The 133,947-nt window shown below is 37.9% G+C and overlaps 3 protein-coding genes and 1 long non-coding RNA gene across 4 annotated transcripts; all 4 read left to right on the top strand.

Moving 5' to 3' along the window:
- The first annotated feature begins 11,308 nt into the window (after nt 1–11,308).
- On the top strand, nt 11,309–41,656 carry LOC135409439 (sodium channel protein type 5 subunit alpha-like). The gene is made up of 23 exons (XM_064645022.1): nt 11,309–11,383; nt 12,064–12,179; nt 13,036–13,164; nt 13,401–13,492; nt 15,598–15,788; nt 18,532–18,717; nt 20,466–20,657; nt 22,383–22,485; nt 23,414–23,643; nt 23,766–23,957; nt 24,237–24,590; nt 25,328–25,780; nt 27,223–27,342; nt 28,666–28,780; nt 29,391–29,545; nt 31,847–32,020; nt 33,103–33,240; nt 33,344–33,598; nt 34,467–34,520; nt 35,484–35,625; nt 37,070–37,170; nt 37,910–38,174; nt 39,517–41,656. Exons 1-23 carry the CDS (start codon nt 11,309–11,311, stop codon nt 40,614–40,616), a joined length of 4,932 nt encoding a protein of 1,643 aa, XP_064501092.1. The 3' UTR covers nt 40,617–41,656.
- Nucleotides 41,657–42,702: 1,046 nt separating this feature from the next.
- On the top strand, nt 42,703–50,310 carry LOC135404252 (uncharacterized). Its single transcript, XR_010425605.1, has 2 exons — nt 42,703–43,636; nt 49,231–50,310. It is a non-coding gene; the product is annotated as an uncharacterized LOC135404252 (long non-coding RNA).
- Nucleotides 50,311–63,242: 12,932 nt separating this feature from the next.
- Nucleotides 63,243–86,352, top strand: LOC135404237 (sodium channel protein type 5 subunit alpha-like). Its single transcript, XM_064638908.1, is given in 18 exon segments — nt 63,243–63,426; nt 65,175–65,366; nt 67,092–67,194; nt 68,123–68,352; nt 68,475–68,627; nt 68,944–69,297; nt 70,034–70,486; nt 71,928–72,047; nt 73,371–73,485; nt 74,096–74,250; nt 76,541–76,714; nt 77,797–78,035; nt 78,037–78,292; nt 79,161–79,214; nt 80,178–80,319; nt 81,764–81,864; nt 82,604–82,868; nt 84,211–86,352. Coding segments are annotated over 17 exon segments (4,158 nt in total). The 5' UTR covers nt 63,243–63,426; nt 65,175–65,222; the 3' UTR covers nt 85,311–86,352.
- Nucleotides 86,353–92,652: 6,300 nt separating this feature from the next.
- LOC135404245 (sodium channel protein type 5 subunit alpha-like) lies at nt 92,653–132,210 on the top strand. The gene is given in 26 exon segments (XM_064638920.1): nt 92,653–92,736; nt 97,906–98,206; nt 98,889–99,007; nt 100,235–100,324; nt 101,293–101,421; nt 101,657–101,748; nt 102,953–103,159; nt 103,770–103,833; nt 104,444–104,588; nt 105,414–105,608; nt 107,423–107,614; nt 109,510–109,612; nt 110,553–110,782; nt 110,903–111,055; nt 112,188–112,541; nt 113,300–113,752; nt 116,854–116,968; nt 117,596–117,750; nt 120,042–120,215; nt 122,665–122,802; nt 122,910–123,164; nt 124,097–124,150; nt 125,124–125,265; nt 126,659–126,759; nt 127,539–127,803; nt 129,609–132,210. Coding segments are annotated over 26 exon segments (5,373 nt in total). The 5' UTR covers nt 92,653–92,731; the 3' UTR covers nt 130,751–132,210.
- Nucleotides 132,211–133,947: the final 1,737 nt, after the last annotated feature.

Below are 133,947 nucleotides of genomic sequence, written 5' to 3'. Positions count from 1 at the left end.
AGGAAACAACTGAAAGTGGCTTTAAAAGAAATAAAACCCTAAGTGTCCTGTGGGGCAAGCAACAGTAAGACATTTTTTTTGCAGTGTGAGTTATTTTTCCAGAAAGCAAGAGAATGTTCTTGAGATCAGTTCAATTAAGAGAGTAGAATTTTAAAGATCACTAAAGCATCACTATAATGGCACCGTAACTGCCATCGTCAGAAACATCCACATTCATAATGTTGCACCAGCTCAAACCATGAAATGGAAAAAGGATCTCTACCTGCACATATTTATTCTGCTGCATCTTCTGCATCCATCTGTCCCTGTGAAAAAAAAGGCTCAGGGAGTAAAGACAGACTCCAACAGAGCCCTCTTTGCACACTGTAATATCTACAATCTGAAAAGAGAGAGCACAGACAACTAGATCTTTATCTGCAGCACTTTAGGACTTGCTGCTAACACCAAAACATTTAGACAGGTATTTTTTCTTGTGCTGAGAAGGGGGCAGAAAACCAGCCTCATAGTAACAGCATTGTTTTCTTCCCACTTTCATTCATTATTCCTCAGAATACTGAGTGAAAAAAAGTTTAACAACAAAAAGACAATGATCGTTATAGAAATTACTAAAATTAATTTCATTCTAGAAATTACTGTTAATTTAGTCCATGTCTTGATATTTTCGCCTTAAGGTTTTTGATTTTTCTAATTTTTATAAGTTTTAGAAGTAGTTATGTAGAAAATGTAGATTTTAGAAGCAGTTGCATTTATTCCCTTACCCTTACCCTTAGCACAGTAGATACACATTCCCCAACCCTCTTACCCCATACCATGCTCCCCATATCAACTACACCTTGAATTCCATTTAAGCATGTTTAGTCTCTCTCCTAAATAGGCCTTCTACTGTTTAAGAACATTTGTTCCCTAGCCTGAAACCTCCAGATACAGTCAAGAACTGTGTGACTGTGTGCACTCTGTACTCTGAGGAAGACCGAAGTGATGAAGTAAAGGGTCCCAGGACGATCCCAGACCTAATTCCCAAGAGTTGGGCTGGGGGTGGACCAGGGTAAAGGGTGGGGGATGGATAAAATCAGGGATTGGACAGACAATACTATAAAAATTGTAACACTGGATCGGAGAGGGCGCGCGTGTCTTGTAACCGCATTGCCTTAGAGACATCATTAAATCCTTTTTTTTACATTATCTCCATATTAAGTTGCCTCGGAGTTTTTTTTCCTCCCTGAGTTTTAGGCATCAACACGGATCTATCTCTTCCATTAACTGCAAAGTACAACCCTCTTCTTTTTTCCTCCTTATTGGCAGAGCACAAGACAAATATTTTTTTTGGTAGCACTAGCAAACCACCATTAGTTTAATGACTAAGAGTATATAGATATCAAGAGTGGAAAAAGCCACAGATTTTTGCATATTTAAATATATTTTGTAACGGTGCCTTAACTCTAAACGTTAGTAGCTGCTTTAAATTACAGATCAGATAAATGCAAGCATTAAAGATATCAAGGCAATTGGCAGTTCCTGCACACTGCATGACCCTCTTATCCTCAAATTCTATCCAGCTGCCTCATCCACCAGCTTCCCCCTACTGAGAAATGCTCTGTGGTATAATCCTGGAAATCTGTGTCTCCTGTTCAGTGGGAAAACAGACACTTCACACGTTCCTCTCTCTTAAAGGGAAAAGGATTCACAAAGGTTTCTCTTCCTATTTTTCGAATTTATGGGAATAAGACAGCTATTTCAGTTCCTATCAAATCCAGCAAAATTTACCTCCTTTTCCAATTTGATTGACACTTTCTCTCAACAGCTCAGTGACCACAGAACCCCTGATATAAGTGAGACATCTGAAATTCACATCATGGAAAAGCTCCTTCTCACTTCAAGATACCTTTGTACATACATATATATATATATAAAATATGAAATTCAATATAATTCTTCATCAGTGGATGACATGATCTAGTTGTGGATAGTATGGTTTTGTTTTGCAACATCCATTTCTTGAAAATATGAAATATTTTTCTCAGGCTTGGGTAATTTTCCTTTCAACTGTTATGGTTAAAGTTACAGGAGGTTTTTAGTCTGTAGGTAAAACGAGTTTTATTTTTCCATTGACCTTTTAATAAATTAATGTGTTTTCTCTCTGTAAAATACTTTCTTACTGGAACTTCCTGTGCTTGAGTAAATAATACATAGGCTATAGAATATGGCAGTATGCAAATTTCGGGATTAGACTTACAGATGCATCAGTTGATGACAGTGACTTATTTGCTGGAAATTTATGTTCCATTCCCTCTTGTATCCACCTGGGATCCTGTGTCCAACATGTAATTTTAGCCTATTTCACACATAATATCTTAGTAATAAAAATGTATCATGAAGTGAGAAGGAGCTTTTCCATGATGTGAATTGCAGATGTCTCAAATCATGCTGGATTTGAAAGCAACTGAAATAGCTGTCTTATTCCCATAGATTTGAAAAATAGGAAGAGAAACTTGTATGAACCCTTTTCCCTCTAAGAGAGAGGAACGTGTGAAGTGTCTGTTTTCCACTGAACAGGAGACACAGATTTCCAGGATTATACCACAGAGCATTTCTCAGTGGGAGGAAGCTGGCAGATGAGGCAGCTGGATAGAATTTGAGGATAAGAGGGTCATGCAGTGTGCAGGAACTGCCAATTGCCTTGATATCTTTAATGCCTGCATTTATCTGATCTGTAATTTAAAGTAGCAACTAATGTTTAGAGTTATGGCACTGTTACAAAATATATTTAAATATGCAAAAATCTGTGGGTTTTTTCTCCTCTTGATATCTATACAATCTTGGTCATTAAACTAATGGTGGTGTGCTAATGCTACCAACAAAAATATTTGTCTTGTGCTCTGGCAATAAAGAGGAAAAAGAAGAGGGTTGTACTTTGCAGTTAATGGAAGAGACAGATCCATGCCAAGAACACGGTGACTAAATTAAAGCCATTTCTATAACGAAGTTAATTTTAGTAATTTCTATAATGATCATTGTCTTTCTGTTGTTAAACTTATCCTTTTTTTGCTCAGTATTCTGAGGAATAATGAATGAAAGTGGGAGGAAAACAATGTTGTCACTATGAGGCTGGTTTTCTGCCCCCTCCCCACTTTTTCAGAAACTGCCTTTCTAAGACGAAAAAGTAGATTTTCCTGGGTAGCACAAGAAAAGTTACTTGTCTAAATGTTTTGGTGTTAGCAGAAAGTCCTAAACTGCTGCAGAAAAAGATCTAGTTCTCTGTGCTCTCTCTTTTCAGATTGTAGATATTACAATGTGCAAAGAGGGTTCTGTTGGAGTCTGTCTTTACTCCCTGAGCCCCATTTTTCACAGGGACAGATGGATGGAGAAGATGCAGCAGAATAAATATGTGCAGGAAGAGAACTTTTTTGCATTTCATGGCATTAGGTGGTGCATCCCTATAAATGTGGGTGCTTCTGACCACGGCAGTTATGGTGCCATTATAGTGATGCTTTAGTGATCTTCAAAATTCTCCTCTCTTAATTGAACTTGTCTCAAGAACATTCTCTTACTTACTGGAAAAATAACTCACACTGCAACTTAAAATGTCTTACTGTTGCTTGTCCTACAGAACACTTAGGGTTTTATCTCTTTCAAAACCACTTTTAGTTGTTTCCTTCCCTGATGATACCTATCAAGCAAAGTGTTTGATCACTGTTTGTGTGTTTGCCTGCATTAGGGCAGCCTGGCTTTCAAGGATAGCACAGTTCCTTTAGTAGAATTCTTCCAGCAACGCCCAGAGTAACTCCCTTATTGTCAGGAAAGATTTATGTCTCACTCGATAAAGAAGAAAAAAACTTTAGAGAGTAATGGATTCTGTTGATGTAACTAAGAGTGATAACTGTAATTAGCACCAGGGCTTGCCATTAATGTGTTTGTGTTACTTTCCAATACCTGTTGCTAGCAGGCTTTATATATTTATTTAAATAAATACAAGCAATTTCAGATCTGAGGATAAATGTTGTGGGGTTTTATAGTGTGATACTTAATGTATTTTGGGGTCTGATCTTGTATATAAGAGACAGTATATTTGACTTTCAGATTTTGTCTGTAAAAGATATCATGAACGTACACAATAGCCTGGGAATATTGAAAAATAGAAAAGACAGAATAAAAACGAATGGTATGTAACTCTAATTTCTAACCAAAAGCTTCTGCTACAAGGTAAATTTGGTGCCAATATTTAATACATGCCTGAAAATTCAGCTGGTTGAAACCTCAGAATGAAATGTGGAACAGGAAACCTTTTGCTTTCTTATATCTTACACATATATTTCCAATTGAACTAAAATCCCTCTTTGATTTTAATAAATGTAACTGTAATTTCAGCAGAAAGAACATAATGGATTAATACTTAGGTGATTATTCTTCAAAGGTATCACCCAAGCATTTTCCCTCTTGTACAGTATTGTCAGTGAGATCACAAAATTTCATTTACTGCTGTCAGAAATGTAACCAAGCTCCTCCCTCCATCCCTCCCCTAGGTATTGCAGTACATAAGAAAACTTTCTGCGTGGGAGATGGCCAGGGAGCAAGGATGTTCTTGGGAACAGAATGGTGAAGGTGAGAAAACAAAGACTTTCTGCCTCTTTGGAGATAAAAGCCAGACAACATTAGCTTCAGAAAGCAGTGTGAAGGTTTTTTATTTTGAAGGGGATATTGTAAGCCTTTTGGTTTTGCTAAATATTTTTATACCATGAGAAATCTCAATTGCTTATTTTTTTAGTTTATGTCTATGAGATTTCGATCAAAATATTCAGGGATGTGTGTATACAAGTTGTGTCTATATACATAAAAATACGTACACATAGGTTTTTAAGTCTTAGATGTGGTTTTATTTGAGGTATAGGGCGAAGCTGCATAAGAAAATGTGCCTTTAATATACAATCACTATATGGCTGTAAATATGTAGCTCTTCCTATAACATCCATGTACCAGGAAAACATTTTACTAAATACTGATATATTTCTCATATTAATTACTGACTGCCTTTTGTCTTGTTTTGTTGTTTCAGCTTATGCATGGCATTCCTCAAATCAGCTGTAGTATTAATCTTATACTCATCTTGACATAGTGAATTTTCTTTACATACACAAGTCTGGCATGTCTTTCTCCCAGAAATGCTGGTGGGTGATTTTTTTCCTGATGTTTAAGGAGTGCACTGTCCAGCCTGTTGCATACATTTCTGATTTTGGAAGTAATGAGTGATTATATTACAGTATATTTTATTATATTGCATGTTCTTATTTGAATATTTTGAATAACTTTGTATATTACATTTGTTAAAAAAACAAACCAAACCAAACAACACCCCCCAGAGAACCCTCCCCAGCAACCAAGTGGTAGATATTTATCCAAACAATCTAAACACAAAGTTTTTCTTGGGTTTGAGGGAGCAAGTGTGAAGTAGAGAACGAGGGATAAAGTCCTAGTTGGAAGAAACGGCCATGAATATTTGAATCAACCGTAGTCCTTTAGAATGTCCAAGTTTGATTTTATAAACGACTAAAATCTCTTAGATCTGCTGATAACTACTGAGATTTAAATAAAGAAAATTGTGATAATTATTGAGTAGAAGTATTTAGTCTTTATGAAAACTGAGTAGGTGATAACTGTAGCTTTTGGCAAGGTATTGTACAGCATAGAAAAGAGGGATTTGTCTGTCCTGTTTCCTATGGTGTTGCTCTGAGCTGCTTTCTCATTTTGTCTTATTCCAGATGAAGAAATGAACACATCTTTATTCCCCTGTGGAAGAATCCACTGAATGCATCCTAACACCAAACTAAGCAGTTAGTTTACTCTTTATTTTTTCAGATCCAGGTGCTCACAGGAAATATTCGGTGGGTGGCTCTTGAGAAGAGAATGGATAGAAATAATTTGGGACTCAGAAGTGGTTATAATACATGCTAAAACTAGATTGAAACATAAATAAGGACATTTTCTTGTTTATGTTCCTTCTAGTTTTCCTATCTCAAGAAACTCCTCAAAAATGCCCCTTCCTGACTTTGCTTGTGTTTTACTGTGCAGTTCTATGAGTTTAAATTTCACTTTTATGGACTGTTGGAGATCTAATGGTCAATAGTTTGATTGCTGTTACCTTGCCACACCTAAAAGGAACTCTTTGTGCTTTTAGGGAACTGAAAGGAGTTCTGAAATTTGTATAGATGGAACCAAATCAAGGAGTTGTGTATAAGCCTTGAATTTGTATTTTGTTTTTCAATGCAAAAGTCAAAATCTGTTAGTTATCATCTCTAATGATAAGTCATTGCCCCAGGAAGCATCTTGTAAATTGTGTCTCTTAACACTTTGTATTAATAGATTCATTTTTTGGCATTACTTTGCTATTCTAGAAAATTGTCCCAAAGCCCAGCTTTTATCTTAAGAAATTTTAATAGCAAATTGTACTTTAGTAGTGCCCAGTGTCTGCTTCATTTAATGAGTTGTTGTTCATCTCTTTCTATTGCTTTGCACATCATTTGTTCAGTAAATTTGATCAGTCTCTGTGGAATTCCTCGGGTTTTGACTTGAAAAGCTGCTGTGTCATTTTTGCAGTATCCAAGGTCAGCCTTAAGCCAGTTAGACTGACCTCAAAGCTGGGCTGGCTATGCACACTGAGTTCACTTCCTCTCAAGAGGAGAGAAATAAGTAAGTTCCACTTAAAAGCAAAAGTTGAATTTGAAGATGTGTTTTTGTATCCCTGATCCTGCCCAGAGTGGCAGGTAACTGAAGGTCCCCTCAGTGCATTAGTTGAGGTGTCTGTATAAGGTACAAACCCCACTCTGGCCCAGCGAGATTAACTTTATTACAAAGGCAGCAGTTTAAACACAGCGTTCGAATGTGTCCCATGATCTCTCAACCAATGACAATTAAGTGTTTCACTGAGCATGCGTGGGAGACCGGAAAACTACAAATCCCACAATTCCTCATTACATGCTTCCTGCCACAATTTGTATCTGTTACTGATGGACCACTGCCTGCTACGGGGCCAGAGATACCAAAGCCTGTTGCAGCATTTTCAATTCTTAATTGAATTTAAATGGGAATTTCTTTCATGTCCTGTAGCGGAAAGAGCAGATCTGGACTCGAGCACTGTATCTGCCTTTAGCAGCATACTTTAGGTAGTGTGTTGTTACAATTTCCTTGTAGCTACACACCCCTAAGTTTGTTCTCCCAGGTTCTAGAAGAAATCACATTCAGTTGTCCTTCAGCTGCTTCTGGGAATGCTGGTTCTGTGTCTTCCCTCCCAGAATCAGTAACTAGGGAGACTTTCTGTCTAATGCAAAGACTGAAATTATTTCTAAGGGTAACACTTTACCTCAGTGTCTTGACTTAAAAATTCAGCTGGTTCAGCAGCTGACGAGGTGACTGAGTTCAGCTGAGCTTCAGGAATTCTGAGTAGTCACTCTGTCTTTTTAAAATGATTTACCCGTCTATATCACAAGGGTTTTTTTCAGTCACATATTCTTAGCTTCCTCTTTCCTAACTCAAGTCACAACCTGTAAATACTTGGCAGCTGTTGAAAGGCCCAAAAGTCTGTTGTTCTATATGAGCATTAGTATGTGGCTGGTACAGGTCTGTTGAAGAAATCCTCTCATGTTGTCCATGAATGCTTGTCCAATTATGACTTCTGGTCACTGTTGCTGAAGGGAATGTGTAAGGTTTTTTTGCTCTTGATCACTGCTTTTGTCAGATTCAGTCTTCACTTTTTTTCAAAAATTCATCTCCCAAATCCTTAATACTAAAACAATGTTTGTATTTGCTAAAACAGTTTTCTTTGTTTCATTTATTACAGCCAATATTGCTCCCTAAAAGCTCAGTCTCTCTGTTGTCCTTAAAATTGCTTTGAAGATCTAATTGATCATCTTAGAATTATTAAAGGTTAAAAAAACAAGAAAGAGCATCTTGATTTTCACTTTATCTTTTGAGCTTTCAATTGGAAATGGGTCTGTGTGGTTTGGCAAAGTACCAGTTCTTTGGTTATATGCTTCCATTTTGTTACCATGGCAAATTCTAATCTCTGAGCTGTGGTTCCTGATCAGATCTGAACTTCCTTGGAAAGTCCCAGAGGAGGAAAAGAAAAACCACCCAAGTCCCATAAACCCAAACAAAATCGTTGCACAAAGATTATTATTTGCATATTCTTTTTTAAGAAATATATCGGCATCTGAAGAAGAGAGCAGTAATTAAAAGAGGTTATTGATTCTCTAACACCTATGGTCCATAAGTGAGCTCACAAGACAGAAATAGCACAGCTGGACCTCAGCAATGAAAAATGCAGAGTGTTTCAAAGAATTAGGTGTTGATCTTTGTTGGGGGTTTGTTGTACATTACTCTTTCTTTTAAATGAATGAGCTTCTAGTTGGTTTTGCCTTGTATCCTGGGTGCATCAAACAGAGCAAACACAGAGGTGGCCTCACATGGGGCACAGCGTGCAGTTCTGGCCCCCACAATTTAGGAAGGATGTGAAGGTCCTTGAATGCACCCAGAGGAGGGCAAAAAGGCTGGTGGGAGGGCTGGAAGGAATGTCCTGTGAGGAGGGGCTGAAGGCTTTGGACTTGTCTAGTTTGGAGAAGAGGAGGCCAAGGGGTGACCTCGACACTCTCTACAGTTTCCTGAGGAGGGGAAGTGGAGAGGGAGGTGCTGAGCTTCCCTTCCTGGTATCCAGTGACAGCATGTGTGGGAATGGTACAAAGCTGCACTGGGGGTGGGTTTGGGTGAGACATTAGGGAGCCTTTCTTTACCAAGAGTGGTTGAACCCTCGAACAGGCTTCCTAGAGTAGTGGTCCATGCCCCAAGCCTGTCAGTACTCAAGAGGCACTTGGACAGTGCCCTTAGGAACAGCTTTAACATGGTCAGCCCTGAATTGCTCAGACAGTTGCACTGGATGGTTGTTGTGGGTCCCTTCCAGCTGAAATTCCTGTTCTACTCTATTCTATTCACTTTTCATGTAGGATTTCATAGAAGTCAGAAATCATTTATCTAATAGATAGTAGTTTAAAGTTGTGTGTTGTTTCTGTTATTTTCTAATTGTTCATAGCATTTTTACTTAAATTGCCTCTAGCACTGGAAACAAACCTTCAGAAGGAAAAATGGATCACTGGTATTGGTCATCAGAAACTAAGAGCTTTCGACGTTTCACCCCTGAGTCCTTGGCTGCAATTGAGCAAAGAATTGCTGAGAAAAAAAAGCAGCCAGACAAAGAAAAAGAGAAGCATAAGGACCAAGGAGTTGAAGCAGAGCAGCTTACTCCCCGGCTTGATCTGCAAATCTGCAAAAAGCTGTCATATCTTTATGGGGACATTCCATCAGAGCTCATTGGGGAGCCCCTGGAGGATTTTGATCCATACTACAGTGACCACAAGGTTAAAACTTCCTAAAGCATTTCTTTGATTTAACTTTGTCTGCTGAACTCTTAAGAGATAGTAAAAGCTCTAGCTGGGAGATGCTGGGTTTTGATTGTTGTGCAGACAGGTCTTTCAACATTCCTGACATCTTTTGGGGCAGGAGTGCTAAGGTGTGCTCTGCTTTATGGCATGAAGGGGTATCTTCAGTTCCAGTCAGCAGTCAGATTTAATGATGAAGACATAATACACATGATTGATACACTTCTACAGGAAATATATTCTGGGATAAGGGATGCTTTGTTTTGCAGAGCAATTCCTATGATGCCTGTGGTATAAGCAGTGCCTGTCCAAGAGTAGATCATTTTTGAATTGCAGATGCTTTCACTGAATTACAAAGATTATGCCAATTAGGGGAAACATGTTTGAGATATTTCCAGCACTCTGTGTAACAAACCCATGTATTTACATTGTTGTAAATTAATTTTCTGTTATTTTATGTGTCGTTGGCTTTGTTTATTATACCATATTTATAGTGCAAATCCTCCATGCGATTGCAAAGGGGTTGGTGTTGTTGTCTGTGGGAGTGTCTAAAGTAGATGCTGTAGGAATCCCTCCACAATTAAATGTCTGTTGTATGATTGCTTACTGTTGAGGGGGACTTGACCTGAAGGGCAGGAGGTTCCATGCAGTGCTGTGCTGCTGTCTTTATGAAATGACCAGCAAGGCATTGGAATATAATAATTGAATGGGAGAACATGCAGAAGACTTTGTTCTTCCAGAGATTTGTTTTCTCCAAGTAGTCAAAGTAATAGTGTTGATGAAGAGAAACTGAGGCTGATTCAATTGAAGAAATGTATATTAGGAAACTGTGTTTTTCATTCATGATATCTCATTTTTACGTGTAGCACAAGTACGGAGCTGTGTGGAACTTGAGGTAGCTTAGAAGGAATTTACAGTGTTGCTTGATAATTTGGGGATACTTCAGATTTTTAATTTTTCCTGTGGATGTCAGGGATTCTGGCAGTCCTACGCAATGTGTATTTTGTAAATAAGGTTTTGTAGCCTATAAAACTATCCAAGAGTGAGATACTTCTGAGTATGACTGTGACTATTGTTACAGTCCTAGAATAGTAATTACTAGTTAATTGCTTTAAGTAGTTTAATTACTTTGACCAAGGGAATATGATCGCTTACCCTTCATTCTCATGACTGCTTCTTCCTCTCAGGCAATAATGCACTTTTATAGGGTTACTGTCTTTTCTTCCAAATGTGTATGGCCAGGTCACAGCTCCAAGTAAGAAAACAGGAAAGCTTTTCTCATAATTGCAGTTTTATATAGTTTTAGATGCAGACTTGAAAACCTGAATATTTACTTTTTGGGGAAATTTTATTCGTTTAAAAATTTCATATCCTATGAATCTTTTCTTTATAGACTTTTATGGTGCTAAACAAAAGGAGGACTATTTTCCGGTTTACTGCCACACCTGCCTTGTGTATATTTGGTCCTTTTAATCCAATCAGAAAAGCAGCAATTGAAATTCTGACCAATTCATATCCTTTCATTGGTTTCCCTTATTTGAATTTTAAAATATTTAAAATATTTAAAATATTTTAAAATATTAAAATATTCTCTTTCTCTCTTTATATTAATGTGAACATAACCTCTGATGTAGATATGGCTGATAGAGATCTTTTAGAAGTTATATTGAATCTAATGTTACAACAGCTGAGATATTTCCATGATGTTGGTGCTGATATTTAAAATCAACTTTGCAGATAGTGGTATGAAACAACCTTTAGAGGCTATTGTATGACATCGTAGCCCTTTTCCAGAACTTGTTCGAAATCTCTGATGTGGTCACAAGGTTAAATTAAAAACATACAAACAAATAAACAAATCAAACCAGGGACTCCCTGGTTTTTAGGATATGAAAGATGGGATTTATGGTGAAGCTTTGCTGGAAGAGTCTCATGTTCTCCTAAGAAATGTGTTCCACACTCAAGTTTGAATGTTCTGAAGAGTGCCCATCTTTTATATTTTTGAAACAATATAACTGTAGTTTGGAGAATGTCAGTATGTGAAGGATTTGCAGGTGCTAAAACATCAAGTGAGTAGTTTCTGCTTTTTCTGCTAAATATCTCTATTCATTTGGAATTATTGATTTGTGAAAATAGATCCTTTTAATGGAACTTATGTCTGACTTTGAATGTGTATTTCTAGTATTAGAAATTGCTAAATTTAGTATTCACTTTCAATTAAACCTTACATTTAAAAACAAAGTTTATTTAAAAAACACCCCAAACAGTTTTATTAGATGCCTGGTGAACTTTTATGAAAGAATGTTTTTTCTTATGCATGTTTTTACTGCCTATCACACAAAGTGAAAAAGCTTTCTGAACTCCTGCAGAGTAGAGGGGTGTTTTGCTAACATGTGGATATGGAATCCCAGTTTCCAAGAATATTGGTTATTAGTAATGAAGCTTTTTCAACTGGTTTTCATTAATTTATGTTTCTCATCTCTTCTGTTAAACGTTACATCCCACTTAAGTTCTAACTTAGTTTCTTTGGAAAACACATGAAAAGTCCTGAGCATATTCAAAACCAAAGTCATTATTTGAATGCCTATATGCTTTCTGTGTGGAAAACAGGACCTTCTGTGAACTTCATTGTTTTATAATGTAGCATTTTTTCCTTAACTTACTATTCACGTGGTTTGCTGTCTTTATTTTATGTACTCTGTACCTCAATTTTTCATTATTGACTGTACGTCAGCTCCCACCAGCACTCAACTGGACTGAGTAAGTATCTCAGTGGCTCTACGTTCCCTCTTTTTCCATGGATATTCACATGCAGGACCGAAAAATTTAAACAATGTGGTGATCTAATTCAGGGCCTTGAAAATTCTCAGTCAGACCTCTGAGGAAGATTGAGGATTTCTATTATATCTCCCAGTCTTTGGTGGAGCTTCAGTGCCTTTTCTCAGAGGCTCACACCATGTGCCCTTTCCTCTGTGTTGGCTAATTTTGCCATCTGGTGTGACATAGAAGGTTGGCCCATTTTTTCTTTATGGATGGAGCCTTTTAGAGAGACTGTGGGGTAGAATTCTAACTTAAAATCTCTTATTCTACAGAAGTAACCTGAATGTCTGTTATGGTTGGCTCATGCAAAAACTAGAAAGGGATAAGTGTCCATTCTGGGGGTAAGCATGGTGATAAGAATAGGTTAATTTTCTGTAGGTTTGCTTTCCATGATAGGGATTTTCTCAGACAAAAAGTATAAAATGTGCAAACTTTACAGGCTGAAATAAGCCTTTGTTCAATTGTTCTTTTGTTCTATTGTTCTGCCAGAATGTTGAGGCCTTGTGATTTTCCTGCCTTCTTTAGAATATAAACACAGTGTTAAAAATGTTTGCTAAGGAAGTGTGAGCTATCCTTCACCTAGAAATAATATCGTAGGCTTCTGTGAACTTTTGTGGTTACAGATTTACTACCTGCAGTCTTACTAGAATTCAGGAACACATTTTCTGATACCCATGATGCTTCAGAAAGTAATATAATCTGTCCTATCATAGAAAATGCCTGAATGTGCCTGAATGTGACTCAATCTCATTAATGTTTTTATTTCTATAATCCTAATATACACTTTCCTCCTCAGAATTGCTTTTACTGGTGTATATACTGCTGAAATGTTGATAAAAATACTAGCAAGAGGATTTGTTTGGAATGAATTTACCTTCCTTCGAGATCCGTGGAACTGCTTGGATCTGTCTGTTACTATTGTAATGTAAGTAGAACTCAGATGTTCTTTTACACTGAAGGGAAAAAGCCACAGATAAAATATTATTTGATGTTGCTGAAATTCCTGAGAGTGTTTGGCATCCTACCTGCTAAAGAGTTACTGTGCTTGAACCACCATTTGCATATATCCAAAGAGAAAAATAGTCATAGACTGGCTCAACATGCTTATAGTTTGAAAAGCAACATCCTTGCCATTCAGTTATATGTGCTTTCATTTTATAGGTACGTTGCTACATTTATAGATATAGGCGATGTTTCACTTTTTGCATCTGTCAGAGTACTGAGGACTTTGAAAGCCGTTTCAGTAATACCAGGTAAGGAACAATCTTACTGATATCCTCTCCATTTCACCAGTCTGCTGATTCTGATTCCTCTCCTGTTCTTGTCTGCATCTTTCTGGTCATTTTTTGTGACTGCTAATGGGATCCTGTAATATTGTATATATATAGTTGCTTTTAGGTGTGACTGTTTTACAGTTTGTAGTAACTCTCAGCAGCATCCTAACAGAATTGTTTTAATCATCTTTCCTCCAAATGGTTTTTACAAAGGCAAATTTAATTTCTGCATTTTTCATCCCAACACTAATGTTCAATTTTACTTAGTCCGATGCCTTTGTTGTTTTACTTTTGTGTTCCTGGAGCAGCCTCCTCTATTTGATGTGTTCTCTTAACATAATATGGTTATACCCCCATATTTCTGTTTCCTTAGCTTAATTAGCTTGCTAAGATTCATTGGCTTATTCATCTTTGGTTTCTTCCCGAGAATGCTGACTTCACAATATTTGAGACTTTCATTTGTTTCCTTGCTGACCCCAGCCACTATCTGGATTCAGTGTAATACTTTCAGCAATATGTTGCATACACCATCCAGATACTCTATATGTCATGCCCCTAACTAGGATATCAAAGGATGATTTCAGGGTCTACCTGCAAAAATTCATTTGAAAATCTATCAATGACTGTATATGTTGTCATAATATATAGTAACTTTACCTCTTCTATGTAATTGAAAATATAGTTTTGATTTAGCTCTGAAATTATAGCAGGAATTAAACATAGAAAGTATTTAATTTTATTGTCAAAACCGCACATAATACTTTTCCTTTCATACTCCGCATGGAGAACAGAGATCAAGTATAATTTGAATTTTTTTTTTAATGAAAAATCCTGGATATCACTGTCTGCTTATATCATATATCAGATTCAATTATTCTGCCTCAGTATTGGGCTTAAGTTTATATATAAGGCATTTTCTCAGAATCCCAGAATGGTTGAGTTTGAAAGGGACATCTGGAGGTCGTCCGGTCCGGCCTCACTGCCCAAACAGGGCCACTGAGAGCTGGTTACCCAGGACCAAGTCCAGACAGCTTTTGTGAGTCTCCAAGGATTGAAACTGCACAACCTCCCTGGGTAACCCGTGCCAGTGCTCAGTCACCCTCTCAGTAGAAGAGTGTTTCCTGATGCTCAAATGGGACATCCCATGTCTCGGTTTGTGCCCATGGCCTCTGGCCCTGGCACTGGGCACCACTGAAAAGCACCTGGATCCATCTTCTTTGCACTCTCCCTTCAGATTTGTGCATACATGGAGGAGATCCCCCTTGAACTCTCCAGGCTGTCTTCTCCAGGCTGACCAGGCCCAGCTCAGCCTTTCCTCGTGGCAGAGTTGCTCCAGTCCCTTCCCCATGTTTGTGCCCATTTGCTGGACTCTGCAGTGTGTCCATGGGCCAGAACTGGAGCCAGTAGTCCAGCTGTGGCCCCACCAGGGCTGGGTAGAGAGGAACAATCACCTCCCTTGACCTGCTGGCCAAGCTTTGCCTAACGCAGCCCAGGAAACAGTCACCCTCTTTGTCACAAGGCACTGTTGCTGGATCACGTTCAGGTTGGTGTCCTCCAGAATGCCCAGGACTCTTTCTGCCAAGCTGTGTTCCAGCTCAGTGGTCCCCCACTTTTATATGTTTCCTTACTAATGTCGTAAATGTTCTTTTGCTTTTGAACGGGTGGCATCTGTAAGGGATTACCTTCTAAGGCAGAGTTCCCCGAGGCCAGCAGAAGCTGTCCTTCACTGTAATGTGTATTTGGCACAGAGTGGAGTACTTGTTCAGCGTTAATCAAGCAGAGAAACAGAAAGCTGCCCCTATTCATTAAGGACTTTGCTAAGATACCATCTTAATTTAGAATGTGCAAGATAGTAAAATTAGTGTTAGTACTAAAAAGAAGCCAAAGAAATTATGATTAAGAAATTTAGGGAAAAAGGCTTTAGTCACTCCTATGCTTTGTTTTACCTCATTTAATACTCAGAAGTTACAAACCTGTTTACTCTGATTGTTTTTAACAGACTTGCAACTGCTGTGTCTTGTCATATGGGAATGTCACTGCATTCCTCTTCTCATTTTGCTTATTATTGGATCTTATTTTTCTAGGTTTGAAAATCCTGGTAAATTCAATTGTTGAATCTGTTAAGAAACTTGCTGACGTGATGATCTTGACTGTATTTTGCTTGAGTATATTTGCCCTAGTAGGCCTCCAGCTTTTTATGGGCAATTTAAGATTCAAATGTGTCCTCAAGAATACTGTGTACAATGACTCATTACGTAAGGATCCCAAGATCTATGTACCAAGTGGTAAAGGTAAATATTATTCTTTTCTCTCTTTACATAATCTGTGTATCCTCCTATGAATGTCTTGAATTTCAGAGGTATGTTAAACTAAAGTTGCATGTATTTCTCCCAAGAAGGAAAACCCTTCCATTTACACGAGTCTTAATAGGAAGTCTCTGGGACCAGTGAATGTGAAATTAGTGAATCTTGGATTTGGAGAAAGATTAGCAGGCTGTGGGATAGATGAGGCTGAGTTTTCTATAAGCATTTGCCTTTTAACCTCTGCATGGTACAGGGATCCTAATTTTAGGGGTACTGCACAGGGAATGGTTATTTTTCCATCACTTTTTCTATATTTCAGGGATTTTGCCTACTTCTCACAGCGATTCTTACTTTTAGCAGAGACCAAATGAAATCTTACATTGTGAGTTGTGCAGTAAATAGTTCTTATTTTTTTTAATCTGTCACAGAGACAGATTTGCTGAGAATCAGCCCTATACATCCTTTGTTGTGAAAGGATCCTTCCCAGAGCTTTGATCCATCAGGGTGTTTATCAAGTGCAGTAAATGTATGGTTTCCTGTCAGAAGGCTGTGCAAACTGACAACTTCTGATTTTATGATTCCTTGATTTATTTTTTATTAGATATCTGCCACAGAATGAATGGCTCTTCTGACATATTGCTCTGTGGGTTCAGTTCAGATCCCGAGTAAGTGAACAAAGCAGTTTTAATATTTTCTTAATTTGTTCCTCCAGATGTCCTGTGGTTTAATTTCTGGTCTAAAGGAATGGTGATGATTTTTCAGGAGGATAGGGTGCATGTGTGTCATTAAAGGCAGACGCTTCACATCAGAAAAAGAATGAAGTACAAGGATGCAACCAGTTATGTATATACTTTGTTGCTAACCACTGGGAATGTAATGGTAAGGTAGAATGATATAAATGAGGAGAAGAAGAGATCAGTAAAGACCTGTTAGATATTAATAAACTCTCCTCTCTTCATCTTGGTGAATTTTTTAAAAGTAAAGATAATTCCATTTTTCCCCTCTCTGTGTATTTGTTTGCATGTAAACAACATCAGAGGAGACTTTTTGTCTAGTCCTACACTAAGGTTTCTGTCTAGTTTTCCTTGATTAGACAAATGGCTTTCTAGGATGGTTTGATATAAATCAGCCCTTTTGGCAGAATGAAATTGGGGAATAATGAAATGGACTTTCAGATAAACTGAACAAATCTAGTGTTGTCTATTGGGTGCTTTCAGGTACTGTTAAATCTCCAAGTAAATATTGTTTAATCTTTATTTTGGGGTTAGGAAAGAGTGCCCAGAAAACTATACCTGCCAGAAGATTGGGCAGAATCCTGACTTTGGTTATACAAGTTTTGATCACTTTGGCTGGGCCTTCCTCTCTGTATTCCGTCTGATGACACAGGATTCCTGGGAGCGCCTCTACAGACAGGTGGGTACTTTTATTACCTGATAGAATGACTTGACACATGCAATTCAGAGCCACTAGAAAAATCTCTACTGGTTTTAACCTTACTGACACCACATTTCCTTCAAAATCCATGTAAATATTAAGGAAGTAGGTTCAAGTGACTAAGTTGTAACACCTTCTGCAAGGGACATGGAATGGGAGCAATCCTGCTGGGAATGCCCATAGTTCTGTAGGAGAACACACTGGGGTCAGTGGTTAAGAGTGAAATATGAGTATGGAACCACCCAAGGATTGGGATATACAGGAGATCCAGCCAGTGAGCTCAGTGCTGCTGCAGGGAGCGTGAGGACTTGTTGCCTTCTCTGTTCCTATTTCTTTTAAGTCCTGACTCCTCACCAAGCTTTTGGCTCAACACTTTAGTTTCAGATCATTTTTGACAACTGACATTAAAAATTTGGAGGCTTGATGTTTTGATTCAGAGAGCTGAATGTACCTTTTCAATTCTGGTGGGGTTCTTTTTCAGAAATGCTATAAAAATGCATGTAGACAACTCTCTGGATCCCTTATATCTATACAGTGCCTTTGCTAGCCAAGAATTATCCTCTGCCTTGTTCTGTAAATTTCATATTTTCCATTTTAACTTTTTTTTTCCATCAACCCTTATTAACTTAAGACTTCTTTTTTGGAATAGATCTAATTTCTTTTTGTCATTTAAATGTCTCGGACCTTAATTTTGAGCCATCTCTACTGCTGCCATTTAAACAAATGTAATAGTAAGGTAATCACTCCAATTCTGTAATTATAACATCTTTCATGGTTGTTTAGATAATCCCATCTTTATTTCTGAGTTTCATTAATTTCTTAGGTAGTCACCTCTATAGCTCTTCACTGCTGAAGTTGTCTTCTCATAACTTAACCTTTGATGTTCATTTACCTGATTTGCTGGGAGATATTTAATTGAATTTAATTTTAAGAATGGGTTTTATTAATTCTTCTGTGCAGTTTAAGGTATTGTTATGAATATTTGAAGTGTTATACTAGAAAGAAAACATGGTGTGAACATAAAGTGGATTTTAACAGCTGAAATCCATTTACTTCAAGGCTGAGGGAACTTCTGACTGGATTTATTTCTAGACCTTCTGTATAACTTGGACCAGAGGCTGATCTTAATAATTTAATAAAAATAGTTGTTTAATAAAAATAGTACAGTATGTTAACTCTTTGTATTGCATAGGAAAAGAAATTTTTTAAAGTTAGTTTGAAATTGTGTTGTAAACGTTAGTTTGTTAAGAATATATCACAATTTTTACCTTTTCCTCACAGACTATCCGTACATCTGGAGTGACCTCCTTTTTCTTTTTTGTGGTATTCATCCTTCTCTGCTCATTTTATCTCTTCAATCTGATCTTGGCTGTGGTAACTATGGCATATGAAGAGCAAAACAGAGCTGAAAAAGAGGCCAAGAAAAAACTACTTCAGGAAGCCCAAGAAATTCTAGAGAAAGAACAGGTTTGTAAATTATTACATATAATAAGTGGTTCCTTCTGTTTTCTTCTGTATGTGAATTAGGGAAATGATGTTTTGAATTAAACATGTGCTTCTTGCATACTTTCTCACAGTTCATTTCTCTTTGTGTCTCTATAAATCCATGTGTGTATGTATATATGTATTTAAATATATAAACATTTCTGTGATACAAAAAAACCATCATTAAATTTTAGGATTTGCAGACCTGACATTGTATAGGATTGGCTTGCTGGCAAGTTTGTACCTTTTATGGTATTGCATAGGTGCTGCACTCCATGGTTTCCCCGTTCTTGTACACTACCATTATTGCTGTGGACAGAAATTCCTTTCTCTGGGTATTCCTTCTTGCTATTACTGTGTAGTTTCATGAAGGAAATATGAGTGGATACATTTACATCCATGAGAAAAATTGTCATTTCTGCAGTTCCCAGAAGTTGGAAGTTCCAGTGCTGACAGAGTTCAGGCCTGATTAAAAAGTCTTCCAAGAGCCACAGTGCTCAGCACTTTAAAGGTTCTCAGGCCTCTTTCTGAGTGACAGGATGCAGGAGGTCTATCAGTTGACAAGAGCAGGAATAGTCTTTAGTCAGGAGAGTTAATAGACACACATCAGATTTCCACAGTGTTTCCTCTTGGCATAGTATTGTTCCAGTCATTCATGCCTTGGTCTGTAAGGGACCAGGGATTGCCTGTTTTTATTTCTGATAATCATTGAGTCATGGAATCACAGAATGGTTTGGATCGCAAGGGACCTTCAAGATCCTTCAGTTCAGGATGGTCTGGAACACCTTTCACTAGACCAGATTGCTCCAAAACCCATCCAACTTGGCCTTGAACACTTCGAGGGATGGGGCATCCAGAGCTTTTCAGGGCACCTTAAACCAGTGCCTGACCACCCTGCCAGGAAAGAATTTATTCATGATGTCTATTCGAAATCTCTCTTCTTTCCCTTTAAAACCATTAGCCCCTGTCATGTCACTACCTGCCCTTGTAAAAAGTTCCTCTCCAGCTCTCTTGGAACCTCTTCAGGCACTGGAAGGGGCTCTAAGGTCTCCCTGAATCCTTCTCCAGGCTGAATGACCCCAACTCTCTCAGCCTGTCTCCAGAGCAGAGGTGCTCCAGCCCTCAGAGCATCTCCGTGCCCTTGGGCAGGTCCATGTCCTGCTGATGTTGGGGGGGCCCAGAGCTGGACACAGCACTGCAGGTGGGGTCTCATGAGAGGGGAGCAGAGAGGGAGAATCACGTCCCTTGACCTGCTGCCCATGCTTGTCGTGATGCAGCCCAGGACACAGTTATTTCTGGGCTGCAGGCCCACACTGTTGGGTCATCTCAAGCTTCTCATCCACCAGAAGTGAAGTTCTAAGCCAAGGCAGCAGGATGGGTTGAAAATTATTGGTAAGACCTATTGTATCTTGTAGCTTTTTATAAAAGAGACCTCTGATTTACTGCTTGCAGTCAAAAATGTCAGATTTGTAAGAGGCCATACAAATATCCCCCAGCAAGTATCCAACTTCCTCATTTAGGTGTCATCATCATGGCTAGGCTTCGTGAACGAAGATTTGGGACCGCCTGGCAGTGCATTAAGATGTAAGGCATCACCATTTTACCAAGTGCCTCAGCATTCAGACAGGGTAATAATTTAATAGAGTAAAAATTAAATTGAATATTATCCTAGTCCATGTGTTGGCATTTACCTTGTGTTAATAGACAGACTTTTGACTTTTCTTTTCCAGGAGTTGGCTGCAGCAGAAAGCAGTAAGGCCTTGCAGGTTGGGTCTGAAATGCCAGTTGATGACTTGAAAAACTCGAAAGGAAATGAGAGTAATAGAGAAACACCTGTTTTAAGACAAAATGTAATTTTAGATGATCAGGAGAAAGAGGAACAAATATTTAATTCACAGCCTGGTCACTGCTACAAGAAGCTTGTAAGTATTTGAAATAGAAAATATATTCATTAGACCTAGGTGTGATATGACAATTCTATGATCAGAAAAGCTTTCTTTGTTTGCAATCTTTCCTCTCTTTTTTTTTATTTTTCCCCTCCTTCCTGCATTCATTGGAATAACTTGTTTTTTAAAGCAATCTGAAAATTGTATTTTGGGATGTGAGGGAGACAGCACATATGGCCTTGAAAGGGAAGCTGGAAGTGGCTGTCAGTAGTACATATTAGTATTTCATATTAAAATAATTTCATATTAAAAAAGAAAAAAAAAACAAAACCAAAAGAAAAGCCTAGAGCATGATCCAATGTGAGATGCTCTGACACAGAGTTCTTTCATTAGTCAAATAAACATAAACTGCAACAAACATGACAATTACTGATGGTTCTCCTGCAGCTGAGGACTCTTCAAACAATGTGCTCTCTACTTTCATCACAAAAAGAGGCTTAAGACAGTAAGTCAAAGAGAAAAAAGCATATCAGGTAGAAACATTTTGGTAGGACTTAATCAGTTTATAAAAACTTGAATGGACTACTCCTCTAGAGCATATCCCTATTTTAAATCCCAGTTTCTCATCCCCAGTTACTTCCCTCAGCTAAAGACAGATGAGCAGCAGTAACCAGGTCAGTGTCAATTCCTTTGCTATGTCCATTCTATGACAGTTCTATCAGCTAAATTTTGGTTATTTTTTCATAAATATATCAAACTAGCAAAGAGAAATAATGATTATTAAACCCCTGAGGCCAAGGATATCAGTTTCATTCAAGTTGTGCTGAGAGGGAATACCAAGGTACTGGGCATTGTGATGTGGTCAGTCTGTCCACTCCCAGTCTGTCTGGTTCCCTGTCAACTGGTAGTTCTAATTATATCCTTCCTGATACTGGAATCTTTGTTTGGTTAGAGCCTGGTGCTAATAACACCAAGATTGTGAGTTCAATTCCTCCATGGGCAATTCACTTAACAGCTGGAACTGGATGATCCTCGTGGGTCCCTTCCAATTCAGGATATTCTGTGAAATTTCAGTGAAATTCTTTCTGATTTTCTCTACCTCAGAGTCTCACATATTCTTTGCAGCCCATGTTTTACGATTGTGTTGACCTGTCTGTCCTTGAGCTCACATCAGGAGCGCTGAGCTGAGCATTCCATGGCTTCTAATGAAAATAAAAGTAGTGCCATTCCTAGTTTTAAGCAGTTCAATATTAGTCGAGATCTAGATCGACCTGGTAGTGCTGGAAAAAACAATAGTTTTTGTTAACTACTTGACTATTTTTCATATTATTAAATGTATATTATTTATTAATCATCAATAATTATCATCCTTAAAGAGGCAATAGTTTATTCAAACTGATGGTCAGTGTTCTTTTTGTCTGTTCTTCTCATCAGCCACTGGAAAAACGGAAGGATTCTTTTCCCTTGCCCCATTAATGTTTCTATACTTCTTCTATAATGACATTATTATTGTTATTAAATATTTTCAGAAGGAAACAACTTCATGAAGAAATTTGCTGGTTTTGATGAAACGCCCTTTGCCTTCAAAAGCAAAGACCTGATAGTGTTGTATTTTTTGTTTTATATATTGTCACCAAAGTAAAGCTTCCCTTCAATGTGTATTTAAAAAGGCATATTTATCTCATGCTGGACATAATTTTTGTATTGCCAGTTTTTCATATTTCCTTGGTATGTTATCTTCTGCTGTCTTTCTAACCAAAGAGGAAGATCCTGCTGTCCTATGATGTATCAGTGGACTCTATTAATGATCCTTTCCGAAGACAGAGGTTAATGAGTGCAGCTGCTATTCTTACAGACTTTTCAGGTAAGTCATTTTTCCTATGGGATTGTGTAATGTGACCTGAGAGATCAAACTGTCTCAAACACTCAACATTATTTTAAAAGCCACTAGGGGAAATTACGCTGCAAATGTAAATTTCAGTAAAACAAATATTCTCATATCTCATATAATTGTGACTGTAACTCAGTTACCAAGGGTAAATCATGCCTGACCAACTTGATTGAAAGAAGAGAATTTCAAAGTGTGTGTAAGCAGAAACGTTGCCCATTTTCAGAGGAAGAGGTTGTGCAGTCTGTGACCTGATGGCTGGCCCTGCTTGGAGAAGGGGGTTGCACTACAGATCTCCTGAGCTCTCCTCCAGCCTCACTTATAACCCTGTCCTCAGCTATGGACACCTGTGGCTGGGCAGGTTCAACTCACAGGAAACAGGTTGTCATTGTCCCAGAAACAGTGATTTCTCTCCTTAATGCAGATCCTTTATCATCCTTTAATAGTGTAATCATAGAATCATGGAACTGTTTGTGTTGCAAAGGACCTTAAAGATCATTTTGTTCTTACCCCCTGCCATGGGCAGGGACACCTTCCACTAGACCAGGTTGCTCAGAGTCCCATCCAACCTGGCCTTGAACACTCCCAGGGATGGAGCATCCACAGCTTCTCTGAGCAGCGTGTGCCAGGGCCTCCCCAGCCTCACAGGAAAGAATAATAAACATATGAAGAGGTGGGGAATATCCCCTGTTTCTGTCATTATGACATTTGTTGGTGGTGACCTGCAATAGCCTGTGATTAGTTTGTGTAGTAGGAGTGAAACAACTCTTTCCAGTGATGCCATTCTGCTCACATGAGATTGATTTTTCTTTCCAATCTTTTCTCTGATTGATTGTCTTTTTCTTCACACTGTGATATTCCATATAGGATTATTCATATGCCACTTTCTCTCTTTCTCTGCTAGAGTCAAAAGTGAAATGTCCTGCATTGTGGAAACGTTTTGCTCCAAAGTGTCTAGTTTGGAATTGTTGTCCATTCTGGAGAGCAGTCAAAGAGAAGGTGAAATTGGTGATTTTGGATCCGTTTGTTGAACTGTTTATCACAGTTTGCATTATCTTGAACACTTTATTCATGGCTATGGAGCACCCTGGCATGTTGCCAGAAACCAGAAAAATGATTGCTATAAGTGACGAGGTAAGTGAGGTCTATGTTAGGGTGAATATGAAGTTATAATCCTGTATTTATACTGGAACAGTCCCATAAGGAGACAGACTTCTTGAGTGACTTTTTTCCGAATTTCTTTTTTGTCTTTCCAGGTCTTCACCCTGATTTTTACACTAGAAATGATCTTGAAAATCATTGCTCTAGATCCTTACTACTATTTTCAGAACAAGTGGAATGTTTTTGATAGCTTGGTTGTTTTGATTGGCCTACTGAGCTTTGGAACCAATCTGTCACCTTTCCGGGTGGTAATGATTTCTTTGCTATCTTTTAAAAGCACGTGTTTTGTATAGACTTGTGAAACATTGCAGTGAAATACCTTATCATTATTTTCCTGATGAATCTGTTAAATCAGTTCTCTTTGCTGGTAAATAGTGAGCCAACAGGAATATTTCACTGAATAGATAGTAAAAGTTCCTTGACAACTTTTCCTTTTGAGCTGAGATTTGTAAAATAACAGAACTTTTCTCAGGGCTTAGTGTAAATGCAGTGTATGGTTTTTATGTGGGCTGTGCTGTCTGGGCTGTGTTTAACCTTACCTTTTTTCTCTTGTGTTTTATTTACAGATCAGGATCTTCAAACTGGCAAAGTATTGGCCAACCTTAAATACTCTTGTGAAAATAATTCTAGACTCATCTAGTGCTGTGACTAAGTTCTCTGTGGTTTTGGGTTTCACTGTATTTATTTTTGCTGTACTAGGAATGCATCTTCTTGGCAGTGATTATGAAAAAAAATTCCATAAAATAAGCACCAGTAAGGATTTACGCTGGCATATGAAGGATTTCAATCATTCAGTCCTGAGTATACTCCGAATATTATGTGGAGAATGGATTGAAATGATGTGGGAATGTATGGAAGTGGCTGGAAAACAGAAATGTATTACCTTTTTCTTGCTAGTCCTGGTGATAGGAAACCTGGTGGTGAGTTTTAAGCTGATTCCCAGTCCCTGCTGAATGCATCCAGTTACACTGGCAACTGATTTTTTCAGAGGGAAATGTTATCATTTCAAGAGTATTCATGCTATTCTCTTTTCTGGATGTCACTTGACATGTTTTTCTTCTTTTTTTTTTTACTTTTCCCCTGTCTTTCTCTTTCTCACACAAGAGGTAGAAGCAATGCCAAATTATTCCCTCTCCCCACAGTATAGAAGTGCAGTGCTTCTGATAATGTGTTATCTGATGTCTTCATCTTTTGTGTTGATAGGATCCAATAACCAAACTGTTCAGTGCTTTTAATGCTTATCAACTTGTATTATCAAGAGTTTACCATACCCAGATTTTCTGGTTTGTATGACATATAGCAGATGGAATGTAAATGTACTGGAAGACAAAATCTTTTTCATCTGCTTGGTTTGTTGGTCTATACCAGACCCTTTTGGATGGTGGTGTTATTAAAATTCATCTTTGCTGTTTTTCAACATATCTATCTCCTCATACGTTATGGACATCAGAGCAGGTGAAAATATATTTGATATACCCAAACCCTCACTTCCTTCCTTCCCGCCATTCCTTCCAGAAGGGGCCAGATCATACTATAACAATATTGCAATATAATAGTAATTAATTTTATGGCAATGTTGATGAAAGCAAGACTGAGGGTTTCTGAAGTGACTTTTCTGTTAGCAGTGGTGTCTCCAACTTACTTTAATTATTTCAAGGTGCTCAACTTGTTCATTGCCCTGCTGCTGAGTTTGTTGGATACTCACAGCTCAGGAGGACAAGAGGAACCTGGAGAAAGGACTAAATGTCAGATTGCCCTTGCACAGATTCACCAGGGCCTGAAGTCTTTGAAAGACAGAATTCTGGATCCTTGTGGCAAAAAAATGAAAGGAAGCCTCAGAAAAACAGACAAAAAGAAGACTTTGGAAGAAATTTCTGGCAAAAACATAGAGGATAATAATTATGCCATGACAGATGTCAGAAAATACATAGACAACAATTGCTTTGACACAGAATGTTACCATAATGAAGAGAATTCCTCAATATCAAGGAAATATAAAGATCTTTCCAGCAGTCACAGTACCTGTGTTCCCATTGAAGCAGCAGAGAGTTACAGTGACAAAAGTGATGATGAGCACATTGTATTCACAGAAACAGAACACAGAAAACAGGTAAGAACTATTCACATTTAAAACAAAATGCTGTAACTTACATCTGTAATTGCCATCTCAAAGACTCAACAGTAAATATTATCCCTTCTGTCATTCCTGCCATTTTACTTTCTTTGTTCTTCTAGTGCAAGGGCTACCAAATAGTCTTCATTTGCCAAAGACATTTTGAATATCTGCTTTTTCACCATTCTCTTTGTGGACAGCCCAAATTCTGCTTTTGTCAGTTTTATTTCCATCTATTGCTGGCAACAAATAAACAAAGTTTGCTGAAGACAGACATTTCTTCTTTTTGTCTCCTTTGTCTTACACTTGGATAGTTTCTAACACAGGCCTCTTCAGCTGCTTATATGTTGCTTCGTGGTTGCATGGCATCCAAAGAAAATGGAAAGAAAAGCTGCACCTCAAAAAAGAATTTATATTTTTTTTAATTAACTTTTCGCCTCTATGATACTTTGGATTTCCCTTTATATCTTGTGATTTTCTTGCATCGGGCAGGATAACGCTCAAGTCTTTCTGCCTGTGAGTTAGACATTCATACTGTCATGATTGTACATAGGCATGTTTGAGATATTTCAGGTGTCTATCACACCCATCCAGAACTGTCAAATAAGACACAGGAGCTATAAGAACTCTTTTCACCAAGTTACAGAATTGTTTGGGTTGGAAGGGACCTCTGGAGATCATCCAGTCCAACCCCCCTGCAAAAGCAGGGTCACCTAAAGCAGGTTACAGAGGAGTGTGTACAGGCAGGTTTGGAATGTCTCCAGTGGTCAGTGTCTAGGTGGACTGCTAGGATCCATTTCCTATGGTTTTGGTCATATTAGGAAGCATTGCCAATGGAATATCTTTGGACAAGTTCTCAAAGAAGGAAAAATTGCTGATCACCTTAGAATCATCTGTGGCCATTTCAAAGATGTTATCCAGAAGCATTTGATGACAAAAACTGCTGCAGTGGAATCTGGTCTTTCTTGGAATTTGTGGAGACAAAAGGACTGAGAACTGATTGGGATCACTTAGGTCTTCTGCCTGTAACTGGAAGCATGAGACTGTTGGGGTCCAGCTGCAAAGGTTAATTGGATGCAGGAATCAATCCCTGGGCTAAATGTATTTCTTGGGGAATGATATATTTCCACAGTAAAACCTCAGGAGCACAGTATTGGAAATCAAGGAAGAAACTATTCTATTACAAGCATTTTAAGGATATCATTTAATTATCTGTAAAAAGACAAACATACTAGTGGAAGATTCTCTGCCCATGACAGGAGGTTTGGAACTAGTTGATCTTTAGAGTCCCTTCCAGCCCAAACCATTCCGTGATTCTGTGATTCTATGGTTTTAACTTTTGTGGATGTTTTAGATTCTGTTAAAGAATTCTGAATTAAAGAATGACTGTCAGGAAAGAAAAATGTGAAAAATCAACTGTTTTACATAATTTCCTTCAGGGAGACAGATTACGACACAGAGAACAGCGGCAGAGTTCAAGCAGCTTCAGTCAGATTTCTGAGACTCATGAAACCATAAATGTTTTCACAGTAACACATGAAAAGCAAGAGCAAAAAGAGGTAATTCCAACTTTTATCAACTTGTGGAATATGCTAGAGATTCAAACTGTCACAGCTGTTCCCTCATTCAGCAGTGACAGGACAGATTGGGATTTTCCAAAGAGTAGCAAGTATAATGATTGTGGAGGTGGCACATCTCTCTAGAGGCAGTAATAGCATGGAGGTTTGTGTCTCATCAATAGCCATAGTTAATGGTGTAACTTAATGTATTATTTTGTACAAAATAAGTAAACAGAAATTAACCAGGAAACACAATGACTTTAAGCATGTCTGATACATGCCACCTGTTTCTATGGATAATTCTGTTTGCTGTCATTCCTGGACACAAAAATGTGCTCTCTAGAAGTGGTTCCCTGAGCAACCATGCTTTTTCTGATATAGAAACCCAGCTCATTCTAATATTCTAATACAGTACAGTTCCATATCAAAAAAAAGGTAGAGAGCCATGGCTTGCCTCTGATGACCCAGCAAATTAAATGGAAGTTCAGCATCTTTCTGGATTACTACCCCCAAAAGTCCAACCCCATAAGCATTTTCTGGTTTTATGCACAGTCACCAGAATTTTTCTTTATATACATTATTGAAATGTGTTTATATTTAAAAATAATACTGAAAACATTACAGTGCCCATTAATTTAAACAATTGTATTTTTGTATATGGTGAAGATTCCCTAAGACCTTAGACTAGTGTAGAGCATCATGGCTGTCGACAGAGGAAATTCTCCCTTCTTCTGGCTTCCCATTCTTATCCCTATCCTCATGCCTTCACTTTCCATGCCATTCAGGGAAATTACATATTATAGTTGATAGATATCTTTACTCTTTTTTCCTTATACTTGCTTTCCTTATTGTCTTTAGTTTTACAAGTGTGTAGGTTACCTATTAGTAATTGCAATTCTTTGAGGTGTGTAGTCCATACACATACATTTCCATCCTGCTAGGTCTTCCCATCTTCAAGCCTTTTGAGACGTTGTTTGTATCTCTGAAAATGAAAAGAGAATTGGATTGGCCTGAAGAAGTCAGACTTTTCTCCAAAGCTGTAGCATAAGAAAGTCTTCTTCTTCCTGCATGTCCTGTTTAGATGACAAGAAGAAACCAAAGAACTTTAAATTAAACGCATGGAAACAAAGAGTAGGGATTGGGTTTTTCTGTCCTATTATTTGTAATTTCATTTTGGTAGTTCAACAACAGTAAGGTAATTTATAGACTGCAGAATTCCTTTGGGGAGGGGGGCAGGGGATTATAAATTTCATTTATTTTTGGCTTGTTAACCTTATGAATGAAACACAAACAAATTCGCCTCCTTCTCCTTCTCCCATGCAGAAATGTGGTGCTGCTCACAGCTTTTCTGAAGCCAGCAGTGTGGATGCAGCTGTTGTTCTGGAGATGTTTTCCCAGACTAAAAACTCACACCTGCCTAAGGACTGTTTTGGAGAAAGTAGGAATCTTTTTTCTATTGTGCTAACACCAAATGAACCAGTGTTAAAAAATACCCACTTGGAACATGTCCAAATTAGCAGAATCTGTTTTCCTGCTCATCCCAGTGTTGACATCTGCCTTTGATTACCTGACCATCTCCTTAGACTCCATTGCCTCTCATGCTTCAACACTTCATGAAGAGTGTTTCTGGTGCAAAGCAGTGAACAGGGAGTTGTAATGTCTCTGCAGTGCAAAACAGTGTAATAATCAGTAAAAATAATAATTGACTAACCTACTAGTAATGTACCATCACTTTTCAAAACAAAAAGAAATAAATATATATAGAAGTAAAGGTGCTTTTTTTCTTGTGCCCACCAGTCTTTCTGAAGAAGGGCACAAAAGCTTATTTGTTTTTTTCCATATATGTGTTGCTCTATTAAAAGAGATTATTTTGGCATACAAGTTTTTTCTTTATCTTTAGATCATTTCAACCACAGCATCACCTCATTGGTAAAACAGCACATTCTTTCTCTAATCTGTAGAAGCTCTCTTTAAGATGTCTTATACTGTTTTGATTCCATGCCTCAGCATTTTCCATGGAACCAATATACTGTTCTTTCTCTTTTCAGGTTGTGGTAAATGTGTCCCATGTTGTGTAGTGGATATCACTAAGTTTCCAGGCAGAAGTTGGTGGAACTTCAGGAAAACCTGCTACAGAATTGTTAACCACAGCGGGTTTGAATATTTTATGATTTTTGTGATAGTATTGAGCAGTGCAGCACTGGTAAATTGCATTTAATGTCTCTAATTTTGAATTGATTGTTGTCAATAAGGAAAATAATAATATTTGATTGATTTCTTCTACTCTGACATTCCTTCCCACAGAGAGAGATAAGAATGTAGTAAATGTATCCCTTAACAGTGATAAGGCTTTCTCCCACTTACATTAGACATTTAAATATATGGATTTAAATATATGGAATTGTAGTTTTTCATGGAACAGAGTTCTTCCTACACTTGTGTGTTAATTACAAGGCTAAACCATAGTCTGAAATTACTTTGCACTTTTAAATAAAGTAATAGCACTTCTAAATGTTTAAAGCATTTTTAAAACATTATGATCAGAATCTCAAAGTGAAGCTGGCTGTAAACTCATAGGTGAGGTAATGTTTCATTGCTACCCTGATCAGATCCATTTCTACTCAAGAATAAGGGAATTTCTATGATTTGAAAGCATATCCACTGTCAACTGAAAGTAATTTGTTAAACAGAATGTTTTATAATGCAGAAGGAACATAACCAAATAGTCTGACAGGGATCTATGTGGTAAATGTTAGAATTTTCCAAATAAAATCTGCTCTGTGTACATTAAGTTCAGGTTGTTCACTGAACCATAGATTTGAACTGTCTGCTTTTAAATTCCCATGGCAAAGTTTGCAAGGGAAATCCCTGGGATTCCTGTGAGGGCTCCTCTCTATTTATGTGGAACCAAGCTGAAGTAAGGAAGGAAACTGAGTTATTCTTTAATGTGCTCCAGGTTCTGACTAAGTTGAACACAAAGCTAATTGGTACCCAGGTGCAAAAATTACACAAAACAACATTTTCTTGTCATCGAAGATGTTTAGCAATGAGAACTTTCACATTTCTAAGATACTGTTGTCCTCTTGCAAAAAGGGACTTGTCCATTTTTTGTTTGGTTGGGTTTCTTTGTTTATAAAGTTGTATGCTGGTAGGGAATTGTCTGAACCAGTTAGAACAAAGGGACACCATGGTGTCCATGCCTTGAAAGAAAATTAAATGAGATGATGCTGACAGAAAGAATGCACAGAAAAGTCCATGGTGAGTGCTCAGTGCTCAGAGCAAAGAAAGAGTAGTTAGAAACTTAAGTAGATTCTAACTTTTTAAGGTAGCAGCAATTAAGAGTAAGTAGATACTTTAAAAAGTTAGAAAAACAGTAGTTAAAAGTATGAAAAAACATCACCGCTAATGAGCAGGTGGTTTGACTGGTAGATGGAGATCAAGGTAGCCAAGGTTTAGCAGGGAATAAGAGGACACATGATTAAACTTGCTCCAGAAAAAAGGTCAGAAATGGCAAATAGGTTTATGTACATGAATGCCAGAAGTTTTCATTTACCCCCACTCAAATGAACAGTCCCATGGACACAGGGACAGCTCTGCTCTGGAGGCATTTCTCCTAATTGTTGTGCAATTGAAAGATCCCTGAGGTCCAGAAGCAGAATCACTGTTTTCTAACACTGCAGAACAGGAGTGCATAAGTTTTATTGGATTATACATAGGAGCATCTCTGCTCCTTGTTTTTTCAGTGCTCTATGCTCCTGCTCCACCTTTCCCATGGCCTTTTAGATGGGTTTTTAGGCATGTCTTAAGTGCAGGGGAGCAAATCAGGTCTGCTGTTAATACCTCAATGAAGTGGGTAGGGGAGAAGTGGAGGCTTGGTGAGGAAATAATGCAAGATGTAAAAGGAATTGGGAGTAGATTGGCAATACCAAAAATTTAAAATTAATTAGCGAGGCAGCAAATGCATTAAACACAAGCAAACACTGATGTGAACAGCAGCAATCAATAAAATATTTTCCTAAAACCTCAAGGTCAAGGTTTAGGTGAAAAAACCTGTAACTCCAGGAATGAACAGTTCCAGCTAAGGAGTTTGTCATTGTTTTTCATGTGTGTATTACAACTCTGCAGGCTGACTAAAGATGACTCATTTGGAAGGTCAGAGTCTGAAAGACAGTGGTTAATGTGTTCAAGTCAGGGTTTATTGTGAAGAATTTAGACCAACACCTTCAAAATTATCAGTTACAATGTGGTAGCCACAACTGCCCATCCTCAGACAAGTTTTGAAATGTCTAGCATAAAAGCCTGAAAGTATTTGATTTTTCAACAACCTGAAAATGGGATTGTACTTATTTTACAATTCATTTTTTTACTTTTACGTATAAAACTAAGTGGTGATTACCCATAATTTAATATGAAATGGTTGTAATAAGACAAACTGTGTATTCTTGTGCAATTTAAGAATAATTTTCCATGCAACTACTGACCTGTTTGAATTCTAAAATTCCAGGCATTTGAAGATATTCACTTGCAGAATAGAAAAACAGTGAAAAGCATCCTAGATTATGCTGACAAAGTATTTACCTACATCTTTTTGATGGAGATGCTTCTGAAATGGGTAGCTTATGGATTGCACAATTACTTCACAAATTCCTGGTATTTGCTTGACTTTGTCATTGTATGTGTAAGTATTATATTCAGCTTGTCATACATTTTGATTTTTGACATTTTCTATCTGGATAAGTACATGTAACTTCTGATTATGGATAACTACAGGTGTGAAAGACAGTTCCCAAAAGGTGAAAAATCCGCAACCCAAACAGACTTTAGGACAAATTTAAATTGAAATTTTCAGCAATAACTAGAAGTTGCTTAAGAAAATTCTATTCGGTGTCACTGTCATTGAGGACCATGATGGCTCTAAAAACCTTTTCAAGTGGAGAGAAGGAGTTCAATTAGTGATCAGAAACAAAACTAAAATAAATTACTTAAAATGATAGAAAAATGAGAAGCTACTGGCAGTTCTGGACTAGATGATCTTAAAGGTCCCTTCCAACCCAAACCATTCCATTAATCCATGATTTTGGCATTTAGAAACAGAAAAATATAGAGTTGCTTCCTTGAAAGAGAAGAAACTTAGATAGTAAAGGGAGTTGAAAAGTATTGTTGGAAAAATCATTTACCAGAATGTTAAAGACATAGGAAAGAACTTTTTGCTTTGCAAAAGAGAAATCCCAGCAATCCTTTGCATATTTATAAAGATACATGTTGAAAACACCAGTAGTGAGATAAGTGTAGTATTCAATTCCTACATATTTCTTATGAATTCAGACAGTATTAATTATTATAATCTTGCCATATAAAAGTGAAACATCTATGCTTGTCAACATCACACTGGGAAGATTCTGAAGTTAAATATTTAAAAGAAGGACATGTAAACAGAGGACTGATGGTAACATCAAAGTGGTTGTTTGATGACTTCAGAATAGTCAGCATTGAAAGTTGTGAAGTAGTAGGAAATTTCAACAGGAAGGTCAACTATTATGGCTATTTATAATGAATATGTACCATGACTTTAGGGTTTTTTTAAATATATTAGAAAAGAATGAAGTAAAATTACAATAACTTTGAATTTAATGTATATTTTCTTAATTTAACTTACTGATCAAAGATATTGTAACATTCAGGTAATGATTGTTTGCTAACACAAACAACGGAAAATTTGTTTACCATTTAATAATCCCAGTTCCAATTCTGTGAACACAGCTGTCATTTGTTTCCTGGGGACTAAGTCATGATCCCAAAGATGTATCACCTTGTTCCTCTGGGAGTGGCCTGAAATCTCTCAGGACTCTTAAAGCATTGAGGCCTCTACGAGCTTTGTCAAGATTTGAAGGGATAAAGGTAAAGATGTTGGGGGTCGGTGTGAATATTTTGTAATGGCTGCATTTGAAGATTTTTTTGAAAATGACAACATAAAATTATTATTTTCATTCACTTTGTTCAGGTTCTTGTCAATGCACTCCTCGGAGCTATCCCCTCAATCTTCAATGTTTTGCTCGTCTGTGTTGTCTTTTGGCTCCTGTTTAACATTCTAGGAGTAAAATTGCTTGGGAAAAGATTTTCAAAATGCATACTCCAGGAAGGAGATATCAGTCTCATTAATGACAAAAGTGATTGTGAGTCCTATGGTGGAAAATGGACAAATTCTCCTGTAAACTTTGATAATGTTGGGATGGGATACTTGGCTCTGCTCCAAGTGGTGAGTTCTATAAAAACATTCTCAGTTTTGTTTTCTTCAAGGAAATGGGTGGAGCAGCCCAACCATGGGACACCCCTATGCTTCTGTTTATCCCAGTGAAATTGGGGATATTTTTTAGCTTCCATATATATTTTCCTTGTTGATGACCTGCTCAGTTCCTCCTAAAGAACGCTTGAGCATATGCAACCTTGTGTTAAAATCAAGAACTCTGTTTCATGGCTTTTCAATTTTGTTTTAATTTTGATTAACACTCTAAGCCTGAAATAGTCTACAAGTTACTGAATTATAAATATTCTCATTTTCTCTAGTTCAGAGTGGATGAGAAAGAAAATCAGGGCACAGTTTAGTTATCTTTTCTTTTGCTGTAGAAGTCATGAAGGATTGGGATACTAATTTATTGAGCTCCCTAACATGACAACAAAGGAGATAAAGGCAATTTTTAAGTTGGCTGTTATCCCTGTATCTTTTTTAGCTGAAGTTCTTTGCCCTGGGTCCTCCAAAGTATTCTATGATTCTGCAGAGTTGCTAAAAATTGCAGGAAGGAATTGTTTTCTCAGAAATTGGTTTTATCCTTTCACATTATATTTATAAGTTAAGGTTAAAATTTTACTGATTATTTTTACAAAAATTTTGAATTTAATGAGAGTTAACATTAACATACATTTCACATGAGTTATGTTTTTTTTGTTTTCTTTCAGGAAATATTTTTTCTCTTTACTAAACGCCAGTGATACTTCCAAGCAGATCTTTAGAAGTGATACATATTTTTTATAGCACACCGCTTATTTTCTGCATCTATCAACACATTTATATTAGCTATACTTTATTTTTCTCAGTGATAACAAACTTAATAATGCATTTTTTTCAGGCAACTTTTAAAGGTTGGATGGATATTATGTATGCAGCAGTGGATTCACGTGAGGTATGTCACTAAAATGACAATTCAGTTCTTTTCCCTCTTCTTCTTCCCTTTTCCATCCATGTAATTACTTTTTCATCTTTGTTTGCAATATCAAGTCAAAAATACAAGTGGTTGAAGGCATCAAACTACACAGTGAAACAATAATCCTTGGAGTACCAAAAATCTGGAACTTAGACAAAAGAAACTGGTCAAAGTAGAGTGACACCACAAAAAGCTTGCTATGTCAGGAATGCAGAGGGGAAGATGTTGCAAGCTTTGTGCAAGTCTCTTTTGGAAACAGAAGACAGAGACTCTTGGAGGGACTGTGCAAATTTTCTTCCTTTTTAAACATGTACAGGAGCACTGAAACAGCATGCAGCTAGAGCAGTTATTTCAGGAGCTTTTCTTCCCTATGTTTGACATCCTCACTATTTCTTCCCCCTTTGCATGTGCTGTTCCTCACTCTCTTACCAGGACAGTGTGTTTTAACTTCTCTATGTTTAATTGAATTTACCTTTTTCTCACTCCTTCAGTCTCTGTGCTCTTGACTGCAGTGAAATAGCTGCTGATTAACATGATTGTTCCTTGTAGGGCTGATCTTAGTGAGCTGGGGCTTTAGAATTGCCTCTTGTCTGGGACAGCATTCCAGAGGATGGCTGGTCACCATTGTGTTTAGTCTGAGCTGTTGTTTTTAATCAAGGCATTCACAGGATCCCTTCTGATTGGAACTGGTTCTTTATTACTTAAAAATTTCCTGAAGCTGGATTTGTCTCTATAGCTCTGTTTGTCACTATCTTTACAATCAGTAGCAAGACAGAACAAGAGAGTGGTTCTACCTGTACATCCAGGTAAAGATGTAAATGCGTGGAAATAATTTATCCCTCATGACAATAAAAAGATCTGTTATTATAAATTGGAAATGGTAAAGCTGTGATTATCTCATTTTTACCAATATTATTTTCTGGTTTGACTTTTTTTTAACAGATCGATGAACAGCCAAAGTTTGAAGCAAACTTACAAATGTACATATACTTAGCGTATTTCATTGTTTTGGGATCTTTCTACATGCTGAATCTTTTTATTGGAGTGGTTATCAGCAATTTTAACCAACAAAGGAAAAAGATAAGTACTACTTGAACTAACTCAGTGTCTCCTGTAATCCCAATTTGATTAAGTGAATGCTAGTTTGACATGTAGATGTCTAACATTTTGAAATAATTGTTTAACTAGATAAATTTAAAACAATAACACTTGAAACCAAATTTTGAAATCAGCAATTTACCTGTAAATTCTATTTTCCTGCCAAGTCCTTAATTTGTTCTGAGTAGAGGACAAGGAGGAAGGAGGGAGTAGCTTCAAAAATGAGAAGCCAAAACCAGGTTGAATTCTGTCCTGATTCATTTAGATGTTAAATTATCCAGAATAGAAAGGAAAATGGAGTAAATTATTTCACTTGGACGACTTAAAACAAATAAACCTCTTGCTCATTCAAAAAAAGGAGACCCCAACAGGAGGTTTACAATTTCATGATTCACTTTTGGAAGAGAGAATCTCTACAGAAACCCTTTTTTATTTCCATAGCCTGACTCATATACCAAGTGTCAGAGCATTGCTGCTCGGGGTAGAGAGAGAGAGAGCAATAAAGCCCACAAGAAATTCTTCTGCTCTCTGCATTTGAACAGAGAAAGGATATTTGGGGGTTGAGGAACAACAGTCCAACTTCACTCTAAGAATTTCCTTTTCTAACGAAGTCCCAGTTACAGTAATCCAAACAGACAGAAACAACAGTGGTCAAGTAGTTCATTAGTCTAAACATTTACTGGAAGTTTATGTGGATGTAATACTTTTTTCTTAGTACATGCTGTGATTGACATTTTTTTCTTTGTAATTTTTTTCTCTTTCATTTCTTTGCTTATTCTCAGGAATTTTCTGTGTGATTCCATATAGTGAAGTCAAATGGAATTTTCAGAGGTCTTTCCAGAATGATTGAAATTACAGATGCCCTACTGAACATTGTTGTGTGTTTGTTGTACAAAATGCTGATCACTCATTGCTTTTAGGATTGATGAGTGGCTTCTGAATCCTGGGTTCAAAGGGATTGCTAAGTAATACAGGGGGTGTAGATGGGGATAAGAAATTCATTGTCAGGAACCCCCTGTAGAACTGGGTCCCATCATCCTCCATTTACCGGATAGTCCAGCAATACCCTTCTGTTTCTACCTTCCCCAAAAATTGAAAGTATTTCCCTTCTTGATGAATCGTATGTAATTTTTTAAAATATGAAATAGATTTGTAAAACTTCAGAAAGGCTCTCACACTTGAGGGAATTGACTTGGGAACACTGCCTAGACTAGACTTCCCTGATCAAACCCAGATCAGCTCTTTCCAGTACATCTGTTCAAAGATCAAGGGGAAAAGGAGAAATGGTGAAGACACATTTTGTCTCTGTGCCCTCTTAGGTCCCACTCATGACAGCTGTAACTTACTCTTTTTTACAGAAAGTTGCTGGAATTTATTTAGGGAACTGCTTAAACTGCAACTGAACAACAATGTTCTTTCCCTTTACTTAGGTGGAAAAGATCTATTTTTGACTGAGGAACAGGAAAAGTACTATAATGCCCTAAAAAAACTTGGATCCAAGAAACCTCAAAAACCCATCCCAAGACCATTGGTGAGACCATCTTAAGTAGAACATGGCAGAAGATGCAACGATGGTGACCATATTTGAACTCAGTAGCCCAGGCACAGGGAAATAAACTTTGCAGTAGAGCCCATCATCTTCTTCATTCAATGTAGTATTTACATTTTACTCTCTTTTTCTTAAAAGAGTCTTTTTTTGTGGGTATTAATTAGGGAAATTTATATCCTATTTATGACCTATCCAAATGTGCATCCTGTTTATAAAGGTTCATAATTAGTATTTGATAACCATACCATGACCTTGGTTACTTAAGTTGCATGATGTTGCTTCTGCCACTAGATTGGATTATTGCAGGTGAGAATGAATAGAGAATAGCACATGCCTCATGGTAATTATTTGCTTTTAAATAATCTTATGTTTTATTTCTTTTAGTTTCTTAATTTTAATCCCAGGCTTGGCTTTTCATAATAACTATTGAGAGTTTTTCTTTCTTATGACATTTTAGTTTGAATTGCTTATGGTAAAATATCTGCTTCAGTAAGTATTTCTATTAAAAGAGCAATCACAATGTACTCTGGATGTATTTCCTAATTTTTTATACACACACACACACATATATATATGCCAATGTGAGTTTTCACTGAAGATCTAAAGAAATCCCCTAAAAATGCTTCTAGTTGCTTATTGTTAAATTTATATTATCTTAAGTTCTTTTTCCAAGCACAAATTACTGATTAATATTTGAATGCGGTTCTTGTTCTCTCCACAGAATGCGTTCCTGGGATTGCTGTTTGATATCGTAATGCACAAAGCATTTGACATCATCATCATGATTTTCATCTGCCTAAATGTGGTTGTTATGATGGCAGAAAATAACCAGGAAGGCACCAAGGAAGTTCTTAATAAAATCAACTATTTTTTTGTGGCTTTATTTACAGCAGAATGTGTCATAAAAATACTGGCCTTAAGACAGCATTACTTCAAAAGCATCTGGAACTTGTTTGATCTTAGTGTTGTGGTCCTTTCAATAGTTAGTAAGTACCAATCACTAAATCAGGTAATGTGTCTTACCAATATTGAGCCAAATTTCAGTATGAAGTAACCACTTAGATATATTTGATAAACAAATCCAGATCCACTGTACTTTTTTAAACTATATGCTAAGTCATTGCTTCTAAAAGGATGTATTTTTGTTTTCCCTTATATTTTTCCACAGTACTAGAAGGTAAATGGAGTTTTCAATTTTTACTTTTCTTAAAGTATGTTTTATTGAGTAATTAACAGAGCAGAAATTTAATTAATTAACATCTTCTCTAAATTACTATACTTAACCTGTTGTCTGACTGTCCTTATGCTTTCAATTTACATGTTATCATGGTAACTGTTGTTTTCACAGTAAAAGTAAATTCATGTTAAAAATACATTTGCTTGAAAAATGAGAAAGATGTATTTAATTTTTCCTGGACCTCCTTTAAAGAAGGCAGATCCTGATTGCTGATTTAGAAAGCTCAGGAAAGCATAACTGCTCAGCACCGTTCTAAATCTGGACCACTATTTGTGACTGTGAAAAGTCTCATTAAAACTGACTTGGCTTTTTTGGCTTTTCAAATAAGACTAGATGCTGATAATTTCCTCTACAAAGGGTCATAGATAGCTCTAGTTTCTTGTACAGCTTATTAGGTTTGTGCTTCCCACTCAGGCTCAGTTTATATCACAGAATAAAGGACAGGAAAGAAAAACTGCTCTGAATCCTCTATTTTATGCCTAAGCACAGTAACCCTTTGCTGTGCCGTGCAACCCAGAAAAATGTTGACTCCTTAACCCCTCTGTTTGCAATCATTTGCATTCCTGCTGCACCCTTACTCTGTTAGTAGGGTCAAAGAACGGGGTGTAATGGGGGATAAATACTAAAAGACAATTTTCCTTTCCATTCCTCTTCGTTTCCTCTGCTCTCCTTCAAGTACCAAGCATTAGTCAAAGCCTCACATTTAGCATGTGATCAGGCCTGTAAAGAAGCAGCAGATGACAGCCAGGAGGCAATCCCCACAGCTTCCAGCACAGGAGCTGAACAGATTTAAAGTATTTTTAAATACTTGGGCATGAATGCCTACCTTCACCCCTCTGGCTTATAGAAATCTGGGAGGATGCAGTTTCCAAACTATGCATAATCTTGAAACCTCTGTAATACTGAAAGGTATTTGTCTTTCTTTTCCTAAGCTGTCTTGTAAGCAGTTTCAGTATTGATGATGTTTGTGTGGAAAGTGGTGTAATATGGTCAGTGTTACTTCTGACACCTAAAGCACAGAATATAACAAAGCAGACAACAATTTGACTAATATGGCTTGACAACATTTTGTTTTCTTTCTCCCTTCAAAGGTATTGGAGTTTCTGAAGCCTTTCAAAAACTCATCTCTCCTACACTTTTGAGAACTATTCGTTTGGTGCGAATTGGCCGAATCCTGAGATTGGTTCGAAAAGCGAGAGGACTTCAAACCCTTCTCTTTGCATTACTGATGTCTCTTCCTGCACTGGTCAACATTAGCCTTTTGCTTTTCCTAATTATGTTTATTTATGCCATTGTGGGCATGGCAAACTTTGCCTGTCTTCCCTGGGAAGGTGGGATTGATAACATTTTCAACTTTCAAACCTTTTCTGGTAGCATTCTCTGTCTCTTCCAAATTACAACGTCAGCTGGCTGGGATACTCTTCTGGCCCCTTTGTTAAGTGAATCTGGTACATGTGCTCCCAACTTAAATTTAACAGAGACAGATAAAACTACTTGCAAAAATAGACCATTTGGTATTTTTTATTTTGTAAGCTATGTCATTATATCATTTCTCATTGTTGTAAATATGTACACAGCTGTCATTTTAGAGAACTTCAGTGTTGCCACTGAAGAAAGCACAGATCCTCTTTGTGAGGAGGACTTTGATATGTTTTATGAGACCTGGGGAAAATTTGATCCTCTGGCAACACAGTTTATTGACTATTCTGCTCTTTCAGACTTTGCAGATGCTCTGGCAGAACCCTTGCGCATTCCAAAGCCCAATAACATCCAGCTCATATCCATGGACCTCCCTCTAGTGAGTGGAGATAAGATCCACTGCTTGGATATCTTGCTTGCTTTCAGTAAACGTGTCTTGGGAGAATGTGGAGATTTTGATACGCTTAAGTTACTGATTGAAGAAAAATTCGCGGTTGTCAGTCCATCTAAAAGTTCTCACAGGCCAATTTCTTCTACATTTAAAAGAAAACAAGAGGAGGTATCAGCAGTTATTATCCAAAAGGCCTTCAGGAGGTATTTGATACAGCGTTCTTTCAAAAATACGTCTTTATTATGCCGTCACAGACAGAACAGTGCTGTCTTTGGAGAAGAAATGCAGGAGAAGCAAAAGATTATTGTATCAATACTTAATGAAAGTAGTGGCAGGAAGATACATAAATCACGGCCTGTTTCTTCCACATCTCTCCCTTGACTTTATGTTGCTTTTGCTGAAACAAATAAGCTGGACATATAAGGTTACCCCAGGCTGCAGCATTTTTGACATTTAAAGCAAAGTCACTGATTTTCAGATGGAGACAATATGTGAATCCCAGAGTATAATACTCTGAATTTAGAATAATGGTGGCAGCCTTCCAGTATTGGGATTGTTCAAATTTTCAAATTCTCCTTAAAATGATTAAGATCTGAACAACTATGTCATAAATATTGGAGGATAATCAAACCTTGGATTTTTTTCCCAGTTAGTGGAGTAGGTGGGTTAATTTTTTCACCTGCTAGTTTTGTCCTAGTTCATGTGTTTACAGAAGAAATCCATAAAAGGTCGGTTGTAAGCACAGATTTATAAACACACAAGGCTCTAGAATAATGTATATCTCTTTAGAGATAACCAATATTTCCAACTAGGCTTTATTGTCGCAAAATGAACTAATTACTGCACTTCTGTAACAGAGCTCATTCAGGAAACTCGAGTATAATCAGCCTCTGACTTTGATGGTTTTGGGACCATCCTCCTCCTAGCATGTTTGGGTGGATTTGTTTATGCTTAAGTATTTTAGAGATGTCTTTATATGTGCACCTAAATGGATTTAGCAGATCATCCTCAGTTGCCTGTGCATAAAAGCTGTATATAATTTGTTCTTTGTATCATTCAGTGTATGAAAATTGTCATAATCCTAGTTACCAAAATCAAAGGATGTTATACAAGGGGTATTGCTTCCAGAAAATCTTGAGAATCATTGTACATAAATTTTCATCATCATCCAAATGTCATAGAAAGCATTACTTAGTATTCTGAAAAGGAGTTCATGGTATATCTTATGAGACAAAATTTAATAAAAGCTAGGGGAAGCATTTATTTGATTGATTCTGAAAAAAATGCATGAACAATGTGTAATAATATTTTAGTGATTCTTTTGCAGTTTAGGTTATTCAGATGAAGTGTCATGGTGGATTCAGGACCACTAATAAAATGCTACTGTTTTAGATTCTTCAATAAAGAGTTCAAATGCTTAATATGTCTTTTGTCTGTTTTGTAAGGAGTATCTTCAGTTTCATTTATCACAAGACATAAAGTGTTCTTAGAGGGGTAATACAATTTTCCAGAAGTAGCTACCTATTAGCACAAGAAATCAAAATGTTTCACTTTTTACAGGGAATCAGAAAAGATTTATCATTTGGAGGCCAAGAAGAGCAGGAACAATAAGGTACTTACTCAATTTTTACTGTAGTTTCCTGGGTTAAATACTATTAAATATGACAGATATTGTTAAATCTAAAATAATTTCAGGACAAAGAAAGACATAGGAAAGCTAAGAGTTTAGGTGTCCAGATACAGTATGGTTTGAATGGGCTTTATTATGGTTGAGCATCGGCTCCCCAGGGAACTGGTGGAGTCACCATCCCAGGAAATGGGACCTCTTAGAATAACTCAGGAATTTGCCCTTGGGAGCTGCCACACTGGGTAGAGGGTTGCAGAGATATTTGTGGCTCTGCTTGAGACCTGCTCCTGTCCAGCTTGTGTTGTTTCATGCAGAGTGATGCTTGTGAGGTGAAACTATTTTGTTCTTTGAGAGCTGGACTGAGCCGACAGCTTTTGTTCAGTGATCAGGTACCATTAGATGGCAGCATTTAGTGTAGTTTAAAATGTGGTCAATCTTCGGTGAATGAGGTGTCACACTTGCACACTTCTGCCCAGGGATATTAAATTGATTGCAAAAACTTTAGAAAAAAGTCACATACCACTACTTCCTTGACGGAAGCAGAGGGGAGTGGGTTAAGGCAGGCACCTGCCAAGAAGCAAATGGTGGGCTGTGTCCACAAGGTCATATGTAACAGCTGCCTCCCAAACACTATATGAGTTTTGAGCAGGCAGACATGGCCAAGGTGGTTTTATCTTCCTGCCCTGGCAGCTGAGGGCCGCCACTTACCCCCTCCTTGACCAAAATGGAACACTCGCAGATAATCATCTTTGCCCGAGTAGCACTCAAAACAGATCCATCAAAGGGGCCAACACACACCAGAGAAACAAAACAAACTAGACAGTCCTTCTCAGTGTCAGAAGCCCGGTAAGTGGGGCTGGGGCCGCCAACCCCTGCGGCCCAAGGATGGGCCCCACAGCAGCCCAGCAGAGCCAGGGCCCCCACACCAGTCCCTGCCAGGAGAGACAGCTCTGAACAGCTGCGGGGGAAGGAGGGGGGAGCAAAACTTCCCATACACAAAGGCCCCATCGCCATCCTGACTGTCTCAAAGCCTCTGGGGAACACGCCTTTGCAGTCCACACCGCCCCACTGAGCAAAAGTGGTCTCATCGGGGGTCGGGCTTGCACTAGGCCAATGTCTGCTGGCCTAGGCCTACAGTCAAATTCGGAGTTCAAAGACTCTGTCAAAATACTTCCATCCCACCTCCCTGGACCCCGAGAAGGATTCATATGGGCAAAAGCTCGGGTAGGCAAGACTGTACCTGCACCCTGTTCCATTGGCCGTGTGCCAGCGGTGCGGGACACCAGAAGCTCCAGCTCCCGACCCTGCTGGCCAAAAGCCTCTAACGCTGCATGTTCCAAGCATCGTGAATGCTCCAGGCCATCAATTTGCTGCTCCCAGGCCACTACTTAGCCCCACAAAGACACAATCTCCTGGTCCAGGGCTCCAAATCCAGTCAGCAGAACCCATCCCACCTGGCCCGCCCCTGTCACAGACCTCAAGGCAAGCCAGGCTTCCAGGAGAGACACTGTGGTGAAAAAGGCAACTACAGAGGCTGAAGATGTCTCATGACACAGGGGGCCGGTGACATGGCCCCCCAGTCCTTGATCTCCTCCGCAACCACTGCAGGGTTACTCTGGGGAACTGCCAATTCTACACCAAAAATGTAAAGTGAACGTACTCATGTATTCTTCCCAAGAATTCCAAGGCAGTGGAAGGATTTAAAAAAAGGTTTATTTCCAATTCAAGAACCAGTTTTTTATGATACGGCGCATCAGGCCTCCCAGGAAAAAAGGTGAGTTCCCACCCCCTCAGGGCCCCTTTTATCCTCTCTGTTTCTACTCTGCCTTCCCAAGGCCTCTGTGTATGTCTCACATATCAGAGAGAGAGGCTCACATCTTCTCTTGCTATGCAGGGGGGAAAAGCATTGAAATTGCCTTGGAGAAAGAATTATCATTTAGGCAGAAAGCCTTCCTAGAAAAAACTGACTTTCTAACTTTCCGTCACAAATTGTTCCAAAATTGTATCTATCCCTACATATATTTTTGTCAACGACACAGACAAAAGAATCTAGTGCACCCTCAGTAGATTTGCAGATGACACCAAGCTGAGTGGTGCACTTGATACTCCAAAAGGATGGAATGCCATCCAGAGGGACCTGGATAAGCTCTAAAAGTGGGCCCATGTGAACCTCATGAGGTTTAACAAAACCAAGTGCAAGTTGCTGCACCTGGGACAGGGCAATGCCCAGTATCAATCCAGGCTGGGGAATGAATGTATCGAGAGCAGCCCTCTGGAGAAGGACTTGGGGGTGCTGGTGGGTGAGAGGCTGGACATGAGCCATCGATGTGCACTCACAGCAGAGACCTGATTGTGGCCTTCCTGTGCCTGAAGGGAGACGACAGGAAAGATGGAGAGGGACTAATTACAAGTAGTGCTGTGTAGTGACAGGACAAGTGATGACAAGGGGGGATGGTTTCAAACTGACAGAGGGAAGGTTTAGATTAGATATTAGGAGGAAATTCTCCCCTGTGAGGCCCTGACACAGGTTGCCCAGGGAAGCTGTGAATGCCCCATCCATTCAAGGCCTGGTTGGGTGGGACTCCAAGGAACCTGGTCTAGTGAAAGGGGCAGGAGGTTGGCACTAGGTGATCTTTAAAGTCTCTTCCTGCCCAAAACTATTCTGTGATTCTGAGGGGTTTTTTGTTGGTTTTCAATTTGTAAAGTTGTTTGGTGTTACATAGTTTTTACAAGTTGCATTCTTGACATGTTGAACTTTAGACTTTAACTTTACAGGGAGCTACAGCAACAAATAGGTTTGAAACCAAGTGGCTAGGGCTCTTACATTTGTCATTTCATTGTTGTGTTATGTTGGGAGCCATGCAATAAAAGGTGAGATCTCATAAACTCTCTTAGCAAGACTGCAAGAAATGCTGAAAATCTTTCAGAGATTGTAGGAGTAATATTTTGCTTTTAGCATCTTACTCTTGAGAAATGAAAAAGCTTCAAGAATACTAATACTGTTTTTCAGAACACTAAGAAGGAACAGAGGGAATAACTTGAATTTCAGGCACTGACATAATTTTCAGACTTCTTCAGTGTACATTAGATCATTAGGCAGAGAGCTACTTTGTGTAACAATGCATTTAACGTGTACTTCCCATAAAAGCTATTTCCTGTTGTTCTGTAAAGTCAATTAGCTATTTACCAAATACCAAATTTCATGTCTGTGTGATTTCTTATTTCATTGTGGAGCATGAAAAACGGGGAAATGTCAAACATGCAAATTAGTGTTTGGACAAATACACCATGTACTTAGATTCTTTGCTAAGACAGTCCGATGTGCACCTTTTATTTATCTCACAGATATTTATTTGCCAGAGCCCCTCATTTTTTTCTGTGACAGACTCATGCCTTTAGATATTTTGCATGATATTAGTTTCTCTGTGTGTCCTTTCTGGTTTTATTGTGTAGTTAATATGTAGTTATTCTGTGTTCCAAGTGTAACAAAGAGGATGGATTTCCCCACTCCTTTTCCTGTTTTGTTTTGTTTTGTTTTGTTTTGTTTTTTTGGGTTTGTTTTTTTTTGTTTGTTTGTTTTTTGTTTTTTGTTTTTTGTTTTTTTTTCCTGGTGTCCCTTATTACTCTTGTTCCAGGGTTATGATATTTTGTAAGACATTCCTGGTATCTCGTCTAGGTCTTGAAATTAGTCAGCCTCGAAATTAAGGAGAATCCCAAAGCTTCTGGCCAGCCACTGAATTAATTTAGCCCATGAAGGATGCCTTTGAGGTTGTATTGGAATAAATGTGTGTGCATTACTTAGAAATCACTCTTAATGGGATCTGCCAGAGGTTATAGTGTTTCCCAAATTGTGGGAATGGCATTCCCTGTATGCCAGTTTTGGTTAGGGAAAGGAAGGAGGATTGCAAATTCTCTGAAGTTGCAGCTGCAGTCAACAGAAATCTCTGCAAATAATTTTCGTGGCAAGTGTATCCAATGCAAATGCTTGAATTACCAAAGAATATGAAATTTTATTGTGGAGCAGTGAAGTTCCTTCATGACATAAATTTGTAAGAAATATCATTTTTGAGCTGGAGGCATCAGAGTTAACAACTGTTACAGTGCTCCAGATCTGTGTTATAAAGAATTATTGCCCCATGCAAATCTGTTACGAATTCCCTGTGTACATGTGTTCATATATATGTATATAGAGCCAGGTGGGGATGCAAAAACAAAGGTCTGAAGTGATGTGACACTAATATTTTTGAGTTTTTGAGAAGGCCACAAGTGTTCACAAGTTGTTTTGGTACTTAATTGTCTGTCCTGTTAAATACTTGTTCCATTTTTTTGGTCCACATTTGACGGGTTGTAACTTCAACTTGAAGACCCACAGTGTTAAAGCTCTCATTCATCTGTAAGTCTTTATGATTTTCTTTTGAGAAAATCTGTCTGTCATGGAATCAGTTGTTCAGGTTTCCAACATGTAAACGGTTCCTCCTGTGTTTTGTGTGATTTTCTCTGTGAACAGTACTTTGAATTTGGTGGTTTTAATGGAGGATCATTGTCATCACTGTGTTTGTCTCAGACTCACTTGTGGTCAGTGCTTGTCTAATGGACACCGAACCATAACCAGAAGGTGCAATAAACTCTGTAATTAACAGTCATGATCTGTCTCTGTGAGACTCTTGATCTAAATTAAAACACTCAGAAAGATATTTATTTGAAATTCAATAGAATTCTTCATGAGTGGATGACATGATCTAGTTGTAGATAGCATGACTTTGTTTTGCAGCATTCATTCCTTGAAAATATGAAATGCCTTTCTCAGGCTTGGGTAATTTTTCTTTCAACTATTATGATTGAAGTTACTGGAAGTTTTTAACCTGTAAGTAAAATGAGTTTTATTTTTCCATGGAACTTTTGATGAATGTGTGTGTTTTCTCTCTTTAAAATACTTTTTTACTCAAACTTCTTGTGCTTGAGTGAATAATATGTGGATAGGCTATAGAATTAGGTCAGTATGCAAATTTCAAGATTAGATTTACAGATATATAAGTTGATGATACTGACATATATGTTGGAAATTTATGTTCTATTCCCTCTTGTATCCACCTGGGATCTTGTAATTTTAGCCTAATTCACTCACAGTATCTTAATAATACAAATGTATCTTGAAGTGAGAAGGAGCTTTTCAATATGTGAATTTCAGATGTCTCACTTATATCAGGGGTTCTGTGGTCACTGAGCCTTTGAGGGAAAGGGGCAATCAAATTGGAAAAGGAGGTAAATTTTGCTGGATTTGTGAGGAACTGAAATAGCTGTCTTATTCCCATAAATGGGAAAAATAGGAAGAGAAACCTTGTATGAACCCTTTTCCCTCTAAGAGAAAGGAACGTGTGAAGTATCTGTTTTCCCACTGAACAGGACACAGATTTCCAGGATTATACCACAGAGCATTTCTCACTGGGAAGAAGCTGGCAGATGAGGCAGCTGGATAGAATTTGAGGATAAGAGGGTCATGCAGTGTGCAGGAACTGCCAATTGCCTTGATATCTTTAATGCCTGCATTTATCTGATCTGTAATTAAAAGTAGCAACTAATGTTTAGAGTTATGGCACTGTTACAAAATATATTTAAATATGCAAAAATCTGTGGGTTTTTTCTCCTCTTGATATCTATACAATCTTGGTCATTAAACTAATGGTGGTGTGCTAATGCTACCAACAAAAAATATTTGTCTTGTGCTCTGGCAATAAAGAGGAAAAAGAAGAGGGTTGTACTTTGCAGTTAATGGAAGAGACAGATCCATGCCAAGAAGGCGGTGACTAAATTAAAGCCATTTCTATAACGAAGTTAATTTTAGTAATTTCTATAACGATCATTATCTTTTTCTTGTTAAACTTATCCTTTTTTTGCTCAGTATTCTGAGGAATAATGAATGAAAGTGGGAGGAAAACAATGTTGTCACTATGAGGCTGGTTTTCTGCCCCCTCCCCACTTTTTCAGAAACTGCCTTTCTAAGAGGAAAATGTAGATTTTCCATGGTAGCACAAGAAAAGTTACTTGTCTAAATGTTTTGGTGTTAGCAGAAAGTCCTAAACTGCTGCAGAAAAAGATCTAGTTCTCTGTGCTCTCTCTTTTCAGATTGTAGGTATTACAATGTGCAAAGAGGGCTCTGTTGGAGTCTGTCTTTACTCCCTGAGCCCCATTTTTCACAGGGACAGATGGATGAAGAAGATGCAGCAGAATAAATATGTGCAGGAAGAGAACTTTTTTGCATTTCATGGCATTAGGTGGTGCATCCCTATAAATGTGGGTGCTTCTGACCATGGCAGTTATGGTGCCATTATAGTGATGCTTTAGTGATCTTCAAAATTCTCCTCTCTTAATTGAACTTGTCTCAAGAACATTCTCTTGTTTTCTGGAAAAATAACTTACACTGCAACTTAAAACGTCTTACTGTTGCTTGTCCCACAGGACACTTAGGGTTTTATCTCTTTCAAAACCACTTTTAGTTGTCTCCTTCCCTGATGATACCTATCAAGCAAAGTGTTTGATCACTGTTTGTGTGTTTGCCTGCATTAGGCAGCCTGGCTTTCAAGGATAGCACAGTTCCTTTAGTAGAATTCTCCCAGCAAAGCCCAGAGTAACTCCCTTATTGTCAGGAAAGATTTATGTCTCACTCGATAAAGAAGAAAAAAACTTTAGAGAGTAATGGATTCTGTTGATGTAACTAAGAGTGATAACTGTAATTAGCACCAGGGCTTGCCATTAATGTGTTTGTGTTACTTTCCAATACCTGTTGCTAGCAGGCTTTATATATTTATTTAAATAAATACAAGCAATTTCAGATCCAAGGATAAATGTTGTGGGGTTTTATAGTGTGATACTTAATGTATTTTGGGCTCTGATCTTGTATATAAGAGACAGTATATTTGACTTTCAGATTTTGTCTGTAAAAGATATCATGAACATACACAATAGCCTGGGAATATTGAAAAATAGAAAAGACAGAATAAAAACGAATGGTATGTAACTCTAATTTCTAACCAAAAGCTTCTGCTACAAGGTAAATTTGGTGCCAATATTTAATACATGCCTGAAAATTCAGCTGGTTGAAACCTCAGAATGAAATGTGGAACAGGAAACCGTTTGCTTTCTTATATCTTACACATATATTTCCAATTGAACTAAAATCCCTCTTTGATTTTAATAAATGTAACTGTAATTTCAGCAGAAAGAACATAATGGATTAATACTTAGGTGATTATTCTTCAAAGGTATCACCCAAGCATTTTCCCTCTTGTACAGTATTGTCAGTGAGATCACAAAATTTCATTTACTGCTGTCAGAAATGTAACCAAGCTCCTCCCTCCATCCCTCCCCCAGGTATTGCAGTACATAAGAAAACTTTCTGCGTGGGAGATGGCCAGGGAGCAAGGATGTTCTTGGGAACAGAATGGTGAAGGTGAGAAAACAAAGACTTTCTGCCTCTTTGGAGATAAAAGCCAGACAACATTAGCTTCAGAAAGCAGTGTGAAGGTTTTTTATTTTGAAGGGGATATTGTAAGCCTTTTGGTTTTGCTAAATATTTTTATACCATGAGAAATCTCAATTGCTTATTTTTTTAGTTTATGTCTATGAGATTTCGATCAAAATATTCAGGGATGTGTGTATACAAGTTGTGTCTATATACATAAAAATACGTACACATAGGTTTTTAAGTCTTAGATGTGGTTTTATTTGAGGTATAGGGCGAAGCTGCATAAGAAAATGTGCCTTTAATATACAATCACTATATGGCTGTAAATATGTAGCTCTTCCTATAACATCCATGTACCAGGAAAACATTTTACTAAATACTGATATATTTCTCATATTAATTACTGACTGCCTTTTGTCTTGTTTTGTTGTTTCAGCTTATGCATGGCATTCCTCAAATCAGCTGTAGTATTAATCTTATACTCATCTTGACATAGTGAATTTTCTTTACATACACAAGTCTGGCATGTCTTTCTCCCAGAAATGCTGGTGGGTGATTTTTTTCCTGATGTTTAAGGAGTGCACTGTCCAGCCTGTTGCATACATTTCTGATTTTGGAAGTAATGAGTGATTATATTACAGTATATTTTATTATATTGCATGTTCTTATTTGAATATTTTGAATAACTTTGTATATTACATTTGTTAAAAAAACAAACCAAACCAAACAACACCCCCCAGAGAACCCTCCCCAGCAACCAAGTGGTAGATATTTATCCAAACAATCTAAACACAAAGTTTTTCTTGGGTTTGAGGGAGCAAGTGTGAAGTAGAGAACGAGGGATAAAGTCCTAGTTGGAAGAAACGGCCATGAATATTTGAATCAACCGTAGTCCTTTAGAATGTCCAAGTTTGATTTTATAAACGACTAAAATCTCTTAGATCTGCTGATAACTACTGAGATTTAAATAAAGAAAATTGTGATAATTATTGAGTAGAAGTATTTAGTCTTTATGAAAACTGAGTAGGTGATAACTGTAGCTTTTGGCAAGGTATTGTACAGCATAGAAAAGAGGGATTTGTCTGTCCTGTTTCCTATGGTGTTGCTCTGAGCTGCTTTCTCATTTTGTCTTATTCCAGATGAAGAAATGAACACATCTTTATTCCCCTGTGGAAGAATCCACTGAATGCATCCTAACACCAAACTAAGCAGTTAGTTTACTCTTTATTTTTTCAGATCCAGGTGCTCACAGGAAATATTCGGTGGGTGGCTCTTGAGAAGGGAATGGATAGAAATAATTTGGGCACAGAAGTGGTTATAATATGTGCTAAAACTAGATTGAAACATAAATAAGGACATTTTCTTGTTTATGTTCCTTCTAGTTTTCCTATCTCAAGAAACTCCTCAAAAATGCCCCTTCCTGACTTTGCTTGTGTTTTACTGTGCAGTTCTATGAGTTTAAATTTCACTTTTATGGACTGTTGGAGATCTAATGGTCAATAGTTTGATTGCTGTTACCTTGCCACACCTAAAAGGAACTCTTTGTGCTTTTAGGGAACTGAAAGGAGTTCTGAAATTTGTATAGATGGAACCAAATCAAGGAGTTGTGTATAAGCCTTGAATTTGTATTTTGTTTTTCAATGCAAAAGTCAAAATCTGTTAGTTATCATCTCTAATGATAAGTCATTGCCCCAGGAAGCATCTTGTAAATTGTGTCTCTTAACACTTTGTATTAATAGATTCATTTTTTGGCATTACTTTGCTATTCTAGAAAATTGTCCCAAAGCCCAGCTTTTATCTTAAGAAATTTTAATAGCAAATTGTACTTTAGTAGTGCCCAGTGTCTGCTTCATTTAATGAGTTGTTGTTCATCTCTTTCTATTGCTTTGCACATCATTTGTTCAGTAAATTTGATCAGTCTCTGTGGAATTCCTCGGGTTTTGACTTGAAAAGCTGCTGTGTCATTTTTGCAGTATCCAAGGTCAGCCTTAAGCCAGTTAGACTGACCTCAAAGCTGGGCTGGCTATGCACACTGAGTTCACTTCCTCTCAAGAGGAGAGAAATAAGTAATTTCCACTTAAAAGCAAAAGTTGAATTTGAAGATGTGTTTTTGTATCCCTGATCCTGCCCAGAGTGGCAGGTAACTGAAGGACCCCTCAGTGCATTAGTTGAGGTGTTTGGATAAGGCACGAACACCACTCTGGCCCAGCGAGATTAACTTTATTACAAAGGCAGCAGTTTAAATACAGCGTTCGAATGTGTCCCATGATCTCTCAACCAATGACAATCAAGTGTTTCACTGAGCATGCGTGGGAGACCGGAAAACTACAAATCCCACAATTCCTCATTACATGCTTCCTGCCACAATTTGTATCTGTTACTGATGGACCACTGCCTGCTACGGGGCCAGAGATACCAAAACCTGTTGCAGCATTTTCAATTCTTAATTGAATTTAAATGGGAATTTCTTTCATGTCCTGTAGCGGAAAGAGCAGATCTGGACTCGAGCACTGTATCTGCCTTTAGCAGCATACTTTAGGTAGTGTGTTGTTACAATTTCCTTGTAGCTACACACCCCTAAGTTTGTTCTCCCAGGTTCTAGAAGAAATCACATTCAGTTGTCCTTCAGCTACTTCTGGGAATGCTGGTTCTGTGTCTTCCCTCCCAGAATCAGTAACTAGGGAGACTTTCTGTCTAATGCAAAGACTGAAATTATTTCTAAGGGTAACACTTTACCTCAGTGTCTTGACTTAAAAATTCAGCTGGTTCAGCAGCTGACGAGGTGACTGAGTTCAGCTGAGCTTCAGGAATTCTGAGTAGTCACTCTGTCTTTTTAAAATGATTTACCCATCTATATCACAAGGTTTTTTTTCAGTCACATATTCTTAGCTTCCTCTTTCCTAACTCAAGTCACAACCTGTAAATACTTGGCAGCTGTTGAAAGGCCCAAAAGTCTGTTGTTCTATATGAGCATTAGTATGTGGCTGGTACAGGTCTGTTGAAGAAATCCTCTCATGTTGTCCATGAATGCTTGTCCAATTATGACTTCTGGTCACTGTTGCTGAAGGGAATGTGTAAGGTTTTTTTGCTCTTGATCACTGCTTTTGTCAGGTTCAGTCTTCACTTTTTTTCAAAAATTCATCTCCCAAATCTGTAATACTAAAACGATGTTTGTATTTGCTAAAACATTTTTCTTTGTTTCATTTATTACAGCCAATATTGCTCCCTAAAAGCTCAGTCTCTCTGTTGTCCTTAAAATTGCTTTGAAGATCTAATTGATCATCTTAGAATTATTAAAGGTTAAAAAAACAAGAAAGAGCATCTTGATTTTCACTTTATCTTTTGAGCTTTCAATTGGAAATGGGTCTGTGTGGTTTGGCAAAGTACCAGTTCTTTGGTTATATGCTTCCATTTTGTTACCATGGCAAATTCTAATCTCTGAGCTGTGGTTCCTGATCAGATCTGAACTTCCTTGGAAAGTCCCAGAGGAGGAAAAGAAAAACCACCCAAGTCCCATAAACCCAAACAAAATCGTTGCACAAAGATTATTATTTGCATATTCTTTTTTAAGAAATATATCGGCATCTGAAGAAGAGAGCAGTAATTAAAAGAGGGTATTGATTCTCTAACACCTATGGTCCATAAGTGAGCTCACAAGACAGAAATAGCACAGCTGGACCTCAGCAATGAAAAATGCAGAGTGTTTCAAAGAATTAGGTGTTGATCTTTGTTGGGGGTTTGTTGTACATTACTCTTTCTTTTAAATGAATGAGCTTCTAGTTGGTTTTGCCTTATATCCTGGGTGCATCAAACAGAGCAAACACAGAGGTGGCCTCACATGGGGCACAGCGTGCAGTTCTGGCCCCCACAATTTAGGAAGGATGTGAAGGTCCTTGAATGCACCCAGAGGAGGGCAAAAAGGCTGGTGGGAGGGCTGGAAGGAATGTCCTGTGAGGAGGGGCTGAAGGCTTTGGACTTGTCTAGTTTGGAGACAAGGAGGCCAAGGGGTGACCTCGACACTCTCTACAGTTTCCTGAGGAGGGGAAGTGGAGAGGGAGGTGCTGAGCTTCATTCCCTGGTATCCAGTGACAGCATGTGTGGGAATGGTACAAAGCTGCACTGGGGGTGGGTTTGGGTGAGACATTAGGAAGCCTTTCTTTACCAAGAGTGGTTGAACCCTCGAACAGGCTTCCTAGAGTAGTGGTCCATGCCCCAAGCCTGTCAGTACTCAAGAGGCACTTGGACAGTGCCCTTAGGAACAGCTTTAACATGGTCAGCCCTGAATTGCTCAGACAGTTGCACTGGATGGTTGTTGTCGGTCCCTTCCAACTGAAATTCCTGTTCTACTCTATTCTATTCACTTTTCATGTAGGATTTCATAGAAGTCAGAAATCATTTATCTAATAGATAGTAGTTTAAAGTTGTGTGTTGTTTCTGTTATTTTCTAATTGTTCATAGCATTTTTACTTAAATTGCCTCTAGCACTGGAAACAAACCTTCAGAAGGAAAAATGGATCACTGGTATTGGTCATCAGAAACTAACAGCTTTCGACGTTTCACCCCTGAGTCCTTGGCTGCAATTGAGCAAAGAATTGCTGAGAAAAAAAAGCAGCCAGACAAAGAAAAAGAGAAGCATAAGGACCAAGGAGTTGAAGCAGAGCAACTTACTCCCCGGCTTGATCTGCAAATCTGCAAAAAGCTGTCATATCTTTATGGGGACATTCCATCAGAGCTCATTGGGGAGCCCCTGGAGGATTTTGATCCATACTACAGTGACCACAAGGTTAAAACTTCCTAAAGCATTTCTTTGATTTAACTTTGTCTGCTGAACTCTTAAGAGATAGTAAAAGCTCTAGCTGGGAGATGCTGGGTTTTGATTGTTGTGCAGACAGGTCTTTCAACATTCCTGACATCTTTTGGGGCAGGAGTGCTAAGGTGTTCTCTGCTTTATGGTATGAAGAGGTATCTTCAGTTCCAGTCAGCAGTCAGATTTAATGATGAAGACATAATACACATGATTGATACACTTCTACAGGAAATATATTCTGGGATAAGGGATGCTTTGTTTTGCAGAGCAATTCCTATGATGCCTGTGGTATAAGCAGTGCCTGTCCAGGAGTAGATCATTTTTGAATTGCAGATGCTTTCACTGAATTACAAAGATTATGCCAATTAGGGGAAACATGTTTGAGATATTTCCAGCACTCTGTGTAACAAACCCATGTATTTACATTGTTGTAAATTAATTTTCTGTTATTTTATGTGTCGTTGGCTTTGTTTATTATACCATATTTATAGTGCAAATCCTCCATGCGATTGCAAAGGGGTTGGTGTTGTTGCCTGGGGGAGTGTCTAAAGTAGATGCTGTAGGAATCCCTCCACAATTAAATGTCTGTTGTATGATTGCTTACTGTTGAGGGGGACTTGACCTGAAGAGCAGGAGGTTCCATGCAGTGCTGTGCTGCTGTCTTTATGAAATGACCAGCAAGGCATTGGAATATAATAATTGAATGGGAGAACATGCAGAAGACTTTGTTCTTCCAGAGATTTGTTTTCTCCAAGTAGTCAAAGTAATAGTGTTGATGAAGAGAAACTGAGGCTGATTCAATTGAAGAAATGTATATTAGGAAACTGTGTTTTTCATTCATGATATCTCATTTTTACGTGTAGCACAAGTACGGAGCTGCGTGGAACTTGAGGTAGCTTAGAAGGAATTTACAGTGTTGCTTGATAATTTGGGGATACTTCAGATTTTTAATTTTTCCTGTGGATGTCAGGGATTCTGGCAGTCCTACGCAATGTGTATTTTGTAAATAAGGTTTTGTAGCCTATAAAACTATCCAAGAGTGAGATACTTCTGAGTATGACTGTGACTATTGTTACAGTCCTAGAATAGTAATTACTAGTTAATTGCTTTAAGTAGTTTAATTACTTTGACCAAGGGAATATGATCGCTTACCCTTCATTCTCATGACTGCTTCTCCCTCTCAGGCAGTAATGCACTTTTATAGAGTTACTGTCTTTCCTTCCAAATGTGTATGGCCAGGTCACAGCTCCAAGTAAGAAAACAGGAAAGCTTTTCTCATAATTGCAGTTTTATATAGTTTTAGATGCAGACTTGAAAACCTGAATATTTACTTTTTGGGGAAATTTTATTCGTTTAAAAATTTCATATCCTATGAATCTTTTCTTTATAGACTTTTATGGTGCTAAACAAAAGGAGGACTATTTTCCGGTTTACTGCCACACCTGCCTTGTGTATATTTGGTCCTTTTAATCCAATCAGAAAAGCAGCAATTGAAATTCTGACCAATTCATATCCTTTCATTGGTTTCCCTTATTTGAATTTTAAAATATTTAAAATATTTAAAATATTTTAAAATATTAAAATATTCTCTTCCTCTCTTTATATTAATGTGAACATAAGCTCTGATATAGATATGGCTGATAGATATCTTTTAGAAGTTATATTGAATCTAATGTTACAACAGCTGAGATATTTCCATGATGTTGGTGCTGATATTTAAAATCAATTTTGCAGATATTGGTATGAAACAACCTTCAGAGGCTATTGTATGACATCGTAGCCCTTTTCCAGAACTTGTTCGAAATCTCTGATGTGGTCACAAGGTTAAATTAAAAACATACAAACAAATAAACAAATCAAACCAGGGACTCCCTGGTTTTTAGGATATGAAAGATGGGATTTATGGTGAAGCTTTGCTGGAAGAGTCTCATGTTCTCTTAAGAAATGTGTTCCACACTCAAGTTTGAATGTTCTGAAGAGTGCCCATCTTTTATATTTTTGGAACAATATAACTGTAGTTTGGAGAATGTCAGTATGTGAAGGATTTGCAGGTGCTAAAACATCAAGTGAGTAGTTTCTGCTTTTTCTGCTAAATATCTCTATTCATTTGGAATTATTGATTTGTGAAAATAGATCCTTTTAATGGAACTTATGTCTGACTTTGAATGTGTATTCCTAGTATTAGAAATTGCTAAATTTAGTATTCACTTTCAATTAAACCTTACATTTAAAAACAAAGTTTATTTAAAAAACACCCCAAACAGTTTTATTAGATGGCAGGTGAACTTTTATGAAAGAATGTTTTTTCTTATGCATGTTTTCACTGCCTATCACACAAAGTGAAAAAGCTTTCTGAACTCCTGCAGAGCAGAGGGGTGTTTTGCTAACATGTGGATATGGAATCCCAGTTTCAAAGAACATTGGTTATTAGTAATGAAGCTTTTTCAACTGGTTTTCATTAATTTATGTTTCTCATCTCTTCTGTTAAACGTTACATCCCACTTAAGTTCTAACTTAGTTTCTTTGGAAAACACATGAAAAGTCTTGAGCATATTCAAAACCAAAGTCATTATTTGAATGCCTATATGCTTTCTGTGTGGAAAACAGGACCTTCTGTGAACTTCATTGTTTTATAATGTAGCATTTTTTCCTTAACTTACTATTCACGTGGTTTGCTGTCTTTATTTTATGTACTCTGTACCTCAATTTTTCATTATTGACTGTACGTCAGCTCCCACCAGCACTCAACTGGACGGAGTAAGTATCTCAGTGGCTCTATGTTCCCTCTTTTTCCATGGATATTCACATGCAGGACCGAAAAATTTAAACAATGTGGTGATCTAATTCAGGGCCTTGAAAATTCTCAGTCAGACCTCTGAGGAAGATTGAGGATTTTTATTATATCTCCCAGTCTTTGGTGGAGCTTCAGTGCCTTTTCTCAGAGGCTCACACCATGTGCCCTTTCCTCTGTGTTGGCTAATTTTGCCATCTGCTGTGACATAGAAGGTTGGCCCATTTTTTCTTTATGGATGGAGCCTTTTAGAGAGACTGTGGGGTAGAATTCTAACTTAATATCTCTCATTCTGCAGAAGTAACCTGAATGTCTGTTATGGTTGGCTCATGCAAAAAGTAGAAAGGGATAAGTGTCCATTCTGGGGGTAAGCATGGTGATAAGAATAGGTTAATTTTCTGTAGGTTTGCTTTCCATGATAGGGATTTTCTCAGACAAAAAGTATAAAATGTGCAAACTTTACAGGCTGAAATAAGCCTTTGTTCAATTGTTCTTTTGTTCTATTGTTCTGCCAGAATGTTGAGGCCTTGTGATTTTCCTGCCTTCTTTAGAATATAAACACAGTGTTAAAAATGTTTGCTAAGGAAGTGTGAGCTATCCTTCACCTAGAAATAATATCGTAGACTTCTGTGAACTTTTGTGGTTACAGATTTACTACCTGCAGTCTTACTAGAATTCAGGAACACATTTTCTGATACCCATGATGCTTCACAAAGTAATATAATCTGTCCTATCATAGAAAATGCCTGAATGTGCCTGAATGTGACTCAATCTCATTAATGTTTTTATTTCTATAATCCTAATATACACTTTCATCCTCAGAATTGCTTTTACTGGTGTATATACTGCTGAAATGTTGATAAAAATACTAGCAAGAGGATTTGTTTGGAATGAATTTACCTTCCTTCGAGATCCGTGGAACTGCTTGGATCTGTCTGTTACTATTGTAATGTAAGTACAACTCAGTTGCTCTTTTACACTGAAGGGAAAAAGCCACAGATAAAATATTATTTGATGTTGCTGAAATTCCTGAGAGTGTTTTGCATCCTACCTGCTAAAGAGTTACTGTGCTTGTACCACCATTTGCATATATCCAAAGAGAAAAATAGTCATAGACTGGCTCAACATGCTTATAGTTTGAAAAGCAACATCCTTGGCATTCAGTTATATGTGCTTTCATTTTATAGGTACGTTGCTACATTTATAGATATAGGCGATGTTTCACTTTTTGCATCTGTCAGAGTACTGAGGACTTTGAAAGCCGTTTCAGTAATACCAGGTAAGGAACAATCTTACTGATATCCTCTCCATTTCACCAGTCTGCTGATTCTGATTCCTCTCCTGTTCTTGTCTGCATCTTTCTGGTCATTTTTTGTGACTGCTAATGGGATCCTGTAATATTGTATATATATCGTTGCTTTTAGGTGTGACTGTTTTACAGTTTGTAGTAACTCTCAGCAGCATCCTAACAGAATTGTTTTAATCATCTTTCCTCCAAATGGTTTTGACAAAGGCAAATTTAATTTCTGCATTTTTCATCCCAACACTAATGTTCAATTTTACTTAGTCCGATGCCTTTGTTGTTTTACTTTTGTGTTCCTGGAGCAGCCTCCTCTATTTGATGTGTTCTCTTAACATAATATGGTTATACCCCCATATTTCTGTTTCCTTAGCTTAATTAGCTTGCTAAGATTCATTGGCTTATTCATCTTTGGTTTCTTCCCGAGAATGCTGACTTCACAATATTTGAGACTTTCATTTGTTTCCTTGCTGACCCCAGCCACTATCTGGATTCAGTGTAATACTTTCAGCAATATGTTGCATACACCATCCAGATACTCTATATGTCATGCCCCTAACTAGGATATCAAAGGATGATTTCAGGGTCTACCTGCAAAAATTCATTTGAAAATCTATCAATGACTGTATATGTTGTCATAATATATAGTAACTTTACCTCTTCTATGTAATTGAAAATATAGTTTTGATTTAGCTCTGAAATTATAGCAGGAATTAAACATAGAAAGTATTTAATTTTATTGTCAAAACCGCACATAATACTTTTCCTTTCATACTCCGCATGGAGAACAGAGATCAAGTACAATTTGAATTTTTTTTTTTATGAAAAATCCTGGATATCACTGTCTGCTTATATCATATATCAGATTCAATTATTCTGCCTCAGTATTGGGCTTAAGTTTATATATAAGGCATTTTCTCAGAATCCCAGAATGGTTGAGTTTGAAAGGGACATCTGGAGGTCGTCCAGTCCGGCCTCACTGCCCAAACAGGGCCACTGAGAGCTGGTTACCCAGGACCAGGTGCAGACAGCTTTTGTGAGTCTCCAAGGATTGAAACTGCACAACCTCCCTGGGTAACCCGTGCCAGTGCTCAGTCACCCTCTCAGTAGAAAAGTGGTTCCTGATGCTCAGATGGGACATCCCATGTCTCGGTTTGTGCCCATGGCCTCTGGCCCTGGCACTGGGCACCACTGAAAAGTGCCTGGATCCATCTTCTTTGCACTCTCCCTTCAGATTTGTGCATACATGGAGGAGATCCCCCTTGAACTCTCCAGGCTGTCTTCTCCAGGCTGACCAGGCCCAGCTCAGCCTTTCCTCATGGCAGAGTTGCTCCAGTCCCTTCACCATGTTTGTGCCCATTTGCTGGACTCTGCAGTGTGTCCATGGGCCAGAACTGGAGCCAGTAGTCCAGCTGTGGCCCCACCAGGGCTGGGTAGAGAGGAACAATCACCTCCCTTGACCTGCTGGCCAAGCTTTGCCTAACACAGCCCAGGAAACAGTCACCCTCTTTGTCACAAGGCACTGTTGCTGGATCACGTTCAGGTTGGTGTCCTCCAGAATGCCCAGGACTCTTTCTGCCAAGCTGTGTTCCAGCTCAGTGGTCCCCAACATTTATATGTTTCCTTACTAATGTCGTAAATGTTCTTTTGCTTTTGAACGGGTGGCATCTGTAAGGGATTACCTTCTAAGGCAGAGTTCCCCGAGGCCAGCAGAAGCTGTCCTTCACTGTAATGTGTATTTGGCACAGAGTGGAGTACTTGTTCAGCGTTAATCAAGCAGAGAAACAGAAAGCTGCCCCTATTCATTAAGGACTTTGCTAGGCTACCATCTTAATTTAGAATTTGCAAGATAGTAAAATTAGTGTTAGTACTAAAAAGAAGCCAAAGAAATTATGATTAAGAAATTTAGGGAAAAATGCTTTAGTCACTCCTATGCTTTGTTTTACCTCATTTAATACTCAGAAGTTACAAACCTGTTTACTCTGATTGTTTTTAACAGACTTGCAACTGCTGTGTCTTGTCATATGGGAATGTCACTGCATTCCTCTTCTCATTTTGCTTATTATTGGATCTTATTTTTCTAGGTTTGAAAATCCTGGTAAATTCAATTGTTGAATCTGTTAAGAAACTTGCTGACGTGATGATCTTGACTGTATTTTGCTTGAGTATATTTGCCCTAATAGGCCTCCAGCTTTTTATGGGCAATTTAAGATTCAAATGTGTCCTCAAGAATACTGTGTACAATGACTCATTATGTAAGGATCCCAAGATCTATGTACCAAGTGATAAAGGTAAATATTATTCTTTTCTCTCTTTACATAATCTGTGTATCTTCCTATGAATGTCTTGAATTTCAGAGGTATGTTAAACTAAAGTTGCAGGTATTTCTCCCAAGAAGGAAACCCCTTCCATTTACACGAGTCTTAATAGGAAGTCTCTGGGACCAGTGAATGTGAAATTAGTGAATCTTGGATTTGGAGAAAGATTAGCAGGCTGTGGGATAGATGAGGCTGAGTTTTCTATAAGCATTTGCCTTTTTACCTGTGCATGGTACAGGGATCCTAATTTTAGGGGTACTGCACGGGGTATGGTTATTTTTCCATCACTTTTTCTATATTTCATGGATTTTACCTACTTCTCACAGCGATTCTTACTTTTAGCAGAGACCAAATGAAATCTTACATTGTGAGTTGTGCAGTAAATAGTTCTTATTTTTTTTAATCTGTCACAGAGACAGATTTGCTGAGAATCAGCCCTATACATCCTTTGTTGTGAAAGGATCCTTCCCAGAGCTTTGATCCATCAGGGTGTTTATCAAGTGCAGTAAATGTATGGTTTCCTGTCAGAAGGCTGTGCAAACTGACAACTTCTGATTTTATGATTCCTTGATTTATTTTTTATTAGATATCTGCCACAGAATGAATGGCTCTTCTGACATATTGCTCTGTGGGTTCAGTTCAGATCCCGAGTAAGTGAACAAAGCAGTTTTAATATTTTCTTAATTTGTTCCTCCAGATGTCCTGTGGTTTAATTTCTGGTCTAAAGGAATGGTGATGATTTTTCAGGAGGATAGGGTGCATGTGTGTCATTAAAGGCAGACGCTTCACATCAGAAAAAGAATGAAGTACAAGGATGCAACCAGTTATGTATATACTTTGTTGCTAACCACTGGGAATGTAATGGTAAGGTAGAATGATATAAATGAGGAGAGGAAGAGATCAGTAAAGACCTGTTAGATATTAATAAACTCTCCTCTCTTCATCTTGGTGAATTTTTTAAAAGTAAAGATAATTCCATTTTTCCCCTCTCTGTGTATTTGTTTGCATGTAAACAACATCAGAGGAGACTTTTTGTCTAGTCCTACACTAAGGTTTCTGTCTAGTTTTCCTTGATTAGACAAATGGCTTTCTAGGATGGTTTGATATAAATCAGCCCTTTTGGCAGAATGAAATTGGGGAATAATGAAATGGACTTTCAGATAAACTGAACAAATTTGGTGTTGTCTATTGGGTGCTTTCAGGTACCGTTAAATCTCCAAGTAAATATTGTTTAATCTTTATTTTGGGGTTAGGAAAGAGTGCCCAGAAAACTATACCTGCCAGAAGATTGGGCAGAATCCTGACTTTGGTTATACAAGTTTTGATCACTTTGGCTGGGCCTTCCTCTCTGTATTCCGTCTGATGACACAGGATTCCTGGGAGCGCCTCTACAGACAGGTGGGTACATTTATTACCTGATAGAATGACTTGACACATGCAATTCAGAGCCACTAGAAAAATCTCTACTGGTTTTAACCTTACTGACACCACATTTCCTTCAAAATCCATGTAAATATTAAGGAAGTAGGTTCAAGTGACTAAGTTGTAACACCTTCTGCAAGGGACATGGAATGGGAGCAATCCTGCTGGGAATGCCCATAGTTCTGTAGGAGAACACACTGGGGTCAGTGGTTAAGAGTGAAATATGAGTATGGAACCACCCAAGGATTGGGATATACAGGAGATCCAGCCAGTGAGCTCAGTGCTGCTGCAGGGAGCGTGAGGACTTGTTGCCTTCTCTGTTCCTATTTCTTTTAAGTCCTGACTCCTCACCAAGCTTTTGGCTCAACACTTTAGTTTCAGATCATTTTTGACAACTGACATTAAAAATTTGGAGGCTTGATGTTTTGATTCAGAGAGCTGAATGTACCTTTTCAATTCTGGTGGGGTTCTTTTTCAGAAATGCTATAAAAATGCATGTAGACAACTCTCTGGATCCCTTATATCTATACAGTGCCTTTGCTAGCCAAGAATTATCCTCTGCCTTGTTCTGTAAATTTCATATTTTCCATTTTAACTTTTTTTTTCCATCAACCCTTATTAACTTAAGACTTCTTTTTTGGAATAGATCTAATTTCTTTTTGTCATTTAAATGTCTCGGACCTTAATTTTGAGCCATCTCTACTGCTGCCATTTAAACAAATGTAATAGTAAGGTAATCACTCCAATTCTGTAATTATAACATCTTTCATGGTTGTTTAGATAATCCCATCTTTATTTCTGAGTTTCATTAATTTCTTAGGTAGTCACCTCTATAGCTCTTCACTGCTGAAGTTGTCTTCTCATAACTTAACCTTTGATGTTCATTTACCTGATTTGCTGGGAGATATTTAATTGAATTTAATTTTAAGAATGGGTTTTATTAATTCTTCTGTGCAGTTTAAGGTATTGTTATGAATATTTGAAGTGTTATACTAGAAAGAAAACATGGTGTGAACATAAAGTGGATTTTAACAGCTGAAATCCATTTACTTCAAGGCTGAGGGAACTTCTGACTGGATTTATTTCTAGACCTTCTGTATAACTTGGACCAGAGGCTGATCTTAATAATTTAATAAAAATAGTTGTTTAATAAAAATAGTACAGTATGTTAACTCTTTGTATTGCATAGGAAAAGAAATTTTTTAAAGTTAGTTTGAAATTGTGTTGTAAACGTTAGTTTGTTAAGAATATATCACAATTTTTACCTTTTCCTCACAGACTATCCGTACATCTGGAGTGACCTCCTTTTTCTTTTTTGTGGTATTCATCCTTCTCTGCTCATTTTATCTCTTCAATCTGATCTTGGCTGTGGTAACTACGGCATATGAAGAGCAAAACAGAGCTGAAAAAGAGGCCAAGAAAAAACTACTTCAGGAAGCCCAAGAAATTCTAGAGAAAGAACAGGTTTGTAAATGATTACATATAATAAGTGGTTCCTTCTGTTTTCTTCTGTATGTGAATTAGGGAAATGATGTTTTGAATTAAACATGTGCTTCTTGCACACTTTCTCACAGTTCATTTCTCTTTGTGTCTCTATAAATCCATGTGTGTATGTATATATGTATTTAAATATATAAACATTTCTGTGATACAAAAAAACCATCATTAAATTTTAGGATTTGCAGACCTGACATTGTATAGGAATGGCTTGCTGGCAAGTTTGTACCTTTTATGGTATTGCATAGGTGCTGCACTCCATGGTTTCCCCGTTCTTGTACACTACCATTATTGCTGTGGACAGAAATTCCTTTCTCTGGGTATTCCTTCTTGCTATTACTGTGTAGTCTCATGAAGGAAATGTGAGTGGATACATTTACATCCATGAGAAAAATTGTCATTTCTGCAGTTCCCAGAAGTTGGAAGTTTCAGTGCTGATACATTTCAGGCCTGATTAAAAAGTCTTCCAAGAGCCACAGTGCTCAGCACTTTAAAGGTTCTCAGGCCTCTTTCTGAGTGATAGGATGCAGGAGGTCTATCAGTTGACAAGAGCAGGAATAGTCTTTAGTCAGGAGAGTTAATAGACACACATCAGATTTCCACAGTGTTTCCTCTTGGCATAGTATTGTTCCAGTCATTCATGCCTTGGTCTGTAAGGGACCAGGGATTGCCTGTTTTTATTTCTGATAATCATTGAGTCATGGAATCACAGAATGGTTTGGATCGCAAGGGACCTTCAAGATCCTTCAGTTCAGGATGGTCTGGAACACCTTTCACTAGACCAGATTGCTCCAAAACCCATCTAACCTGGCCTTGAACACTTCGAGGGATGGGGCATCCAGAGCTTTTCAGGGCACCTTAAACCAGTGCCTGACCACCCTGCCAGGAAAGAATTTATTCATGATGTCTATTCGAAATCTCTCTTATTTCCCTTTAAAACCATTAGCCCCTGTCATGTCACTACCTGCCCTTGTAAAAAGTTCCTCTCCAGCTCTCTTGGAGCCTCTTCAGGCACTGGAAGGGGCTCTAAGGTCTCCCTGAATCCTTCTCCAGGCTGAATGACCCCAACTCTCTCAGCCTGTCTCCAGAGCAGAGGTGCTCCAGCCCTCAGAGCATCTCCGTGCCCTTGGGCAGGTCCATGTCCTGCTGATGTTGGGGGGGCCCAGAGCTGGACACAGCACTGCAGGTGGGGTCTCATGAGAGGGGAGCAGAGAGGGAGAATCACGTCCCTTGACCTGCTGCCCATGCTTGTCGTGATGCAGCCCAGGACACAGTTATTTCTGGGCTGCAGGCCCACCCTGCTGGGTCCTCTCAAGCTTCTCATCCACCAGAAGTGAAGTTCTAAGCCAAGGCAGCAGGATGGGTTGAAAATTATTGGTAAGACCTATTGTATCTTGTAGCTTTTTATAAAAGAGACCTCTGATTTACTGCTTGCAGTAAAAAATGTCAGATTTGTAAGAGGCCATACAAATATCCCCCAGCAAGTATCCAACTTCCTCATTTAGGTGTCATCATCATGGCTAGGCTTCGTGAACGAAGATTTGGGACCGCCTGGCAGTGCATTAAGGTGTAAGGCATCACCATTTTACCAAGTGCCTCAGCATTCAGACAGGGTAATAATTTAATAGAGTAAAAATTAAATTGAATATTATCCTAGTCCATGTGTTGGCATTTACCTTGTGTTAATAGACAGACTTTTGACTTTTCTTTTCCAGGAGTTGGCTGCAGCAGAAAGCAGTAAGGCCTTGCAGGTTGGGTCTGAAATGCCAGTTGATGACTTGAAAAACTCGAAAGGAAATGAGAGTAATAGAGAAACACCTGTTTTAAGACAAAATGTAATTTTAGATGATCAGGAGAAAGAGGAACAAATATTTAATTCACAGCCTGGTCACTGCTACAAGAAGCTTGTAAGTATTTGAAATAGAAAATATATTCATTAGACCTAGGTGTGATATGACAATTCTATGATCAGAAAAGCTTTCTTTGTTTGCAATCTTTCCTCTCTTTTTTTTTATTTTTCCCCTCCTTCCTGCATTCATTGGAATAACTTGTTTTTTAAAGCAATCTGAAAATTGTATTTTGGGATGTGAGGGAGACAGCACATACGGCCTTGAAAGGGAAGTTGGAAGTGGCTGTCAGTAGTACATATTAGTATTTCATATTAAAATAATTTCATATTAAAAAAGAAAAAAAAAACAAAACCAAAAGAAAAGCCTAGAGCATGATCCAATGTGAGATGCTCTGACACAGAGTTCTTTCATTAGTCAAATAAACATAAACTGCAACAAACATGACAATTACTGATGGTTCTCCTGCAGCTGAGGACTCTTCAAACAATGTGCTCTCTACTTTCATCACAAAAAGAGGCTTAAGACAGTAAGTCAAAGAGAAAAAAGCATATCAGGTAGAAACATTTTGGTAGGACTTAATCAGTTTATAAAAACTTGAATGGACTACTCCTCTAGAGCATATCCCTATTTTAAATCCCAGTTTCTCATCCCCAGTTACTTCCCTCAGCTAAAGACAGATGAGCAGCAGTAACCAGGTCAGTGTCAATTCCTTTGATATGTCCATTCTATGACAGTTCTATCAGCTAAATTTTGGTTATTTTTTCATAAATATATCAAACTAGCAAAGAGAAATAATGATTATTAAACCCCTGAGGCCAAGGATATCAGTTTCATTCAAGTTGTGCTGAGAGGGAATACCAAGGTACTGGACATTGTGATGTGGTCAGTCTGTCCACTCCCAGTCTGTCTGGTTCCCTGTCAACTGGTAGTTCTAATTATATCCTTCCTGATACTGGAATCTTTGTTTGGTTAGAGCCTGGTGCTAATAACACCAAGATTGTGAGTTCAATTCCTCCATGGGCAATTCACTTAACAGCTGGAACTGGATGATCCTCGTGGGTCCCTTCCAATTCAGGATATTCTGTGAAATTTCAGTGAAATTCTTTCTGATTTTCTCTACCTCAGAGTCTCACATATTCTTTGCAGCCCATGTTTTACGATTGTGTTGACCTGTCTGTCCTTGAGCTCACATCAGGAGCACTGAGCTGAGCATTCTGTGGCTTCTAATGAAAATAAAAGTAGTGCCATTCCTAGTTTTAAGCAGTTCAATATTAGTCGAGATCTAGATCGACCTGATAGTGCTGGAAAAAACAATAGTTTTTGTTAACTACTTGACTATTTTTCATATTATTAAATGTATATTATTTATTAATCATCAATACTTATCATCCTTAAAGAGGCAATAGTTTATTCAAACTGATGGTCAGTGTTCTTTTTGTCTGTTCTTCTCATCAGCCACTGGAAAAACGGAAGGATTCTTTTCCCTTGCCCCATTAATGTTTCTATACTTCTTCTATAATGACATTATTATTGTTATTAAATATTTTCAGAAGGAAACAACTTCATGAAGAAATTTGCTGGTTTTGATGAAACGCCCTTTGCCTTCAAAAGCAAAGACCTGATAGTGTTGTATTTTTTGTTTTATATATTGTCACCAAAGTAAAGCTTCCCTTCAATGTGTATTTAAAAAGGCATATTTATCTCATGCTGGACATAATTTTTGTATTGCCAGTTTTTCATATTTCCTTGGTATGTTATCTTCTGCTGTCTTTCTAACCAAAGAGGAAGATCCTGCTGTCCTATGATGTATCAGTGGACTCTATTAATGATCCTTTCCGAAGACAGAGGTTAATGAGTGCAGCTGCTATTCTTACAGACTTTTCAGGTAAGTCATTTTTCCTATGGGATTGTGTAATGTGACCTGAGAGATCAAACTGTCTCAAACACTCAACATTATTTTAAAAGCCACTAGGGGAAATTACGCTGCAAATGTAAATTTCAGTAAAACAAATGTTCTCATATCTCATATAATTGTGACTGTAACTCAGTTACCAAGGGTAAATCATGCCTGACCAACTTGATTGAAAGAAGAGAATTTCAAAGTGTGTGTAAGCAGAAACGTTGCCCATTTTCAGAGGAACAGGTTGTGCAGTCTGTGACCTGATGGCTGGCCCTGCTTGGAGAAGGGGGTTGCACTACAGATCTCCTGAGCTCTCCTCCAGCCTCACTTATAACCCTGTCCTCAGCTATGGACACCTGTGGCTGGGCAGGTTCAACTCACAGGAAACAGGTTGTCATTGTCCCAGAAACAGTGATTTCTCTCCTTAATGCAGATCCTTTATCATCCTTTAATAGTGTAATCATAGAATCATGGAACTGTTTGTGTTGCAAAGGACCTTAAAGATCATTTTGTTCTTACCCCCTGCCATGGGCAGGGACACCTTCCACTAGACCAGGTTGCTCAGAGTCCCATCCAACCTGGCCTTTAACACTCCCAGGGATGGAGCATCCACAGCTTCTCTGGGCAGCGTGTGCCAGGGCCTCCCCAGCCTCACAGGAAAGAATAATAAACATATGAAGAGGTGGGGAATATCCCCTGTTTCTGTCATTATGACATTTGTTGGTGGTGACCTGCAATAGCCTGTGATTAGTTTGTGTAGTAGGAGTGAAACAACTCTTTCCAGTGATGCCATTCTGCTCACATGAGATTGATTTTTCTTTCCAATCTTTTCTCTGATTGATTGTCTTTTTCTTCACACTGTGATATTCCATATAGGATTATTCATATGCCACTTTCTCTCTTTCTCTGCTAGAGTCAAAAGTGAAATGTCCTGCATTGTGGAAACGTTTTGCTCCAAAGTGTCTAGTTTGGAATTGTTGTCCATTCTGGAGAGCAGTCAAAGAGAAGGTGAAATTGGTGATTTTGGATCCGTTTGTTGAACTGTTTATCACAGTTTGCATTATCTTGAACACTTTATTCATGGCTATGGAGCACCCTGGCATGTTGCCAGAAACCAGAAAAATGATTGCTATAAGTGACGAGGTAAGTGAGGTCGATGTTAGGGTGAATATGAAGTTATAATCCTGTATTTATACTGGAACAGTCCCATAAGGAGACAGACTTCTTGAGTGACTTTTTTCTGAATTTCTTTTTTGTCTTTCCAGGTCTTCACCCTGATTTTTACACTAGAAATGATCTTGAAAATCATTGCTCTAGATCCTTACTACTATTTTCAGAACAAGTGGAATGTTTTTGATAGCTTAGTTGTTTTGATTGGCCTACTGAGCTTTGGAACCAATCTGTCACCTTTCCGGGTGGTAATGATTTCTTTGCTATCTTTTAAAAGCACGTGTTTTGTATAGACTTGTGAAACATTGCAGTGAAATACCTTATCATTATTTTACTGATGAATCTGTTAAATCAGTTCTCTTTGCTGGTAAATAGTGAGCCAACAGGAATATTTCACTGAATAGATAGTAAAAGTTCCTTGACAACTTTTCCTTTTGAGCTGAGATTTGTAAAATAACAGAACTTTACAGGGCTTAGTGTAAATGCAGTGTATGGTTTTTATGTGGGCTGTGCTGTCTGGGCTGTGTTTAACCTTACCTTTTTTCTCTTGTGTTTTATTTACAGATCAGGATCTTCAAATTGGCAAAGTATTGGCCAACCTTAAATACTCTTGTGAAAATAATTCTAGACTCATCTAGTGCTGTGACTAAGTTCTCTGTGGTTTTGGCTTTCACTGTATTTATTTTTGCTGTACTAGGAATGCATCTTCTTGGCAGTGATTATGAAAAAAAATTCCATAAAATAAGCACCAGTAAGGATTTACGCTGGCATATGAAGGATTTCAATCATTCAGTCCTGAGTATACTCCGAATATTATGTGGAGAATGGATTGAAATGATGTGGGAATGTATGGAAGTGGCTGGAAAACAGAAATGTATTACCTTTTTCTTGCTAGTCCTGGTGATAGGAAACCTGGTGGTGAGTTTTAAGCTGATTCCCAGTCCCTGCTGAATGCATCCAGTTACACTGGCAACTGATTTTTTCAGAGGGAAATGTTATCATTTCAAGAGTATTCACGCTATTCTCTTTTCTGGATGTCACTTGACATGTTTTTCTTCTTTTTTTTTTTACTTTTCCCCTGTCTTTCTCTTTCTCACACAAGAGGTAGAAGCAATGCCAAATTATTCCCTCTCCCCACAGTATAGAAGTGCAGTGCTTCTGATAATGTGTTATCTGATGTCTTCATCTTTTGTGTTGATAGAATCCAATAACCAAACTGTTCAGTGCTTTTAATGCTTATCAACTTGTATTATCAAGAGTTTACCATACCCAGATTTTCTGGTTTGTATGACATATAGTAGATGGAATGTAAATGTACTGGAAGACAAAATCTTTTCATCTGCTTGGTTTGTTGGTCTATACCAGACCCTTTTGGATGGTGGTGTTATTAAAATTCATCTTTGCTCTTTTTCAACATATCTATCTCCTCATACATTATGGACATCAGAGCAGGTGAAAATATATTTGATATACCCAAACCCTCACTTCCTTCCTTCCCGCCATTCCTTCCAGAAGGGGCCAGATCATACTATAACAATATTGCAATATAATAGTAATTAATTTTATGGCAGTGTTGATGAAAGCAAGACTGAGGGTTTCTGAAGTGACTTTTCTGTTAGCAGTGGTGTCTCCAACTTACTTTAATTATTTCAAGGTGCTCAACTTGTTCATTGCCCTGCTGCTGAGTTTGTTGGATACTCACAGCTCAGGAGGACAAGAGGAACCTGGAGAAAGGACTAAATGTCAGATTGCCCTTGCACAGATTCACCAGGGCCTGAAGTCTTTGAAAGACAGAATTCTGGATCCTTGTGGCAAAAAACTGAAAGGAAGCCTCAGAAAAACAGACAAAAAGAAGACTTTGGAAGAAATTTCTGGCAAAAACATAGAGGATAATAATTATGCCATGACAGATGTCAGAAAATACATAGACAACAATTGCTTTGACACAGAGTGTTACCATAATGAAGAGAATTCCTCAATATCAAGGAAATATAAAGATCTTTCCAGCAGTCACAGTACCTGTGTTCCCATTGAAGCAGCAGAGAGTTACAGTGACAAAAGTGATGATGAGCACATTGTATTCACAGAAACAGAACACAGAAAACAGGTAAGAACTATTCACATTTAAAACAAAATGCTGTAACTTACATCTGTAATTGCCACCTCAAAGACTCAACAGTAAATATTATCCCTTCTGTCATTCCTGCCATTTTACTTTCTTTGTTCTTCTAGTGCAAGGGCTACCAAATAGTCTTCATTTGCCAAAGACATTTTGAATATCCGCTTTTTCACCATTCTCTTTGTGGACAGCCCTAATTCTGCTTTTGTCAGTTTTATTTCCATCTATTGCTGGCAACAAATAAACAAAGTTTGCTGAAGACAGACATTTCTTCTTTTTGTCTCCTTTGTCTTACACTTGGATAGTTTCTAACACAGGCCTCTTCAGCTGCTTATATGTTGCTTCGTGGTTGCATGGCATCCAAAGAAAATGGAAAGAAAAGCTACACCTCAAAAAAGAATTTATTTTTTTTTAATTAACTTTTCGCCTCTATGATACTTTGGATTTCCCTTTATATCTTGTGATTTTCTTGCATCGGGCAGGATAACGCTCAAGTCTTTCTGCCTGTGAGTTAGACATTCATACTGTCATGATTGTACATAGGCATGTTTGAGATATTTCAGGTGTCTATCACACCCATCCAGAACTGTCAAATAAGACACAGGAGCTATAGGAACTCTTTTCACCAAGTTACAGAATTGTTTGGGTTGGAAGGGACCTCTGGAGATCATCCAGTCCAACCCCCCTGCAAAAGCAGGGTCACCTAAAGCAGGTTACAGAGGAGTGTGTACAGGCAGGTTTGGAATGTCTCCAGTGGTCAGTGTCTAGGTGGACTGCTAGGATCCATTTCCTATGGTTTTGGTCATATTAGGAAGCATTGCCAATGGAATATCTTTGGACAAATTTTCAAAGAAGCAAAAATTGCTGATCACCTTAGAATCATCTGTGGCCATTTCAAAGATGTTATCCAGAAGCATTTGATGACAAAAACTGCTGCAGTGGAATCTGGTCTTTCTTGGAATTTGTGGAGACAAAAGGACTGAGAACTGATTGGGATCACTTAGGTCTTCTGCCTGTAACTGGAAGCATGAGGCTGTTGGGGTCCAGCTGCAAAGGTTAATTGGATGCAGGAATCAATCCCTGGGCTAAATGTATTTCTTGGGGAATGATATATTTCCACAGTAAAACCTCAGGAGCACAGTATTGGAAATCAAGGAAGAAACTATTCTATTACAAGCATTTTAAGGATATCATTTAATTATCTGTAAAAAGACAAACATACTAGTGGAAGATTCTCTGCCCATGACAGGAGGTTTGGAACTAGTTGATCTTTAGAGTCCCTTCCAGCCCAAACCATTCCGTGATTCTGTGATTCTATGGTTTTAACTTTTGTGGATGTTTTAGATTCTGTTAAAGAATTCTGAATTAAAGAATGACTGTCAGGAAAGAAAAATGTGAAAAATCAACTGTTTTACATAATTTCCTTCAGGGAGACAGATTACGACACAGAGAACAGCGGCAGAGTTCAAGCAGCTTCAGTCAGATTTCTGAGACTCATGAAACCATAAATGTTTTCACAGTAACACATGAAAAGCAAGAGCAAAAAGAGGTAATTCCAACTTTTATCAACTTGTGGAATATGCTAGAGATTCAAACTGTCACAGCTGTTCCCTCATTCAGCAGTGACAGGACAGATTGGGATTTTCCAAAGAGTAGCAAGTATAATGATTGTGGAGGTGGCACATCTCTCTAGAGGCAGTAATAGCATGGAGGTTTGTGTCTCATCAATAGCCATAGTTAATGGTGTAACTTAATGTATTATTTTGTACAAAATAAGTAAACAGAAATTAACCAGGAAACACAATGACTTTAAGCATGTCTGATACATGCCACCTGTTTCTATGGATAATTCTGTTTGCTGTCATTCCTGGACACAAAAATGTGCTCTCTAGAAGTGGTTCCCTGAGCAACCATGCTTTTTCTGATATAGAAACCCAGCTCATTCTAATATTCTAATACAGTACAGTTCCATATCAAAAAAAAGGTAGAGAGCCATGGCTTGCCTCTGATGACCCAGCAAATTAAATGGAAGTTCAGCATCTTTCTGGATTACTACCCCCAAAAGTCCAACCCCATAAGCATTTTCTGGTTTTATGCACAGTCACCAGAATTTTTCTTTATATACATTATTGAAATGTGTTTATATTTAAAAATAATACTGAAAACATTACAGTGCCCATTAATTTAAACAATTGTATTTTTGTATATGGTGAAGATTCCCTAAGACCTTAGACTAGTGTAGAGCATCATGGCTGTCGACAGAGGAAATTCTCCCTTCTTCTGGCTTCCCATTCTTATCCCTATCCTCATGCCTTCACTTTCCATGCCATTCAGGGAAATTACATATTATAGTTGATAGATATCTTTACTCTTTTTTCCTTATACTTGCTTTCCTTATTGTCTTTAGTTTTACAAGTGTGTAGGTTACCTATTAGTAATTGCAATTCTTTGAGGTGTGTAGTCCATACACATACATTTCCATCCTGCTAGGTCTTCCCATCTTCAAGCCTTTTGAGACGTTGTTTGTATCTCTGAAAATGAAAAGAGAATTGGATTGGCCTGAAGAAGTCAGACTTTTCTCCAAAGCTGTAGCATAAGAAAGTCTTCTTCTTCCTGCATGTCCTGTTTAGATGACAAGAAGAAACCAAAGAACTTTAAATTAAACGCATGGAAACAAAGAGTAGGGATTGGGTTTTTCTGTCCTATTATTTGTAATTTCATTTTGGTAGTTCAACAACAGTAAGGTAATTTATAGACTGCAGAATTCCTTTGGGGAGGGGGGCAGGGGATTATAAATTTCATTTATCTTTGGCTTGTTAACCTTATGAATGAAACACAAACAAATTCGCCTCCTTCTCCTTCTCCCATGCAGAAATGTGGTGCTGCTCACAGCTTTTCTGAAGCCAGCAGTGTGGATGCAGCTGTTGTTCTGGAGATGTTTTCCCAGACTAAAAACTCACACCTGCCTAAGGACTGTTTTGGAGAAAGTAGGAATCTTTTTTCTATTGTGCTAACACCAAATGAACCAGTGTTAAAAAATACCCACTTGGAACATGTCCAAATTAGCAGAATCTGTTTTCCTGCTCATCCCAGTGTTGACATCTGCCTTTGATTACCTGACCATCTCCTTAGACTCCATTGCCTCTCATGCTTCAACACTTCATGAAGAGTGTTTCTGGTGCAAAGCAGTGAACAGGGAGTTGTAATGTCTCTGCAGTGCAAAACAGTGTAATAATCAGTAAAAATAATAATTGACTAACCTACTAGTAATGTACCATCACTTTTCAAAACAAAAAGAAATAAATATATATAGAAGTAAAGGTGCTTTTTTTCTTGTGCCCACCAGTCTTTCTGAAGAAGGGCACAAAAGCTTATTTGTTTTTTTCCATATATGTGTTGCTCTATTAAAAGAGATTATTTTGGCATACAAGTTTTTTCTTTATCTTTAGATCATTTCAACCACAGCATCACCTCATAGGTAAAACAGCACATTCTTTCTCTAATCTGTAGAAGCTCTCTTTAAGATGTCTTATACTGTTTTGATTCCATGTCTCAGCATTTTCCATGGAACCAATATACTGTTCTTTCTCTTTTCAGGTTGTGGTAAATGTGTCCCATGTTGTGTAGTGGATATCACTAAGTTTCCAGGCAGAAGTTGGTGGAACTTCAGGAAAACCTGCTACAGAATTGTTAACCACAGCGGGTTTGAATATTTTATGATTTTTGTGATAGTATTGAGCAGTGCAGCACTGGTAAATTGCATTTAATGTCTCTAATTTTGAATTGATTGTTGTCAATAAGGAAAATAATAATATTTGATTGATTTCTTCTACTCTGACATTCCTTCCCACAGAGAGAGATAAGAATGTAGTAAATGTATCCCTTAACAGTGATAAGGCTTTCTCCCACTTACATTAGACATTTAAATATATGGATTTAAATATATGGAATTGTAGTTTTTCATGGAACAGAGTTCTTCCTACACTTGTGTGTTAATTACAAGGCTAAACCATAGTCTGAAATTACTTTGCACTTTTAAATAAAGTAATAGCACTTCTAAATGTTTAAAGCATTTTTAAAACATTATGATCAGAATCTCAAAGTGAAGCTGGCTGTAAACTCATAGGTGAGGTAATGTTTCATTGCTACCCTGATCAGATCCATTTCTACTCAAGAATAAGGGAATTTCTATGATTTGAAAGCATATCCACTGTCAACTGAAAGTAATTTGTTAAACAGAATGTTTTATAATGCAGAAGGAACATAACCAAATAGTCTGACAGGGATCTATGTGGTAAATGTTAGAATTTTCCAAATAAAATCTGCTCTGTGTACATTAAGTTCAGGTTGTTCACTGAACCATAGATTTGAACTGTCTGCTTTTAAATTCCCATGGCAAAGTTTGCAAGGGAAATCCCTGGGATTCCTGTGAGGGTTCCTCTCTATTTATGTGGAACCAAGCTGAAGTAAGGAAGGAAACTGAGTTATTCTTTAATGTGCTCCAGGTTCTGACTAAGTTGAACACAAAGCTAATTGGTACCCAGGTGCAAAAATTACACAAAACAACATTTTCTTGTCATCGAAGATGTTTAGCAATGAGAACTTTCACATTTCTAAGATACTGTTGTCCTCTTGCAAAAAGGGACTTGTCCATTTTTTGTTTGGTTGGGTTTCTTTGTTTATAAAGTTGTATGCTGAAAGGGAATTGTCTGAACCAGTTAGAACAAAGGGACACCATGGTGTCCATGCCTTGAAAGAAAATTAAATGAGATGATGCTGACAGAAAGAATGCACAGAAAAGTCCATGGTGAGTGCTCAGTGCTCAGAGCAAAGAAAGAGTAGTTAGAAACTTAAGTAGATTCTAACTTTTTAAGGTAGCAGCAATTAAGAGTAAGTAGATACTTTAAAAAGTTAGAAAAACAGTAGTTAAAAGTATGAAAAAACATCACCGCTAATGAGCAGGTGGTTTGACTGGTAGATGGAGATCAAGGTAGCCAAGGTTTAGCAGGGAATAAGAGGACACATGATTAAACTTGCTCAAGAAAAAAGGTCAGAAATGGCAAATAGGTTTATGTACATGAATGCCAGAAGTTTTCATTTACCCCCACTCAAATGAACAGTCCCATGGACACAGGGACAGCTCTGCTCTGGAGGCATTTCTCCTAATTTTTGTGCAATTGAAAGATCCCTGAGGTCCAGAATCAGAATCACTGTTTTCTAACACTGCAGAACAGGAGTGCATAAGTTTTATTGGATTATACATAGGAGCATCTCTGCTCCTTGTTTTTTCAGTGCTCTATGCTCCTGCTCCACCTTTCCCATGGCCTTTTAGATGGGTTTTTAGGCATGTCTTAAGTGCAGGGGAGCAAATCAGGTCTGCTGTTAATACCTCAAGGGGAGAAGTGGAGGCTTGGTGAGGAAATAATGCAAGATGTAAAAGGAATTGGGAGTAGATTGGCAATACCAAAAATTTAAAATTAATTAGCGAGGCAGCAAATGCATTAAACACAAGCAAACACTGATGTGAACAGCAGCAATCAATAAAACATTTTCCTAAAACCTCAAGGTCAAGGTTTAGGTGAAAAAACCTGTAACTCCAGGAATGAAGAGTTCCAGCTAAGGAGTTTGTCATTGTTTTTCATGTGTGTATTACAACTCTGCAGGCTGACTAAAGATGACTCATTTGGAAGGTCAGAGTCTGAAAGACAGTGGTTAATGTGTTCAAGTCAGGGTTTATTGTGAAGAATTTAGACCAACACCTTCAAAATTATCAGTTACAATGTGGTAGCCACAACTGCCCATCCTCAGACAAGTTTTGAAATGTCTAGCATAAAAGCCTGAAAGTATTTGATTTTTCAACAACCTGAAAATGGGATTGTACTTATTTTACAATTCATTTTTTTACTTTTAAGTATAAAACTAAGTGGTGATTACCCATAATTTAATATGAAATGGTTGTAATAAGACAAACTGTGTATTCTTGTGCAATTTAAGAATAATTTTCCATGCAACTACTGACCTGTTTGAATTCTAAAATTCCAGGCATTTGAAGATATTCACTTGCAGAATAGAAAAACAGTGAAAAGCATCCTAGATTATGCTGACAAAGTATTTACCTACATCTTTTTGATGGAGATGCTTCTGAAATGGGTAGCTTATGGATTGCACAATTACTTCACAAATTCCTGGTATTTGCTTGACTTTGTCATTGTATGTGTAAGTATTATATTCAGCTTGTCATACATTTTGATTTTTGACATTTTCTATCTGGATAAGTACATGTAACTTCTGATTATGGATAACTACAGGTGTGAAAGACAGTTCCCAAAAGGTGAAAAATCCGCAACCCAAACAGACTTTAGGACAAATTTAAATTGAAATTTTCAGCAATAACTAGAAGTTGCTTAAGAAAATTCTATTCGGTGTCACTGTCATTGAGGACCATGATGGCTCTAAAAACCTTTTCAAGTGGAGAGAAGGAGTTCAATTAGTGATCAGAAACAAAACTAAAATAAATTACTTAAAATGATAGAAAAATGAGAAGCTACTGGCAGTTCTGGACTAGATGATCTTAAAGGTCCCTTCCAACCCAAACCATTCCATTAATCCATGATTTTGGCATTTAGAAACAGAAAAATATAGAGTTGCTTCCTTGAAAGAGAAGAAACTTAGATAGTAAAGGGAGTTGAAAAGTATTGTTGGAAAAATCATTTACCAGAATGTTAAAGACATAGGAAAGAACTTTTTGCTTTGCAAAAGAGAAATCCCAGCAATCCTTTGCATATTTATAAAGATACATGTTGAAAACACCAGTAGTGAGATAAGTGTAGTATTCAATTCCTACATATTTCTTATGAATTCAGACAGTATTAATTATTATAATCTTGCCATATAAAAGTGAAACATCTATGCTTGTCAACATCACACTGGGAAGATTCTGAAGTTAAATATTTAAAAGAAGGACATGTAAACAGAGGACTGATGGTAACATCAAAGTGGTTGTTTGATGACTTCAGAATAGTCAGCATTGAAAGTTGTGAAGTAGTAGGAAATTTCAACAGGAAGGTCAACTATTATGGCTATTTATAACGAATATGTACCATGACTTTAGGGTTTTTTAAAATATATTAGAAAAGAATGAAGTAAAATTACAATAACTTTGAATTTAATGTATATTTTCTTAATTTAACTTACTGATCAAAGATATTGTAACATTCAGGTAATGATTGTTTGCTAACACAAACAACGGAAAATTTGTTTACCATTTAATAATCCCAGTTCCAATTCTGTGAACACAGCTGTCATTTGTTTCCTGGGGACTAAGTCATGATCCCAAAGATGTATCACCTTGTTCCTCTGGGAGTGGCCTGAAATCTCTCAGGACTCTTAAAGCATTGAGGCCTCTACGAGCATTGTCAAGATTTGAAGGGATAAAGGTAAAGATGTTGGGGGTCAGTGTGAATATTTTGTAATGGCTGCATTTGAAGATTTTTTTGAAAATGACAACATAAAATTATTATTTTCATTCACTTTGTTCAGGTTCTTGTCAATGCACTCCTTGGAGCTATCCCCTCAATCTTCAATGTTTTGCTCGTCTGTGTTGTCTTTTGGCTCCTGTTTAACATTCTAGGAGTAAAATTGCTTGGGAAAAGATTTTCAAAATGCATACTCCAGGAAGGAGATATCAGTCTCATTAATGACAAAAGTGATTGTGAGTCCTATGGTGGAAAATGGACAAATTCTCCTGTAAACTTTGATAATGTTGGGATGGGATACTTGGCTCTGCTCCAAGTGGTGAGTTCTATAAAAACATTCTCAGTTTTGTTTTCTTCAAGGAAATGGGTGGAGCAGCCCAACCATGGGACACCCCTATGCTTCTGTTTATCCCAGTGAAATTGGGGATATTTTTTAGCTTCCATATATATTTTCCTTGTTGATGACCTGCTCAGTTCCTCCTAAAGAACGCTTGAGCATATGCAACCTTGTGTTAAAATCAAGAACTCTGTTTCATGGCTTTTCAATTTTGTTTTAATTTTGATTAACACTCTAAGCCTGAAATAGTCTACAAGTTACTGAATTATAAATATTCTCATTTTCTCTAGTTCAGAGTGGATGAGAAAGAAAATCAGGGCACAGTTTAGTTATCTTTTCTTTTGCTGTAGAAGTCATGAAGGATTGGGATACTAATTTATTGAGCTCCCTAACATGACAACAAAGGAGATAAAGGCAATTTTTAAGTTGGCTGTTATCCCTGTATCTTTTTTAGCTGAAGTTCTTTGCCCTGGGTCCTCCAAAGTATTCTATGATTCTGCAGAGTTGCTAAAAATTGCAGGAAGGAATTGTTTTCTCAGAAATTGGTTTTATCCTTTCACATTATATTTATAAGTTAAGGTTAAAATTTTACTGATTATTTTTACAAAAATTTTGAATTTAATGAGAGTTAACATTAACATACATTTCACATGAGTTATGTTTTTTTTGTTTTCTTTCAGGAAATATTTTTTCTCTTTACTAAACGCCAGTGATACTTCCAAGCAGATCTTTAGAAGTGATACATATTTTTTATAGCACACCGCTTATTTTCTGCATCTATCAACACATTTATATTAGCTATACTTTATTTTTCTCAGTGATAACAAACTTAATAATGCATTTTTTTCAGGCAACTTTTAAAGGTTGGATGGATATTATGTATGCAGCAGTGGATTCACGTGAGGTATGTCACTAAAATGACAATTCAGTTCTTTTCCCTTTTCTTCTTCCCTTTTCCATCCATGTAATTACTTTTTCATCTTTGTTTGCAATATCAAGTCAAAAATACAAGTGGTTGAAGGCATCAAACTACACAGTGAAACAATAATCCTTGGAGTACCAAAAATCTGGAACTTAGACAAAAGAAACTGGTCAAAGTAGAGTGACACCACAAAAAGCTTGCTATGTCAGGAATGCAGAGGGGAAGATGTTGCAAGCTTTGTGCAAGTCTCTTTTGGAAACAGAAGACAGAGACTCTTGGAGGGACTGTGCAAATTTTCTTCCTTTTTAAACATGTACAGGAGCACTGAAACAGCATGCAGCTAGAGCAGTTATTTCAGGAGCTTTTCTTCCCTATGTTTGACATCCTCACTATTTCTTCCCCCTTTGCATGTGCTGTTCCTCACTCTCTTACCAGGACAGTGTGTTTTAACTTCTCTATGTTTAATTGAATTTACCTTTTTCTCACTCCTTCAGTCTCTGTGCTCTTGACTGCAGTGAAATAGCTGCTGATTAACATGATTGTTCCTTGTAGGGCTGATCTTAGTGAGCTGGGGCTTTAGAATTGCCTCTTGTCTGGGACAGCATTCCAGAGGATGGCTGGTCACCATTGTGTTTAGTCTGAGCTGTTGTTTTTAATCAAGGCATTCACAGGATCCCTTCTGATTGGAACTGGTTCTTTATTACTTAAAAATTTCCTGAAGCTGGATTTGTCTCTATAGCTCTGTTTGTCACTATCTTTACAATCAGTAGCAAGACAGAACAAGAGAGTGGTTCTACCTGTACATCCAGGTAAAGATGTAAATGCGTGGAAATAATTTATCCCTCATGACAATAAAAAGATCTGTTATTATAAATTGGAAATGGTAAAGCTGTGATTATCTCATTTTTACCAATATTATTTTCTGGTTTGACTTTTTTTTAACAGATCGATGAACAGCCAAAGTTTGAAGCAAACTTACAAATGTACATATACTTAGCGTATTTCATTGTTTTGGGATCTTTCTACATGCTGAATCTTTTTATTGGAGTGGTTATCAGCAATTTTAACCAACAAAGGAAAAAGATAAGTACTACTTGAACTAACTCAGTGTCTCCTGTAATCCCAATTTGATTAAGTGAATGCTAGTTTGACATGTAGATGTCTAACATTTTGAAATAATTGTTTAACTAGATAAATTTAAAACAATAACACTTGAAACCAAATTTTGAAATCAGCAATTTACCTGTAAATTCTATTTTCCTGCCAAGTCCTTAATTTGTTCTGAGTAGAGGACAAGGAGGAAGGAGGGAGTAGCTTCAAAAATGAGAAGCCAAAACCAGGTTGAATTCTGTCCTGATTCATTTAGATGTTAAATTATCCAGAATAGAAAGGAAAATGGAGTAAATTATTTCACTTGGACGACTTAAAACAAATAAACCTCTTGCTCATTCAAAAAAAGGAGACCCCAACAGGAGGTTTACAATTTCATGATTCACTTTTGGAAGAGAGAATCTCTACAGAAACCCTTTTTTATTTCCATAGCCTGACTCATATACCAAGTGTCAGAGCATTGCTGCTCGGGGTAGAGAGAGAGAGAGCAATAAAGCCCACAAGAAATTCTTCTGCTCTCTGCATTTGAACAGAGAAAGGATATTTGGGGGTTGAGGAACAACAGTCCAACTTCACTCTAAGAATTTCCTTTTCTAACGAAGTCCCAGTTACAGTAATCCAAACAGACAGAAACAACAGTGGTCAAGTAGTTCATTAGTCTAAACATTTACTGGAAGTTTATGTGGATGTAATACTTTTTTCTTAGTACATGCTGTGATTGACATTTTTTTCTTTGTAATTTTTTTCTCTTTCATTTCTTTGCTTATTCTCAGGAATTTTCTGTGTGATTCCATATAGTGAAGTCAAATGGAATTTTCAGAGGTCTTTCCAGAATGATTGAAATTACAGATGCCCTACTGAACATTGTTGTGTGTTTGTTGTACAAAATGCTGATCACTCATTGCTTTTAGGATTGATGAGTGGCTTCTGAATCCTGGGTTCAAAGGGATTGCTAAGTAATACAGGGGGTGTAGATGGGGATAAGAAATTCATTGTCAGGAACCCCCTGTAGAACTGGGTCCCATCATCCTCCATTTACCGGATAGTCCAGCAATACCCTTCTGTTTCTACCTTCCCCAAAAATTGAAAGTATTTCCCTTCTTGATGAATCGTATGTAATTTTTTAAAATATGAAATAGATTTGTAAAACTTCAGAAAGGCTCTCACACTTGAGGGAATTGACTTGGGAACACTGCCTAGACTAGACTTCCCTGATCAAACCCAGATCAGCTCTTTCCAGTACATCTGTTCAAAGATCAAGGGGAAAAGGAGAAATGGTGAAGACACATTTTGTCTCTGTGCCCTCTTAGGTCCCACTCATGACAGCTGTAACTTACTCTTTTTTACAGAAAGTTGCTGGAATTTATTTAGGGAACTGCTTAAACTGCAACTGAACAACAATGTTCTTTCCCTTTACTTAGGTGGAAAAGATCTATTTTTGACTGAGGAACAGGAAAAGTACTATAATGCCCTAAAAAAACTTGGATCCAAGAAACCTCAAAAACCCATCCCAAGACCATTGGTGAGACCATCTTAAGTAGAACATGGCAGAAGATGCAACGATGGTGACCATATTTGAACTCAGTAGCCCAGGCACAGGGAAATAAACTTTGCAGTAGAGCCCATCATCTTCTTCATTCAATGTAGTATTTACATTTTACTCTCTTTTTCTTAAAAGAGTCTTTTTTTGTGGGTATTAATTAGGGAAATTTATATCCTATTTATGACCTATCCAAATGTGCATCCTGTTTATAAAGGTTCATAATTAGTATTTGATAACCATACCATGACCTTGGTTACTTAAGTTGCATGATGTTGCTTCTGCCACTAGATTGGATTATTGCAGGTGAGAATGAATAGAGAATAGCACATGCCTCATGGTAATTATTTGCTTTTAAATAATCTTATGTTTTATTTCTTTTAGTTTCTTAATTTTAATCCCAGGCTTGGCTTTTCATAATAACTATTGAGAGTTTTTCTTTCTTATGACATTTTAGTTTGAATTGCTTATGGTAAAATATCTGCTTCAGTAAGTATTTCTATTAAAAGAGCAATCACAATGTACTCTGGATGTATTTCCTAATTTTTTATACACACACACACACATATATATATGCCAATGTGAGTTTTCACTGAAGATCTAAAGAAATCCCCTAAAAATGCTTCTAGTTGCTTATTGTTAAATTTATATTATCTTAAGTTCTTTTTCCAAGCACAAATTACTGATTAATATTTGAATGCGGTTCTTGTTCTCTCCACAGAATGCGTTCCTGGGATTGCTGTTTGATATCGTAATGCACAAAGCATTTGACATCATCATCATGATTTTCATCTGCCTAAATGTGGTTGTTATGATGGCAGAAAATAACCAGGAAGGCACCAAGGAAGTTCTTAATAAAATCAACTATTTTTTTGTGGCTTTATTTACAGCAGAATGTGTCATAAAAATACTGGCCTTAAGACAGCATTACTTCAAAAGCATCTGGAACTTGTTTGATCTTAGTGTTGTGGTCCTTTCAATAGTTAGTAAGTACCAATCACTAAATCAGGTAATGTGTCTTACCAATATTGAGCCAAATTTCAGTATGAAGTAACCACTTAGATATATTTGATAAACAAATCCAGATCCACTGTACTTTTTTAAACTATATGCTAAGTCATTGCTTCTAAAAGGATGTATTTTTGTTTTCCCTTATATTTTTCCACAGTACTAGAAGGTAAATGGAGTTTTCAATTTTTACTTTTCTTAAAGTATGTTTTATTGAGTAATTAACAGAGCAGAAATTTAATTAATTAACATCTTCTCTAAATTACTATACTTAACCTGTTGTCTGACTGTCCTTATGCTTTCAATTTACATGTTATCATGGTAACTGTTGTTTTCACAGTAAAAGTAAATTCATGTTAAAAATACATTTGCTTGAAAAATGAGAAAGATGTATTTAATTTTTCCTGGACCTCCTTTAAAGAAGGCAGATCCTGATTGCTGATTTAGAAAGCTCAGGAAAGCATAACTGCTCAGCACCGTTCTAAATCTGGACCACTATTTGTGACTGTGAAAAGTCTCATTAAAACTGACTTGGCTTTTTTGGCTTTTCAAATAAGACTAGATGCTGATAATTTCCTCTACAAAGGGTCATAGATAGCTCTAGTTTCTTGTACAGCTTATTAGGTTTGTGCTTCCCACTCAGGCTCAGTTTATATCACAGAATAAAGGACAGGAAAGAAAAACTGCTCTGAATCCTCTATTTTATGCCTAAGCACAGTAACCCTTTGCTGTGCCGTGCAACCCAGAAAAATGTTGACTCCTTAACCCCTCTGTTTGCAATCATTTGCATTCCTGCTGCACCCTTACTCTGTTAGTAGGGTCAAAGAACGGGGTGTAATGGGGGATAAATACTAAAAGACAATTTTCCTTTCCATTCCTCTTCGTTTCCTCTGCTCTCCTTCAAGTACCAAGCATTAGTCAAAGCCTCACATTTAGCATGTGATCAGGCCTGTAAAGAAGCAGCAGATGACAGCCAGGAGGCAATCCCCACAGCTTCCAGCACAGGAGCTGAACAGATTTAAAGTATTTTTAAATACTTGGGCATGAATGCCTACCTTCACCCCTCTGGCTTATAGAAATCTGGGAGGATGCAGTTTCCAAACTATGCATAATCTTGAAACCTCTGTAATACTGAAAGGTATTTGTCTTTCTTTTCCTAAGCTGTCTTGTAAGCAGTTTCAGTATTGATGATGTTTGTGTGGAAAGTGGTGTAATATGGTCAGTGTTACTTCTGACACCTAAAGCACAGAATATAACAAAGCAGACAACAATTTGACTAATATGGCTTGACAACATTTTGTTTTCTTTCTCCCTTCAAAGGTATTGGAGTTTCTGAAGCCTTTCAAAAACTCATCTCTCCTACACTTTTGAGAACTATTCGTTTGGTGCGAATTGGCCGAATCCTGAGATTGGTTCGAAAAGCGAGAGGACTTCAAACCCTTCTCTTTGCATTACTGATGTCTCTTCCTGCACTGGTCAACATTAGCCTTTTGCTTTTCCTAATTATGTTTATTTATGCCATTGTGGGCATGGCAAACTTTGCCTGTCTTCCCTGGGAAGGTGGGATTGATAACATTTTCAACTTTCAAACCTTTTCTGGTAGCATTCTCTGTCTCTTCCAAATTACAACGTCAGCTGGCTGGGATACTCTTCTGGCCCCTTTGTTAAGTGAATCTGGTACATGTGCTCCCAACTTAAATTTAACAGAGACAGATAAAACTACTTGCAAAAATAGACCATTTGGTATTTTTTATTTTGTAAGCTATGTCATTATATCATTTCTCATTGTTGTAAATATGTACACAGCTGTCATTTTAGAGAACTTCAGTGTTGCCACTGAAGAAAGCACAGATCCTCTTTGTGAGGAGGACTTTGATATGTTTTATGAGACCTGGGGAAAATTTGATCCTCTGGCAACACAGTTTATTGACTATTCTGCTCTTTCAGACTTTGCAGATGCTCTGGCAGAACCCTTGCGCATTCCAAAGCCCAATAACATCCAGCTCATATCCATGGACCTCCCTCTAGTGAGTGGAGATAAGATCCACTGCTTGGATATCTTGCTTGCTTTCAGTAAACGTGTCTTGGGAGAATGTGGAGATTTTGATACGCTTAAGTTACTGATTGAAGAAAAATTCGCGGTTGTCAGTCCATCTAAAAGTTCTCACAGGCCAATTTCTTCTACATTTAAAAGAAAACAAGAGGAGGTATCAGCAGTTATTATCCAAAAGGCCTTCAGGAGGTATTTGATACAGCGTTCTTTCAAAAATACGTCTTTATTATGCCGTCACAGACAGAACAGTGCTGTCTTTGGAGAAGAAATGCAGGAGAAGCAAAAGATTATTGTATCAATACTTAATGAAAGTAGTGGCAGGAAGATACATAAATCACGGCCTGTTTCTTCCACATCTCTCCCTTGACTTTATGTTGCTTTTGCTGAAACAAATAAGCTGGACATATAAGGTTACCCCAGGCTGCAGCATTTTTGACTTTTAAAGCAAAGTCACTGATTTTCAGATGGAGACAATATGTGAATCCCAGAGTATAATACTCTGAATTTAGAATAATGGTGGCAGCCTTCCAGTATTGGGATTGTTCAAATTTTCAAATTCTCCTTAAAATGATTAAGATCTGAACAACTATGTCATAAATATTGGAGGATAATCAAACCTTGGATTTTTTTCCCAGTTAGTGGAGTAGGTGGGTTAATTTTTTCACCTGCTAGTTTTGTCCTAGTTCATGTGTTTACAGAAGAAATCCATAAAAGGTCGGTTGTAAGCACAGATTTATAAACACACAAGGCTCTAGAATAATGTATATCTCTTTAGAGATAACCAATATTTCCAACTAGGCTTTATTGTCGCAAAATGAACTAATTACTGCACTTCTGTAACAGAGCTCATTCAGGAAACTCGAGTATAATCAGCCTCTGACTTTGATGGTTTTGGGACCATCCTCCTCCTAGCATGTTTGGGTGGATTTGTTTATGCTTAAGTATTTTAGAGATGTCTTTATATGTGCACCTAAATGGATTTAGCAGATCATCCTCAGTTGCCTGTGCATAAAAGCTGTATATAATTTGTTCTTTGTATCATTCAGTGTATGAAAATTGTCATAATCGTAGTTACCAAAATCAAAGGATGTTATACAAGGGGTATTGCTTCCAGAAAATCTTGAGAATCATTGTACATAAATTTTCATCATCATCCAAATGTCATAGAAAGCATTACTTAGTATTCTGAAAAGGAGTTCATGGTATATCTTATGAGACAAAATTTAATAAAAGCTAGGGGAAGCATTTATTTGTTTGATTCTGAAAAAAATGCATGAACAATGTGTAATAATATTTTAGTGATTCTTTTGCAGTTTAGGTTATTCAGATGAAGTGTCATGGTGGATTCAGGACCACTAATAAAATGCTACTGTTTTAGATTCTTCAATAAAGAGTTCAAATGCTTAATATGTCTTTTGTCTGTTTTGTAAGGAGTATCTTCAGTTTCATTTATCACAAGACATAAAGTGTTCTTAGAGGGGTAATACAATTTTCCAGAAGTAGCTACCTATTAGCACAAGAAATCAAAATGTTTCACTTTTTACAGGGAATCAGAAAAGATTTATCATTTGGAGGCCAAGAAGAGCAGGAACAATAAGGTACTTACTCAATTTTTACTGTAGTTTCCTGGGTTAAATACTATTAAATATGACAGATATTGTTAAATCTAAAATAATTTCAGGACAAAGAAAGACATAGGAAAGCTAAGAGTTTAGGTGTCCAGATACAGTATGGTTTGAATGGGCTTTATTATGGTTGAGCATCGGCTCCCCAGGGAACTGGTGGAGTCACCATCCCAGGAAATGGGACCTCTTAGCATAACTCAGGAATTTGCCCTTGGGAGCTGCCACACTGGGTAGAGGGTTGCAGAGATATTTGTGGCTCTACTTGAGACCTGCTCCTGTCCAGCTTGTGTTGTTTCATGCAGAGTGATGCTTGTGATGTGAAACTATTTTGTTCTTTGAGAGCTGGACTGAGCCGACAGCTTTTGTTCAGTGATCAGGTACCATTAGATGGCAGCATTTAGTGTAGTTTAAAATGTGGTCAATCTTCGGTGAATGAGGTGTCACACTTGCACACTTCTGCCCAGGGATATTAAATTGATTGCAAAAACTTTAGAAAAAAGTCACATACCACTACTTCCTTGACGGAAGCAGAGGGGAGTGGGTTAAGGCAGGCACCTGCCAAGAAGCAAATGGTGGGCTGTGTCCACAAGGTCATATGTAACAGCTGCCTCCCAAACACTATATGAGTTTTGAGCAGGCAGACATGGCCAAGGTGGTTTTATCTTCCTGCCCTGGCAGCTGAGGGCCGCCACTTACCCCCTCCTTGACCAAAATGGAACACTCGCAGATAATCATCTTTGCCCGAGTAGCACTCAAAACAGATCCATCAAAGGGGCCAACACACACCAGAGAAACAAAACAAACTAGACAGTCCTTCTCAGTGTCAGAAGCCCGGCAAGTGGGGCTGGGGCCGCCAACCCCTGCGGCCCAAGGATGGGCCCCACAGCAGCCCAGCAGAGCCAGGACCCCCACACCAGTCCCTGCCAGGAGAGACAGCTCTGAACAGCTGCGGGGGAAGGAGGGGGGAGCAAAACTTCCCATACACAAAGGCCCCATCGCCATCCTGACTGTCTCAAAGCCTCTGGGGAACACGCCTTTGCAGTCCACACCGCCCCACTGAGCAAAAGTGGTCTCATCGGGGGTCGGGCTTGCACTAGGCCAATGTCTGCTGGCCTAGGCCTACAGTCAAATTCGGAGTTCAAAGACTCTGTCAAAATACTTCCATCCCACCTCCCTGGACCCCGAGAAGGATTCATATGGGCAAAAGCTCGGGTAGGCAAGACTGTACCTGCACCCTGTTCCATTGGCCGTGTGCCAGCGGTGCGGGACACCAGAAGCTCCAGCTCCCGACCCTGCTGGCCAAAAGCCTCTAACGCTGCATGTTCCAAGCATCGCGAACGCTCCAGGCCATCAATTTGCTGCTCCCAGGCCACTACTTAGCCCCACAAAGACACAATCTCCTGGTCCAGGGCTCCAAATCCAGTCAGCAGAACCCATCCCACCTGGCCTGCCCCTGTCACAGACCTCAAGGCAAGCCAGGCTTCCAGGAGAGACACTGTGGTGAAAAAGGCAACTACAGAGGCTGAAGATGTCTCATGACACAGGGGGCCGGTGACATGGCCCCCTCAGTCCTTGATCTCCTCCGCAACCACTGCAGGGTTACTCTGGGGAACTGCCAATTCTACACCAAAAATGTAAAGTGAACGTACTCATGTATTCTTCCCAAGAATTCCAAGGCAGTGGAAGGATTTAAAAAAAGGTTTATTTCCAATTCAAGAACCAGTTTTTTATGATACGGCGCATCAGGCGTCCCAGGAAAAAAGGTGAGTTCCCACCCCCTCAGGGCCCCTTTTATCCTCTCTGTTTCTACTCTGCCTTCCCAAGGCCTCTGTGTATGTCCGGACTATCTTCTCTCACGTATCAGAGAGAAAGGCTCAGAACTTCTCTTGCTATGCAGGGGGGAAAAGCATTGAAATTGCCTTGGAGAAAGAATTATCATTTAGGCAGAAAGCCTTCCTAGAAAAAACTGACTTTCTAACTTTCTGTCACAAATTGTTCCAAAATTGTATCTATCCCTACATATATCTTCATCAATGATACAGACAAAGGAATCAAGTGCACCCTCAGTAGATTTGCAGATGACACCAAGCTGACTGGTGCACTTGATACTCCAAAAGGATGGAATGCCATCCAGAGGGACCTGGATAAGCTCTAAAAGTGGGCCCATGTGAACCTCATGAGGTTTAACAAAACCAAGTGCAAGTTGCTGCACCTGGGACAGGGCAATGCCCAGTATCAATCCAGGCTGGGGAATGAATGGATCGAGAGCAGCCCTCTGGAGAAGGATTTGGGGGTGCTGGTGGGTGAGAGGCTGGACATGAGCCATCGATGTGCACTCACAGCAGAGACCTGATTGTGGCCTTCCAGTGCCTGAAGGGAGACGACAGGAAAGATGGAGAGGGACTAATTACAAGTAGTGCTGTGTAGTGACAGGACAAGTGATGACAAGGGGGAATGGTTTCAAACTGACAGAGGGAAGGTTTAGATTAGATATTAGGAAGAAATTCTCCCCTGTGAGGCTCTGATACAGGTTGCCCAGGAAAGCTCTGGATGCCCAGTCCCTGGAAATATTCAAGGCCAGGGATTCAGGTTGGGTGGGACTCCAAGGAACCTGGTCTAGTGAAAGGGGCAGGAGGTTGGCACTAGGTGATCTTTGAAGTCTCTTCCTGCCCAAAACAATTCTGTTTTTTTGTTGGTTTTTAATTTGTAAAGCTGTTTGGTATTACATAGTTTTTACAAGTTGCATTCTTGACATGTTGACGTTTAACTTTACAGGGAGCTACAGTAACAGATAGGTTTGAAACCAAGGGGCTAGGCCTCTTATATTTGTCATTTCATTGTTGTGTTATGTTGGGAGCCATGCAATAAAAGGTGAGATCTCATAAACTCTCTTAGCAAGACTGCAAGAAACGCTGAAAATCTTTTAGAGATTGTAGGAGCAATATTTTGCTTTTAGCATCTTACTCTTGAGAAATGAAAAAGCTTCAAGAATACTAATACTGTTTTTCCAAACACTAAGAGGAACAGAGGGAATAACTTGAATTTCAGGCACTGACATAATTTTCAGACTTCTTCAGTGTACATTAGATCATTAGGCAGAGAGCTACTTTGTGTAACAATGCATTTATTGTGTACTTCCCATAAAAGCTATTTCCTGTTGTTCTGTAAAGTAAATTAGCTATTTACCAAATACCAAATTTCATGTCTGTGTGATTTCTTATTTCATTGCAGAGCACAAAAAAAGAGGAAATGTCAAACATGCAAATTAGTGTCTGGACAAATACACCATGTACTTTACACACTTAGATTCTTTGCTAAGACAGTCTGGGGTGCACCTTTTGTTTATCTCACAGATATTTATTTGCCAGAGCCCCTCATTTTTTTCTGTGACAGACTCATGCCTTTAGATATTTTGCATGATATCAGTTTCTCTGTGTGTCCTTTTTGGTTTTATTGTGTATGTAATATTTAGTTATTTTGTTTTCCAAGTGTAACAAAGAAGATGGATTTCCCCACTCCATTTTTTTTTTTTTTTTTTTTTTTTTTTGCCTGGTGTCCCTTATTACTCTTGTTCCAGGGTTATGATATTTTGTAAGACATTCCTGGAATCTCATCTAGGTCTTGAAATTAGTCAGCCTTGAAATTAAGGAGAATCCCGAAGCTTCTGGCCAGCCATTGAATTAATTCAGCCCACGAAGGATGCATTTTAGGTTGTATTGGAATAAATGTGTGTGCATTACTTAGAAATCACTCTTAATGGGATCTGCCAGAGGTTATAGTGTTTCCCAAATTGTGGGAATGGCATTCCCTGTATGCCAGTTTAGGTTAGGGATAGGAAGGAGGATTGCAAATTCTCTGAAGTTGCAGCTGCAGTCAACAGAAATCTCTGCAAATAATTTTCATGGCAAGTGTATCCAATGTAAATGCTTGAATTATCAAAGAGTATGAAATTTTATTGTGGAGCAGTGAAGTTCCTTCATGACATAAATTTGTAAGAAATATCATTTATGAACTGTAAGCATCAGAATTAACAACTGTTACAGTGCTCCAGATCTGTGTTATAAAGAATTATTGCCCCATGCAAATCTGTTACGAATTCCCTGTGTACATATGTGTTCATATATATGTATATAGAGCCAGGTGGGGATGCAAAAACAAAGGTCTAAAGTGATGTGACACTAATATTTTTGAGTTTTTGAGAAGGCCACAAGTGTTCACATGTTGTTTTGGTACTTAATTTTCTGTCCTGTTAAATACTTGTTCCATTTTTTTGGTCCACATTTGACGGGTTTTAACTTCAACTTGAAGACCCACAGTGCTAAAGCTCTCATTCATCTGTAAGTGTTTATGATTTTCTTTTGAGAAAATCTGTCTGTCATGGAATCAGTTGTTCAGGTTTCCAACATGTAAACGGTTCCTCCTGTGTTTTGTGTGATTTTCTCTGTGAACAGTGATTTGAATTTGGTGGTTTTAATGGAGGATCATTGTCATCACTGTGTTTGTCTCAGACTCACTTGTGGTCAGTGCTGTCTAATGGACACCGAACCATAACCAGAAGGTACAATAAACTCTGTAATTAACAGTCATGATCTGTCTCTGTGAGACTCTTGATCTAAATTAAAACACTCAGAAAGATATTTATTTGAAACTCAATAGAGTTCTTCATGAGTGGATGACATGATCTAGTTGTAGATACCATGACTTTATTTTGCAGCATCCATTCCTTGAACATATGAAATGTCTTTCTCAGGCTTCGGTAATTTTCTTTTCAGCTGTTATGGTTGAAGTTACTGGAAGTTTTTAGCCTGTAAGTAAAATGAGTTTTATTTTTCCATTGAACTTTTGATGAATGTGTGTGTTTTCTCTCTTTAAAATACTTTCTTACTCAAACTTCCTGTGCTTGAGTGAATACTATGTGGATAGGCTACAGAATTAGGTCAGTATGCAAATTTCAGGATTAGATTTACAGATATATAAGTTGATGATACTCTTAATTGAACTGATCTCAAGAACATACTCTTGCTTTCTGGAAAAATAACTTACCTTGCAACTTAAAATGTCTTATTATTGCTTGCCCCACAGAACACAGGGTTTTATCTCTTTCAAAGCCACTTTTAGTTGTTTCCTTCCTTGATGGTACCTATCAAGTAAAGTGTTTGATCACTGTTTGTGTGTTTGCCTTCATTAGAGCAGCCTGGCTTTTAAGGACAGCATAGTTCTTTCAGTAGAATTCTTCCAGCAAAACCCAGAGTAACTCCTTTATTGTCAGGAAAGTTTTATATCCGCCTCAATAAAGAAGAAAAAAACTTTAGAGATAATGGATTCTGTTGATGTAACTAAGAGCAATATCTGTACCTACCACCAGGGCTTGCCATTAATGTGTTTGTGTTACTTTCCAATACCTGTTGCTAGCAGGCTTTATATATTTATTTAAATAAATACAAGCAATTTCAGATCTGAGGATAAATGTTGTGGGGTTTTATAGTGTGATACTTATTGTATTTTGGGCTCTGATCTTGTATATAAGAGACAGTATATTTGACTTTAAGATTTTGTCTGTAAAAGATATAATAAACATACACAATAGCCTGGGAATATTAAAAAATAAAAAAGACAGAATAAAAATGAATAGTATGTAACTCTAATTTCTAACCAAAAGCTTTTGCTACAAGGTAAATTTGGTGCCAATATCTAATGCATGCCTGAAAATTCAGCTGGTTAAAAACTCAGAATGAAATGTGAAACAGGAAACCTTTTGCTTTCTTATATTTTACACATGTATTTCCAACTGAACTAAAATCCCTCTTTGATTTTAATAAGTGTAACTATAATTTCAGCAGAAAGAAAATAATGGATTAATACTTAGGTGATTATTCTTCCAAAGTATCACCCAAGCACTTTTCCCTTTTGTACCGTGTTGTCCGTGAGATCACAAAATTTCATTTACTATTGTCAGAAATGCAACCAAGCTCCTCCCTCCATCCCTCCCCCAGGCATTGCAGTACATAAGAAAACTTTCTGCATGGGAGATGGCCAGGGAGCAAGGATGTTCTTGGGAACAGAATGGTGAAGGTGAGAAAACAGACTTTCTGTCTCTTTGGAGATAAAAGCCAGACAACATTAGCTTCAGAAAGCAGTGTGAAGGTTTTTTATTTTGAAGACAATGCTGTAAGTATTTTGGTTTTGCTAAATATTTTTATACACTGTGAAATCTCAATTGCCTATTTTCTTAATTTATATCTATGTGAATTTGATCAAAATATTCAGGGATGTGTGTGTACAATTGTGTGTCTATACATATAAAAACATGTAGACATAGGTTTTGAAGTCCTAGATATTGTTTATTTGAGATACAGGGAGCAGCTGCATAAGAAAATGTGCCTTTAATGTAGAATCACTGTATTGCTGTAAATATATAGCTCTTCCTATAACGTCCATGTGTCAGGAAAACATTTTACTCAACATTGATATATTTTTCATATTAATTACTGACTGCCTTTTGTCTTGTTTTGTTGTTTCAGCTCATGCATGGCATTCCTCAAATCAGCTGTAGGACTGTTTAATCTTAGTTATCTCGACATAGCAAAGAACATTTTTCTTACAAAAATGCTGGTGGGTGATTTTTTTCAGGATATTTAAGGAGTGCACAGACCAGCCTGTTGCATACATTTCTGATTTTGGAAGTAATGAGTGATAGCATATATGCAATATAGCATATTGTATTATATTGAATGTTATTATTTGGATATTTTGAGTAACTTTGTATATTACATTTGTTAAAAAAACAAACCAAACCAAACCAAACAACACCCCCTAAAGAAACCCCCCCAGGCAACCAAGTTGTAGATATTTATCCAAACAATCCAAACACAAAGTTTTTCTTGGTTTGAGGGAGCAAGTGTGAAGTAGAGAATGAGGGATAAAGTGCTAGTTGGAAGAAATGGCCGTGCATATTTGAAACAGCAGTAGTCCTCTAGAATATCCAAGTTTGATTTTATAAAGGACTAAAATCTCTTAGATCTGCTGATGACTATTGAGATTTAAATAAAGAAAATTGTGATCAGAGAGCAGAAGTATTTAGTCTTTATGAAAATTGAGTACGTGACAGCTGTAGCTTTTGCAAAGGTATTGTACAGCACAGAAAAGAGAGAATTCTTGTCCTGTTTCCTAAGGTGTTGCTCTGAGCTGCTTTCTCGTTTTTTCTTATTCCAGATGAAGAGACGAACACATCTTTGTTCCCATGTGGAAGAATCCACTGAATGCATCCTAACACCAAATTAAACAGTTAGTTTACTCTGTTTTTTTCAGATCCAGGAAATATTTGGTGGGTGGCTCTTGAGAAGAGAATGGATAGAAATAATTTGGGACTCAGAAGTGGTTATAATACATGCTAAAACTAGATTGAAACATAAATAAGGACATTTTTTATGTTTGTGTTCCTTCTAGTTTTCCTATCTCGAGAAACTCCTCAAAAATGCCCCTTCCTGACTTTGCTTGTGTTTTACTGTGCAGTTCTATGAGTTTAAATTCCACTTTTATGGACTGTTGGAGATCTAATGGTCAATAGTTTGATTGCTGTTACCTTGCCACACTTAAAAGGAACTCTTTGTGCTTTTAGGGAACTGAAAGGAGTTTTGAAATTTGTATAAATGGAACCAAATCAAGGAGTTGTGTATAAGGCTTGAATTTGTATTTTGTTTTTCAATCCAAAAGTCTAAATGTGTAACTTATCACCTCTAGTGATAAGTCATTGCCCCAGGAAGCATCTTGTAAATTGTGTCTCTGACACTTTGTATTAATAGATTCATTTTTTGGCATTACTTTGCTATTCTAGAAAATTATCCTAAAGCTCTGTTTTTATCTTAAGAAATTTTAATAGCAAATTGTACTTTAGTAGTGCCCAGTGTCTGCTTCATTTAATAACTTCTTGTTCACCCCTTTCTATTGCTTTGCACATCATTTGTTCAGTAAATTTGATCAGTCTCTGTGGAATTGCTCAGGTAACACTTTAACTCAGTGTCTTGCCTTAAAAATTCAGCTGGTTCAGCAGCCTATGATGAGGTGGCTGAGTTCAGCTGAGCTTCAGGAATTCTGAGTAGTCACTCTGTCTTTTTAAAATGATTTAGCCACCTGTATCACAAGGATTTTTTCAGTCACATATTCTTAGCTTCCTCTTTCCTAACCCAAGTCACAACCCGTAAATACTTGGCAGCTGTTGAAAGGCCCAAAAGTCTGTTGTTCTATATGAGCATTAGTATGTGGCTGGTACAGGTCTGTTGAAGAAATCCTCTCACGTTGTCCATGAATGCTTGTCCAATTATGACTTCTGGTCACTGTTGCTGAAGGTTTTTCTGCCCTTGATCACTGCTTTTGTCAGATTCAGTCTTCACTTTTTTTTTTCAAAAATTCATCTCCCAAATCCGTAATACTAAAACAACGTTTGTATTTGCTAAAACTTTTTCCTTTGCTTCATTCATTACAGCCAATGTAGTTCCCTAAAAGCTCAGTCTCTCTGTTGTCCTTAACATTGCTTTGAAGATCAAATTGATCTTCTTAGAATTATTAAAAGTTAAAAAAAAAAAAAAAAAAAGAAAGAGCATCTTGGTTTTCACTTTACCTTTTGAGCTTTCAACTGGAAATGGGTCTGTGTGGTTTGGCAACATACCAGTTCTTTGGTTCCATTTTGTTACCATGGCAAATTCTAATCTCTGAGCTGTGGTTTCAGATCAGATCTGAACTCACTTGTAAAGTCCCAGAGGAGGAAAAGAAAAACCACCCAAGTCCCATAAACCCAAATAAAATCGTTGCACAATCATTCTTGCTTGTATATTGTTTTTAAAGGAATATATCAGCATCTGAAGAAGAGTCCTTACAAGAGGGTATTGATTCTCTTACATGGTCCACATATGAGCTTGCAAAACAGAAGTAGCACAGCTGGACCTCAGCAATCAAAAATGCAATATTTTAAAGACTCGGTGGTGACCAAAGTGTTTATTAATTTGGAGTAATCAGTCACAAAGGACAAGACATCCTGTCCTGTGGTGAGTCAATTTTTTTTTCCATCTTTCGCATAAATTATTGTCATCTACAATAGTGTGCTAAACTGTAAAGTTCCCCTTGAATGTTCTCAAAATGCAACTGCAGAAAGCCTTCAGCCAAATTCAGTGTTGGCCTTACTTTGTGGAGGGGAAGGATCTGATGAGCCTCGGGGACCTTTCCAATTCCACCATTCTGTGACTGCATATAAGCAACAGGGGTGGGAGATGCAGAACTAAAATCTGTTTTCAGGAAGTACAGAGAGACAGTAACTGAGGTGCAAGGCTGCTGACACTTTAAGCATCTACAGAGAAAAACAACTTGATGGCTGTCAGAGTTCTGATAGAGATGTGATTTTGTCACTTCCTAGCTGGAAAGGAAAAAAATATCACTTCTGTAACCTGAATTACACAGGGTAGATCCAGAATCAGGTGTTGATCTTTGTTGGGTTTGTTGTACATTACTCTTTCTTTTAAATGAATGAGCTTCTAGTTGATTTTGCCTTGTATCCTGGGTGCATCAAACAGAGCAAACACAGGGGTGGCCTCACATGGGGCACTGCGTGAGATTCTGGGCCCCACAATTTAGGAAGGATGTGAAGGTCCTTGAATGCACCCAGAGGAGGGCAAAAAGGCTGGTGGGAGGGCTGGAAGGAATGTCCTGTGAGGAGGGGCTGAGGGCTTTGGAGTTGTCTAGTTTGGAAAAGAGGAGGCCAAGGGGTGACCTCGACACTCTCTACAGTTTCCTGAGGAGGGGAAGTGGAGAGGGAGGTGCTGAGCTTCCCTTCCTGGTATCCAGAGACAGCATGTGTGGGAATGGTTCAAAGCTGCACTGTAGGGGGTTTAGATGGAACATTAGGAAGCCTTTCTTTACCAAGAGGGTGGTTGAACCCTCGAACAGGCTTCCTAGAGGGGTGATCAATGCCCAAAGCCTGTCAGTGCTCAAGAGGCACTTGGATGCACTCAAGAGCATTTGGGTTCACAGACTCCATCACTCTGGGTGTGGGCAACGCAATCAATTTTTTTAAGAACAAAAAGAGCTTATACAGATATTTCAAACTGTGATATATCATAACATGTGACCTCCACCAATCACATTCGAGCACTCCATCGAGCATGTGCAACAGAGTACTGAAGGACTACAAGTCCCAAAATGCCTTTCGTCACTTTTTCCTGTAATATAAACCGCTGCACTTGGACACTGAGTGCCCTTACTAACAGGCTTTAACACGGTCAGGCCTGGTCACATGAAAGACAGGAGGAAATTCGCCCAACCATTAGAGAGGGGAGATTTTCTCGACCCGCAGGGGTTCATTTGTCTGTTAGTGACCCAGGGAAAATGAAACCATGTATGTCTGATCAGTGTGTCAGATATCCCACAAGGGGACTCTTCACCAAACAAGATTCCCAAGATTCTCAAGATCAATTGCCTTTATCGGGGAAGGTCCCTCAGTGGGCCTTCCGAGTGTTGTTCCACCACTGGCAAACTGTCAGCACCTATAAAGGGCTCACCCTAACAGTTTACAGAAGAACACTCTTTTTAATACAAATCGTGGCAGGTTGATAAGATTCATAGGTCGTCGGTGATAGTGTCTACCTGCAAAAACACATTAAAAACAATCTAACAGTGCTATAAAGCAAGCACAAACACAAGATCTAATACAAAACAATCTACCAATATATTAGGGAGCATATTATCCAGCAGTATTGGTGGAAATCTTCCTCCAACCATTCTCCATTTCCAACTTCGTTTTATACTATTTCCTTAAGTTTAGGTGGAGTTTGAGTGAATCTAGTCATAAATACTTAATTGGGTAGTATTTATCCTTGGCATCTATCTTCCTCGGTGGGCAGATATGACACGGTCTTTGAACTACAAAGTGTCACCATGTTTCCCTTCCTGCAGGATCTTTATGGAGGGAGGCTGTAGTGCCTTCATGTTACTCTGTTCTCTGTTTCATCCCACATAACAGGTGTTTATCACTGTTTTTGGGGAACTATTGTGGGGCACTGTGACCATGCTCCATTCAGGAAGCAACAACTGGGTCTTCTCTGTAATTCTTATTCTCTTTTAATTTTTAACCCTATCCATTACCTCACAGGCCCGAATTGCTCAGTCAGTTGCACTGGATGGTTGTTGTGGGTCCCTTCCAACTGAAATAGTCTATTCCTATTCTACTCTATTCTATTTTCATGCAGGGTTTCATAGAAGAAATAATTTATCTAATAGATAGTTTAAAGCTGTGTATTATTTCTGTTATTTTCTAATTGTTCATAGCTTTTTTTCTTCAATTGCCTCTAGCACTGGAAACAAACCTTCAGAAGGAAAAATGGATCGCTGGTGTTGGTCATCAGAAACTAACAGCTTTCGACGTTTCACCCCTGAGTCCTTGGCTGCAATTGAGCAAAGAATTGCTGAGAAAAAAAAGCAGCCAGACAAAGAAAAAGAGAAGAATAAGGACCAAGGAGTTGAAGCAGAACAACTTACTCCCCAGCTTGATTTGAAAATCTGCAAAAAGCTGCCATCCCTTTATGGGGACATTCCACCAGAGCTCATTGGGGAGCCCCTGGAGGATTTTGATCCGTACTACAGTGATCACAAGGTTAAAACTTCCAAAAGCATTTCTTTGATTTAACTTTGTCTGCTGAACTCTTAAGAGATAGTAAAAGCTCTAGTTGGGAGATGCTGGGTTTTGATTGTTGTGCAGACAGGTCTTTCAACATTCCTGACATCTTTTGGGGCAGGAGTGCTAAGGTGTGCTCTGCTTTATGCCATGAAGAGGTATCTTCAGTTCCAGTCAGCAGTCAGATTTTAATTATGAGGACATAATACACATGATTGATACACTTCTACAGGAAATATATTCTGGGATAAGGGATGCTTTGTTTTGCAGAGCAATTCCTATGATGCCTGTGAGGCTGAACTCCCTGTAGTATAAACAGTGCCTGTCCAAGAATAGATCATGCTGGAATTGCAGATGCTTTCACTGAATTACAAAGATTATACCAATTAGGGGAGGCATATTTGAGATATTTCCAGCACTCTGCGTAGCAAAACTATGTATTTGCATTGTTGTGAATTAATTTTCTGTTATTTTATGTCTTGTTGGCTTTGTTTATTGTGCCATATTTATATTGCAAATCCTCCATGCGATTGCAAAGGGGTTGGTGTTGTTGCCTGTGGGAGTGTCTAAAGTAGATGCTGTTGGAATCCCTCCTCAATTAAATGGCAAAAAAAATTAGTTCATTTAAATATTCTATATCCTATAAATCTTTTCTTTTTAGACTTTTATGGTGCTAAATAAAAGGAGGACTATTTTCCGGTTTACTGCCACACCTGCCTTGTGTATATTTGGTCCTTTTAATCCAGTCAGAAAAGCAGCAATTAAAATTCTGACCAATTCATATCCTTTCACTGGTTTCCCTTATTTGAATTTTAAAATATTCTGTATCATTTTCTGTCATTCTGTTCCTCTCTTTATATTAATGTGAATGTAGAGCTTATATGGCTGTGACAGATTTTTTAAAAGTTTTGTTGAATCTAATGTTACAACAGCTGAGATATTTGCATAATGTTGGTGAAAATGTGAAATAGCTGATATTTAAAATCAATTTTGCAGATATTGGTATGAAACAACCTTTAGAGGCTATTGTATGATATTGTAGCCCTTTTCCAGAACTTGTTCGAAATCTCTGATGTGGTCACAAGGTTAAATTAAAAACACACAAACTAACAAACAAAGCAAACCAGGGACTCCCTTGTTTTTAAGATATGAAAGATGGGATTTATGGTGAAGCTTTGCTGGAAGAGTCTCATGTTCTCCTAAGAAATATGTTCCACACTCAAGTTTAGAATGTTCTGAAGAGTGCCCATCTTTCGTATTTTTGTAACAATATAAGTGTAGTTTGGAGAATGTCAGAATGTGAAGGATTTGCAGATGCAAAACCACCAAGTGAGTAGTTTCTGCATTTTCTGCTAAACATCTGTTTTCATTTGGAATTATTATTTTGTGAAAATAGATTTTTTAATGGAACTTATGTCTGACTTTGAATGTGTATGCCTGCTATAAGAAATTACTAAATTTACTATTCACTTTCAAATTAACTCTAAATTTAAGAACCATATCAGTTTAAACAAAAAAAAGCCAAACAGTTTTATTGGTGACAGGTGAACTTTTATGAAAGAACACTAGTAATTGGTTATTAAGTGTTTTCAAATGGTTTTCTCAGGCTTAAACCCCCTAGTTACTACAGAATTGTGGCCCATTTCTCTTTATTCCATCCTCCTGCTGCAAAAAAAAAAAATGGAGGTTTTTCAAGATTCAAATAACAGTACACTATTTTTTTCATTTATTTATGTTTCTCATCTCTTCTGTCAAACATGCTATGTCCCACTAAAGTCCTAACTTCTGAAACTGTCTGAACATTTTTATATGTAAATCCTGAAGTTTACCCAGATAAGCAAGTTTGATCTGTTATTAGTTTCTTTGGAAAACACATGAAAAGTCCTGACCATATCCAAAATCAAAGTCATTATTTGAATGTCTGTATGCTTTTTGTGTGGCAATCAGGACCTTCTATGAACTTCCTTGTTTTATAATGTAGCATTTTTTTCTTAACTTACTATTCACATGTTTTGTTGGCATTATTATATGTACCGTGTTACTCAATTGTGTGGTTATGACTGTACGTCAGCTCCCACCAGCACTCAACTGGACTGAGTAAGTATCTCACTGGTTGTATGTTTCCTCTTTTTCTGTGGATATTTACACACAGGACTGAAAAATTTAAATAATGTGGTGATCTAATTCAGGGCCTTGAAAAATTTCACTCAGTCAGACCTCTGAGGAAGATTGAGGATTGTTATTATATCTCACAGTCTTTGGTGGAGCTTCACTGCCTTAGAGGCTCACACCATGTGCCCTTTCCTCTGTGTTGGCTAATTTTTGCTATCTGCTGTGGCATAGAACGTTGGCCCTTTTAGAGAGACTGTGGGGTAGAATTCTAACTTAATATCTCTCCTTCTACAGCAATAACCTGAATGTCTGTTATGGTTGGCTCATGCAAAAACTAGAAGGGGATAAATGTCCATTCTGTTCTTTCTTCCTGTTTCCTGGTGACACTCCTGGGTCAATTGTTCCCATTAGAAAGGCATCTCTTTGTAATGTCTTGCTACCTTTTCTATTTTTGCACTGTATCCAATGCAACTTGACTTAATGTTCTACAATTAAATCATGAAAATATCCCCAGAGCCCCTTTTATCTTGGGGTAAGCATGGTGATAAGAAGAGCTTAATTTTCTGTAGTATTTCTTTCAGTTATAGAATATTTGCTCTAGTGTTCTGCCAGAATTTGAGGCTTTGAGATTTTCCAGACTGCTTTAGAATACAGACACAGTCTTAACAATGTCTTCTAAGGAAGCGTGAGCTATCCTTCACCTAGAAATAATATTATATGCTTATGTGAACTTTCCTAGTTACTACCTGAAATCTTACTAGAATTCAGGAACACATCTTCTTATAGCCATGATGCTTCTGAAAGTAATGTAACCAGTCCTATTTTACTTCACATTTTCTACCTTTAATCCATGCAGGGACTAAATCTTAGGAAATGCCTGAATGTGCCTGAATGTGACTCAATCTCTTTAATATTTTTATTTCTATAACTTACATACACTTTTTCCTCCTCAGAATTGCTTTTACTGCCATATATACTACTGAAATATTGATAAAAATAGTAGCAACAGGATTTGTTTGGAACGAATTTACCTTCCTTCGAGATCCATGGAACTGCTTGGATCTGTCTGTTATTATTGTAATGTAAGTACAACTCAGTTGTTCTTTTACATTGAAGGGAAAAAGCCACAGATAAAGCACTATCTGATGTTGCTGAAATTCCTGAGAGTGTTTGGCCTCCTACCTGTTAAAGAGTTACTGTGCTTGAACCACCATTTGCATATGTGCAAAGAGAAAAATAGTCATAGACTGGTCAACATGGTTATGGTTTGAAAAGTTACATCCTTGGCATTCAGTTATATGTGGTTTCATTTTATAGGTACGTTACTATGTTTCAAAATATAGGCAATGTTTCAGCTCTTCGAACTTTCAGAGTGCTGAGGACTTTGAAAGCCATTTCAGTAATACCAGGTAAGGAACAATCTTACTGATAGTGTCTCCATTTCATCAGCGTGCTAATTCTTTCTATGGAATTATAGCAGGAATGAAACATAGGAAGTGTGTAATTTAAGTGTCAAAACCATACATAAATACTTTTCCTTTCATATTCAGCTTGGAGAACAGAGATAAAATATCATTCGAATTTTTTCTTAGGAAAAATCCTGGATATCACTGTCTGCTTATATAATATCTCAAATTCAATTTTTCTGCCTCAATATTGGTCTTTAGTTCATATGTAAGGCATTTTCTCAGAATCCCAGAATGGTTGAGTTTGAAAGGGACATCTGGAGGTCGTCTGGTCCGGCCTCACTGCCCAAGCAGGGCCACTGAGAGCTGGTTACCCAGGACCAGGTGCAGACAGCTTTTGTGAGTCTCCAAGGATAGAAACTCCACAACCTCCCTGGGTAACCCATGCCAGTGCTCAGTCACCCTCTCAGTAGAAAAGTGGTTCCTGATGCTCAGATGGGACATCCCATGTCTCAGTTTGTGCCCATGGCCTCTGGTCCTGGCACTGGGCACCACTGAAAAGCACCTGGATCCATCCTCTTTGCACTCTCCCTTCAGATTTGTGCAGATTTGTCTCTTCTCCAGGCTGACCAGGCCCAGCTCAGCCTTTCCTCGTGGCAGAGTTGCTCCAGTCCCTTCCCCATGTTTGTGGCCATTTGCTGGACTCTGCAGTGTGTCCATGGGCCAGAACTGGAGCCAGTAGTCCAGCTGTGGCCCCACCAGGGCTGGGTAGAGAGGAAGGATCACCTCCCTTGACCTGCTGGCCAAGCTTTACCTAACACAGCCCAGGAAACAGTCACCCTCTTTGTCATTGTAATGTGTCTTTGGCCCAGGGCGAAGTACTTGTTTAGTGTAAATCAAGCACAGAAATCTGTCCATGTTCATTAAAGTTTGTAAGACTCTGCTAGGATACCATCTTAATTTCGAATGTGCAAGATAGTAAAATTAGTGTTAGGTAGTAAACAGAGGCCAAAGAAATTATGATTAGGAAATTTAGGGAAAAATGCTTTAGTCACTCCTATGCTTTGTTTTACCTCATTTAATACTCAGAAGTTACAAACCCATTTACTCTCTTTTTAACATACTTGCAACTGCTGTGTCTTGTCACATGAGAATGTCACTGCATTCCTCTTCTCATTTTGCTTATTATTGGATCTTATTTTTATAGGTCTGAAAATCATTGTAAATTCACTTGTTGAATCCATTAAGAAACTTGCTGACGTGTTTATCTTGACTGTATTTTGCTTGAGTATATTTGCCCTAGTAGGCCTCCAGCTTTTTATGGGCAATTTAAGATTCAAATGTGTCCTCAATAATACTGTGTACAATGACTCATTATGTAAGGATCCCAAGATCTATGTACCAAGTGATGAAGGTAAATGTTGTTCTTTTCTCCCTTTACATAATCTGTGTATCTTCCCATGTATGTCTTGATTTTTCACAGAGATGTGATAGTTGCATGTATTTCTCCCAAGAAGGAAAACCCTTCCATTTGCACAAGTCTTAATAGGAAGTCTCTGGGACAAGTGACTGTGAAATTAGTGAATCTTGGATTTGGAGAAAGATTAGCAGGCTGTGGGATAGGATGGGCTGAATTTTCTATAAGTATTTGCCTTTTAACCTGTGCATGGCACAGGGATCCTAATTTTAGGGGTACTGCACAGGGAATGGTTATTTTCCCATCACTTTTTCTATATTTCAGAGATTTTGCCTACTTCTCACAGAGATTCTTATTTTTACCAGAGACCAAGTAAAATGTTACACTGGGAGTTGTGCAGTAAATAGTTGCTATTTTTTTTTAATCTGTCACAGAGACGGATCTGCTGAGAATCAGCCCTATACGTCCTTTGTTGTGAAAGGATCCTTCCCAGAGCTTTGATCCATCAGGGTGTTTATCAAGTGCAGTAAATGTATGGTTTCCTGTCAGAAGGCTGTGCAAACTGACAACTTCTGATTTTATGATTCCTTGATTTATTTTTTATTAGATATCTGCCACAGAATGAATGGCTCTTCTGACATATTGCTCTGTGAGATCAGTTCAGATCCTGAGTAAGTGACCAAGATAGTTTTAATATTTTCTTAATTTGTTCCTCCAGATGTACTGTGGTTTTATTTCTGGTCTAAAGGAATGGTGATGATTTTTCAGTAGGATGGGGATGCATGTATGTCATTAAATTAAAAGCCAAGTATTTCACCTCAGAAAAAGAATGAAGTACAAGGATGCAACCAGTTATGTATGTAATTTGTTGCTAACCACTGGGAATGTAATGGTAAGGTAGAATGATATAAATGAGGAGAGGAAGAGATCAGTAAAGACCTGTTAGATATTAATAAACTCTCCTCTCCTCATCTTGGTGAATTATTTAAAAGTAAAGATAATTCCATTTTCCCCCTCTCTGTGTATTTGTTTGCACATATCCTACATCAGGGGACACTTTTTGTCTAGTCCTAAACTAAGGTTTCTGTCTAGTTTTCTTTGATTAGACAAATGGCTTTCTAGGATAGTTTGATATAAATCAGCCCTTCTGGCAGAATTAAATTGGGGAATAATGAAATGGACTTTCAGATAAACTGAACAAAACTGGTGTGGTCTATTGGGTGCTTTCAGGTACCGTTAAATCTCCAAGTAAGTATTTTTTAATCTTTAATTTGTGGTTAGGAAAGGGTGCCCAGAAAACTATACCTGCCAGAAGATTGGGCAGAATCCTGACTTTGGTTATACAAGTTTTGATCACTTTGGCTGGGCCTTCCTCTCTGTATTCCGTCTGATGACACAGGATTCCTGGGAGCGTCTCTACAGACAGGTGGGTACTTTTATTACCTGATAGAATGACTTGACACATGCAATTCAGAGCCACTAGAAAAATCTCTACTGGTTTTAACCTTACTGACACCACATTTCCTTAAAATCCATGTAAATATTAAGGAAGTAGGTTCAAGTGACTAAGTTGTAACACCTTCTGCAAGGGACATGGAATGGGAGCAATCCTGCTGGGAGTGCCCATAGTTCTGTAGGAGAACACACTGGGGTCAGTGGTTAAGAGTGAAATATGAGTATGAAACCACCCAAGGATTGGGATATACAGCAGATCCAGCCAGTGAGCTCACTGCTGCTGCAGGGAGTGTGAGGACTTGCTGCCTTCTCTGTTCCTATTTCTTTTAAGTCCTGACTCCTCACCAAGCTTTTGGCTCAACACTTTAGTTTCAGATCATTTTTGACAACTGACATTAAAATTTGGAGGCTTGATGTTTTGATTCAGAGAGCTGAATGTAACTTTTGAATTCTGGTGGGGTTTTTTTCAGAAATGCTATAAAAATGCATGCAGACAACTCTCTGGATCCCCTATGTCTATGCAATACCTTTGCTAGCCAAGAATTATCCTCTGCCTTGTTCTGTGTTTTTTTGTCCATTTTAACTTTTTTTCCATCAACCTTTATTAATTAGGACTTTTTAAAATGGATATATCATCTTCCCATTTGAAGCTCCTATGGTTTCTGGGTTTTAATGTATCAGAGCTTAATTTTGAACCATCTCCTGCCATTTTAAAAAAGTGTAAAGTTAGTTTGAAATTGTATTGGAAACATGAGTTTGTTAAGAATATATCACAACTTTTACCTTTTCCTCACAGACTATCCGTACATCTGGAGTGACCTGCATTTTTTTTTTTATGGGAGTCATCTTTTTCTGCTCATTTTATCTCTTCAATCTGATCTTGGCTGTAGTAACTATCGCATATGAAGAGCAAAACAGATCCAGTCTTGCTGAAACAGAGGCCAAGAAAAAACTGCTTCAGGATGCCCAACAAATTCTAGAGAAAGAACAGGTTTGTAAATTATTACCTATAATAAGTGGTTCCTTTTGTTTTCTTCTGTATGTGAATCAGGGAAATGATGTTTGAATTGAACATGTGCTTCTTGCACACTTTCTGACACTTCATTTCTCGTTATGTCTGTATAAATGCCTGTGTGTATGTATATATGTATATATGTATTTGAATATATAAACATTTCTGTGATACAAAAAACCATCATTGAATTTTAGGATTTTGCAGACCTGACATTGTATAGGAATGGCTTGCTGGCAAGTTTGTACCTTTTATGGTATTGCATAGGTGCTGCACTCCATGGTTTCCCCGTTCTTGTACACTACCATTATTGCTGTGGACAAAAATTCCTTTCTCTGGGTATTCCTTCTTGCTATTACTGTGTAGTCTCATGAAGGAAATATGGGTGGATACATGTACATCCATGAGAAAAATTGTCATTTCTGCAGTTCCCAGAAGTTGGAAGTTTCAGTGCTGATAGATTTCAGGCCTGATTAAAAAGCCTTCCAAGAGCCACAGTGCTCAGCACTTTAAAGGTTGTCAGGCCTCTTTCTGAGTGAAGGCATGCAGGAGGTCTATCAGTTGACAAGAGCAGGAATAGTCTTTAGCCAGGATAATGCTGGTTTTTCCATATTAAGTTTCCTCTTGACATCCAGAGACTGCATTATTCTCTTTGCTGTTGTTTTGGAGAGTTAATAGACACACATCAGATTTCCACAGTGTTTCCTCTTGGCATAGTATTGTTCCAATCATTCATGCCTTGGTCTGTAAGGGACCAGGGATCGCCTGTTTTTATTTCTGATAATCATTGAGTCATGGAATCACAGAATGGTTTGGGTCTCAAGGCACCTTAAAGATTTTCCAGTCCAGGATGGTCTGGAACACCTTCCACTAGACCAGATTGCTCCAAACCCCATCCAACTTGGCCTTGAACACTTCCAGGGATGGGGCATCCAGAGCTTTTCAGGGCAACTTATGCCAGTGCCTCACCACCCTGCCAGGAAAGAATTTATTCATAACATCTAATCTAAATCTCTCTTCTTTCCCTTTAAAACCATTAGCCCTGTAAAAAGTCCTTCTCCAGCTCTCTTGGAGCCTCTTTAGGCACTGGAAGGGGCTCTAAGGTCTCCCTGGATCCTTCTCTTCTCCAGGCTGAAGGACTCCAACTCTCTCAGCCTGTCTCCAGAGCAGAGGTGCTCCAGCCCTCAGAGCATCTCCGTGCCCTTGGGCAGGTCCATGTCCTGCTGATGTTGGGGGGGCCCAGAGCTGGACAGAGCACTGCAGATGGGGTCTCATGAGAGGGGAGCAGAGAGGGAGAATCACCTGCCTTGACCTGCTGCCCCTGCTTCTCGTGATGCAGCCCAGGACACAGTTATTTCTGGGCTGCAGGCCCACGCTGCTGGGTCATCTCAAGCTTCTCATCCACCAGAAGTGAAGCTCTAAGCCAAGGCAGCAGGATGGGTTGAAAATTATTGGTAAGACCTATTGTATCTTGTAACTTTTTATAAAAGAGACCTCTGATTTACTGCTTGCAATCAAAAATGTCAAATTTGTAAGAGGCCATGCAAATATCCTCTAGCAAGTATCCAACTTCCTCATTTAGGTGTCATCATCATGGCTAGGCTTCGTGAACGAAGATTTGGGACCGCCTGGCAGTGCATTAAGGTGTAAGGCATCACCATTTTACCAAGTTCCTCAACATTCAGCCAGCATAATAATTTAATAGAGTAAAAATTAAATTGGATATTATCCTAGTCCATGTGTTGGCATTTACCTTGTGTTAATAAACAGACCTTTTGATTTTTCTTTTACAGGAGGTGGCTGCAGCAGAAAGCAGTAAGGCCTTGCAAGTTGGGTCTGAAATGCCAGTTGGTGACTTGAAAAATTTGAAAGGAAAAGAGATTATTAAAGAAACACCTATTTTAAGACAAAATGTAGTTTTAGATGATCAGGAGAAAGAGGAGCAAATATTTCATTCACAGCCTGGTCACTGCCACAAGAAGCTTGTAAGTATTCAAAATAGAAAATATTCATTAGACTTGCATGTGATATGACAATTCACTGAGCAGAAAAACTTTCCTTATTTCCATTTTTTTCCTCTCTGTTTTTTTTTTTTCTCCTTCTTGCATTCATTGGAATAACTTGTTTTTTAAAGCAATCTGAAAATTGTATTTTGGGATGCGAGGGAGACAGCACTATTTGGACTTGAAAGGGAATCTAGAAGTGGCTATCAGTAGTACATGTTATTATTTCGTATCAAAATATTTTCACATTATAAAAGGAAAAAAATAGAAAGGAAAACCTAGAGCATAATCCAAACAGGGTGAGATGCTCTGACATAGAGTTCTTTTATTAGTCAAATAAATACAATCTACAACAAATGTGGCAATTACTGGTGTCTCTCCTGCAACTGAGGACTCTTAAAACAATCTACTCTCTACTTTCATCACAAAAGAGGCTAAAGATACTAAGTCAAAGAGAAAAAAGTATAACAGGTAGGAACATTTTGGTAGGACTTAATCAGTTTATAAAAACTTGAATGGACCATTCCTCTAGAGAATATCCCTATTTTAAATCCCAGTTTCTCATCCCCAGTTATTTCCCTCAGCTAAAGACAGATGAGCAGTAGTAACCAGGTCAGTGTTGGTGAACACCCTTGTCCTTTCTAAAAACACTAACTCAATGCTTCTGAACAGCTGTGAACTTCAACAAGAAGACCGAGGACTTTAGTCAGGCTGTCACACACATTTTTATGTATTTCTGTCCTACAGGACACCAAACATTAGAGAAAGGAATGAAAGGGCAAGTTTCACTGGTAACTGGGACATAATTAGAATAGTCTAAATGAGCCTTTTAGACTCAGAAAAACTACAGAGAGAAAAATGAGCATTTTAGCACTATATTACAAATTCATTTGATATGTCCATTCCATGACAGTTCTATCAGCTAAGTTTTGAGTATTTTTCATTAAAATATCAGAATGACAAAGAGAAATAATTATTATTAAACCCCTGAGGCCAAGAATACCAGTTTCATTCTCTGGATAACAGCTTTCTAGAATATGTTGATAAAATCATAGTATCAAAAAAGTTTGAAGTAATGGTATGATATATCTTTACTTATACACCCTTCCAGCTTTCTCTGGAATTCTTTCTGATTTTCTCAACCTCGGAGTCTCACATATTCTTTACAGCCCATGTTTTGTGATTCTCCACTTAATCCTGAGTGTGTGGATTTTAATGTGTCTGAATATTTGATAATAATTCAGTGTATCCCATAAGATACAAGTGTTGGCCTGTCCGTCCTTGAGCTCACATCAGGAGCGCTGAGCTGAGCATTCTGTGGCTTCTAATGAAAACAAAAGTAGTGTCATCCCTAGTTTTAAGCAGTTCAATATTAGTAGAGATCTAGATAGGCCTAGTAGTGCTGGAACAATAATAATTTTTATTAACTACATGTCTATTTTTCATATTAATAAATGTTTATTTTTTATTATCAATAATTCTTTGTTAAAAAGGCAATAGTTTATTCAAACTGATGGCCAGTGGTTTTTTTATCTGTTCTTCTACTCAGTCACGGGAAAGATGGAAGAATTCTTTTCCCTTGCCCCATTAATGTTTCTATACTTCTTCTATAATGACATTATTATTGTTATTAAATATTTTCAGAAGGAAACAACTTCATGAAGAAATTTACTGTTTTTGATGAAATGCCCTCTGCCTTCAAAAGCAAAGACCTGATAGTGTTGTATTTTTTTGGTTTAAGTTCTTTCACCGAAGTGAAGCTTCCCTTCAATATGTATTTAAAAAGGCATATTTATCTCATGCTGGACATAATTTTTGTATTGCCAGTTTTTCATATTCCCTTGCTATGTTACCTTCTGCTGTCTTTCTAACCAAAGAGGCAGATCCTGCTGTCCTATGATGTGTCAGTGGACTCTATTAATGATCCTTTCCGAAGACAGAGGTTAATGAGTGCAGCCACTATTCTCACAGACAATTCGAGTAAGTCATTCTTTCCTGTTTTTCCTATGAGATTGTGTAATGTGACCTGAGAGATCAAACTGTCTCAAACACTCAGCATTATTTTAAAAGCCACTAGGGGAAATTAGGCTGCAAATGTAAATTTCAGGAAAACAAATGTTCTCATATCTCATATAACTGTGACTGTAACTCACAATTACCAAGGGTAAATCATGCCTGACCAACTTGATTGAAAGAAGAGAATTTCAAAGTGTGTGTAAGCAGAAACGTTGCCCATTTTCAGAGGAACAGGTTGTGCAGTCTGTGACCTGATGGCTGGCCCTGCTTGGAGAAGGGGGTTGCACTACAGATCTCCTGAGCTCTCCTCCAACCTCACTTATAACCCTGTCCTCAGCTATGGACACCTGTGGCTGGGCAGGTTCAACTCACAGGAAACAGGTTGTCATTGTCCCAGAAACAGATTTCTCTCCTTAATGCAGATCCTTTATCATCCTTTAATAGTGTAATCATAGAATCATGGAACAGTTTGTGTTGGATTGCACATTAAGGATCATTTAGTTCCAACCCCCTGCCATGGTCAGGGACACCTTCCACTAGACCAGGTTGTTCAGAGTCCCATCCAACCTGGCCTTGAACACTCCCAGGGATGGGGCATCCACAGCTTCTCTGGGCAACGTGTGCTAGGGCCTCCCCAGCCTCACAGGAAAGAATAATAAACATATGAAGAGGTGGGGAATATCCCCTGTTTCTGTCATTATGACATTTGTTGGTGGTGACCTGCAATAGCCTGTGATTAGTTTGTGTAGTAGGAGTGAAACAACTCTTTCCAGTGATGCCATTCTGCTCACATGAGATTGATTTTTTTCTTTCCAATGTTTTCTCTGATTGATTGTCTTTTTCTTCACACTATGATATTCCACACAGGATTATTCATATGCCACCTTCCCTCTTTCTCTGCTAGAGTCAAAATTGAAATGTCCTGCATTGTGGAAACGTTTTACTTCAAAGTATCTAATTTGGAATTGTTGTCCATTCTGGAGAGCAGTCAAAGAGAAGGTGAAATTGGTGATTTTGGATCCATTTGTTGAACTCTTTATCACAGTTTGCATTATCTTGAACACTTTATTCATGGCTATGGAGCACCCTGGCATGTTGCCAGAAACCAGAAAAATGATTACTATAAGTGACCAGGTAAGTGAGGTCTATGTAAGTTGAATACAGAGGTATAACCCTGTATTTATACTGGAACAGTCCCATAAGGAGACAGACTTCTTCAGTGACCTTTTCTGAATTTGTTTTTTGTCTTTCCAGGTCTTCACCCTTATTTTTACACTAGAAATGATCTTGAAAATCATTGCTCTAGATCCTTACTACTATTTTCAGAACAAGTGGAATGTTTTTGATAGCTTAGTTGTTTTGATTGGCCTAGTGAGCTTTGGAACCAATCTGTCACCTTTCAGAGTGGTAATGATTTCTTTGCTATTTTTTAAAAGCACATGTTTTGTATAGATTTGTGAAAGATTACAGTGAAATACCGTTTCATTATTTTACTGATGAATCTGTCAAATCAGATCTCTTTGTTGGTAAATAGTAAGCCAACATGAACATTTCATTTAAAAAAATTAATTAATATTAAAGAATATTTTCCATATGTTTATTATACTGTGTATGTTGGATGCTACAAATGCCCTGCACAGTGTGCTGCCAGGGAGATCTGACCCAGCAGAGAGTTCACTGGTTCTCTGTTAGGTCTGTACAGTGGCACTGCTCAACTACATTTTGGACCTACAATCAGGAGCAGATATTATCTGCTGAGTTTAAGGATAGCAGTGATTCCTTCACAGCTTTTCCTTTTGAGCTGAGATTTGTAAAATAACAGAGCTTTCCTCAGGGCTTAGTCTTGGCCTTGAGGGCTCTTCCATTTTAGGGAGAAAGAGGAATAGTTCTGAGACATCTATGTATAATAGTACTTTTGTACTTATGTCTTTCATGAATATTTATAATGCTAAATTGATTAATTACTTCAAATTCTTCATAGTATTTCAGAGTCCTCACACCTAGAAATGCAGGTGAATTCTGTTTCACCTTTGTATCATGACTGAGAGATTTTCACAGCCCTGAATGCTAATTTGACCAAATACCTCCGTTTTACTCATGGGGGTACATAGGGTAGGTCCCATCTGGCTTTTCAGATCCTATTTTAAGTCTGTTTGGTGAGAGGTGTGAAAAAATATTTGTCTTTAACATTCCATCTAGTCCAAAACTCAGTCATTTCATGACCTTCATTCATGTACTCATAAGATATTTATATTTGTGTTCTTTTTATTGCTATTAATATTATTACCCTGGCACATTCTCATATCTAACTTAGCACAACCAATTTGAAACCTTTCTTTGATACTCCTCTGCTCTGACTAATATTAACTGTGCTTAAGCACAGCACTTTTGCATCAAAACAATTAAAAACCTTTCTTGGGGGGAAAAATAATTACTGCAGTAAAATCAGCATGATAAATGCAGGGTCTGGTTTTCATGTGGGCTGTGCTGTCTGGGCTGTGTTTGACCTTACCTTTTTTCTCTTGTGTTTTATTTACAGATCAGGATCTTCAAATTGGCAAAGTCCTGGCCAGCCTTAAATACTCTTATGAGAATAATTCTAAACTCGTTTGGGGCTCTGAGTAACCTCACTCTGGTTTTGGCTATCACTGTATTTATTTTTGCTGTAGTAGGAATGCAGTTTTTGGGCACTGATTATGAAAAAAAATTCCATAAAATAAGCACCAGTGAGGATTTACGCTGGCATATGAAGGATTTCAGTCATTCAGTCCTGATTGTATTCCGAATATTATGTGGAGAATGGATTGAAATGATGTGGGAATGTATGGAAGTGGCTGGAAAACAGAAATGTATTACCATTTTCTTGTTAGTCCTGGTGATAGGAAACCTGGTGGTGAGTTTTAAGCTGATTCCCAGTCCCTACTGAATGCATCCAGTTACACTGGCAACTGATTTTTTCAGAGGGAAACGTTATCATTTCAAGAGTATTCACAATATTCTCTTTTCTGGATGTCACTTGACATGTTTTCCTGCTGTCTTTTTTTTTTTTTTTTTTTTTTACTTTTCCCCTCTCTTTCTCTTTCTCACACAAGAGGTAGAAGCAATACCAAATTATTCCCTCTGCCCACAGTATAGAAGTGCAGTGCTTCTGATAATGTGGTGTCTGATGTCTTCATCTTTTGTGTTGATAGGATCCAATAACCAAACTGTTCAGTGCTTTTAATGCTTATCAACTTGTATTATCAAGAGTTTACCATACCCAGATTTTCTGGTTTGTATGACATATAGTAGATGGAATGTAAATGTACTGGAAGACAAAATCTTTTTCATCTGCTTGGTTTGTTGGTCTATACCAGACCCTTTTGGATGGTGGTGTTATTAAAATTCATCTTTGCTCTTTTTCAACATATCTATCTCCTCATACGTTATGGACATCAGAGCAGGTGAAAATATATTAGATACACCCAAACCCTCACTTCCTTCTTTTTTCTCCTGCCATTCCTTCCAGAAGGGGCCAGATCATACTATAACAATGTTGCAGTATAATAGTAAATAATTTCATGGCAGTGGTTGAGGAAAGCAAGACTGAGGGTTTCTGAAGTGACTTTTCTGTTAGCAGTGGTGTCTCCAACTTACTTTAACTATTTTAAGGTGCTCAACTTGTTCATTGCCCTGCTGCTGAGTTCATTCAATACTGATGCCTCAGGAGGACAAGAGGAACCTGGAGAAAGGACTAAATGTCAGATTGCCCTTGCACAGATTCACCAGGGCCTGAAGTCTGTGAAAGACAGAATTCTGGATCCTCGTGGCAGAAAAATGAAAGGAAGCCTCAGAAAAACAGACAAAAAGAAGACTTTGGAAGAAATTTCTGGCAAAAACATAGAGGATAATAATTATGCCATGACAGATGTCAGAAAATACATAGACAACAATTGCTTTGACATGGAGTGTTACCATAATGAAGAGAATTCCTCAATTATAAGGAAATATAAAGATCTTTCCAGCAGTCACAGTACCTGTGTTCCCACTGAAGCAGCAGAGAGTTACAGTGACAAAAGTGATGATGAGCACATTGTATTCACAGAAACAGAACACAGAAAACAGGTAAGAACTATTCACATTTAAAACAAAATACTGTAACTTACATCTGTAATTGCCATCTCAAAGACTCAACAGTAAATATTATCCCTTCTGTCATTCCTGCCATTTTACTTTCTTTGTTCTTTAAGTGCAAGGGCTACCAAATAGTCTTCTTCTGCCAAAGAGATTTTCAATATCCACTTTTTCACCATTCTCTTCATGGATAGCCCTAATTCTGCTTTTGTCTGTTTTGTTTCCAACTGTTGCTGTCAACAAATAAACGAAGTTTGATGAAGACAGACATTCCTTCTTTTTGTCTCCTTTGTCTTACACTTGGATAGTTTCTAACACAGGCCTCTTCAGCTGCTTATATGTTGCTCCTCAGTTGCATGACATCCAAAGAGAAGGCAAAGAAAAGCTGCACCTCAAAAAATATTTTTTTTTAATTACGTTTCCACCTCTATGATACTTTGGACTCCCCTTTATATCTTGTGATTTTCTTGCATCTGGCAGGATAGAGCTCAAGTCTTTCTGCCTGTGAGTTAGACATTTGTACTGTCATGATCATACATAGGCATGTTTGAGATATTTCATGTGTCTGTCACACCCACACAGAACTGTCAAATCTGACATAGGAGCTTTAGGAACACTTTTCACCAAGCTACAGAATTGTTTGGGTTGGAAGGGACCTCTGGAGATCATCCAGTCCAACCCCCCTGCAAAAGCAGGGTCACCTAAAGCAGGTTACAGAGGAGTGTGTACAGGCAGGTTTGGAATGTCTCCAGTGGTCAGTGTCTAGGTGGATTGCTAGGATCCATTTCCTACGGTTTTGGTCATATTAGGGAGCATTGTCAATGGAATATATTTGGACAAATTTTTGGAATATCTTTGGACAAGAAGCAAAAATTGCTGATCACCTTAGAATCATCTGTGACCATTTCAAATATGTTATCCAGAAGCATTTGATGACAAAAACTGCTGCAGTGGAATCTGGTCTTTCTTGGAATTTGTGGAGACAAAAGGACTGAGAACTGATTGGGATCACTTAGGTCTTCTTGGGGAATGATGAATTTCCACAGTAAAACTTCAGGAACACAGTATTTGAAATCAAGGGAAAAACTATTCTATTACAAGCATTTTCGAGATATCATTTAATTATCTGTAAAAAGACAAACATACTAGTGGAAGATTCTCTGCCCATGGCAGGAGGTTTGGAACTAGTTGACTTTTAAGGTCCCTTCCAACTCAAACCATTCCGTGATTTGGTGATTCTGTGATTCTAGCTCTTGTGAATGTTTTAGATTCTTTAAAAGAATTTTAACTTTTAAGAAAGACTGTCAGGAAGGAAAAATGTGGAAAATCAACTAGTTTTCATAATTTCCTGCAGGGAGACAGATTAGGACATAAAGAACAGTGGCAGAGGTCAGGCAGCTTCAGTGAGATTTCCGAGACTCCTGAAACCATAAATGTTTTCATAGTAACACATGAAAAGGAAGAGCAAAAAGAGGTAATTCTAACTTTTATCATCCTGTGGAATATGCTAGAGATTCAAACTGTAACAGCTGTTCTCTCATTCAGCAGTGACAGGACAGATTGGGATTTTCTGAAGAGTAGCAAATATAATGCCTGTGGAGGTGGCACATCTCTCTAGAGACAGTAATAGCATGGAGGTTTGTGTCTCATCAATAGCCATGGTTAATGGTGTAACTTAATGTATTATTTTGTACATAAAGTAAATATGTACAATATGTACAAATATGTAAAAAAAAAGTTACAAAATAAGTAAACAGAAATTAACCAGGAAACACTTACTGTAAGCATGTCCGATAGATGCCACCTGTTTCTATGGATATTTCTGTTTGCTGTCATTCCTGGACACAAAAATGTGCTCTCTAGAAGTGGTTCCCTGAGCAACCATGCTTTTTCTGATATAGAAACCCAGCTCATTCTAATATTCTAATACAGTACAGTTCCATACCAAAAAAAGGTGGGGAATCATGGCTTGCCTCTGATGACCCAGCAAATTAAATGGAAGTTCAGCATCTTTCTGGATTACTACCCCCAAAAGTCCAACCCCATAAGCATTTTCTGGTTTTAGGCACAGTCACCAGAATTTTTCTTTATGTTATTGAAATGTGCTTATATTTAAAAATAATATTGAAAACATTAATTTAAATAATTGCATTTTTATATATGGTGAAGATTCCCTAAGACCTTAGACTAGTGTAGAGCATCATGGCTGTCGACAGAGGAAATTCTCCCTTCTTCTGGCTTCCCATTCTTATCCCTATCCTTGTGCCTTGCCTTTCCATGCCATACGGGGCATTTACACATTATGGCTGATAGATATCTTTACTCTTTTTTTCCTTATACTTGCTTTCCTTATTGTCTTTAGTTTTACAAGTGTGTAGGTTACCTACCAGTAATTACAATTCTTTGAGGTGTGTAGTCCATACATACATTTCTATCCTGCTAGACCTTCCCATCTTCAAGCCTTTTGAGACATTGTTTGTATCTCTGAAAATGAAAAGAGAATTGGATTGGCCTGAATGTAGGAATTCATATAGAGGAAAAGTGCTGCAAAGCATTCTGGGACTTGTAGTTCCAAGTTCTCTATCTGACATGTGCAGTGGAGTACCTTGGTGTGATTGATTGAGAGATCACGTGTCATGATTTAAACATTGTATTTAAGCTGCTGTTCTTTTGTAACAAAGCTAATTCAAACCACACACCGTGTAGTTTGACTTTGTGCCAAAACAAGTACCACAAATGGCGCCCAAACAGGGACATTCAACAGGCATCTACTACACCTGAAGAAGTAAGACTTTTCTCCAAAGTTATAGCATAGAATAGTCTTTTTTTCCCTGCATATCCTGTTTAGATGACAAGAAGAAACCAAGAAACTTATTAAATTAAAACCATGGAAACAAAGAGTAGGGATTGGCTTTTTCTGTCCTCTTATTTGTAATTCATTTTTGTAGTTCAGCAACAATAAGGTAATTTATAGACTGCAGAATTCTTTTGGGGAGGGGGGCAGGGGGATGATAAATATCATTTATTTTTGGCTTGTTAACCTTATTAATGAAAAGCAAATAAATTCTCCTCTTTCTCTTTCTCCCATGCAGAAATGTGGTGCTGGTCATAGCTTTTGTGAAGCCAGCAGTGTGGATGCAGCTGTTGGTCTGGAGAGGTTTTCCCAGACTAAAAACTCACACCTGCCTAAGGACTGTTTTGGAGAAAGTAGGAATCTTTTCTCTATTGTGCTAACACCAAATGAACCAGTGTTAAAAAATACTCACTTGGAACATGTCCAAATTAGCAGAATCTGTTTTCCTGCTCATCCCAGTGTTGACATCTGCCTTTGATTATCTGACCATCTCCTTAGACTCCATTGCCTCTCATGCTTCAACACTTCATGAAGAGTGTTTCTGGTGCAAAGCAGTGAACAGGGAGTTGTAATGTCTCTGCAGTGCAAAACAGTGTAATAATCAGTAAAAATAATAATTGACTAATCCACTAGTAAGGTACTCTGTCTTTTCAAAACACAAAGGAGAAATGCAGAAAATAAACATTTTTTAGATAGAATAAAGTCTTTTTTCTTGTGCCCACAAGCTTTTCTGAAGAAGGGACCAAAAGCAACTCTCTTTTTCCCATGTTTGAGTTGCTCTATTAAAAGAGATTAATTTTGCATACAAGTTTTTTCTTTTCTTTAGCTTTGTATCATTTCAACCACAGCATCACCTCATAGGTAAAACAGCACATTCTTTCTCTAATCTGTAGAAGCTCTCTCTAAGATGTCTTATACTGTTTTGATTCCATGTCTCAGCATTTTCCATGGAACCAATATACTGTTCTTTCTCTTTTCAGATTGTGGCAAATGTTTCCCATGTTGTGTAGTGGATATCACTAAGCTTCCAGGCAGAACTTGGTGGAACTTCAGGAAAACCTGCTACCGAATTGTTAACCACAGCGGGTTTGAATATTTTATGGTTTTTGTGATAGTATTGAGCAGTGCAGCACTGGTAAATTGCATTTAATGTCTCTAATTTTGAATTGATTGTTGTCAATAAGGAAAATAATTGTATTTTGTGGCCTTCCTTCCCACAGGGAGAGATAAGAATGTAGTAAATGTATCCCTTAACAGTGATAAGGCTTTCTCCCACTAAGATATTTAAATATATGGATTTAACTATATGGAATTGTAGTTTTTCATGGAACATAGTTCTTCCTACACTTGTGTGTTTATTACAAGGCTAAACCAGAGTTTGAAATTACTTTGCACTTTTAAATAAAGTAATAGCACTTCTAAATGTTTAAAGCACTATTAAAACATTATGATCAGAATCTCAAGGTGAAGCTGGCTGTAAACTCATAGGTGAGGTAATGTTTCATTGCTACCCTGATCAGATCCATTTCTACTCAAGAATAAGGGAACTTTTATGATTTGAAAGCATATTCACTGTTGACTGAAAATAATTTGTTAAATGAAATATTTTATAATGCAGAAGGAACATAACCAAATAACCTGAAAGAGATCTATGTGGTAAATGTCAGAATTTGCCAAATAAAATCTGCTCTGTGTACGTTAAGTTCAGGTTGTTCACTGAACCATAGATTTGAACTGTCTGCTTTAAAATTCCCATGGCAAAGTTTGCAAGGGAAATCCCTGGGATTCCTGTGAGGGCTCCTCTCTATTTATGTGGAACCAAGCTGAAGTAAGGAAGGAAACTGAGTTATTCTTTAATAAGCTGTAGGTTCTGACTAAGTTGAACACAAAGCTAATTGGTACCCAGGTGCAAAAATTACACAAAACGACATTTTCTTGTCATCGAAGATGTTTAGCAATGAGAACTTTCACATTTCTAAGATACTGTTGTCCTCTTGCAAAAAGGGACTTGTCCATTTTTTGTTTGGTTGGGTTTCTTTGTTTATAAAGTTGTATGCTGGTAGGGAATTGTCTGAACCAGTTAGAACAAAGGGACACCATGGTGTCCATGCCTTGAAAGGAAATTAAATGAGATGATGCTGACAGAAAGAATGCACAGAAAAGTCCATGGTGAGTGCTCAGTGCTCAGAGCAAAGGAAGAGTAGTTAGAAACTTAAGTAGATTCTAACTTTTTAAGGTAGCAGCAATTAAGAGTAAGTAGATACTTTAAAAAGTTAGAAAAACAGTAGTTAAAAGTATGAAAAAACATCACCGCTAATGAGCAGGTGGTTTGACTGGTAGATGGAGATCAAGGTAGCCAAGGTTTAGCAGGGAATCAGAGGACGCATCAAACTTGCTCCATAAAAGAGGTCAGAAATGGCAAATAGGTTTATGTACATGAATGCCAGAAGTTTTCATTTACCCCCACTCAAATGAACAGTCCCATGGACTCAGGGACAGCTCTGCTCTGGAGGCATTTCTCCTAATTGTGGCACAACTGGAAGATCCATTTAGGTCCAGAAGAAGTAGCACTGTTTTCTAACACTGTAGAACAGGAGTGCATAAGTTTTATTGGATTATACATAGGAGCATCTCTGCTCCTTGTTTTTTCAGTGCTCTATGCTCCTGCTCCACCTTTTCCATGGCTTTTTAGACTGGATTTTTAGGCATGTCTTAAGTGCAGGGGAGCAAATCAGGTCTGCTGTTAATACCTCAATGAAGTGGGTAGGGGAGAAGTGGAGGCTTGGTGAGGAAATAATGCAAGGTGTAAACGGAATTGGGAGCAGATCGGCAATATCAAAAATTTAAAATTAATTAGCGAGGCAGCAAATGCATTAAACACAAGCAAACACCGATGTGAAAAGCAACAATCAATAAAACATTTTCTTAAAACCTCGAGGTCAAGTTTAGGTGAAAAAACCTGTAACTCCAGGAATTAACAGGTCCAGGTAAGGAGTTTGTTCATATTTTTCCATGTGTGTATTACAACTCTGCAGGCCGACTAAAGATGACTCATTTGGAAGGTCAGAGTCTGAAAGACAGTGGTTAATGTGTTTAAGTCAGGCTTTATTGTGAAGAATTTTGACCAACAGCTTCAAAATTATCAGTTACATTGGGAAGCCAGAATGTGGTAGCCACAGTTACCTATCCTCAGACATGTTTTAAAGTGTCAAACATAAAAACCTGAAAGTATGTGATTTTTCAAAACCCTGAAAATGGGATTGTACTTATTTTACAATTTAATTTTTATTTCTAAGTATAAAACTAAGTGGTGGTTACCCATAATTTAATATGAAATGGTTGTAATAACACAAACTGTGTATTCTTGTGCAATTTAAGAATAATTTTCCATGCAACTACTGACCTGTTTGAATTTTAAAATTCCAGGCATTTGAAGATATTCACCTGCAGAATAGAAAAACAGTGAAAAGCATCCTAGATTATGCTGACAAAGTATTTACCTACATCTTCTTGATGGAGATGCTTCTGAAATGGGTAGCTTATGGATTGCACAGTTACTTCACAAATTCCTGGTGTTTGCTTGACTTTGTCATTGTATGTGTAAGTATTATATTCAGCTTGTCATACATTTTGATTTTTGACATTTTCTATCTGGATAAGTACATGTAACTTCTGATTATGGATAACTACAAGTGTGAAAGACAGTTCCCAAAAGGTGAAAAATCTGCAATTTAAAGAGACCTTAGGACAAATTTAAATTGAAATTTTCAGCAATAACTAGAAGTTGCTTAAGAAAATTCTGTTAGGTATCACCATCATTGAGGACCATGATGGCTCTAAAAACATTTTCAAGTGGAGAGAAGGAGTTCAATTAGTGATCAGAAACAAAACTAAAATAAATTACTTAAAGTGATAGAAAAATGAGAAGCTACTGGCAGTTCTGGACTAGATGATCTTAAGGGTCCCTTCCAACCCAAACCATTCTATTAATCCATGATTTTGGCATTTAGAAACAGAAAAACATAGAGTTGCTTTCTTGAAAGAGAAGAAACTTAGATAGTAAAGGGAGTTGAAAAGTATTGTTGGAAAAATCATTTACCAGAATGTTAAAGACGTAGGAAAGAACTTTTTGCTTTGCAAAAGAGAAATCCCAGCAATCCTTTGCATATTTATAAAGATACATGTTGAAAACACCAGTAGCGAGATAAGTGTAGTATTCAATTCCTACATATTTCTTATGAATTCAGACAGTATTAGTTATTATAATCTTGCCATATAAAAGTGAAGCATCTATGCTTGTCAACATCACACTGGGAAGATTCTGAAGTTAAATATTTAGAAAAAAGGACATGTAAATAGATGACTGATGGTAGCATCAGAGTAGTTGTTTGATGGCTTCAGAATAGTCAGCATTGAAAGTTGTAAAGTAGGAGGAAATTTCAACAGAAAGGTCTAATGTTATGGCTATTTATAAAGAATATGTACCATGACTTCAGCAATTACAGTTTTCTACTCTTAATATCAGTGCTCTCCAAAACAGGGGAAAGTCATGTGTCGTGGGTTAAGCGCCCCTCCCCACCTCGGGGGGCTAGAAGTGGTTGGTCCTAGGAGAGTTTCCCCTGAGGGACCAATCGCAGGTCTTTTTTCGCTCCTGTGGAATTAGATATCACAACAGCCAGAAGCTGTTGGCGGAGTGTGAGAGTGTCTAAGAGAGAGAGAGAGAAGCCCAGGGGTGGCCAGGGGCCCCCGAAACCAGGGGGCCCCTGGGCCCCCACGGCCCTGGCTTGGCCAGGGCTGGAGTCAGTGTGTAGGAATGCGTGTGTGTTGTGAGGGAGAGACTTGCAACCATGAGGTGAGAGGAGGGAGGTCTCCAGCCCCCTATGCGGGGGGCCCGGCCCTCTTCCCACCCCTGGCTAGGCTGAGGGGAGCTTGGAACAGTTTATAATTGGACTGAGTACCCATGGCCAAGGCTAGGGGGCTCTTTTTCTTCCCCCACTGCCCAGGGAGGCGGTGGCGTGGACTTAAGGCTCAGTACCGGAGCCGAGCTAGGAGGCAGGCCAAGAAGGTGGTCCAGAGCCTGGAGAAAGCAGCTGCGATCCATGCAGAAGCTGGAAGAACTCCAGGCTGAAGGAATTGGAGATGGGCCAAGGAGGCTCACGGGAGGCTCTAGCGAGGTTTGGGCGAGGGCAGCCAAAAATTGAAAGCTGCAGCAGTTAAGGAAGAGAGGAAGCCAAACCGGCAGGCTTTTTCTGGGTAAGGACTTTTGGTGAAACTATTTGGGGTAAAAGACTGAGCGAGACCCGGAAGCCTGGAACCTGGAGAGTGAGAACGGAACATCTTACTCTCCGGGGAGGAAACCTTCACGAACCAGGGAGAAAGGATTCAAAAGCTGACTCCTTGGACCTTTTCATGATGAAGACCTGGTGAAGAGAGTGTTTCCCTTGCAGCCCAGGAGGAGACCTCAGCAGGAGCTGCGGGCTGGTGGGGGTGCAAGAGAAGACCCCTTCCCTGATATCCCAATGAGAGAGAGACTTTTAACTATCACCCTGCAAGCTTCTCCTGAGCTGATGTGGGAGGGTCCAAGGGGTGGTAGAGATTGTGTTAATATTGTATATATAATTGCTTTTTAGTTTCTATAGTATTTATTCTGTATAGTAATAAATTGTATATAATTCCCTTCCCCCATACTGAGGTGTGCCTGTCTGAAAACTTCTCTTCGGTGTTGAGGTAAAATGTGGAGGGAGCTTGGAAATTGGATTTTTGGGGTCAAATGCCCACATCATGAAAATATATGAACAGTTAAAAAAAAGAACAAAACCAAAAAACGACTGCCCCCTCATTTCAAATTATAATGAAGAAATCCTTTTACATATATATATTAGAAAAGAATGAAGTAAAATTACAATAACTTTGAATTTGATGTGTATTTTCTTAATTTGACTTAATGGTCAAAGATCGTGTAACATTCAGGTAATGATTGTTTGCTAACACAAACAAGGGAAATTTTGTTTACCATTTAATAATCCCAGTTCCAATTCTATAAACACAGTTGTCATTTGTTTCCTGGGGACTAAATCCTGGTACGGAAGGCAAGGCACGTTGTTCCTCTGGGAGTGGCCTGAAATCTCTCAGGACTCTTAAAGCATTGAGGCCTCTACGAGCTTTGTCAAGATTTGAAGGGATAAAGGTAAAGATATCGGGGGTTGGTGTGAATATTTTGTAATGTCTGCATTTGAAGATTTTTTTGAAAATGACAACATAAAACTCACTATTATTTTCATTCATTTTGTTCAGGTTGTTGTCAATGCACTCCTTGGAGCTATCCCCTCAATCTTCAATGTTTTGCTCGTCTGTGTTGTCTTTTGGCTCCTATTTAACATTCTAGGAGTAAAATGGCTTGGGAAAAGATTTTCAAAGTGCATACTCCAGGAAGGAAATATCAGTCTCATTAATAACAGAAGTGATTGTGAGTCTCATGGTGGAAAATGGACAAATTATCCTGTAAACTTTGATAATGTTGGGATGGGATACTTGGCTCTGCTCCAAGTGGTGAGTTCTATAATAACATTCTCAGTTTTGTTTTCTTCAAGGAAATGGGTTGAGCAGCCCAACCATGGGATGCTACTATGCTTCTGTTTATCCCAGTGAAATTGGGGATATTTTTTAGCTTCCATATATATTTTCCTTGTTGGTGACCTGCTCAGTTCCTCCTAAAGAACGCTTGAGCATATGCAACCTTGTGTTAAAATCAAGAACTCTGTTTCATGGCTTTTCAATTTTGTTTTAATTTTGATTAACACTCTAAACCTGAAATAGTCTGCAGGTTACTGAATTAAAAATATTCTCATTTGCTCTAGTTTAGATTGGATGAGCAAGAAAATCAGGACACAGTTTATTTATATTTTCTTTTGCTGTAGAAGTCATGAAGGATTGGGATACTAATTTATTGAGCTCCCTAACATGACAACAAAGGAAAGAAAGGCAATTTTTAAGTTGGCTGTTATCCCTGTATCTTTTTTAGCTGAAGTTCTTTGCCCTGGATCCTCCAAAGTATTCTATGATTCTGCAGAGTTGCTAAAAATTGCAGGAAGGAATTGTTTGCTGTTTTCTCAGAAATTGTTTTTATCCTTTTACATTATATTTGCAAATTGAGCTGAAAATTTTACTGTGATTTTTCACCAAAAAAAATTATTTTAAGAAGAATTAACATTAAGACACTTTTTGCATGAATCATGAATTTTTTTGTTTTAGGAAATATTTTTGTTTGATTGATTGTTTGTTTTTGTTTAGTTTTCAAGAAGTATTTTTTCTTTTAACTAAACTCCAGTGAATCATACTTCCCAGCAGATCTTTAGAAGTGATACACATTTCTTATAGCACACTGCTCATTATCCACAACTATTAACACATTTATATTAACTATATATATCAACTATATATATATATAAACTATAACAAACTCCAAAATGTATTTTTTTCAGGCAACTTTTAAAGGCTGGATGGATATTATGTATGCAGCAGTGGATTCACGTGAGGTATGTCACTAAAATGACAATTTAGTTCTTTTCCCTTTTCTTCTTCCCTTTTCCATCCATATAATTAATTTTTCACCTTGTTTGCACTATCAAATCAAAAATACAAGTGGTTGAAGGCATCAAACTACACAGTGAAACAATAATCCTTGGACTACCAAAAATATAGAACTTAGATAAAAGAAACTAGTAGAGTGACACCACACAGAAGCCTGCTATGTCAGGAATGCAGAGGGGAAGATGTTGCAAGCTTTGTGCAAGTCTCTTCTGGAAACAGAATACAGAAGCTCTTGGAAGGACTGTGCAAATTTTCTTCCTTTTTAAACATGTACAGGAGCACTGAAACAGCATGCAGCTAGAGCAGTTATTTCAGGAGCTTTTCTTCCCTAGATTTGACATTCTCACTATTTCTTCCCCCTTTGCATGTGCTGTTCCTCACTCTCTTACCAGGACAGTGTGTTTTAACTTCCCTATGTTTAACTGAATTTACATTTTTCTCACTCCTTCAGTCTCTGTGCTCTTGACTGCAGTGAAATAGCTGCTGATTAACATGATTGTTCCTTGTAGGGCTGATCTTAGTGAGCTGGGGCTTTGGAATTGCCTCTTGTCTGGGACAGCATTCCAGAGGATGGCTGGTCACCATTGTGTTTAGTCTGAGTTGTTGTTTTTAATCAGGGTATTCACAGCATCCCTTCTGACTGGAACTGGTTCTTTATTACTTCAAAATTTGCTGAAGCTGGATTTGTCTCTATAACTCTGGTTATAGAGACAAATAGTTTGTCACTATCTTTGCAATCAGTAGAAGATAGAACAAGAGAGTGGTTCTACCTGTACATCCAGGTAAAGATGTAAATGCGTGGAAATAATTTATCCCTCATGACAATAAAAAATCTCTTATTATAAATTGGAAATGGTAAAGCTGTGATTATCTCATTTTTACCAATATTATTTTTCTGGTTTGACTTTTTTTTAACAGATCAATGAACAGCCAAAGTTTGAAGCAAGCTTACACATGTACATATACTTTGTGGTTTTCATTATTTTTGGATCTTTCTTCATGTTGAACCTTTTTGTTGGAGTGGTTATCAGCAATTTTAACCAACAAAGGAAAAAGATAAGTACTACTTGAACTAACTCAGGGTCTCCTGTAATCCCAATTTGATTAAGTGAATGCTGGTTTGACATGTAGATGTCTAACATTTTGAAATAACTGTTTAACTAGATAAATTTAAAACAATAACACTTGAAACCAAATTTTGAAAACAGGAGTCCCCTTTTCCTCAAGGCTTTTAGCAATTTACCTGTAAATTCTATTTTCCTGCCAAGTCCTTAATTTGTTCTGAGTAGAGGACAAGGAGGAAGGAGGGAGTAGCTTCAAAAATGAGAAGCCAAAGCCAGGTTGAATTCTGTCCTGATTCATTTAGATGTTAAATTATCCAGAATAGAAAGGAAAATGGAGTAAATTATTTCACTTGGAAGACTTAAAACAAATAAACCTCTTGCTCATTCAAAAAAAGCAGACCCCAACAGGAGGTTTACAATTTCAAGATTTACATTTGGAAGACAGAATCTCTACAGGAACCCTTTTTTATTTCCATAGCTTGATTCATATACCAAGTGTCAGAGCATTGATGCTCTGGGTAGAGAGAGAGAGCAATAAAGCCCACAAGAAATTCTTCTGCTCTCTGCATTTAAACAGAGAAAAGATATTTGGGGGTTGAGGAACAACAGTCCAACTTCACTCTAAGAATTTCCTTTTCTAATGAAGTCCCAGTTACAATAATCCAAACAGACAGAAACAACAGTGGTCAAGTAGTTTATGAGCCTGAACATTTACAGGAAGTTTATGTGGATCTAATACTTTTTTCTTAGTACATGCTGTGATTGGCATTTTTTTCTTTTTCAGTTATTCTCTTTCATTTCTTTGCTGATTCTCAGGAATTTTCCTTGTGATTCCATATAGTGAAGTCAAACGGAATTTTCAGAGGTCTTTCCAGAGTGATTGAAATTGCAGATGCCCTACTATAGAGGGTGTAGATGGGGATAAGTAATACAGGGGGTGTAGATGGGAATAAGAAAATTGTTGTCAGGAACCCCCTGTAGAACTGGGTCCCATCATCCTCCATTTACCTGCTAGTCCAGCAATACTCTTCTGTTTCTACCTTCCCCAAAAATAGAAAGTATTTTCCTTCTTGATGAATCGTATGTAGTTTTTAAAATATGAAATAGATTTGTAAAGCTTCAGAAAGGCTCTCACACTTGAGGGAACTGACTTTGGAACACTGCCTAGACTAGACTTCCATGATCAAACCCAGATCAGCTCTTTCCAGTACATCTGTTCAAAGATCAAGGGGAAAAGGAGAAATGGTGAAGACACGGTTTATCTCTGTGCCCTCTTAGGTCCCACTCAGGACAGCTGTAACTTACTCTTTTTTACAGAAAGTTGCTGGAATTTATTTAGGGAACTGCTTAAACTGCAACTGAACAACAATATTCTTTTCCTTTACTTAGGTGGAAAGGATCTATTTTTGACTGAGGAACAGAAAAAGTACTATAATGCCCTAAAAAAACTTGGATCCAAGAAACCTCAAAAACCCATCCCAAGACCATTGGTGAGACCATCTTAAGTAGAACATGGCAGAAGATGCAACGATGGTGACCATATTTGAACTTAGTAGCCCAGGCATAGGGAAATAAACTTTGCCTTAGAGCCCATCATCTTCTTTGTTCAATGTAGTATTTACATTTTACTCTCTTTTTCTTAAAAGAGTCTTTCTTTGTAGGCGTTAATTAGGGAAATTTATATTTTATTTATGACCTATCCAAATGTGCATCCTGTTTATAAAGGTCCATAATTAGTATTTGATAATCATACCATGACCTTGGTTACTTAAGTTGCATGATGTTGCTTCTGCCACTAGACTGGATTATTGCAGGTGAGAATGAACAGAGAATAGTACATGCCCCCATGGCAGTTATTTGCTTTTAAATAATCTTATGCTTTACTTCTTTTAGTTTCTTAATTTTAATTCCAGGCTTGGCTTTTCATAGTAACTATTCAGAGTTTTTCTTGCTTATGACATTTTAATTTGAATTGCTTATGGTAAAATATCTGCTTCAATAAGTATTTCTATTAAAAGGGCAATCACAATGTACTCTGGATGTTTTCCTGAAGTGTGTACATATATAAGTGCCAATGTTCTTGTATACTTAGCCAAGTACTGCGAGTTTTCATTGAAGATCTAAAGAAATCACCTAAAAATCCTTCTAGTAGCTTACTGTTAAAATTATATTACCCTAAATTCTTGTTCTAAGCACAAATTACTGATTAATATTTGAATGCAGGCTGAGTCCTAGGAGTAGCATCAAGCATTTCTTGTTCTCTCCACAGAATGCGTTCCTGGGATTGCTGTTTGATATCGTAATGCACAAAGCATTTGACATCATCATTGTCATTTTCATCTGCCTAAATATGGTTGTTATGATGGCAGAAAATAACCAGGAAGGCACCAAGGAAGTTCTTAATAAAATCAACTATTTTTTTGTGGCTGTATTTACAGCGGAATGTGTCATAAAAGTGCTGGCCTTAAGACAGCATTACTTCAAAAGCGGCTGGAACTTATTTGATCTTAGTGTTGTGATCCTTTCAATAGTCAGTAAGTACCAATCACGAAATCAGGTAATGTGTATTACCAATATTAAGCCAAATTTCAGTATGAAGTAACCACTTAGATACATTTGATAAACAAATCCAGATCCACTGTGCTTTTTTAAACTATATGCTAATGAATTCCTTCAAAATTCCTTCTGTATTTTTGTTTATATTTTTGCATAGTGCTAAAAAGTAAATGGAGTTTTCAATTTTTATTTTTCTTATAATATGTGTTTTTTGAGTAATTAATAGTATAGGAACCTAATTCATTAACATCTTCACTAAGTTATTGCTCTTAAATTGTTGTCTGGCTGTTTTTATGCTTTTGATTTACATGTTGTTATGGTAACTGTTGTTTTCACAGTAAAAGTAAATTCATGTAAATAATGCATTTGCATGAAAAATGAGAAAGATGTATTTATTTCACCAGGACCTCCTTTAAAGAAGGCAGATCCTGATTGCTGATTTAGAAAGCTCAGGAAAATGTAGTTGCTCAGCACCATTCTAAATCTGGGCCATTATTTGTGACTGTGAAAAGTCTCATTAAAACTGACTTGGGTTTTTTGGCTTTTCAAATAAGACTATATGCTCAGTGATTCCTTCTAAATTCCTTCCTTGTTTTCTTTATATTTTTTCACAATACTAAAAGGTAAATGGAGTTTTCAATTTTTACTTTTCTTTAAGTTTGGATTTTATTGAGTAATTTACAGCATAGGAATTTAATTCATTAACATCTTCTCTAAGTTAGTATATATAAATTGTTGTAAGACTGGTTTTATGCTTTCCATTTCCACATTATCATAGCAAGTTGTTTTACTTTCACAAAGCAAATTCGTGTTAAAAATATATTTGCTTGAAAAATGAGAAAGATGTATTTAATTTTTCCTGGACCTACTTAAAGAAGGCAGATCCTGATTGCTGATTTAGAAAGCTCAGGAAAATATAATTGCTCAGCACCATTCTACTCTGGGCCACTATTTGTGACTGTGAAAAGTCTCATTAAAACTGACTTGGTTTTTTTCAGCTTCTCAAATAAGACTAGATGCTGATTGTTTCCTCTACCAAGGGTCATACATAGCTCTAGTTTCTTGTACAGTTTATTCGGTTTGTGCTTCCCACTCAGGCTCAGGTTGTATCACAGAATAAAGGACAGGGAAGAAAAACTCCTCTGAGTTCTCTGTTTCGTGCCTAAGCACAGTAACCCTTTGCTGTCCCGTGCAACCCAGGAAAATGATGACTCCTTAACTCCTCTGTTTGCAATCATTTGCATTCCTGCTGCACCCTTACTCTGTTAGTAGGGTCAAAGAACGGGGTGTAATGGGGGATAAATGCTAAAAGACAGTTTTTCTTTAGAATCCTCTTGGTCTTCTCTGATCTCCTTCAAGTACCAAGCATTAGTCAAAGCCTCACATTTAGCATGTGCTCAGGCCTGTAAAGAAGCAGCAGACAGCAGCTAGGAGGCAATTTCCACAGCTTCCAGCACAGGAGCTGAATGGAGCTAAAAGCATTTTTAAGTACTTGAGCAATGAATGTGTAACTTCACCAGCCCTGAATTAGAGAAAACTGGGAGGATGCAGTTTGCAAACTATGCCTAATCTTGATCTCTCTCTAATACTGAAATATAGTATGATTTGTCTTTCTTTTCTTAAGCTGTTCTGTAAGCAGTTTCAGTATTGATGATGTTTGTGTGGAAAGTGGTGTAATATGGTCAGTGTTACTTCTGACACCTAAAGCACAGAATATAACAAAGCAGACAACAATTTGACTAATATGGCTTGACAACATTTTGTTTTCTTTCTCCCTTCAAAGGTATTGGAGTTTCTGAAGCCTTTCAAAAATTCATCTCTCCTACACTTTTGAGAACTATTCGTTTGGTGCGAATTGGCCGAATCCTGAGATTGGTTCGAAAAGCGAGAGGAATTCGAACCCTTCTCTTTGCATTACTGATGTCTCTTCCTGCACTGGTCAACGTTGGCCTTTTGCTTTTCCTAATTACATTTATTTATGCCATTGTGGGCATGGCAAACTTTGCCTGTCTTCCCTGGGAAGGTGGGATTGATAACATTTTCAACTTTCAAACCTTTTCTGGAAGCATTCTCTGTCTCATCCAAATTACAACGTCAGCTGGCTGGGATACTCTTTTGGCCCCTTTGTTAAGTGAATCTGGTACATGTGCTCCCAACTTAGTTTTAAAAGAGAAAGATAAAATTAATTGCACAAATAGACCATTTGGTATTTTTTATTTTGTAAGCTATGTCATTATATCATTTCTCATTGTTGTAAATATGTACATAGCTGTCATTTTAGAGAACTTCAATGTTGCCACCGAAGAAAGCACAGATCCTCTTTGTGAAGATGACTTTGATATGTTTTATGAGACCTGGGGAAAATTTGATCCTCTGGCAACACAGTTTATTGACTATTCTGCTCTTTCAGACTTTGCAGATGCTCTGGCAGAACCCTTGCGCATTCCAAAGCCCAATAACATCCAGCTCATATCCATGGACCTCCCTCTAGTGAGTGGAGATAAGATCCACCACTTGGATATCTTGCGTGCTTTCACTAAAAGGGTCTTGGGAGAATGTGGAGATTTGGATAGTCTTGAATTATTCATGGAGGAAAAAATTGTGATTGACAGTCCATCTAAAATTTTTGACAAGCCAGTTTCTTCCACTCTTAAGAGAAAACAAGAGGAGGTATCAGCAGTTATTATCCAAAGGGCCTTCAGGAGGTATTTGATACAGCGTTCTTTCAAAAATACATCTTTCTTATGCCGTCACAGACAGACCAGTGCTGTCTTTGGAGAAGAAATGCGGGAGAAGCAAAAGCTTATTGTATCAATGCTTAATGAAAGTAGTGGCAGGAAGATACATAAATCACGGCCTGTTTCTTCCACATCTCTCCCTTGATTTTATGATGCTGTTGCCGACACAAATAAGCTGGACACATAAGGTTACCTCAGGCTGCAGCATTTTTGACATTTATTGATTTTCAGATGGAGACAATATGTGAATCCCAGAGTATAATAATCTAAATGATGGCAGCCTTTAAGTATTGTGATTACTCAAATTTGCAAATTCTCCTTAAAATTATTAAGATCTGAACAACTATGTCATAAATATTGGAGAAAAATCAAACCATAGAATTTTTTTATCAGCTAGTGGAGTAGGTGGGTTAATTTTTTCACCTGCCAGTTTTGTCCTAGTTCATGTGTTTACGGAAGAAATCTGTAAAAGGTCAGTTATAAGGACAGATTTATAAACACACAAGGCTGTAGAATAATGTATATCTCTTTAGAGATAACCAATATTTCCAACTAGGCTTTATTGTAGCAAAATGAAATAATTACTGCACTTCTGTAACAGAGCTCATTCAGGACACTCGAGCATAATCAGCCTCTAACTTTGATGGTTTTGGGACCATCCTCCTCTGCCCGGTCTGAAGGGGGGATGTGGCCGTGACACAGCATGGATGGGTCTGGAGACAAGGTAGGGGTGCAGATGGAATGCTTTATTGAGGCGTGCACGGGATTTTTTATCAGTTCAGGCAGGGAAAGGGCTAGAACATGGGGTGGAACATGAGACAGGCAAACGGGGTAACAAATGGGGATACAGACACAGGCAAAAAGGGGAGGAACATGGGAGGAGCCGGGGAAGGAAAGGGCGAATGGTGACTGTCTGCTCTCTGCAGCTTCTGCAGCCTGTCAGAGAGGGGAGCGGGGAAGGAGGGAGCAGGCAAACTCGTGGCAAGCCCAAGCATGACCAGGCTGTGCATTGTGTAGTGTGGATACAATGAAAGCACATAATGACAATAAAGTCCATATAATAACTGTAAGGTCCATATAATAAAGTCCTGTCCATTGCTGCATGTTTTTCTCTATGCCTGGAACCTCTCCCATCCTGAATCTTGTTCCTTCATACTCCTCCTAGCATGTTTGGGTGGATTTGCTTATGCTTAAGAATTTTGGAGGAGTCTTTATATGTGCACCTAAATGGATTTAACAGATCATCCTCAGTTGCCCGTGCATAAAGTTTGTATATAATTTGTTCTTAGTATCATTCAGTGTATGAAAATTGTCATAATCATAGCTACGAAAATCAAAGAGTGTTATACAAGGGGTATTGCTTCCAGAAAATCTTGAGAATCATTGTACGTAAAATTTCATCATCATCTAAATGTCATAGAAAACATTACTTAGTAATCTTAGTGATATGAGGCAACATTTAATAAAAGGTAGAGGAAGTATTTATTTGATTGATTCTGAAAAAGAAAATATGAACAATGAGTATTAATGTTTTACTGATTTCTTTTGCAGTTTAGGTTGTTCAGATGAAGTGTTGTGGTGGATTCAGAACAACTAATAAAATACAACTGGTTTAGATTCTTCAATAAAGAGCTCAGATGCTTAACATGTTTCTGTCTGTTTTGTAAGGAGTAGCCAGTTTCATTTGTTACAAGAAATAATCTGTTCTTAAAGGGGTAGAATCACAGTAATATAATTTTCTAAAAGTAGCTACCTATTAGAACAACAAAACCGAAAATGTTTCACTTCAACAAAAAATTAGAAAAGATTTAATATTTTGAGGCCAAGAAGAGCAGGAACAATAAGGTAATAATCACTTAATTTTTACTGTCATTTCCCATGTTAAATACTATTAAACATGACAGATATTGTTAAATCTAAGTTAATTTCAGAACAAATAAAAACACAGGAAAGCTAAGAGTTTAACAGTTCTGATACAGTATGGTTTGAATGGGCTTTATTATGGTTGAACTTCAGCTCCCCAGGGAACTGGTGGAATCACCATCTCTGGAAATGTTCCAAAAACGAGTGGATGTGGCACTTAGTACTGTGGCTTAGTGGGCATGTGGTGTTTGATTAAAGGTTGGACTTGATGATTTTGGAGGTCTTTTCCAACCTTAATGATTCTATGATTACTTCCAGAACCAGCTGCGGTTCAGAAAAAAAAGGTTGATGAAGAAGGTTTGCAGACCTCTTAGGATAACTCAGGAATTTGCACTCAGGAGCTGCCACACTGGGCAGACGGATGCAGAGATATTTGGTGGCTCTGCTTAAGACCTGCTCCTGTCCAGCTTGTGTTGTTTCACGCAGAGTGATGCTTGTGAGGTGAAACTCTTTATTTTGTTCTTTGAGACCTGGACTGAGCCGACAGCTTTTGTTCAGTGATCAGGTACCATTAGATGGCAGCATTTACTGCGGTTTAAAATGTGACCAATCTTTGGTGGAAGGCGACAAACTTGCACACTTCAGCAAAAAGGTATTACATTGATTGTAAAAAAGTTAGAAAAAAAGTCTCAAAACTCTCTTTTTTTCTGTCCTGGGCTTTCAAGTTAGCCACAGTTCTCAGTAGGTGCTTGTTCACTGACTGTTCTGGCTTTTGATAGACCTTAAGGACTGGGGGAGGAAAAAGATTCTCCTGTGTCCTTGGGCTTTCTATCTTTATATCACTGTAAAAGGAAATGTTTCTTAGACAACAGGTAAGAATGCTTTGTTCTTGCGTATTGGAAAAGAAGGAAAGACTGGAAAAGCCATATAAGAGACTTTTAAACACTAATGAATCTTTGCAATTCAAAATTATTTGTTTGAATGCAACACCAGGTTCTCTGCCCTGGATCATAATTAGAATTACTGTGATTCCATGACAGCAACCACAGCTTTTCACTCTTAAAGATTATGGCTAAACAGCCACATTAATCAACTACCTGGTTATTATCTGGGAGTCTATCAATCAACACTGTTTTGGGCATGCAGTTCTAGTCTCTGTGTACAAGAGGGTGACAAATTAGTGCAAATTAGTAAGAGATTTCTCACCTGTCCACCCCTGGGAGCCAAATGATGAGTCTTCTGTGACTTCTACAACACCATATCAAATTTCTTTCTGCAAGATTTTTCAGTACCATCATCCATTAGAAATATTTGCATAAAGATACTGACTGGTGTCAGAGCTGAATGTAGTGCCACAAGTTTAGACCCTTTGCTCTGCCAATTCCAGGGAAAATATGCGAAGGCATCAACTTAGTAAGTGGTTTTATTGATCTTCAGAGACTTTTGAAAGAGCAATAGACATGTTTTGGCAACTCCTCAGGAAAATAAGCTGTTTGGACAAATCTGCTGCAGTTATCTGCC

Source organism: Pseudopipra pipra, chromosome 1 (genome assembly GCF_036250125.1).
Source record: "Pseudopipra pipra isolate bDixPip1 chromosome 1, bDixPip1.hap1, whole genome shotgun sequence".
Classification (NCBI taxonomy): domain Eukaryota; kingdom Metazoa; phylum Chordata; class Aves; order Passeriformes; family Pipridae; genus Pseudopipra; species Pseudopipra pipra.
This window is presented reverse-complemented; position numbering and strand designations above follow the sequence as displayed.

Excerpts from the sequence above, each read along its gene's own strand:
- LOC135409439 (XM_064645022.1), top strand. The coding sequence starts at position 11,309 with ATGAAAGATGGGATTTATGGTGAAGCTTTGCTGGAAGAGTCTCATGTT. Across the intron at positions 20,658-22,382 it reads GTCACTGCTACAAGAAGCTT|AGGAAGATCCTGCTGTCCTA; the intron begins GTAAGTATTTGA and ends TTCTAACCAAAG. Across the intron at positions 29,546-31,846 it reads TATTGAGCAGTGCAGCACTG|GCATTTGAAGATATTCACTT; the intron begins GTAAATTGCATT and ends CTAAAATTCCAG.